General features: G+C 48.0%; 3 protein-coding genes across 6 annotated transcripts in view; 1 reads left to right on the top strand and 2 right to left on the bottom strand.

The window, feature by feature from the left end:
• Positions 1-993: 993 nt before the first annotated feature.
• LOC119974999 (ceramide synthase-like) lies at positions 994-40638 on the top strand. Its single transcript, XM_038814426.1, has 7 exons — positions 994-1240; positions 3609-3764; positions 9597-9925; positions 21594-21677; positions 24646-24862; positions 39926-40021; positions 40120-40638. Exons 3-7 carry the CDS (start codon positions 9804-9806, stop codon positions 40369-40371), a joined length of 771 nt encoding a protein of 256 aa, XP_038670354.1. The 5' UTR covers positions 994-1240; positions 3609-3764; positions 9597-9803; the 3' UTR covers positions 40372-40638.
• A 5108-nt stretch (positions 40639-45746) lies between these two features.
• On the bottom strand, positions 45747-63011 carry gemin4 (gem (nuclear organelle) associated protein 4). Of its 4 annotated transcripts, XM_038814422.1 has the most exons (4): positions 62968-63004; positions 60326-60407; positions 59368-59469; positions 45747-49567 (listed from the first exon to the last, which is right to left on the bottom strand). In XM_038814422.1, the coding sequence occupies exons 2-4, from the start codon at positions 60369-60371 to the stop codon at positions 46296-46298; spliced, it is 3420 nt and encodes a 1139-aa protein (XP_038670350.1). In that variant the 5' UTR covers positions 60372-60407; positions 62968-63004; the 3' UTR covers positions 45747-46295. The 4 variants fall into 4 exon arrangements, with proteins under 4 accessions (XP_038670350.1, XP_038670353.1, XP_038670349.1 ...); XM_038814425.1 differs by lacking the exon at positions 60326-60407 and having other exon boundaries at positions 62968-63011; XM_038814421.1 differs by lacking the exons at positions 60326-60407; positions 62968-63004 and adding an exon at positions 61106-61274.
• Positions 63012-103245: 40234 nt separating this feature from the next.
• cuedc1b (CUE domain containing 1b) overlaps positions 103246-116643 on the bottom strand; it is a 150203-nt gene continuing 136805 nt past the window's right edge. Inside the window, exons 5-12 of the mRNA XM_038813108.1 lie at positions 115739-115880; positions 115319-115490; positions 112007-112099; positions 109841-109930; positions 106505-106598; positions 105247-105305; positions 104079-104148; positions 103246-103908 (exon numbers count right to left, since the gene is read on the bottom strand). Coding sequence (XP_038669036.1) covers position 103908; positions 104079-104148; positions 105247-105305; positions 106505-106598; positions 109841-109930; positions 112007-112099; positions 115319-115490; positions 115739-115880 — 721 coding nt within the window. The 3' untranslated portion in view covers positions 103246-103907. The remainder of the gene's footprint in view (positions 103909-104078; positions 104149-105246; positions 105306-106504; positions 106599-109840; positions 109931-112006; positions 112100-115318; positions 115491-115738; positions 115881-116643) is intronic.

Below are 116643 nucleotides of genomic sequence, written 5' to 3'. Positions count from 1 at the left end.
GGGAATTGCAAAGGCCGTGGATTAAATACAGGCAGATGGGAGCAACAACTTTATAGCTCCTTTGACACTGTAAAACTTCCCAAGATACATCGTAGAAATGTTTAAACATCGGGTCACATAAAGGAACACCAGGGCAAGTGACCGAAAGCTCGGTCAAATGCTGAAGAGTGACTTAAAGGAGGCGAGCAATGTTCAGAAGTGGCGGGATTTAGCGAGGCAATTCCATAGTTTCGAACGCCGGCAGCTGAAGGCATGGCCATCAATGATGGAGTGACTAAAATCGAGGATGCACAGGAAGCCAGAATTGGAGGAGCACAGAAATCCTGGAGAGTTGTAAGGCTGGAAGAGGTTAACGAGGCAGGGCGGAGGCACCAGGATATGGAGGGCCTTGAACATAAAGAGAGGAATTTTAAAATCGAGACTGTCCTCTGGTCGGTAATTGTCGCAACTTCTGTTACCAGGGCAGGGTGGAAAAATGCTACCAATGTTCAGGCAATATACTTCCACATTGATACGCAATGAAGTACTTGTCTCGCTAGGGTAATTCCTACAGGTGAATCAACAAATGGGGATGAATCAGTTCCTTTTGGGAGCCACGGAACAAGTTGAGCATCCCGTACCTGCTCTAATATCGTCAGCTGCAGCCGAAACCAGACCGTTTTAAAATCTGCACAATGCTGGCAAGCTGCAAACCTTTAATGAGTGAGATACTGTAGTGACATTCCTCTTGTCTGATACACACTGGAGTAGTGAATCACAGGTATAATGCATCAGATGGAAAAACTGACTGGCAGGTTACTGTGCCCAGAGACAACCTGTGTAACTGGATTGGCAACATTGCTGAGTCACTCTGAGTATCCGCTGGTGTTTCTTCCACTCCCTCGTTGCTTCCAGCCATTGTAACTCCTCCCAGTTTCTTCCCGACGATGACACCGACAGGGAAAAACAGAAGCATGTTTTGTTCCACATCCAGGGAATAAAACAAAGGTTAAATCGGAACATCTTGCTTTAAAAAGATATGGACAGCGGTGGTGAGACTTCCTGTTTCTAATTTGAAACCAGTCAATTAACAGACTGCATGTTTTCACCTTTGGCTTCTCCTAGTCTCCAAGAGGCAAACATCTTACTTCCTGAAGCCTTTCCTGATATTGTGGGAATGGTGTCCCAGCGTGGCACTCGGACACAAACCTTGTTCCGATATTTAGAAAGTCTTGTACAGTACTCACTGTTACTATTGGTGGTGAGTATTTTGTTTTAAATGTATTTATTCAAAGTTTTTCAATCATTTTCCAAAACACTCCATAAAGGAAAATAATACAAAGAAAGAAGGGCAACATGCCAACCAAACAGAACAATTGAACCCTCTAAAACGATAAACAGTTTAACAAATTAACACCCAACTCAAAACAAAATGGGGCAAGCGCCCCTTTCAAAAGGGAAAATAAATCAGCCCCCCCCCCCCCCCCCCCCCCCCCCCCCGGTTGCTGCTGCTGTTGACCTCCACCTAACGTTTCGCGAGAAAGTCAAAGAACGGTTGCCACCGCCTGGAGAACCCCTGTAAGGACCCTCTCAAGGTAAACTTTATCTTCTCCAACCTGAGAAACCCCGCCATGTCACTGACCCAAGCCTCTACACTTGGGGGCTTCGCGTCCCTCCACATTAACAAGAGCCTTCTCCGGGCTACCAAGGAGGCAAAGGCCAGAACTCCGGCCTCTTTCGACTCCTGCATTCCCGGATCGTCCAATACCCCAAATATCGCTGTCCCCCAACTCGGTTTTACTCGAGGTGGTGAGTATTACAAGCAGCCTCGCCACAACCTTGTATATCTGAACATTGTAATTGCTCACACCTTATCATACATACACTTGGTCAGCGTCAGAATCACCCAGTGCTCCTGTATATCAGGGATCGACAGCCAAAACATGAATAACCTGGTTTCGGGGTGGTTTAGCACAGTGGGCTAAACAGCTGCCTTGTAATGCAGAACAAGGCCAGCAGCGTGGGTTCAGTTCCCCTACTGGCCTCCCCGAACAAGTGCCGGAATGTGGCGACTAGGGGCTTTTCACAGTAACTTCATTGAAGACTACTTGTGACAATAAACGATTATTATTAACCTGAAGGTGATGAACAATCAAAAAGATAAAAATGAAATAAAGAGAAATACTGCAAGAAGGAAAGGGAAATAGGTTGAGCGACAAAGAGGAGCCAAGAAGGAAGGTTAAGGGATAAACATCCCAAAATTAGATATTCTCATTATTATAACAGGGTGGGTGGCACGGTAGCACAGTGGTTAACACTGTTGCTTCACAGCGCCAGGGTCCCAGATTAGTCTCCTGGCTTGGGTCACTGTCTGTGCGGAGTCTGCACGTTCTCCCCGTGTCTGCGTGGGTTTCCTCCCACAAGTCCCAAAAGACGTGCTTGTTAGGTGAATTGGACATTCTGAATTCTCCCTCAGTGTACCCGAACAGGCGCCGGAATGTGGCAACTAGGGGCTTTTAGTAACTTCATTGCAGTGTTAATGTAAGCCTACTTGTGACAATAAAGATTATTATTATTAGATGAGGATGGGTCTAAATTGAGTGGAACACACTCATACTCTCTAGAGTTTGGAACGATGAGAGGTGATCTAAATGGGACCTATAAGATCCTTAGGAGTTTGACAAGATCGATCCCGAGAGGCTGTTTCCTCAGGCTACAGGCTAGAACTAGGGAGCGTACAATCACAGGATAAGGGGAGAGTCATTTTGGACTGTGTTGAGGGCAAATTTCCATTCAGAGGGTTGTGCTAAAAGCACCCAGGCCCTGGAACACAGAATTACTTTTTTAAAAAACATGACCACTGCAGTCAAACGCACTCTAACTGGGGTGGAGGGAAAAAATGTAGTGGGCCACATTCAAAAGTCCATTGACTTCGACAGGAATGGAAAATCCCCCCAGCGGGAGGGGCTGTAAATTTCTGCTGGCATGCCTGCTGATCACACTGTTTGGATTTGGTATGAGGGGTGTGGTGGCAGGGGTACTTTAATAACAAAACTCTTGTTGAGCAAACTTGAAATTAAAGAAAGGAAGGTTCCTTCCACCAAGTCCCAATCATCTACAGCCCAGTGTTGACTAACAACCTACATTGAACCCCAGGCAAGCAACGCCTCCAATTTTAAAGTTCTCATTCTTGTTTTCAAATCCCTCCATGGCCTCGCCCTTCCCTGTCTCTGTAGTGTCATCCTGCCCGTAAAACTATGCAATAAGGGCAGCACGGTGGCGCAGTGGGTTAGCACTGCAGCCTCACGGCGCCGAGGTCCCAGGTTCGATCCCGGCTCTGGGTCACTGTCCGTGTGGAGTTTGCACATTCTCCCCGTGTTTGTGTGGGTTTCACCCCCACAACCCAAAGATGTGCAGGGTAGGTGGATTGGACACGCTAAATTGCACTGTGAGGCAGCAGTGCTAAACACTGCGCCACCATGCCGCCCGACATGTCAAACCTGCAACGGGTTCCACTTCCCATATCCCACCCTTAAAAGGAATCCCCCCCCCCCCCTTTCGCGTAATGTAATTTTTGTCCCATTTTTAACCTGCCCCTTTCCGTACATCCCTATTTTCCTGTGATACAGTGAATGACCTGTAACTAGCGCATCGAGTGAAGGAAAGAATGGAATGACGGGCAGACTACACAGTGAGAAGAGAGAAGCGGCAGTGTTAATGGGCACAAAGCAGCCCTTGAGATTCATGTGCTGTGTGAGAAAGGTGGAGATGGAAATGGATTGGAGGTAAGTCAGACGAAGTTGGCAACAGGAGGAGTTTGGATTTGTGGGGGAACATGGAACCAGGAGACTTACCGCTGCACCATTTAATTTAGACGGTGGAATTTTTCAGTCAAGAAACCGCATCGCCAGATAAATATTAGTGGATCTGACCACAACACTCAAACTATTTAATCAAAGACTTACATTGAGATAACACTTTTCACAAACACCAGACGTCACAAAACACATTATAGCCAATGAAGTAGTTTTGAAGTGTAGTCACTGTTATGATATGGAAACAAGCTCACACAAACAACACTGCGATAATGACCAGATAATAACAGAATCCCTATAGTGCAGAATGCCCCCGCCCTATCCCCATAAAGCCACCTAACCTTTTTGGACACTAAGGGGCAATTTAGTATGGCCAATCCACCTATCCTGCACACCTTTGGACTGTGGGAGGAAACCGGAACACCCGGAGGAAACCCACGCAGACAAGGGGAGAACGTGCAGACTCCAGACAGTCACCCAAGCTCGGAATTGAAGCCAGGTCTTCCCATATCATGCATGTCTCAATAATAAATACCATCCTTGTGATTTATTGCAAGAGAGCAGACTTCAAGTTAAAATAGCAAACTGCAATTATTAAGTTGTGGCTGAAGAAGCACTTGTCTGTTCTATATCATGCATATCCTCTTCTGTATCATTTACAAATGTAATAAATAACTAGTATCCCAGAACTGTTTCCAGTGAAATACTGCTGGCTATATTTCCTAGGTAGAGCATTTTTCTTTATTGTCACCTTTCTCTTCTGTGACTGATTCCAATTCTCAATTCATTTAAGCAACTTTCTGAAAGTTTAGCCCAGCCTCACTTGATAAGCTTTGTGAAAAAAAAGAGTCAAAGAATCATGGTGGCATGGCAGGTGGCCATTCAGCCCATCCTACCTTCTCCTTGGGCATTCCCTTGGAGTCGAGGATGACTTGATTCCACACTACAAATGAGTTCTCGGGTGACTGAGGAATGCAATGGGCGACCTTCAGTCCTTGTCACAGGTGGGGGAGACGGTGGTTGGAGGAGCGGGTGGGTGGTGTAGGGTGAGTGGGGGGAACTAGATTGCCAGGCGCTCCTTTCACTGTCGACACCTGGCTTCAGCTTGCTCTCGGCAATGAAACACGGGGTGTTCAGCTCCTTTTCCTCCACTTCCGGATGGTCTTGGGCCAGGAATTCCCAGGTGTTGATGGGGTTGTTGACCCTTTTCAAGGAGGCTTTGAGTGTGCCCTTGAAGCGATGCCTCTACCCTCCTGTGGCTCGGCTTGCCATGTTGAAGCTCCGGGTAGAGAGCTTGTTTCCGGAGTCGCTTGTCAGGCATGCGGATAATGTGGCCCATCCAGCAGATCTGATCGGGTCCATTGAGCCAATGCTGGCTCTCTATAGTCAGCTCGGTAGTGTAGCCACCTGGGGTGGCCACGTCCCGATTTCAAAATGGACACTTGCAAAGAGTACAGGGAAAATTGGACAGTACTAGGAAAACAAGCAAGTGCAAGGTTTGCCTGTGGATTGGAACTTGCAGCTCCCAGACAGAACTGATACTACAAGCCATTAGCACAGTAAAGAGCTATCTCCGGGGACAAAAGAGAAACATTTCAGCAATCGGTACCAGGGCAGACTCCCCGGCGCCAGTGGAGACTAAAACAAAGGCAGGCCAACGGTCACCTAGAGCCCTCCCAGTGATCGAGGAACGACCCCTTTATTGGAGAGAATCAATACATATGATTGGGACATGGTCCAATTAATTGGGGCCAAGTTCAGGAACCGCCCAGAAAGGCGCGAAACCCTTTGGGGTATAAAGAAGAATCCCCAAAGACAGATCGCTCTCTTCTTCTTCACCTTCATTTTGGCCTTGGCTCTCAACGACGAGAGACCCGCCAAGCACCAGCCAAGTAAGTCTAAGGTCAATGCACGCTACGAGATAGGTGCTCCTAGCTACTATTCTATACCAGTTCGATGCCAGCAGCATCAAAATCAGGCAACGGCCATTGTTCCTCTGACTGAGGGGCACCCGAAGCTAAGTATAGGCTTTTAGTAATAGTTGTAGTTTAGTGAGTAGAGTTTGTGCATGAGTAATAATTGACTGTGTGTGTAAATAAACGTGCATTGATTTCAAACTTACTAACTGGTGTATCGAGTCTTTGATCAGTATTCGGTTTTGAACCTTGTGGTGGTATCAGAAAGATACCTGGCGACTCTTGAGCAAATGTAATTAAAACAGAGCAAATTAAGGAAAAGCATAATGAGCAACAGTAGCATAGTGGTTAGCACAGTTGCTTCACAGCTCCAGGGTCTCAGGTTCGATTCCCGGCTTGGGTCACTGTCTGTGCGGAGTCTGCACGTTCTCCCTGTGTCTGAATGGGCCTCTACCGGGTGCTCCGGTTTCTTCCCACAGTCCAAAGATGTGCAGGTTAGGTGGACTGGCCGTGATAAATTGCCCTTAGTGTCCAAAAAGGTTAGGTGGTGTTACTGGGTTACGGGGATAGGGTGGAGGTGTGTGCTTAAATGGGGTGCTCTTCCAAGGGCCGGTTCAGACTCAATGGGCCGAATGGCCTCCTTCTGCACTGTAAATTCTATGATTCTATGTAGAGTAATCCAGTTCCCTAGTCCTATCCCCACAGATCTGCACCTTTATTTCCCCTCGAGTGCTGATTCAATTAGGCAAGTAAACTACACTTATTGGATTGTCATTCTTCGCTAAGCCAGTTACCTTCTAAAATAATACCAGCACATTCTAATATTTATTTTTAAAAGCTCACAGGCTGTACCCTACATACCTGTGCTCTTTCAATGTTCCATTAAACACGTGCTTTAGCACATTTCCCAATATAGACATACGGTTAATCAAATTGTCATTACCAGGATTGTGTGGGTTTAAATTCAGGGACTGCATTTTCTTCAGGGAATACTCCAAATAAACTCTTAAAAAGAGCAGTCAAAGCAATTCTAATTTCGTCCTTAAATCCTTTGCCAATTTTATGAGCGAGGGCCTACCCAATTTATCGCTTCACGGATTTTGTGGATATCGCGAAATGTAGGATAATCCTTGAAATTGATCTGCGGAGTATTATTCAAAACTAAAGGTGAATTGCTGATAATGTGTGCGAGAAGTCCTCCGTGAGCACTGCGACATGCAAGCCTCCTTCTTTGTGTGACCTTTGAAAAGGAAATTGAGAAAGAACCCTCTCGGGATTAAGGATTCCTCTGCGTCAGCGAGCACGGAGTTTAAGGACGTCAACAAGAGTTTCCCCTGTTGGGTATTTCCATTGCGGTCATGGCCTGACTGAAGAGGGTGAGCAGACGAGCAGAGTGCTTGCGGACGTATATATGTTTATTGGGCTGGTTTCTCCGGCCCACCAGCCCCATGTTTCTCGGCACCGAGCGGATCGCAGGCCGGGGGGGGGGGTCTCCACTTCCGCCGCTTGTCAATGGGATTTCCCGTCGGAGCCACCTCACGCCACCAGGAAACCCGCCGGGCGCGAGCTGCCGCCGGGGAACAGAGAAGCGCAACGGCCGGAGTATTCCGGCCATTATACGCAGTGATGACCATCAATTCAGTCGAGGCAGTTTGTACCAAAGAACAGTGGCTTTAATCAACTAGATGTGTGCCAACCTGTAGCTCCTCCCACACTGAGAGCCTGTCTCAGATCGGCCGGTTATATACCTCCTCAGAGGGGCGGAGCCAACAGCAGCATCAACACAACAATTCAACAGCAACAGTAACAGCAACGACAGTAAGTATATACAATAGTGGATGTCGATGGCAATAGTAATAATAGAACAACAGTGAGTATATACAATAGCCATACGTGGCTCACCACACGCAGCACGTAATTATTGCCGGGAAAAGGCCGGGGAGATAGGAACAGACAGAAGGGGGCACATGTGATTTCAATGTGAAGGGTCAGCGCCATTAATGTATCAGAAGGTGGAGGAGATTCAGAAAAAGGAAAGGTTGCGTTGGGCTTTGGTGAGCCTTGCCTCGTGAAACCGTTCAGTTTTTGGCCAAGCTGTTAATCCACTGGGATCTCGCACCTGTGGGATGGCAGTTGGCCAAATAGATATTGTAACATTTTTACTGCAACACTAAAGCACTACATGTTCTCAGCCTAACACTTGCAGCATCTGATCAGACATCACTCATGGCTGGTCTGCATTGTACCGATAGGGCAATGAAATACTATTTGCTATTTATGCCCTGACAGACAAGGCAAGGTGTTTAGTTTCTTCATGATTTGAGCTGACCCCCTTAACCTGTGAGATATATCATTCGGCTTTCAGTTCACGCATAACTTTTTATTTACTGATCTCCGCGTGTGATATGCATCAATTAGCCACATTTATTGCAATTGACATTTGTATATAAACCTCGGGCTGATAAAAAAAAGAGCGAAAATGTAATTCAACACATAGGCCCTACCCTCCAATCGTCTCACAGCAGGTCAAGGGCAGCCACTGCGGAGTATTTGCAGCATTTTCTGTTATTCAATTGTGTGCCCTGTGCCTCCACCGGGGCAACATATTGACTAACAAATCTAAACACCCGGAAGAAAAACATTAATGATTATACATAAACATATTTTCAGACATTCACAGGGCGAGGGAGGGGGGTGGAGGGCAAGGTAACTAAAGGGAGCCAGAAGTGAGATAAATATTGGGACCGAAGGGAAGGACAAATAGTGGGGGGATGTAGGGGGAGATATTGGAGATATGGGGCAATATGGGGGTGGGGGATATAACGTGGAGATATGGGGATATATGGGGTGTGGGAAGGGGGATATTGGGAGAGATATGGGGGTGGGGGAGATATGGGGGCAGGGATGGGGAGATATGGGTTGGGGGAGATATGGGGGTGGGGATGGGGGATATTGGGGGTATATGAGGGGTGGGGGTAGATATGGGGTGGAGGAATATATGGGGATGGGGAGATATGGAGTGGAGTATGGGGGAGATATGGGGCAGGGATAGGGAGATATGGGGTTGGGGGAGATATATGGGGGGTGGGGGTGGAGGAATATATGGGGATGGGGAGATATGGGGGTGGAGTATGAAGGAGATATGGGGCAGGGATGGGGAGATATGGGGTTGGGGAGATATATGGGGGGTGGGGGTGGAGGAATATATGGGAATGGGGAGATATGGGGCAGGGATGGGGAAGATATGGGGGATATATGGGGGTGGGGGTGGAGGAATATATGGGGATGGGGAGATATGGGGGTGGAGTATGGGGGAGATATGGGGCAGGGATGGGGGAGATATGGGGTTGGGAGAGATATGGGGTGGAGATGGGGGATATATGGGGGGTGGGGGTAGATATGGGGTGGAGGAATATATGGGGATGGGGGAGATATGGGGGTTGGGGAGGGGGATATATGGGGGGTGGGGTGGAGGAATATATGGGATGGGGAGATATGGGGGTGGAGGATGGGGGAGATATGGAGCTGATGTGGGGATATGGAGGGGGGGGGGGGTGTGTTGGCAAGGGGGTTTCATTCATTCCAACCAGCGAAGACAGGTGGTCTGGGAGGAATGAACCCCCTCAGGGGTTTGCTGACCATTTTCCAGTGGGCGTGTGGGGCAGCTTTCCATTGATTTGGGATTCAGGATTTTGCCCTCCAAGAGAGGAAGGGGGAAGACCTGGGATTGACATAAAATATAAATTAGCCAGGCTTTAGATCGACCTGGACCGATTTCAATCTGAGAAAGCAAAAAAAAATGAGGATACTGTATCCTGAGGCAGGTTTGACCTGTTTGTCTTAATTAGTTTGTACTCATAACATTTCTCTCTCTCTCTCGTTTCAGAGAGTTTGGTGACTTGGTGGCAATGCGAGCAGGAGGAGGTGTGGATCTCGTCTGAGCGTCAGGTTTTTGTGGGGGGTGTGGAAGAGGGAGCTGCCAGTGTGGTTAAGCTGGGTGCTTCCCCCAGCAAGGAAAGGGACACACACACACACACACAGGCACAGACAGAGCAGCAACAGCCAGGGCAAGGAGGGGAAACTGAACTCCAACATGTGGCACCTCCTGCTGCTGGGCTCTCTCTTTTTCCCCGGTCTCTTCATCCTCGCCCGGAGATTCCTGCAGGCAAACTTCCCGACTCTAACAGAGGGAGACATCGTCACCATCAGCGTCAGGTAAACCAGCGGCGGCGCCGTTCACTTGTAATGGCTCGCCAGACTTCTGCTTCTTCTTGTGTGTCTGCAGCACCGAGACCTGGAAACCTGCTGTACTTTCTCTCCCCCCCAGTCATTCGCCAGCCACCCTGGGCTGCCTCTCTCCCTCACCCCCGGCAGAGTGTCTGGTCACCCCCCCCTCCTCCACCCTGTCAACCTCCCATAGTATCTGACAAAGTTTTCCAAAGTTGTTGCCTGCAGCGTGATTTGATGGACTCATCGTGCCTTCTTACCACTGACCAGAACTTTTGCCCTCTTGTGACCAAACTCTTTATAACTCTTTTGGGCAAACTCTTTTGAATCCTTTTCGTGCAAACTCTTTTTTGCCCACCCCTCTTGTTCTGTGTGGAAGGCTCACCTGGACTCGAAACCTTTTAAACTCCTGTCTTTCTCTCTCTCTCTCTCTCCCCCAGATGCTTTTGCTAGACCAACCAGCACTTTCTGTTTTTTATTATCCCTTTCATTCCCCTTTGTGGCACGTTGATAATAATAATCTTTATTGGAACATAGAACATACGGAGCAGAAGGAGGCCATTCGGCCCATCGAGTCTGCACCGACCCACTTAAGCCCTCACTTCCACCCTATCCCCATAGCCCAATAACCCCACCTTACCTTTTTGATCACTAAGGGCAATTTATCATGGTCAATCCACCAAACCTGCACACCTTTGGACTGTGGGAGGAAACCGGAGCACACCCGGAGGAAACCCACGCAGACACGGGGAGAACGTGCAGTCTCCACACAGACAGTGACCCAGTGGGGAATCGAACCTGGGACCCTGGCGCTGTGAAGCCACAGTGCAATCCACTTGTGCTATCGTGCTGCCCTTGTCACGAGTAGGCTTAAATGAACACTGTAATGAAGTTACTGTGAAACGCCCTGAGTCGCCACACTCCGGCGCCTATTCGGGTACATAGAGGGAGAATTAAGAATGTCCAATTCACCTGACAAGCTCATGTTCGGGATATGTGGAAAGAAACGTGCAGACTCCGCACAGACAGTGACCCAAGCCGTGAATCGAACCCGCGTCCCTGGCGCTATGAAGCAACCATGCATGTTTCCACTTATCTTAACTATTCTAACTCCTCTGGTCCATTCCCTCCCCACCTACATCCGGGATTCCTCTGATGCACTGCGTCATATTGACAGCTTCCAGTTCGCGGGCCCTAACCGCATTCTATTCACCATGGATGTGCAATCTCCTTACACCTCCATCCCACACCAGGACGGCCTGAGAGTTCTTCACTTCTTTCTCGAAAAGAGGCCCGGACAATTCCCATCCACCACCACTCTCCTCCGCCTGGCTGAACTCGTTCTATCTCTCAACAACTTCTCCTTTAACTCATCCCACTTTCTCCAAATCAAAGGTGTAGCAGTGGGTACCCACATGGGTCCCAGCAACGCTTGTCTTTTTATGGGGTATGTGGAACATTCCTTGTTCCAGGCCTATCCGGGCCCCCTCCCACAACTCCTTTACCGATACATTGATGACTATTTTGGTGCTGCGTCATGTTCTTGCCCAGACCTGGGAACATTCATCAACTTCGCTTCCAGTTTCCACCCCTCCATCACTTTCACCTGGTCCATCTCAGACACCTCCCTTCCCTTCCTTAATCTTTCTGTCTCCATTTCCGGCAATAGACTGTCCACTAATATCCACTACAAGCCCACTGACTCCCACAGCTATCTGGACTACAGCTCTTCACACCCTACACCCTGTAAGGACTCCATCCCTTCCTCTCAACTCCTTCGCCTCCGTCGCATTTGTTCCGATGACGTAACTTTCCAAAATGGTGCTTCGAAAATGTGTTTTCTCTTCCTCAACCGTGATTTCCCACCTACAGTTGTTGACAGGGCCCTCAACAGTGTGCGGTCCATCTCCCGCGCCACTACCCTCGCCCCCTCCCTTCCCTCCCAGAACAAGGATAGAGTCGCCCTCGTTCTCACATTTCATCCCACCAGCCTCTGTATGCAAAGCATAATCCTCCACCATTTTCGCCAACTCCAGCGTGATGCCACCACCAAACACATCTTCCCTTCACTCCCTCTGTCAGCATTCCGCAGAGACCGTTCCCTCCGAGACAATCTAGTCCACTCCTCCACCATACCCAGTACCTTTCCCATCACCCATGGCACCTTCCCATGCAATCGCAGAAGGTGTAACACCTGCCCCTTTACCTCTTCCATGCTTAACATCCCAGGCCCAAAACACTCATTCCAGGTTAAGCAGCGTTTCACTTGCCTCTCTTCCAATTTGGTCTACTGCATTCGCTGCTCCCAATGTGGTCCCCTCTATATCGGAGAGACCAAACACAGACTGGGCGATCGCTTTGCTGAGCATCTTCGGTCTGTTGCTTGCCATTTTAAAAAGACCCTGCTCCCATGCCCACATGTCTGTTCTTGGCCTGCTGCAATGCTCCAGTGAAGCTCAACGCAAACTGGAGAAACAATATCTCATCTTCCGGTTAGGCAACGCTACTGCCTTCCGGCCTGAACAGCGAATTCACAACTTCAGATGATCAGCCCCACCTCGACCCATTTGTTTTCATCCCATTTCACTTTAACTGTCTTTTACCATTTCTTTCTTTCTTAATATATATTTAAACATCCCCCCAAATCTTATCCACCTTTCCTTAACCTTTCTCCTCTTTGTTTCCCCCTTCCCCTCCCCCCACATCTACAGTTCACCCTCTGACATTAGTTTATCTGCTGTTTGACCTTTCACATCTTTTGTTCTCTCTGGGGACTGCCATTAACACTCTTTCCTCTTGGTTTCTGTGGCCATCAGCACCCGGTTTCCCTGAGTTTCTGTGGCTATGACTCATCTTTCATTCTCACTCCACAGTATAAATATTTCCCAATTTCTCTGTCTCTTAGTTTTGACAAAGAGTCATCGGACTCGAACATTAGCTCTTTACTCTCCCTACAGATGCTGCCAGACCTGCTGAGATTTTCCAGCATTTTCTCTTTCGTTTCAGATTCCAGCATCCGCAGTAATTTGCTTTTATCCAGTGCTAACCACTGTGCTACCGTGCCACTCCTGTTTTGTTTACAAGTTCAGAATTTCAACGGGCAGCACGGTGACGCAATGGTTAGCATTGCTGCCTCGTGGCGCCGAGGTCCCAGGTTCGATCCCGGCTCTGGATCACTGTCCGTGTGGAGTTTGCACAATCTCCCCGTGTCTGCGTGGGTTTCGCCCCCACAACCCAAAGATGTGCAGGGTAGGTGGATTGGCCAGGCTAAATTGCCCTTTAATTGGAAAAAATAAATTGGGTACTCTAAATTTATTTTTTAAAATAAGAATTTTGACAGAAAACAAATAACCCATCCTTTCGGTGTGCTGAGTATTTTGGACATACTGAGGAAATGGGGAAGCCATCCTTTGATTCTCTCTTCAAAGTTATATCACCAAATCTAGTCCCCTAACGACCCCCCCCGGCCCGTAATGAACCGGACCGTAGAGCAACTCGAGCAGTGCAGTTCAGGAAGGCTCCATGTCGGATCCAGGTTGGGTGGGTGGCACTGTTGAGCCCATGAGGTGGCTTCTGTTGGTTTCATGCTCCAAGGGGGTCTGGTCTGGCCGCTGGGACTTTCACTGTTGTTCTGTTTGCCTTTATGACTGCTGTAAGAAGTCTGACAACACCAGGTTAAAGTCCAACAGGTTTGTTTCAAACACTAGCTTTCGGAGCACTGCTCCTTCCTCGGGTGAATGATTGCTGACCTCGGCTCTCCTGCCTGGCCCTCTGGGATCGGACTCTGTGCCGTGCGCCTGCTGGCAGGAGGGCATTGATTTCTGCTCAGCCCACAGCTTTGTGCCTTCATCAGCAATTCCTGCCCTCAGCCTGGGACACAAAGGTCAGCTCCGAGAACAAAGAGCGGCTGGCGTAGAAGCTGGAGCTGGGCCCAGAGAGATGTTCTATCAAAAGCAAAAGGGGGAATGGATTGGGTAGGAGGTCAGAGACGGTTGTGGAGGGGCAGTTAATGTGGTTGGTCTGTTGAACTTGTTTTTGTAAGCTGAGTGGTGCCAGTGGCAATACACTTACCTTGGTGTCAAAAGGGCAACGTATTTCAGCCCTAATCTACGCACCTAATCGAGGCTGACATTGTGGTTCACTGCACAGGCGCTGTATTGCCAGAGAAGTTTTTGGATGAAATGCTAACTAAACTGAAGCCCCATCTCCCAGCTGAGATGAGCATAAAGATGCAACCAACTCTTGGGGAATCATCTGGTGTCCTGGTCAATATTATGCCCATCAACCACACCATTAAAATCACACTGCTGTGTGTGGGATCTTGCTCTGTCCAAATTGGCTCACAACCTTTGCCTACTCTCCAATTGTCCGTAAAACGCAGTGCGGTGCCTTGAGCATGTGTGAGCGGGGGAAGGGGGGACTTCAAAAGGTGATCAACCGTGAAAAAGTGTATTGTTTTAAATGTCCCTGTATATCGGAAGTGCATGTGACTATTGGATTTGCTTCCACTGCCTTTTAAGAATTAGAGAGTGGAAGGTGAGCACAGACTGCGACAGGACTAGTGGAAGAACGCGGAGGGGGAGTTTCCTCAGAGCTGCTCCAACTTGCTGAAGTAAACGTTGGCTGTGTGGTGGAAATTCTGTTTCTGTGGCAGTAACTGGCAATCCTGCGCACTTCCAGCAGAAATTATAGTAGCTGAACAGGTATTAAGTTGATTAGAAATAATAACAGGAATAGCTCTCTAGCCTTCACGGGCAGCCATTAAATTAGGGTTGACGATGGCCTTAACTCACTTTCCTGCCTGAACGTGTTCAGCTCCATCACCACCCCCCCCCCCCCCCCCCCCCAACACTCCATAACCCTTGACTCCCTTGCGATCCAAAGTCCTGTACAGCTCCAGAACAAATTTATGGCCTTTAACAAATGAATTATTACAAGTGTGGAGTCACAGTTCTTCAGGATTGTTTGGGAACTTTCATTTCATTAATTGTTCTCGGTAGCAAAAGTTATGGGAGATCAACCGGTATGTTCTAATAAATTGCTGTGCTCTAAGGTCCAATACAATGAATAACATGACCACAGTTTACACAGATTTAATCTCAGAATCGCAGAATTGTTTCAGTGTGGAAGGAGGCCATTCGGTCCATCGTGGTCTGCACTAGCTCGCTGAATGAGCATGCGGACTCCGTGCCATTCTTTTACTTTTCCCCCCCGAATCTTTCACATTACCAAGACAGTAAGAGCTGCAAAAAGGAATACAAAAGAAACTTGACGGAGATCAAGATTATTACAAAATGTCCTTACAATTATATTGGAGGAAAAAACGATATCAAGGGTAATATGGGCCTTATAGAAACAGATGGAATCAAATGTTCCTCTTTACATGATGAGATGCAGGTAAAACTTGCACATAACTTGTCATTTCGATTCGAATTACCCTGATAGTGATGAGATCATTAATTACTGTCAATCGACCTCCCCGGCATTGAAAATTAATTATTACAATTGTGGAGTCTCTTTCTTCAGGGGTTTAAATTACTTTCACTTTTAAAAAGTTTCCCTCTTCCATCTATTTCTCTCTTTCAATCCAGTCTATCTTTCCCTCTCTTTATTTTTCTGATTTGATCATTCATTCGTTTACCCAATCTAGTCTGTACTTCCTTCCTAGATCTCGTAGTGGTAATTTCACAAACCTTCAATCTGATGGCTTTAATAGAGAGGCACAAATACTTGTCCTTTGGTACTTGTAGAATGGGAAGGGGGGGTGGTGAGGGATAGGAGAAAATTGCGCTGGCACCAATATCAATAAAACAAAACCTCCCAAGAAAAAAAAGAGAAAAGGAATCATGAATTGCCCATGGTCACCTTGACATATATAGTCCAACCCCCCCCCCTAATATTCAAGGCCATCCAATCCCCGAAAGTGTACTGTCACTGATACCCATGAATTGTAGACACCCACAGATTCCTCACCTCCACTTCCTCTTGTAGACTCCTCCCCCAGCCTCGGTTCCTTCCCCCAACCTTTCACCCGCTAGGCTCATCCAGGCTCCGATGGCCGCAGCCCCTCCCCCCACCTCACTCCCATTCACTGGCTGGCTTAAACCGGCCAGTATGGAGGCCCCCGCCCGGGTCTCCTTCCCCTTGCCCAGTCCCAGGAAAACAAGAAATCCCTTTAGCACACAACTCCCGCAATCACACCCAAGCCCCAAAGAACCATCATTGCAAATGAAAGTCCCATCTCTTTCCTTGTCCAAATATATACAGCATTGACTCATTTAGTACATACACCAACACGCAGTGAAAAAATAAAGTTACATGAGGCTACATCGGTACACGACCATTTCTCAATTCTGCCACAGTCCTTCTGCATTCGCAAACTCCTCCACCGCTTCCGCCGTCCCAAAATAAAAGTCCTTGGATTTGTAGGTCACCCCCAACTTAGCTGGATACACTATGCCGCACTGCACCTTGCTGATGTACAGTGCCTTCTTCACCCGGCTGAAGGCCGCCCGCCTCTTCACCAGCTCCACCATAAAGTCCTGGTATATATGTCTACCAGCTCCAACCCACTGCACCACCCGTTTTCTGCTTTGCCCAGCACAGGACCATTCCTTCACGCTGTACCTACGGAAACACACAGTTACTACTCTTGGCGGCTCACTCGCCTTTGGTATAGGACTCCATGACCTATGAGCCCGATCCAGTTCGTATCGAGAGGGATCGTGCCCCTCCCCCAATAGCTCTGCCAACATCGTGGCAAAATACTCCGTCGGCCTCGGGCCTTCCACCCCTTCGGGCAGACCCACGATTCTCGGATTCTGTCGTCTGGATCTGTTTTCCAGCTCTTCTGTTTTGGCTGGCAGACCCTTGTTGGTCTCTATCACCCTCCGCAACTCCTTCCCCATCGAGGTGAGTTAATCACTGTGCTGCGATAATGCCTCTTCCACTTCCTTCAGTGTCTCACCTTGCTCCCACACCTCCGCCACTACGCTAGATACCGCCACCCTCACCGGGGCAATCGCCTCCTCCACTAGCACTTTCAATACTGCCCCCATCTCCTACTTCATCGCTTCCATGTGCTTTGTGAATTGTTTTTCATGTTCCACAGCCATCACCTTGGTCATTTCTTCTGCCCTGAGCGATGCGGCCTCCTCTGGTGCCCCAGCCTTCGCTTTCCTTACAGTTCCTGCGCTGACTTTTCCACTCACCGGCGGACTTTCTTTGACCCCCTTTCTCACGGCCGTTGTTTTCCCAAACTTGGACATTTCCCCTCACGGTGCCTTCTTACAGCTTTTTCAGCCTCCGCTGCCCTCGGGACCGGACGTTAAAACCCCAAAAATTCTCTAACCGAGCGGGAGCCCTCCAACGTGCGGCTGCCTGCTTCCCGCCATCACCGGAAGTCCCAAAGGTTAGAACTTTGGCGCAACTGGTACAATCATATTTTTTCTAATATCATCTTCCACATGTTATTGCCTGGTGCGCTTTGGAATCTTTCCTTCCTTCCAGCACCCGGGTGAGTGGGGTGATTGCCACTTTTAAGCGAGGAGGCTCTAACTCCTATTACGATCCGGGACCAGACCCCAACAGTGGCTCAGTTACAGGACAGAAACCCCAATATTTATTTTTAATTTTGTAAGACAGGGAGGAAAGGATGTCTCGCTCCCGGAGTGATTTCATGCAAAATGGGGGTGTGGTATATTAAAACAAACTTTATTACTCAACACAGAATTAAAATATCTTTAATATCACACAATAAAGCAGCTCAAAATTACCCTTTAAACAACGCTAATCGGTAGTGACACAATAATCCTTTTAAAAAATAAATTTAGAGTACCCAATAATTTTTTCCAATTAAGGGCCAATTTAGCACGGCCAATTCACCTAACCTGCACATCTCTTTATTTGGGTTGTGGGGGCGAAACCCACGCAGACACGGGGAGAATGTGCAAACTCCACACGGACAGTGACCCAGGGCCGGGATTCGAACCTGGGTCCTCAGCGCCGTAGGCAGCAATGCTAACCACTATACCACCGTGCTGCCCACACAATAACCCTTAACTGGTTGCGATAGTGGGCGGCGTGAGTCTTGACCAGAACCCGGGAGGGATCTACCGAGTAGTGTGCATATCGTACTGAAAATAAAACTACGTTTCTTTATTTTACTTGGGGTGGACTTCCCGTGTCCTTATTAAAAGTTCCTTCGGGGCAGCACGGTGGCGCAGTGGGTTAGCCCTGCTGCCTATGGCGCTGAGGTCCCAGGTTTGATCCCGGCTCTCCGTAGCCCGATGCTGAAATTGGGAATGGCGATCGGGCGGAGAATGGCTCCCGACGCCGGATTTGGGGCAGGCACTGAGTTGACGCCGGGTCGCGATGCTCCGCCCCTCCGAATCGGTGTCATCGGGACTCGCGTCGCGCGCTGTCGCATTCCCGTTGGTGTCTGACCCACCCGAGATTCTCCGCCTCCGATGGGCCGGGTTCTCGACGGCGCGGGCCACGTGTGGTCCCAGTGGACGGGAGCCTGGCGTGCCGGCCGTGGAGAGAGCGAGAGAGGGTGTGCGGACGGTGTACAGTGCCGCCAAACCCGACCGAGATTCGTGCCGCTGGCCGGGGCGGCTTCCGCCAGGGCTGGGGGAGTGGTGGGGGGTGGGCAGGAGGTGGGCTGTGGGTTGGGGTGGGCGAGTACGCAATACAGCACAGGCGCTGCTACCGGTGCGTGTGTGGGGGCGTAGGTGTTCGTGCGACTGCAGCTTATCAGCCCTGTGCAGCATGGGACCCAGCGATTCTCCAAGCGGCTTCCGCATGTTCCGCGGGTGTTTCACGCGGCGCCGGTGCTAGCCCCTCGTCGGTACCGGAATCGCAACTTCTCACCGATTTTCCCGTCGGGAAAAACCACGGATCCTTGGTTGGGGTCGGCACCTAGCCCCAGGAACGGAGAATCCAGCGCTATATTTTTTTTTTAATTTAAAAGGTGGCCATGAGTGTTGGTATGGCTAAAAGGAGCTTAATTTGAAGAGTAAACGCGCAGAAACCCTCACCAGCTTGCTATTTCGACCCAGGGACAGTTTTTAGGCACCAGCTTTCAGCAGGGTTTTAAAAACAAAATTAGCAGGTGACGCAGTGGTTAGCACTGCTGCCTCACGGCACCGAGGACCTGGGTTCAATCCCGGCACTGGGTCACTGACCGTGTGGAGTTTGCACATTCTCCCCGTGTCTGCATGGGTTTCACCCCCACAACCCAAAGATGTGCAGGTTGGGTGGATTGGCCACGCTAAATTGCCCCTTAATTGGGAAAAAAAATAATTGGGTAATCTAAATTTATTTATTTCATAACTTTTAAATTCGCATTAGACCGCAAAAAACTGGATTTACGCGGGAGGCATTCCGTGCTGAAAATTATCTGATTTTTTTGTGTTAGTTTGGTTGTTTCTGGGTAAACGGGCTTGAGGGTTGTTGCCATGGCAGAAAACCAGAGTGTTTCACCCAAGAGTCTCGTCACTGTTATTCAGCAGCAAAAAAATGCGACAAGTGTGATGTGACTCAGCCGCCAGGTTTCACTCGAGCCTCCCAGAGAATTAGTCATAGAATTAAAAAATGACAGTATTGTGAAAGGTTTTCCAAGAACTGTGGAAAAAGACGATCAGTAGAATCCTCTGTGAAATTCACACTGTGCATCTATCTTTAAAAACGCAAGGAAGGGCTACATGTGGCGCAGCGGTTAGCACTGGGACTGCGGCGCTGAGGACCCGGGTTCGATCCCGGCCACGGGTCACTGTCTGTGTGGAGTTTGCGCATGATCACCGTGTCTGTGTGGGTCTCACCCCCACAACCCAAAGATGTGCAGGTTAGGCGGATTGGCCACGCTAAATTGCCCCTTAATTGGAGAAAAAATAATTGAGTACTCTAAATTTTAAAAAAAGCAACTTTTTGTACTCCTTACTCTAAAGAAGCAGCCAATTGAAAATTGGGCCGCTCGTGCCTCCTGAAATGTTCTGAAAATGGGGGGGGGGGTGCTGCGCAGTGAAGGGTCAGGTTTGCAAATCTTTTGAATGGCCGATTAATCGAAATTTGGGAGGAAATGTAGGTGGCGGCCGCATTGTCTAAATTAACCTGCCTCAGGCAAGTAAGAAGTCTTACAACACCAGGTTAAAGTCCAACAGGTTTGTTTCAAACACTAGCTTTCGGAGCACTGCTCCTTCCTCAGGTGAATGAAGAGGTATGTTCCAGAAACATATATATAGACAAAGTCAAAGATGCCAGACAATGCTTAGAATGCGAGCATTTGCAGGTAATTAAGTCTTTACAGATCCAGAGACCCGGGGTAACTCCAAGTTAAAGAGGTGTGAATTGTCTCAAGCCAGGACAGTTGGTAGGATTTCGCCAGTCCAGGCCAGATGGTGGGGGATGAATGTAATGCAACATGAATCCAAGGTCCCGGTTGAGGCCGTACTCATGTGCGCGGAACGTGGCTATGAGTTTATGCTCGGCGATTTTGCGTTGTCGTGCGTCCTGAAGGCCGCCTTGGAGAACGCTTACTCGGAGATTAGAGGCTAAACGCCGACACCTCCACATCATGCCTCAGGCAAGAGGGCGGGTTTGCCCTTGAGCTCACGTGGGCCATCATGGGTCTTTGCTTGAAGGAAGAGGTTGTTAGCATTTTCCCGCGTTGACCTACAATATGATTTCCCTCCGTTACACACGACCCTCGACCGACAGGGCAGCTCCAGGGTGGGTTGACGTCCCCTCCAGGATTGGCCTGGAGTTTCCCAAGACACCGTTCTGTGCAATCCTGGCGGAAGATCAGGAGAGAGAGGGAGGAAACTGGAGGAAACCCACGCAGACACGGGGAGAAAGTGCAAACTCCACACAGTCACCCAAGGCCAAGAATTGAACCCAGGACCCAGGCGCTGTCAGGTAGCAGTGCTAACCACTGTGCCACCATGTCGGCCAATGGCGGATGGCTTGAGGGCGAATGGGTTACTCCTGTTGTTAAGCCCAATGTTCCTATGTCCCATATTCATAAGGGAATACCGGACCAGTCCACCAGACGACAAGATAGAGTTTATAAATCATCAGGAGCTGTTGAATCTTGGCGAACATGAAGTGGTTTGAGACTCTCGCCAAACATTCCTTCATCATTCAATTTGCAACTTTTGCAGGGCAGCACGGTGGCCTAGTGGTTAGCACAACCGCCTCACGGCGCTGAGGTCGCAGGTTCGATCCCGGCTCTGGGTCACTGTCCGTGCGGAGTTTGCTCATTCTCCCTGTGTCTGCGTGGGTTTCGCCCCCACAACCCAAAAATGTGCAGAGTAGGTGGATTGGCCACGCTAAATTGCCCCTTAATTGGAAAAAATAATTGGGTACTCTAAATTTTTTTTTTTTTAAATTTGCAACTTTTGCTGAGCCGGGCCACGATGCACCTTGAATACTTTTATTTCACTCTCATTCCATGTGCCAGTTCTTCGGCTGAAGCAGGAAACGATCTTGTGACCGGGGCAGCTTTGGTTTGGGTCTTGCCTGTGATGCAGCGGTAGTGGTAGCAGCGCAGTAAATAAACAAATGTCTATTCCTGACCAGGAACAGAATTCACTGATGCATTTTACTTCCGCCTCCTCTGGGTTGAATAATGATTTCCATATTTTGTTTTAAATCACAGGTTAGTTTCCTCTGTGCAAGCTATGATGGCCGTCTTCGCCGGTTTTACAATCACATCCTCCTGCAAGCATGTGATGAAAGACAGGTAGAAAGCTCTGTTGCATTTTGTACGACCGTTACGCGAGTTCAGATATTAGACATGCTTACTGCCACGACGGTAAGGTGGCCGATTATATAAAGCGTACAGCAACAGAAATAGACCCCAGCAATCTATTCTGGCATGAACGTCCTGTCCAAGCACCTCTATCTAACTCTAATCTAACACAACCTTGTACTCTTTCCTTCCTTATAGCCTTTCGAGCGTCTGTTTTAGTTCCACATTCTTGCCACTCGATGAGTAAAGATGTTTCTTTACTCAAGATGCTGCAGCACGGTAGCATTGTGGTTAGCACAATGGCTTCACAGCGTCAGGGTCCCAGGTTCGATTCGCGGCTTGGGTCACTGTCTGTGCGGAGTCTGCACGTTCTCCCCGTGTGTGCCTGGGTTTCCTCCGGGTGCTCCGGTTTCCTCCCACAGTCCAGTGATGCGCAGGTTAGGTGGATTGGCCGTGCCAAATTGCCCTTAGGTTAGATGGGGTTGCAGGGTTATGGGGATAGGGTGGAGGTGTGGGGTTAAGTAGGGTGCTCTTTCCAAGAGCTGGTGCAGACTCGATGGGCCGAATGGCCTCCTTCTGCACTGTAAATTCTATGAATTCTGTATTCCCAATTTCATCTCGAGGAGACTCACATAGATGGTCTGCAGTCCACCGGTGGAAACACTGTCTACTCTATCAACTCCTTTCAGAATGAGGGTAGCAGCCATTTCTCTCGCCGCAGTGTTCACGGCTCTGTCTCTTTGTTTTCGAGGAAGGAACAGCTGTGGGAGCTGCCCTTTCACTTTCTATGACGCACTCGCGAACAAAGAGGAAGACTCATTTTTTAAAAAGTGGCGGTTAGAGAACCTTGCCTGCAGAGCGCTAAAAAAAAAACCATTGTAAACAATCCAGTTCAAAGCACTCAGCCTCCTAGCCATACACCTTTCTTGAATACTTCAAAAAGCATTGAAATTGACTGTGTGAGAAGCACTTAAAAGGTTTCCACCACTTCAAAGGCACAAAACTTTCACCTTCAGCTCACAGATCTTTAAACCTTTGCATACTGACAGACTTTTAAAAGGAGTTAGAGGTGCAGGTGAGAACATTTCACTTTATTATGACGGATGTGTGTATATGAGACAATGAGTAATGGTCTGAATGGTATAGGGGTACAAATGTCACATTTGCACCGTATTATGGGAAACCTGTAATGGTTACTTGCTGACTATCTGTTTAATGGGTTTAAAGGCTGCAGGTGAGAACAGCCAAAGGATCCCCATCCCGAGGAAGACCCCCCCCCCCCCCCCCCCCCCCCCCAGACCTGAGCCCCTCCAGCCCAGCACAAGGACACCTTGACCTCCACATCCCAGACAAGCCATTGTTGGGAGGGTACCTATCAAGTTGCCACCCCCGTCATAATCTTTGGTCTAGGTATTGGCAAAGCAAACCATCAGAGGAGCAGCATTGCGTGTGCCTGTAAATAAGTATTCACATTCTCCCCATAACTAACCACAAAGCTCCATTGTAAACACTGACTGTCTGGTGTGGTAAAACAGCCCCATGACACACCTTCGCTGCCCTTGCGCAAGCAAGCGCAATTGCCCAACCGCTGAACAGACTCACGAGAATGGATTTCACATAAAGCTATACTTGTTTAGACAAGCAGAAATGATGACTCTGGGCATTGTGAACAAATATTTTATGGAGACAAACACACTTCTGAAAGGCGTACGGACCCCTGGGCTTTATAAGTAGAGAAAGAGAGTACAAAAGCAGGGGTGAGCAGGTATGGTGAGCCTTTATAAAGAACTGACTTGTCCTCAATTGGAGTAATGTGTCCATGTGGTGGCTTTTCAGAGGGTGCAGCAAAGACTGATGAGATTGGTTCCAGGACTGAGGGACATCGGTTATCTGGATAGGTTGGTGAAGCTAGAATTGTTCCCCTTTAGTGAAGGGAAGGTTATGAATAGATTTGATGGAGGTGTTCAAAGTAACAGACAGTCCGTCAGATTAGTCGGGGGGGAAAAAAATCTTCCCATTGGTCAGAAGGGTTGAGAAGCGGAGAGCGCCGATTTAAGGAGAACGGCAAAAAGAAAAGCAGATGTCACTGCTGCCTCACGGCGCCGAGGATTCAGGTTCGATCCCGGTCCCAGGTCACTGTCGGTGTAGAGTTTGCACATTCTCCCCCTGTCTACGTGGGTTTCACCCCTCACAACCCAAAAAGATGTGCAGGGTTAGGTGGATTGGCCACGCTAAATTGCCCCTTAATTGGAAAAAAATGTTTAAAAAGCAAATGTGACCTGAGCAAAAAGTCTCAACACGGCGCGGGGTTAGGATCTGGAATGCGCCGTCTGAGAGAACGGTGGAAGCAGAAACATTGGCGGCTTTCAAAAAGGAATTGGGAAAAGAGAAACACTTCAGGGTTACGGGGAAAGGGTGGGGGATGGGGACGAGCTGAGTTGCTCTTGCAGAGAGCCAGCAGATAGATACATAGAAGATAGGAGCAGGAGGAGGTCATTCGGCCCATCGAGCCTGCTCCGCCATTCATTACGATCATGGCTGATCATCCAACTCAATAGCCTAATCCTGCTTTCTCCCCATAGCCTTTGATCCCATTCTCCCCAAGTGCGATATCCAGCCGCCTCTTGAATATATTCAATGTTTTCGGATCAACCACTTCCTGTGGTAATGAATCCCACAGGCTCACCACTCTTTGGGTGAAGAAATGTCTCTTCATCTCTGCCCGAAATGGTTTACCCTGAATCCTCAGCACTGACACGACGGGCTGAGTGGCCTCCTGCAGTGTAACCATTCGACAATTCGGGTGGTTTCGGAAGTGTGTAGCTTCCACTTCGACCTCTGTTAAATCTGAGAACAACACAGATACAGTCGGCCTGTCTTGTGCAATAATTAAGATGACTTTCAATCAACGTTCTTTTTTATGCTGTACACAAATTGTTTGTTTGCTCTTTGTTCCCAGGCATTGGATTTCTACGGACTATGTGTTGTTTGCCGCACCTTACATGGCCTACGACATCTATGCCATGTACCTATCTCACTGGTACAAACACAAGATGGAAAGCGACAAAGGGCAGAATGGTGCATCTGTCAACATTGTGACAGACTTCCTGAAGAAAAACTTCTTGATGCTGCTGCATCATCTCGTGCTGTTACTCGTCTGCTTCCCGATTGTTGTGGTGAGGATTCATCAACTGATTCCATTATATACAGGGCAGACATGTCTGTCGTATTTCAGGTGTTTGACTGCAATAGCGCATAGAGGAATAGCAGCCGCTCAGTCGTGTTTTTAAACTCTGGGCCCGGGGTCAGAAATTTGCAACCAACTTCCGAGCTGGAAATTCCCTCCCCAAAACAGCGATGAAACGCGCGACTTGTTTTCAAAGCACTTCGCCTTGAAGAGCAGGACCAGCTGAAACAAAGTTCAGTTTTGGTCGCAGAATTACACGGGAGCACAGTAGTTAGCACAGTTGCTTCACCGCTCCAGGGTCCCAGGTTCGATTCACGCTTGGGTGTGCGGAGTCTGCACGTTCTCCCCGTGTCTGCGTGGGTTTCCTCCGGGTGCTCCGGTTTCCGGCCACAGTCTAAAGATGTGCAGGTTAGGTGGATTGGCCGTGCTAAATTGCCCTTAGTGTCCAAAAAGGTTCGGTGGGGTTGCTGGGTTACGGGGATAGGGTGGAGGTGTGTGCTTAAGTGGGACGCTCTTTTCAAGCGCCGGTGCAGACTCAATGGGCCGAATGGCCTCCTTCTGCACTGTAAATTCTATGATTTTATGATACACGTTGCGCGCTCCCTTATATAACACTCGCTGCCCTTACATAGCTGTGCAGTTCCGATTTGCACCGTGAGGTGCAATTGCATCCTTAAAATATTTGTGATTACACAGTCAAATTGGGCCCATTAAATTGAGCGTTTTTTTGATGTTATAGAGAGGTTGCTTCTGCCCATTGATGACAGAGGGTCTCACTCTCACAAAGGAAAGACCAAGAAACATCAGTAGTACACACACATCCTCACCTGTTACAGCACTTTTGAGAGTAAGGCTAATTTAAAGATGAACAGGCTTGACAGAAACCGGGTGAGCCACATACACATCTGGGGCGGGATTCTCCCAGCCCTGGGCGGCCGGAGAATCCCCGTGACTGGGCCACGCCACCCCGATGCCGGAACGCGATTCTCCTCAGAGCGGAGAATCGGCGTCATTGGCGCTAGCATGGTTGGCGCGGCCCCAGTCGCGGGCTGCTCTAGGCGCCCCCCCTCCTGCGATTCTCCGGCCTGGATGGGCCGAGCGGCCACGAAAAGAAACCCGAGTCCCGCCGGCGGCGTTCTACCGTGCTCTGGGCCGGCGGGACCTCTGTGTTGAAGGGTCGGGTGGCGGCCTGTGGGTGGAGGGTGTTGGACCCCGGGTGGGGGGGTGCCTCCGATGTGGCCTGGCCTGCAATCTGGGCCCACCAATCGGCGGGCCAGCCTCTCTAGCTGGGGGCCTCCTTTCCTACGTGCCGGCCCCTGCGCCATGTTGCGTCGGGGCCGGCACATTGAAGGAGGCCACTGCGCATGCGGTCGTTGGCGCCTGTGCCGCTGCGCATGCGCGGATCCCGCGTTACACAGTCCGTGCCAGGATCGGCAGCTAGAGCAGCGCAAACCGCTCCAGCACCGTGCTGGCCCCCAGTAGGGGCCAGAATTAGTCCTGGCAGCGGCCCATTCACACCGTCGTAAAACGCAACGGCGTTTACAATGGCGTGGACACTCTGCTGCGGGATTAGAGAATCCCGCCCCGGCTCTGAAACACGGCTGCTGTTCCTGATTCAACCGAGCTCCTGGATACAGCATCCATATTGGGGCCGCCTCTACCCAACAGGCTTTACCCTGTGTGTAATCACATTGCAGTTCCTCCCCTCTCCCCCCCGGTAATTCATGGTTCTCCCATCCCTTGTGACTGGATTCCGTGTGGTTCCAACTCCCTGTCTCGATGGTCAGAAGATGCCGCCGGAGTGGGTAGAGGTGTGGATTTGGGATGCAGTTTGGCAAGAAACCCATGTCACTGATATTCCGGCCTATCGGAGCGAAGGAACTCCCTGATTCCGGGAAGTGTGGTTAGTTTCAATTTAAAACGGGAATTATTTATCACGCTATGCAAAGTGTAATTTTTCTGTTAACAAACCCCACTTACGCGGACAGAAGTATCACATTATCGCAGGTGAATTGGTTGGCGCTAATTTACTGGAAGGTTTTTCTTTTGCCACCTTTAAGCTCGGAAGCGAAACCAGGAGCCCTGTGCCAATAGAACGTGTCGCCATTAGTTCAACATATTTTCATTTTTACATAGGATTCTCGTTTGCGGTGCTTGAGATTCAAGACTTTTGGAGGTCACTGTCCGGATACTTCACAGGGCCAGGCTGAAGGAATCGGTGCTGTGGGGGTTGCATAATACGAATGACCGAGTAGTGTGTAATTGTGTGACAAAACTATGGTTGTAAAGTGCCTCGTACTGAAACCTGAGCTTTCAATGGGCTTTACAAATAGACGTACAAAAGGCAAGACGTTTTGCTGAACCTGTATAAAACAGTTCAGCCTCACTGTCACAATGGTTGCCAATTCTGGACAGTGTGCACCGAAATGATGTGAGGGAGGTGTGGGGGGGGCTGGTAATGATTTTGGGGGGGGGGGGGGGGGGGGGAGCACCAGTGACCAGTGATTTAATTCCCTGGTCCTGCATGTAGGGAGACTACAACAACAATTTGCAGCCACGTAGCGCCTTCAATGTAGTAGGATGTCCCAAGGTGCTTCACCATAGCTATTCATTCAGAGACCGCCTGAAATAAATGTGCTCCTTCCGAGCGACTGAGAGGCACATTTACTTCGCTGCTCTAATTCGGCGTTTACCTCAAACAGTAAACAGTAACCGTGCTCACCTCATAATTTAACCAACTGCATCAAAATGAGTTTAAATGCGGATTTATGGAAATAGGGCTCTCCCCGCTAAAACTTGAACCGGAAAAGATCAAACCCGAAGTTAGCTCAGTTGGTTGGACTCCCGACAATGTGGGTTCAATTCTCCTCGGCACCGTGAGACAGCAGTGCTTTCTACTGCGCCACCACGCTGCCCCTCACCGGAGGTGTGGTGACCCTCGGGTTAAATCACCACCAGTCAGCTCTCCCCCCTCAAAGGGGAAAGCAGCCTATGGTCATCTGGGATTATGGAGACTTCCACTTCATTCGCACCGAGACCCCAAAGGTAACAGGACGATCATTACTCCTCAATAAAAACAAAGTGCATGAAAAACTCAACAGGGCTGACAATGGAGAGAGAAACAGAGTTTATGGGCGGTATTCTCCGACCCTGCACCGCCGGGTCGGAGTATCCCCTGGGGGTGGGGTGCGGCGGGAATCCCACTCCGACGCCGGCTGCCGTATTCTCCGGCGACTGTTTGTGCACAGGGGCGGGGCTTACGCCACGCCGGTTGGGGGCCGTTTGCAGCGCCCCCCCCTCCGGCAATTCTCCGAGACACAATGGGCCGAGCGGCCGTCGTTTCCTGGCCAGTCCTGCCGGCGTGAAATGGACATGGTCCATCACGGCGGGACCTGGCTTGTAGGCCGGCTAGGTGAGTCCTTGGTCGGGGGGGGCACAGGGGGATCTGGCCATGGAGGGCCCACCACGGTGGTCTGGCCTGCGATTGGGGCCCACCGGTCTGCGGGCGAGCCTGTGCCGTGGGGGCACTCTTTCCTTCCGCGTCGGCCTCTGTAGAGCTCCGCCATGGCCGGCGCGGACAAGAAACCCCCTGGACAGGAACACGCCAGTCTGCGCATGCGCAGGAACACCTCGGCGGTTCTGCGCATGCACCAGCTTGAACCCCTCCGGCGCCGGCCTAGCCGCCGGAAGTGCGGAGGATCCGCCAGTTGGCCCGATGCCGGAGTGGTTTGCACCGCTCTTGGCGCCGGCGTCGGGGTCATCCGGCCAGTTGCGGGAGAATGCTGCCCAATGTATCGAGTTCTTCCTTAGAACTCTGTCTCTCTCCCCACAGATGTTGCCAAGCCTGCTTTCCAGCACTTCCTGCTTTTATTTCAGATATCCAGCAACCACAATACTTTGCTTTTACTTTGATGTTAATTAATCCTTGCCCTTTGTTTAACTCAGTTGAAAATTAAGGAGGCAGTCCATGCAATTTAATACATGGGACACCTGCAACAGTTATCAAACCGCAATATGTTTTTAACCTTGTCGGCCCCCACTCCAGACCCCAGCAATGACCTAGCAAAGTCAGTTCAAGGGTAGTTAGGGAGGGGCAACAAATGTGATCAAGGCCGGTGACGCTGAAAATGAATCTCACTTTTGAGTATTAATCAAAGGGCAGCGATGCATTGGGAAGGGGCAGGGCATGGGATAGTATTGGAGACTGCGCTTGAGTGAAGAACTGAAAAAAAACACTAACAATGAAATCAACAGCGGGGTGGGGAGGAAAATGTGCCTTTGAAATAAGTGGGAAGAGGAAAATGAAGAACGTCAATAGAAGCTAGGTAAGCAGTAATTAAGCCAAGCAGAATGAGTGAAGGTTTTAACTGCGCCGGTGTTAATTGCTGGTGTTTACACGGACAATACAGCCTTGCAAAGCAGACGGACAATTAATTAAGTCCAACCATGCTTTTCACATCCCTGTGAAAATCTCTTCACTCGACCAAACACTCAAAGCAAAAGCTGCATTTTATTAACAAAAACCTGATGAACTGACAAAGCTGAGATATTCAAGATGAATATTCCTATTGTAAAAGCACAACATTGTTTTGCAACTTGTTGATGTTGAGATATTGTCCGAGTATGAGGATTGAGGAGGGAAAGATGTTGGGCTATTATTTGAGTATGCGGAATGAGGAAGGGACATTATACGACGATGGGGAGTGAGGAGGGGGGCACGTGCTGCGTTGTATCCTTAAAGGCTGAGCAGTTGTTGGCAGGGGATCGGCAAGCTCAGTTGGCACGATGGCTGGTACGTGACGCGGAGCGCCACCAACCGCGCGGGTCCAATTCCCGTACCGGCTGAGGTTATCCATGGAGGTCCTGCCTTCTCAACCTTGCCCCTCGCCTGAGGTATGGTGAGCCTCAGGTTAAATCACCACCAGTCAGCTCTCTCTCAAAAGGGGAGAGCAGCCTACGGTCCTCTGTGGACTAGGGTGACTTTCATCTGTCTACAGAAATTCCGGCAAGTGAATTCATAGCACATACTACCATGCACAATAGTTCTTCATTTAGTTTCTCTCCCACTTCCCTGTGAATCAATTAAATAGCTGCCAGGCCAGTTCTTGTTGACATCAAGAGATTTATGGGTTTAATTATTTCACTTTGCAAAGTTCTTTGCTCCAGTTAACATTTTTGGTACTTGGCCAACACCCATTTCCTCGAGGACCTCACCTATTTTTCTTAAACATACCTTTTTCATAAAATCTGTAAAAGTACAATACATATCTGACACTGTATCAAATGCAAAACAGTTCAATTTATTTCAGCATAATATGTGGCACTCTGACGTGCCGCACTACACTCACGTTAGATATCCTCTGCTGCGTATAGTCTGAGGGGTTTTACACAGGTTCCAACTCCTTGGGCGGCACGGTAGCACAGTGGTTAGCATTGTTGCTGCACAGCTCCAGGGTCCCAGGTTCAATTCCCGCTTGGGGTACTGTCTGTACGGAGCCTGCACGTTCAACCCGTGTCTGCGTGGGTTTCCTCCCACAATCCAAAGATATGCAGGTTAGGTGGATTGACCAAGCTAAATTGCCCTTAGTGTTCAAAAGGTGATGTGGGGTTCCTAGGTTGCAGGGTGCTCCTTACAAGGGCTGCAGACCTGATGGGCTGAATGGCCTCTTCCTGCATTGTAAATCCTATGATTCTATAGCGTACTGTGATGGCAGGGCCTTCTGCGGTCTTTTCCCGTTGAACCTTTGGACCAGTACCTCTCCTAAATGCCATATTTCATCAGTTCACCCTCATACCACCAATGGGCAGTTTAAACGTGGGAGGTATCACAGCGGGAGCCCAATCCTCTTCAAGCTTTCACTGCGGAAGTCAGGAGTGGAGAGCCTGGCTGATCTCTCCCCATCGCCAATCCTAGCTCCGAGCCCAACTGAGACCCAATCAGAATCCCCAAGAACCACCTTCGCTGAGAATGGCTGGTCACACACTTGAAAAGAATTGAATTTATATTGACAGCCACCAGATGTCTCAAAGTGCTTTACAGACACTGAAGTACTTTTTTTGAAGTGTGGTCACTGTTGTAAGGTGGGGAGAGGGCAATAACCTTGCACGCAGTAAACTGCCACAAACAGCGTCGTGATAGAGCGGTTAATCTGTTTTTAGTGATGTTGACCGAGGATGAATATTTGCCAGGGTAGGCAGATGGGCCTCGGTAAACACCGAGGTTATCACCAACATAGCTCTCGCTCAGCATCGTCAGCCTAGATTGCAGGCCCACGTCCTGGGCTAGATCTTGTGACTCTTGTGACTCAAGAATTGAGACTTGTTGCTACAGCTGAGCCAAGATGACGTCTGGCAACAGATCTAATCCAAAATCAACTTTCTCCTTCGACCGCTCCTCCAGCCAAAATTCACATTATCAAGTATCTACCATAGTTTTTGACAGCAAGCTTCCTTGTATGTTTCTTTTGGCAGATCTGGGAATATCAGAACTAGCAGGTTAATCAATTTACCTGTATAAATTTGGAGGCGGGTACCTCAGATTTGTTCAGACACCGAAGCACCGACTAACCTAAAGATGTGTAACCCTACTCCCCCCACCCCCCCACCCCTGCTTATAATCTGCAGTAACCAGAAAGCCATTACTAATTGATCAACATCCTATGTGGTGGGTGACGCAGCGAACAGTTTAAAAAAGAAAATTAGAGAAGGAGAGATGGAAAAATGGGAAGGAGGGTCACAGTTTTAATAAAGGTGGGGGGGTGGGGGGGAGGCAGGAGAGTAAACAAAAGACGAAGTTTATTTATAAGAAGGCACTGTTTACAAGGAGCCCGGTTGAACCTCACCGGGTCCTCTCTCTCAATCAGTCGGGCCCTATCTGGTCGCCCTTTTCCACAACCTGGTCAGCAACCCCGCAGTTAGCTGGGAAGCTCATACACTCCTCGAGCCACGCGGGGGAAACGATCAAACCCGCCCCGTGTGTCCCGCGCAGGGTATTACGTCAGCCACACGACGTGTTGCTGAATTTAGCTGCGATAGGAATGGGGTGACTCTGGGATGGAACATTTTAGCCCTGTTGCGGCGGGGGTGGGTGGGGGGGGTGCAGGGTTGTAAAACGCGGCGGGCAGTTAAAAAGCCCATCGCCGTCGGCGGGAATGGAAAATCCCGCTGGCTGGGTGGGACTGAAAAATTCCGCTCCTGGTGTGTGCGGCGGGGGGGGGGGGGGGGGGGGGGGGGACTCAGGTGCGAACCATTCCACATTCAGCTACCTCATAGTCAGTTCGCTGCAAGACAGCATTGGCTGGCGTCCAAGGGCAGTTTGCCCCTCTCCCAGACAGGTCACTCCAGGACAGGAGGTCATAGTCCTCTATTGATATTTATTGTCACATGTACCAAAGTACAGTGAAAAGTAATTTAATCGACAGAGTACATTGACAAATGTTACATCACCAAATAGTGATTGGTTACAGTGCGGAATAAAGGCCAAACAAAAGCAGATATATGAGCAAGAGCAGCATAGGGCGTCTGTGATTAGTGCACTGACAGGGAACAGATCAGTCCGAGGGAGAGTAGTTGAACCCGTGGTTCCCAACTTTACATATGTCACGGCACACCTCTATACTATAAAAAATATTTGAGGCACATCTCCTATTTCCCCTGTCTTTTTCCCTTCCTGAGTACTTGGTTTTTAACTTCCCTCTGTTATCCTGTTTTTCTTTTAACCTTTCTCTGTCTTCTCTCGCTTCTCCGAGGGGTTTTTGCGTCCCTTTTGAGTTTCCACTTTTTGTGCAGGAGCATGAGGACCTTTGTCTTCAGCTCCAAGTCCCATTGGCCAATCTAAACCGCACATTGCGACTCATTCCCAGCCGGCGCATGTGCAGGAGGCCCAAGACTCGGCCATGTTTGAATGGCGGAGCAGACTCGATGAGCCGAGTGGCCTAATTCTGCTCCTATGTCTTATGGTCTTAAGATTCGTCGGGTCTTGGAGATGCCAACCACAGAGCTGAAGGCGATGGTTAGCTTTAGTTATTCTAAAGTAAATTTAGAATACCCAATTCTTTTTATTCAATTAAGGGGCAAATTAGTGTGTCCAATCCACCTACCCATCACATCTTCATCTTTGGGTTGTGGGGGTGAGACACACGCAGGCAAGGGGAGAATATGAAAACTCCACACGGACAGGAACCCGGGGCAGGGATCGAACCCGTGCCCTCGGTGCCGCAAGGCATCAGTGCTAACCGTGCCGCCCTTTATGTTTAATTACGTGAATATTGAATCTATTTTCGCAGCACACTTGGGGATGGGAGGGGTCCACATGGAACGCCAGTGTGCCGTGGCTGGTTGGGAACCACTGCTCTATCCCTGCCTGATCACCGGCCTCCCCTAGCTTTGCACTGCCCGTTCACAGCACTCCCGTCCGATTAGCAGGAAGGAATTCCATACCAATATGTTAATTATTCAGACTCTCGAATAACGTGGCAGAATCTCCAAGACCAGAGAATGATGGGTTTTTGAATATATTTCAATCCCATGATGGACTTAAACTTAAGCTGTCAAGCCTCGAGTAATCATTCTTTCATGCTGCCACCTATAGACTGCCAATTAACATTGCTTTACACAGCTTTGACAAAGGGTCATCTGGACTCGAAACGTTAGCTCTTTTCTCTCCCTACAGATGCTGTCCAGACCTTCTGAGATTTTCAAATATTTTCTCTTTGGTGCCAGTTTACATTGTTATTGGTCCCCCCCCCCCCCCTCCTCAGCTTTGCCATTGGTTCCCCCCCCCCCTCCTCAGCTTTGCCATTGGTCCCCCCCTCAGCTTTGCCATTGGTTCCTCCCTCAGCTCTGCCATTGGTCCCCCCCCCTCGGCTCTGCCATTGGTCCCTCCCTCAGCTCTGCCATTGGTCCCCCCCCCCCTCAGCTTTGCCATTGGTCCCCCCCTCAGCTCTGCCATTGGTCCCCCCCTCAGCTTTGCCATTGGTCCTCCCCTCAGCTTTGCCATTGGTCCCTCCCCCAGCTCTGCCATTGGTCCCTCCCTCAGCTTTGCCATTGGTCCCTCCCCCAGCTTTGCCATTGGTCCTCCCCTCAGCTTTGCCATTGGTCCCCTCCAAGTTCTGCCATGGTCCCTCCCTAAGCTTTGCCAATGCCCCCCCCCCCTCAGCTTTACCATTCGTCCCCCCTCAGCTTTGACATTAACCCCCCCCCCCCAAGCTTTGCCATTGGTCCCTCCCTCAGCTTTGCCAATGCCCCCCCCCCCCCCCGTCAGCTTTGCCATTGGTCCCCCCGTCAGCTTTGCCATTGGTCCCTGCCAAGCTTTGCCATTGGTTCTCCCCCCCCCCCCCCCAAGTTTTCCCATTGGTCCTCCCCTAAGCCTTGATGCAGTAGCCGACGTTTTGTGCGGTCACCTCCAGCACTCTGCTGTATTTATTATAACATTATCAGTATCATTATCATATCATCACAGTAACTTCACTGATGCCTACTTGTGACAATAAGCGATTTTCATTTCATTCATAACATTAGCTTTTGCGACTTAAGCTTTGTAAGTGTGACAACATAGGAATTTCAGAAGGCTCACTTTGTGTGGTTATAGCAAGAAAAGATGTTGAGTCGAATATTGCGCGGTTGATTGCACATCAGTCTTACAACACACAGGAAAGCGTTGCACAAAAATGAAACTGCCTCTATTGATTTAAGGACTGCCAGTAATAGATTTCGCATGAATACAAGAGCTGGATAGTCCTGTTTGGCTCTCACCCCCTGTGCTCATTGGCCTACAATGGCTGCTGGTCACACAGCTTCTTCATTGAAAACTTTCCGTCCTTATTTTCCAATCCCTTCATGGCCTCGCCCCTCCCTATCTCTAATCTACTCTAGCCTCACAACCCTCCGAGATATCTGCGCTTCTCCAATTCTGGCCCCTTGTGCGCCCCCCCCCCCCCCCCCGTTGGTGGGTGGATGTTGGCATGGTGACGGGTGGTAGGGTTAAATCGGTCCTCACTCGGGTTATGGAAAGCTCCCCAGTTGGAGCTAATCCTATCGGATTTTTATTTTGCTTTTTCTGTTACTTTGAATCTTGAGAATCCATGCTTATGGGCAGCATGGTAGCACAGTGGGTAGCACTGATGCTTCACAGTGCCAGGGTCCCAGGTTCGATTCCCGGCTTGGGTCACTGTCTGTTCGGAGTCTGCACGCTCTCCCCGTGAACGCGTGGGTTTCCTCCGGTTTCCTCCCACAAGTTCAAAAGATGTGCTGTTAGGTGAATTGGACATTCTGAATTCTTCCTCAGTGTACCGAAACAGGTGCCGGAATGTGGCGACTAGGGGCTTTTCACAGTAACTTCATTGCAGTGTTAATGTAAGCCTACTTGTGACAATAAAGATTATTAGTATTATTATTATTATCGCCTATGATGGCCCGAACAGGTTATTTATCCTTGTGAGGACTGGGCTCCTCCTGATTCTTCATTGTGGTTGGCGTCTCTGAAGTTGGAGTCGGAGGAAATGTGTAATGGCACACGCCTGGGTGCGATCGATTTATCCTTACTTGCTTTGTTGAAGAGAGAGTCTGTATGCTGCGCCTCTGCGTTGTTGTAGCCCTTCTTAAGTTTGGAGGTAGGCTTGATCAAGGAGTTAGTCACTCTCCTCCAAGCGGTCTTATATAGTGGTTTCCTGAGTCCCCCCCCCCCCCCCTCCCCCTCCTCCTTCGTTGTAGTGGTCTTCCATGGGGAGGCAGAGTATTTATCTCTGAGGTGACACTGCTCTGTCCCCTAGTATCCTCCTTGCAATGGCATACAGTGCTGCTCCGTGTCCAATATTCCTTCTTTAATTAGGGTGTTCCTCCCCCAGGGGAGTTTCTTCTCTTCTGGTGACCAGTGTGCTGTTACGGGTCCTGTTTTGGTCTAATGGGTTAAAGGGGGTGGTTGGGGGGGGGGTTCCCATATTGTATCGGGGGTGGATGGGAGGGAATCCACCTCCATTCTGAGATGCTGAATTAATGGGTGTTTTGACTATTCTTCCTCTCTTCAGTAGAGGTGTCTCCTCGGTTGATGTAGACGCAGTTCTTCTCGTGTCGGTGGGACTGGTGTTGTCCCAGGTGTGGTTAGCGAGGGGCGGGGCCAGCGAGAAGATGTCTTGGCATGTGCTGGGTATCCTTGGTGTGCTGACTCCTATGTGCAGGAATGTGCTGTTCTAGACCAGATCCTGCGCTGTGGCTGGTATCCTATGCTTGGGACGTCCCTTCTCGAAGGCACTTATTCGGGACGTCCCGAGAGGCCGAGTCTAGATGTGTTTGGAGTATTCTTGGTTTACTGATTCCAAAGTGCACGAGGGTGCGGGGCTGGGTTGGGTCCTGCACTGTAGTTGAGATCCTGTTGCCCCCTCCCTTATGGTTGGGAGGTTCCTCCGTCTGAACGAGCAGCTTTTCCTATTCTTTCTCATGTGTGGGAGGACGTGCACTTGAGGAACACAGGCCGATGGCTGTGTCCTCGTACTTTTTATCCTGAGACCCTCTGCTCCTGGTAGTTTTCCTTTCTTTAAAAAATCCTGTCTAAGTCAGGTCGTTCAGCGGTGCTGCCTGTACGGTCAACAATCCGAATTGATTGTATAAATATTTGTTGGTCCTCTCTGTACAAATATGTGGAATGATGATCATACTGCACTGTGCCTGAGGTTTGGGCCTTTGTTGTGTCTTGTAAAATATCCTTTTAGAACTGGGGTTCTAGCAAATTTTCTTGTCATGGTGGGATTAAAGAATCTGTGATTGGCTCCTGCAGGGGTGCAGACAGGTGTGATGTCCGAGGTGAGCATGTTACAGCGTCTTATTGGTGCCTCTGGTGTGGCTGGAGTTGAGGTAGACGTGTTCCGGTGCGTGCCCGATCATAGGGCAGCACGGTAGCACAAGTGGACAGCACTGTGGCTTCACAGCTCCAGGGTCCCAGGTTCAATTCCCTGCTGTGTCGCTGTCTGTGCGGGGTCTGCACTTTCTCCCCATGTCTGTGTGAGTTTCCTCCGGGTGCTCCGGTTTCCTCCTACAGTCCAAAGACGTGCAGGTTAGGTGGATTGGCCATGATAAATTGCCCAGAGTGTCCAAAAAGGTTAGGAGGGGTTATTGGGTTATGGAGACAGGATGGAAGTGAGGGTTTAAGTGGGTCGGTGTAGACTCGATGGGCCGAATGGCCGCCTTCTGCACTGGATTGGATTGGATTGGATTTGTTGTCGTATGGGGCGAAGATTGTATCCTGAATTCTCGTGGTCGTTGCGATCAATCTACTCGTGACAATGTGTGCCCCATTTTACCATGGCCTTCTCTCCCTGGTTCTCTGGTAGCGCGTATAGAGGCACCAAGTTGAGTTTAGTGATTGTACTGGACCAGCCATATTGCTATTCTCCTGTCCTCTTCGGTGTCTGTGTACATTGAGTGAATTTTGCCGAGCTGTAACATTCCTGTGGCTTTGTTGCGTCATTTGTTAAAATGGAAACACTTCAATAAAAGTGCTTCAAAAACAAAAAGAGACTTCCCAAATATCATAGCCTGGGTGAGACTGGATTATGGGTCTGTTTCTGCCATGGACCAAAATGCTCTAGAAATTGAATTGAAACAAAGTTAAAGAAAAAATGCAAATACTGGAAAACTGAAATAAAAAACGGAAATATATAAAAGATCAACAACCAGCAGTGGAGATTGAAAGACAAGTTAATGGTTTGGGTGGGACAGTGGTTAGCACTGCTGCCTCACAGCTCCAGGATCCCGGATTCAATTCCGGCCCCAGGTGACTGTCTGTGCGGAGTCTGCACGTTCTCCCCGTGTCTGCATGGGTTTCCTCCGGGTTCTCCGGTTTCCTCCCACAATCCAAAGATGTGCAGGTTAGGTGGATTGGCCGTGCTAAATTGATCCTGGGTGTCCAAAAGGTTAGGTACGGTTACGGGGATGGGGTGGAGGCGTGGGCTTAAGTAGGGTAATCTTTCCAAGTGCTGGTGCAGACTCCATGGACTGAATGTCCTCCTTCTGCACTGTAAATTCTATGATTCAATGAAGAGTGCTGACTGACTCCAAGGCCGTAAACGTTAAGACACTTTGCACCCAACATTTTCCTGCAGATTCTTTCTTTATAAATGTTTTTATTCTCCATTTTCACATTTTCCTCCAACTTGCCCCACCCACAAACAGTAAACGGTAACAAATACAAAATCAATCCCCTGAATAATAACAATGATCCCATCCTCCCACCACCCCAAACAACGGCCCACCTGTCAAGATATGCATCCAATAAAACAAACCCTCCCACGGTGGAAACAAAAAACAAAGGAAAAAAAGAAAAAAGGAGTCCGGGACCGCCCATGGTCACCATAGAGTCCACCCCCCCTCCCCGCAACGCCGTCCAACCTCTGAAAGAGTACCGTACGTGAAACCCAAGAGTTGTAAACCCCGCCCCCCCCCCGGCCTCATGTAAAACCCCTCCCCCCAACCTCGGTTCCTTCCCCCCAACTTTCCACTCCGGCTAGACCACTCGGACCCTGTTCTGCCAGGCTCAGATGGCCGCAGCCCCTCCCCCCACCTCACTCCCGTTCACTGGCCGGTTTAAACCGGCCAGCGCGGAGGCCCCGCCCGGGTCCCTTTCCCCCTTGCCCGGCCCTAGGAAAGCCCAGAAATCCCCTTTTAGCACACACACCCCGCATATCCACCTACACCCCAAAGAGCCCTCACTTCGAGTGCAAGTCCCCCCACTTCCCTTGTCCAAATATATACATTGGCTCCTTTAGCCCACACACCCGCACGCAGTGAAACAAAAAAGAAGAAACGACAGTCCTGAGGTTACATCGGCACATGGCCATTTCTCAGTTCTGCCACAGTCCTTCTGCCTTCGCAAACTCCTCCGCTGCTTCCGCTGTTCCAAAATAAAAGTCCTTGAGCTTATAAGTCACCCTCAGCTTCGCTGGATATACAATGCTGCACTGCACCTTGCTAATGTACAGTGCCCTCTTCACCCGGTTGAAAGCAGCCCACCTCCTTGCCAGCTCCACCGTAAAGTCCTGGTATACACGTATACCAACTCCAGTCCACTGCATCACCCGCTTCTGCTTGGCCCAGCACAGGACCTTCTCCTTCGTGCTGTACCTACGGAAGCACAGAGTCACTACCCTTGGCGGCTCACTCGCCTTTGGTATAGGCCTCCACGACCGATGAGCCCGATCCAGTTCATATCGGGAGGGATCCTCCCCCTCCCCCAATAGTTTCGCCAGCGTAGCGGCAAAATACTCAGTCGGCCGCGGCCCTTCAACTCCTTCGGGCAGCCCCACAATCCTCAAATTCTGTCGTCTGGATCTGTTTTCCAGGTCTTCCATTTTCCCTCGCAGATCCTTGTTAATCTCCGTCACCTTCCACATCTCCTTCCCCATCGAAGTAAGTTGATCACCGGGCTGCAACGTCTCCTCCACTTCCTCCAGCGCCTCACCTTGCGCCCGCACCTCCGCTCGCCACTGCCGTCGTCACCGGGGAAGTCGTCTCCTCCATCAGCGCTTTCAAAACCGCCCCCATCTCCTTCCTCATCGCCTCCAAGTGTTTTGTAAACTGCCTTTCGAATTCTGCAGCCATCACCTTGGTTATTTCTTCAGCCGTAGGCAATGCGGCCTCTCCTGGTGCTCCAGCCTCCTTTTTCCTAGGTGACCCCGTGGTGACCTCTCCATTCCCTGGCGGACCCTCAGCTGTCTCTTTAACGGCCGTCTTCTTGCTGATCCTGGACATCCTCTTCTGCTGTGCCTCCTGTGTGGCTTCTCCGTGCCTTCCACCTGCTTTTTATGCGTCCGTGGAGCAGGCTTAAAGCCCCGAAAATGCCGTTCCCGACCGGGAGCCCTCCGTTGCGCGGCTGCCTCCCACCCGCCGTCACCGGAAGTCCCATTTTGCTGCAGATTCAAAATATACAAGCCAAAAACTAAAGAGTCTATTGATCCATTGCACCAGCCAATTCTGCTGAATGTTATAATGTTTTTGTTCAACAGACTGTAATGCAAATCCACTTGCTATGTTTTAACACCAGAACTTTTGTTTTAATGTGCAGTATTACAGAAAAGGCCTTGGAGATTTCTTCCTGGGATGTCTGTTATTGGCGGAGCTGAGCACCCCATTTGTCTCGCTCGCCAAAATACTTGGCAGGGTTGGTATCAACAAAAAGGAGGAATAAATATTTTGCAATGCATGATTTCGAGGCATAGAAATCTATAATAACCTGTCTTGTTTTTGTTTCGCAAACAGTTCGGAAAGCAGAACACGCTGCTGTACAAGGTCAATGGTGCCATCGTTTTGCTGACATTTTTCTTCTGCCGCATCCTCGTGTTCCCGTTCATGTACTGGGCCTACGGCAAGCAGTATGGCATACCGGCCCACCGGGTCCCCTTCCACATCCCCTTCCACTGCACCGTGTGCAATGCCCTACTGATGGCTCCTCAGGTTTACTGGCTCACGCTGATCGCCCGGAAGGCAGGGAAGAATACGAAGACGGAATGACAAAAGACAGCGAGAAGGTCTCCTCAGCCGCTGCCGTCCCCACACGTGAGGCAATGCGCCTCTTCATGGAACTGTTCTGAGTATTATTTTGTTGTGGAAGAATGTTTTTTAAAAAAATACCGGGGCAATTTTACCAGTCCAGCTGGCCTTTGAGAAAACTGTGGTTCATTCGGGACTCGTAAAACTTACCCCCATTTGTATTTTGATACTGGCAAAAGATTCTATTTAATACAAATTATATAAAGTATATTGTGATTTACCAAATAATTTAAGGTTGTAAACTCAGTTGTTTCCAACTTTTTAAACTAGTTTGAACTTCATTAGAAGATAAGTACCTGGTGGAATGCAAAACCTGACTCGATACTTTGGACCCTTTCCATCAAAAAGTTTCTTAATAGGACTAAAAATACGCACACAATTCCAAGCAGTCCTCTGAAAAAGATCCAATTCAAAGCTAACACCATTCTTCACTTTAACAAATACATCAACTGCGTCACTCAGAAATAGAGTAAAAGAGATGGGAGCTGAGAATTTGTCTCCCATTACTGAATTGATTCCAGTAAATGATTCCTGTCACAGTGAAAATAATAGCCCACACTCAGATTCATTTACAATGATTTTCATCACAAGTACACGCACCATATCACCAAGGTATGTGTATGTGCCCTGACCATATATTCCCGTATCATTTTTCCTCCACATACAATCAGAATGTAATCGGTATTGGGGCGGCATTGCTGCCTCACGGCGTCGAGGTCCCAGGTTCAATCCCGGCTCTGGGTCACTGTCCGTGTGGAGTTTGCACATTCTCCCCTTGCCTGTGTGGGTCTCACCCCCACAACCCAAAATGAGGTGCAGGGTAGGCCACGCTAAATTGCCCCTTAATTGGAAAAAAGAATTGGATGCTCTAAAAAAAAAAAAAAATTTTTAAGAATGTAATCAATATATAACGGATAGCAAAATTGTAGCGCAGCTTGGCTTGAACGGCAATTCCTGTCCTATTTTATCTCATCTTTCCAGAATACCAAACCTTACCATGTCTTCATGATTCAAAGTGCATCTGGTGTTTTGACCTCACTCCCTCACACCACCATCCACCCCCTCCCGGGTAACCCGTTTTCCAGCTGCTCATGGCCTACTCTGAAGAAATAAATCCGGGCACTTGTCTTAAAAATTGCTCTTGTCAATCCTGAACCTGTGCCCTCTTGTGCATGTGCTTTTTGATTCAGGTTCCCAACCGTGACTCAACATGTTTGTGGTGTTTCCATCACATGACTTCACTAGGCCCCCGCCCCAGCCATCCATCCGTTGTGAAAATGCTCAAATTGCCCAATTGTTTGATGGCTGTCGGCCAAAAAAAATAATTTTTTCAATCCCCATTTTTATATCTGGCAAAAGAGAAACGTTGGAAGAGTTTTGCACACCTGGGAGTATCATTCAAAATGTTTTTTTTTTAAAACGTGTCGTGTACCTGCGCAAATTCTCATCCAACACTTGCCATTGTTCCATTCAACCCCCCGTCCCAAATATCTGTCCAGTTTTGACCCCATTAGAAGCCCACCCTGCAATAAAACACGGCACTGGCACGAAGAAGCAGAACCCAACACCAAAACCCCAACGAGTTGGGCCAATGTAGTTGGGGGAACAAATCCTTCCAGCGGGTTCGGACGGACACATTTCGGAGAGCAACTAGGCAGCAGTGATGATTCCTCAAAAGCAGTTCGGAAGGATGGGAGGTCGGCTGCCAGGGCCTCACTACACCTTCCATAGAACCATAGAATTCCGACAGTGCAGAAGGAGGCCATTCAGCCCATCTGAAAGAGCACCCTAAACAGGCCCACTCTCCGTCCTAACCCCGTAACCTCACCTAACCTGCACATCTTTGGACACCAAGGGAAAATATTTTATCATGGCCAATCCACCTAACCTGCACACCTTTGGACCACCTTGGGTCCTTTAAAACAAAACTTAAATCGGCTATTACCCTGCATTCTCAAAATATAATAAAATATATATTCCCGTCATCAAATTGCAAAAGACTTGACAAACCGTGCACTGAAAACCACATCAGTAGACTCAATTCATTAAGAATGGATTGTAAAATTTCAGAAAGGTGCTCAATATTATGTAGTGCTAAATTGCATACCTCAGAACATGATATATCTATCTGCCAATTTAGCTCCCGTGAGGGATGGGATGGCTTTCTTTTCTCAGATTACACCATCTGTAATTTGGTAGAATTCTCTAAAGATCACAGCGGCAGTGTTGGGTGCTGTCTGCCGTTCCACTTTGTGATGACGAGTACTGTCCCGCCAGTTACGTTTCTGCTGCAGCTCATTACCTGTACCTAAATGGGGTACTTATTAATGTTAATAAGCACCTGTGTGGAAAATCCCAGTCATGCAGCTCTACACTTTAAAGTTCCAGCCTCTGTACAATTACCAGAGTTGATTCTGCAGTGAAATGAACACATTGCCTGACTGTCCATGCACCTCCAATGTAGCTGTCCTAAACATCTGTCTCTGGGACCGTTAAGTACTTACAAGACTCATATACTATCAAAACATACTTTAAAAATTAAACATTGCAGGATTTACTTGATACACCCAATTTAAAATACTGTTGCAAGCAATTTTACAATACAGCAATACTCTCAGCACAGGATTATAAAGTACCTGCCCCATTTGGATAAAAACTTTGCACACAGTAATTTTGTGTGTTAATATGAGTATTTACGGTTCATATCATGCTCAACCCCTGCAAGTTAATCAAACATCAAGAGTATAAAAATGTAACAGGTCAAGGAAACTAGCAGCAGTGTGTTAAAAATCAGCCATTTGTCTCCATGAGCACAACAGAAGTGGAATGAAACCAAAATGTTTTGGAAGTAAGTCAGGTTGGAGAAAAACGCAATTAATGTTTCAGATCGATGACCAGACGTCAGAACTGAAAAATGAACTCTTGGTTTTTCTCCCCGCGGGTGCTGCCTGAGTGTTTCCCGCGTTTTGTACTTTCTGTCTCGGATTCCCAGCAGAGTATTCTCGTTCTGGCCTTTAGCACTTACAGTGGGGGGTGAAAATCGCAGCTGTTGGGATAAGTTAGGCCGTAGCCGAGGTTGCATCGTCAACAATCGGGCAAGATACGAGCTACCCAATTCCTTGCAATTCCCACAGAGAGAGAGGAAGCAACAGACCTTTCGGTTAAAGTCATCATAATCCCAGAGGCTGCTGTTCCCCTTTTAGAGAGAGCGCTGACTGGTGGTGATTTAAGGTGAGGGTCACCACACCTCAGGTGAGGGGCAAGGTTGAGCAGGTTCATGGAAAACCTCAGCCGGTGTGAGAAAACCCTCGAGGTTCAGTAGCAGCTTCACGCGAAAATATGTTATGGTTTCCGATATCCATGTCATCCACTGCGCTCTGTCCTTTTAAAATTTAAGGACCAAGACATTTGATTAAGTAATTGAAAACATTAATCACAGAAAATGTTCACATATGTGGAGACAATGATTAACCTGTACTGTGAGCTTCAAGTACGATTTACTCATTACTAAGGTAACATGATACTCCTACTAATTTAGTTTCCTCAGTTTTAACTCTACAGTGCTCGCATTTAATCATTTATCTTCAGTCATGATATGCAGACACACACACAATGATATACTGACAAGCAGCTAATGGACACAGAAAACAGGACATGACCAATAAGCAGGCAGGACACTCAGGGGGTGGGATCGGACTATAAAAGACACGAGGCACTCACACTCCGCCTCTTTCCACTGATGAACATCTAGAGAGTCAGTCAAGGGTGTTGTTACAATCTCACACCTCCACCACGTGGCTAAGAGCTAGTCTGGTTCAGTCAGAGAGTAACCACACTTAAATTAGCAGAGAGCTGAACTCTCAGTGAATTGTGCTAACTGTGCTATTAGTTCAATAAACCTGATTGAACTAACTTCAAGGTCTGGAGTATCTTTCAGATCTAAGCTGCATCCACCGTTAGACCAGTGTACCTAATACGACACTGTTAACTCTGTAGCCCCTGTACATGGGTGTATTTTGGAATGCCCATTTTGTTGGTGATCGCCTCACTGAAGAACATTAGCTGTCAACATTTTATTACTGCCATAGTAATTTTCACAGCCTTTGACAGGGTCTGACATTGCACTTAACAAGTTATCAGAGGACCACCTTCCAGTTAAGTGTCATCCTTGGTCATCCAGTTTCCCCTCAAAGCATCCTGTGGTAATTAATAATTCATCTCTTGACTTTTTCCATTGTTTTTCATAGTTCCTTCTGTCACTGTTATAGAATTTACAGCGCAGGAGGCCATTCAGCCCATCGAGTCTGCACCGATCCTTGGAAAGAGCACCTACTTAAGCCCACACCTCCACCCCATCCCCGTAACCCCACCTAATCTTTTTGGACACTAAGGGCAATTTAGCGTGGCCAACCTACCTAACCTGCACATCTTTGCTTCCAGCGTAGATGGTTGAATTACTAAATTTTAATATCTATTGGCTTCAATAGGCAATTCTTCAAAAGCACGGTTTCTTCATTCGTGTTCAAGTCATCATCTCTTCCATTCACTGGCTTCACCCTTCATTCAATTTCATCCATTGATAATCTTGACTGTTACTTTAAGACTTCAAATGGAGATTTAATGCCTCCTCCAATGCTAAAAAACCTAACTGGAAAAGTTGCACTGGGATGAGAGAGCAATCAACAGTTCTCAAATATATGGAGCACAAATCTACACGATTTGAATACCATTTCCAAGTGGTTTTCCTGTCATACGTTCAACATAATTGAAGAGGAGAATGTATTGTTTGATTATCAATCTCCAACCTGTCAAGGCTTCATCGTCTGCGTTTTATCAAAACTACAATGGCAAATACTCACTAAACATTCCCTCTGCACTCGGCACAGTGACAGCAGTGTGTACGATATACAAGATGTACAGCAGTAACTCACCAAGGCTCTTTTGACAGCAACTTCCAAACTTGCAGACCTCTCTACTACCAAGAAGGGCAAGGGCAGCAGATGTATGGGAACACCACCACCTGCAGGTTCCCCTCCAAGACACACACCATCCTGATTTGGAACAATTTGTCATTCCTTCACTATTGTACGATTGCAGCTACTGTATAATTATAAGTTGTCAGGTCAAAATACAGAAGGGGAACACACCTTTCCTTCAGATTTGTACGTGTGTGTTTACTTCTGTGAAGTTAAATTTCCTTCAGAATTCACACAAGCAGCTTGGTCTTTCTGTTTGTAATGAAATAAAATAGACAGCAGTGTAAATGTCCTAAAAGCAGCTTCCCTATCAGAATCATAAAAATAACGAGTGGAATAAGTAGTCCTGAAACGTCAACATTCGTTTTGAAGACTTTTAATGCCTGTAAAAGCCTTGAACTACATGTGGAGGAAAAGAAATAAATCAGAGGAAACACGGTTTTGTTCTGAGGCTTCTCACCACACCTCCTGGGGTCTATGCTTCCCTCCGCCAGAGGTCTTGCAGCAATATGCCTGCTCAATGGCGATGCAAAGACCCCAAGAAGGCAAAATAAAGAAATTAAGCTTAAAAAAAAAATCTGAGTTACAGTCTCACGAGATACAATACTTGCGCATACTCTGCACATTTCGTATTAACGGCTTTATCATTTTAACATGAGGTCTAGGCTATGGCTGTAAACAAACTCAGGATCATATACCAATTCATTGATGAGATAATTATCAGGCAAATTGCTCCCAGGCAGCGTTGAGTCTCTACCACTTCTGAAGACCTGGACAGAACAGGATAGAAAATAGTTTCTCATAGCAGCAATAGGAGCTTCAAAATAAGATTTATCTTGTCCTTACAAAATAAAACTCCCGCAAATTCAAACACCAGGCAGTTGAGGATAAACACAACTACTCAACGGCTCAACAGATTTTGCTGATCTTCTGCAGTAGTACAGAACACTGCTCTTCGTTGGTTAGATTCTCAGCGATTGAGTGGAGGAAGTGCTTTTCATTGACTTTGCTGAGCAGCCCGGAGGTGGAGGTATTGGCCGTCGACAGGGTCTCGTACTGGGAAAGCAGCTCTAAGGACACGTAATATAGAGACTCGGAGGTGTCGCTGGGCATCATCACCATAATGTGAATGACATGGCAAAAGAGCTGCACCACGACAAAAATGGCTTCTTGACTTGCGTCTGGATTCTGAGCCCCGTGCCCTTTGAGTTTGCACCGGACAGACTCCAGGATGTCCGACATGCTGCCAGCACATTGCTTCGCTGCGTACTTCCACCCTGCTGTCGGAAGCCAGTCGGAACAGCTGCAACTGCAGATCAGCTGAAAAGCCCGCAGCAAAAGCTGAGAGAATTGCAGGTGATGCGCAAAAGGCCGGAGGTTGAGCAACGGCATGTAATGAACATATTCCAGGGTGTATGGCACGTGAAGCAATTCGCGCTGCAGCAGGTTCTTGACAACGTGGTTGAGTCGTCTCCATTCACTGGAGCTGCACCAAGGTAGGACCTGGATCAGTGCAATTAGAAAGCCTTTACTGAACATGTTGACCTCCTCGACATTTTTAGCATCAATTGTGAGATGGGACAGCATCTGCTCCATCATGTGAGTAGAGGTGCAGCAACATTCCATCCAGGCCAGCAGCCCAGTGCCAGGACCATACTGTAGAAGGTTAAGTGGTGACCAACCATCGTCAGAGAGGTCACACACCTCAAACAACGTGGCAGGCACCTCGTATTTAAAATGGCCCCCAAAGATGCTTTTTAACCACAGACGCACAGTCCAGTCCAATCGTTCAGTTTTCCTATACAGCCAGCAAACAGATGTTGACCATGTCTCTGGATCTGCAGCCATTATCTGTTCAACAACAATACAAACCATGTCCAACGTCTCAATTAGGAGGCCTTTTGTTTCTATAGAAATGTGATTAGATGTTTTGTTACTGTCCTCCCAACACAAGATGCAGTGGTCCAGGAGCTGAGAAAGAGCAAAAATGAGGGGGAATGGGCAACAGGCAAGTAGCCAGTGTTCTTTGGTGCCATCATCAGTCACTGGCAACTTCAGAGCATTGTTCAGAACTTTGAGGGGGAACTCAATACCAGGATTACTTTCTATCAGATAAGGAAGGACAAATATCTTTACGGCATCTGCTGGCTGGAGGAGAGGGCTTGGGGCTTCCTGATCAATTCTCTCTCCTGGTTCCATTAGAGAGGTCAGGAACTCAAGAAACTGATTCTCCTCCTTGGTGGTGGTAAAGCTTCCCCAAGCAGCTTCCAGGAGGCACCTGGCCAAGATACTTCGCCCATCTGAAGACTGATTGTCCTCAAAAGACAATGCTGGCAGGCTCTTCAGAATCTGGCCTAGAAGCTTATGGGCACCCAGATTCACTGCAGCCAAGTGGCATGTCTTCTGCACGGTGGCTTCCGGGTTCAAGAAAGCAACTCTCGCGACGGCAGTCACTGCTTTATCAATGTTGTTTACAGCCTCACCTTGTGTAATAGAATTGAACACCATGTTCACCTCCTCCTCAAACCAAGATTTAAAAGCACCCCCGTCTCGACAGAGGCCCTTGCTCCCGTAGTGGGACAGGACTCCCAAGAGTGCTTTATTTTTGTCGGAGATCGAGAGGGCAGACAAGCAGTCCAAAACAACATTCATCACTCGTCTGACCTTTGATGTTTCACTGACTCCACAAGATGATGCATCTTTGAGCGTCCCAACTAACCTCAATACCAAATCAGTGTCATGAAAAACGTCCCTGTTTCTTTCAAGACAATCAAGCCAGTTACCCTCAGAAAAGGCCCACGCTTGACTTGATGCAAATATTTTGCATATCTCGGCATATCTTTCCATTCTCCCATCAATTATTGTCATAGCAACGTAAAACTTAACCCTCTCTGTGGTGGCAACATCATCTAATGGCACGTAGCTGCCAACCTCCTGCATGAAGCAGGTCAAGTTCAGCAGAAGATCAGACAGACTTTTCTTTGCATCTTGAGGTACCGTCGCGGAGCTTTGAATAATTGGGCAGATTTCATTTAAGTATTTCAAACTTTCCGCTGTTCTATAAGCAGTCAGACTTTGTATGTCGGTGCCGTTCTCGGGTTTAGCTTGGAGTGCAGGCTCCCATGACTGGAAAAGATCAGCAAGCGTCTCAATCCCTGAAGCCAGTGCTCCCTGTGGCAGCCTGAATGCAGACTTCTGATAACGGGCCCTCAGTTCTCGCTCCGTCTCCTTTACACGCCTGATTAAACATTCGGTGGCTGGAAACTTTTGCACCACGGGTTGACCTAATGCAATCAGTTTGGAAAATTTCTCCAAATATTCCACAGCGGGCAATTCAACAATGTTGTCCGAAAATGCCGAACTGCATATCATGTCTGACAGCTTTGCTAGGGCGGAGCACTTATAAATATACGGGTTTATATGACTTTTCAATCTCTTTAGACCATCTAGTAGGACAGAAGGAATGGACAGATGACTTGAAGATCCAGAGAGGCTGTCTGTTGATAATAGGGGAGATACGTCAGGATCTAGTTTGAGTCTCTTGGGGGAATGACAGAATTCATCAGCACGGGCACGTGCCAGGTATCTTTTAGCCTCCTCTCCAAATGCTTGAACAATTTCGTCCCTTTGTCCTTCGTTTTGTTTCATTAGTTCCCACCACACATCCAGGAAGATGGCCACATCGTCGTCGGAGGTGCCGTCAAGAATATGGTCGACAAAGCGAGTCATTTCCAGGTGGCATTCGTCTGCTGGCAATGTCAAAAGCAGCTCGACAAAGACTTCCGCGGCCCCCAGTGACTTCACCAGCTCAAATAACACAGTGTGATTTATCTTTGGGATCATGCTCTCCCCTGAAAAGAAGAGGTCTTCCTTCCATCTCCTGTCACTCTCGGCATCTGAATCTTGTTCCTCCTTAATATTAGTCCCACTAACATTTGAGTTCAGCAGCTTGGCCCACACAAAAGCGAGTACTTTCCTCTGCCATTGCTTGGTTTCCGCAAGATTTTGCGCCGTGTCAGTACCCTCAGCACAGATCTCACGCACTGCACAGACAATGGGCTTCCCTAAGGTGGTCCACTCAGATTTCTTTAGTTCCAGGAGTGTATTCTGCTGACTTTGCTTCTTGGCCAACAGAAAGCCACCTTGGACAACGGCCATCTTTTCGCAGCAAATCCAGGATCCTGAAAAGAGCAGAAACTTTAATAACTCCCAATTGCATAAATACTTTACCGAGAAACCTTTCATCACCAAAAACAAATAATAATTAAAATACATTTTAGTTACAACAACTTACATTTACATAGCACCTTTTAACGCTGTAAAAACAATCCATGGTGTTTGAAATGCAGGAAATGTTATCACAGAAAATATGACACTGGGCCACTGTCAAGAAATATTAGGATACGTGGCCAAAAAGCTTGGTCAATGTAGGTTCTGAGGAGCAATTTAAAAGAGGAGAGGGATGAAGGAGAAGTGGAGAGGTTTCTGGATTACTAGTCCAGTGACAATACCATTACACCATGCCTCCCTCGGTGTCCTCAACCTTTCTCTATCTGACCTAAGATCTCCTTATGTGACTCTGTGTGCTTTTTAAGTGTTCTGTGAAGCACCTTGGGGGGAATTTAATCCTGCTAAAAACATTATACAAATATAAACTGCTGGAATTGAGGTGTTGCCAGGCCTGGAGCCAATATAAGTCAGTGAGGATTGAACAAAGACTTGGAGCAAGTTAGGATACGGACAACAGAGCTTGTTGCTGAGTAAGGGCACTTTAAGAGAATGCTTGTGTGTTATTATCTCAGTTGGGCAAGTGGTTCCGTTGAGAGGCCGTATGGAGGTTAACATACAATTGAATGGACGGCAGATTTGTCCTTGTACATTGTCAAAAGAAAATTATCCAGCACAAATTAAGTTTACAGATGATAAAAAGATATGCAGAGGTTCAGGTAGTTCAGGCAGGGGGTCTGCAGGAGGACTTCGACAAGCTGGGAGAGTGGGCAATGTTGCAGATAGAATACAATGTGGAAAACTGTGAGGTTATGCAGTTTGGTAGGATGGATGGATTTGATTTGATTTATTGTCACATGTACCGAAGTACAATGAAAAGTATTTTTCTGCGGCCGAGGGAACATACACAATACGTACATGGTAGACAAAAAGAATAATCAACAGAGTACATTGACAAATGGTACATCGGCAAACAGTGATTGGTTACAGTGTGGAACAAGGGGCCAAACAAAGCAAATACATGAGCAAGAGCAGCATAGGGCTTCATGAATAGTGCTCTTACAGGGAACAGATCAGTCCGAGGGGGAGTCGTTGAGGAGTCTTGTAGCTGTGGGGAAGCAGCTGTTCCTATGTCTGGATGTGGGGGTCTTCAGACTTTTGTACCTTCTGCCTGATGGAAGAAGGTAACACATGGGAGGGGTCTCTGATAATGATGTCTGCCTTCCTGAGGCAGCGGGAGGTGTATACAGAATCAATGTGAGGGTGGAAAGCTTGTGTGATGCGTTGGACTGAGTTCACCACATTCTGGAGTTTCTTGAGATCTTGAAGGCATAGACTATTTTCTAAATGGGAAAAGGCTTAGGAAATAATAAGCACGAAGGGACTTAGGTGTTCAAGATTCTTTTAAGGTCAACGCGCAAGTTCAGTCGGAGTTAGGAAGGCAAATGCAATGTTAGCATTCATAGCGAGAGGGCTAGAATACGAGAGCAGGGATCTGCTTCTGAAGATGTACAAGGCTTTGGTCAGACCCCATTTGGAGTATTGTGATCAGTTTTGGGCCCGGTATCTAAGGAAGGATATGCTGGCCTAGGAAAAGGTTCCAGAAGAGGTTCACAAGAATGATCTCTGGAATGAAAAGTTTGTCATACGAGGAATGCTTAAGGACTCTGGGTCTGTACACCTTGGCGTTTCGAAGGATGAGGGGGGATCTTATTGAAACTTACAAGATTCTGAGAGACATAGATAAAATTGGCCGTGGAGATGTTTCCACTAGTAGAAAAAACTAGAACCCGAGGGCACAGCCTCAGACTGAAGGGACGATCCTTTAAAACAGCGATGAGGAGGAATTTCTTCAGCCAGAGGATGGTGAATCTGCAGAAGGCTGTGGAGGCCAAATCACTGAGTCTCAGATACCGAAACAGGCCTTAGAAAAATCCTGAAGAAAAACGCTATTGTTTTCAACGGTGATCTGAGAAGTATGAAGGAAATCTCAGTAAAGTTGCCGATCAAAGAGTCAGGCAAATGCTTATTAATAATAATAATAATAATAATAATAATAATAATCGCTTATTATCACAAGTAGGCTTCAATAAAGTTACTGTGAAAAGCCCCTAGTCACCACATTCCGACACCCGTTTGAGGAGGATGGTACGGGAATTGAACCCGCGTTGCTGCCGTGTTCTGCATTACAAGCCAGCTGTTTAACCTGCTAAACCAGCCCCATGAGGCTAGATCAGTGCCTTACGCAATCAGACCTAAAATAGACGCAGAATTAGAGCATCTAGTTAAGACAAATGTCCTGGAACCTGTTAACCTGAGAGAACGGGCTACATTGATCGTACCAGTAATGAAAAAAGGCAGATCCATATGGACCTGCGGTGATTTCAAAGTAACAATTAATCCTGTACTTTGTGCAGAACACTACCCTCTAACCCTGATTGATGGCCTGTTCTCCAGGTTGGCTGGAGTCTTAACACTTTAGTAAGATCGATCTCAGTCAAGCATGTCTAAAAATGAATCTGGATCAGGATTCACAACAGTTCCTGACGAGACACCCAAAGGTTATTTCAACATAAAAGATTACCATTTGGCATCACTTCAGCTCCGGTCTTGTCCCAACGGGTTTTGGACCAAATTTTAAGCGGGTTACCAGGATGACATCCTGTTGACTGGGAAGACCAAGGAAAAACTTCTCCGCAACCCCAATTAGAAGTAAAGCCTGGTCGGTACCCGTAAGACACCAGCAAAGTCTCACGGTCAAAAAGGTTAACTGTATAAGCCCAAGAACTGTGTCAGCAGCAAGGCTGCTATGGTTTGCAGTGAGAGATGTGCTGTTGCTGTGCCTCGGAATGGGCAGTGATTGACCACGACCTCTGCGAGCACTGTAAGCCTTGGCAGGATCTGGATAAAAGGAGAAACATCAGAGACATCGATAGCGATAACCTGCAGGAACAGCTATTGTGAAGGAATCTTGAGGCCAGGATCCATCGGGAGCAGGATTGATCACTTCACCTCTCAACGGGTAATAAAAAGTCCAAGTTGCAAGTTTTGATACTTTGTGATAACTTTGCCTAATTCAGTAACTGTAAGATACAATATAGGAGATTGTTGTACAATAACCTCAGTAACTGGTAAAAAAAACAATAAAGGAGATCACTGTATGAAAATTTAAGAGTTTGAGTTTCTTCGCTCGCTGCGTCAGTTGATCTGAATCAGAAGTACAACAGAAGGTTATGGATTACGAATCCGGAAAAACAGATGCACATTTTTCCAATCTTCAATTGGGTATCTGGGAAATGTAATCAACACCAATGGACTGCATAAGTCACCTTCGCAGGCCAAATCTATTACCAAGGCACCCGCATCTCAGAATGATAATCAACGTCGATCTTTCTTCGGCTTTCTAAATTACGATGGAAGGTTTGTACTCAATCTGGCGACAATTCTAAAACCCTTTCATAGTCAACTGTGCCAAAATAAAAAGTTGGAGCAGGAGGATCAATGTGAGAAAGCGTTTGTGAAGCCAAGGATGAAGTAGTGACACATTTTCATCCAAACCCCTACCCTTGCTGTTGGCGTGTGAATCATCACCCCATGGTATATGGGGTGGTGGTTTCCCACTTCTTGCCTACAGATGAAGAGAAGCCAATAGGGGGCGGCACGGTGGCGCAGTGGTAAGCACTGCTGCCTCACGGCGCTGAGGACCCGGGTTCGATCCCAACCCCGGGTCACTGTCCGTGTGGAGTTTGCACATTCTCCCCCGCGTGTGCGTAGGTCTCGACCCCACAACCCATAGATGTGCAGGGTAGGTAAATTGGCCACGCTAAATTGCCCCTTAATTGGAAAAAAAAAAGAATTGGTTACTCTAAATTTATATTAAAAAAAGAGAAGAGAATAGCCTTTGTTCCCGGCATATGGAGTAAAGCTGAAAGCAATTTTGTACAGATAGAGAAAGAAGCCCAAAATCATCATTGGGACAAAACGCTTCTATCAACTCCTGTAAAGGAGGAAATTCACATTATTGACGGACCATCGTCCATTAACTACAATTTTCAGACTACATGCCAGAATTCAATCACTGGCAGTGAGCAGAATGCAGAGATGGGCATTGCTGTTGTCAGCACACACGTATACTGTCACGTATCATCAGTCAAGCCTTCGTAGTAGCGTAGATGGGCTCTCCTGACTACCCTTCGATGTGTTAACATTTTCTACTTCGAGCAGGTCGATAATACTCCTGTAACTGTAAGGCAAGTGAAGAAGCATACCCAGTGATCCAGTACTTTCCAAGATAATGGACATGGTGCTTTGAGACCAGACTTCACGAGTAAACCCAGAGTAAAGCTGTACTCCACCCAAAGACTGGAGTTATCAGTTCAGGTGGGATGAATCATCATTCCAACACTATTAAGAAAATGTGTATTGCCCCAATTACACAAAGGCCATTGTGATATTGAGAGAACAAAGAAGATAGCGAGGAATAATTTCTAGTGGCCTGGTTTAGATACTGAAATAGAAGAGAAGGTGGGAATATGTTCGAATTGCGTGAAAGTGCGAAACCTGTTGGCATTAGCATTGTTGCATCCGTGGGAATTGCCAGAAAAGGCTTGGCAACGGGTACACATTGATTACACAGGACCATTTGGGGGCACGGTTCTCATTCTAGTCGATGCTCATTCAAAATGGCCAGAAGGTGCCAACATGAAATCAACGACATTGGAGAAGACAATTAATTGGGAGAAACCTTCAGCAAATTCGGTTACCCGCAACAATTGGTGAGTGATAAAGGACTACAGTTCATGAAATGAAAATCGCTTATTGTCACGAGTAGGCTGCAATGAAGTTACTGTGAAAAGCCCCTAGTCGCCACATTCCGGCGCCTGTTCGGGGAGGCTGGCATGGGAATCGAACCGTGCTGCTGGCCTGCTTGGTCTGCTTTAAAAGCCAGCGATTTAGCTCAGTGAGCTAAACCAGCCCCTATCTCAAGAGTTTGAAAACATCTTGAAGAGGAACAGAATCATCATCATGTCTCGCCACACCATCATGCTATGGACGGACTAGCAGAGCATTTTGTACAAATGATGATGCACACGTTAAAGGTAACCAGAGAACTGGATTCATTAACCAAACGCTTGCGTTAATTCCGGCTCATGTACAGGAATACTGCCCATTCAATAACCCAAGTTTCTCCTGCGTTGCGAATGATTAAACGTCAACGTCCAGTTACTGAAACTACCAAGGACAGAAGACATCGTGCAGAAAAAGCAACAGGATCAGGTCAGAAGGCGGGAAGACAAAGGGAAACATTGTGTTTTTCCACCAGGGACAAGAGGTTCTGGCAAGAAACTTTACTACAGGTGAAAAATGAATTCCTGCCACCATCATCGCAGACTGGATTGGTCTCCTGCACCATCCAAACCCAAGACGATGTAATCTGGAGGAGGCATGCGCATCAACTTTTGGCAACAAGAATCAACGCACCAGAGGCAGAAACGTTGCCTCGTTGGACTCTGTTAGAGTCCAAATCCAGCTGTTCCGAGAGACGACCTGGACCTTCCCGAAAGCCTGACACCAATTGGGGAAACCGGCAGCAACTCAATTGCAAATCAAACAATGAGTCAACCTCAGATTGTACCGTCAACTCCAGTTAAAACAACCGCCGATGACATTCACACCAAGCCAAAGATACCAGAGGTTGCAGCAAGTACCAGGAGGCCGCCTGGGGTCCGGCAACAACCATTCAGAGACCGGCGATCTCCTAAACATCTCGACTTATTGACTGTTGTTGCTGATGGATTGTTTGTGTTACATTGTTTAATGTGCTGGGGAACATTTGATTTAAAGGGGAGGAAATGTTGCATATCTATAGTATTTTCAGTGATTCCTTACCAGCAGCCTTACAACTGAACAGGGGCACTTTAAGAGAATGTTTGGGTTTGCAAGGATAACTGGGCAGTGTAACATCGCAGACTGTAGTGTTAACATCACCTGAATAAAGCTCTCAGTTTTGTTGAACCTCCACTGCCTCCGAAAGTCTGTCCTGCAAACACCACATACCAGGATGGTATGTTGCCTCCCTGGTGCAAGGGTCAAGGATGTCTCGGAGCGGCTGCAGGACATTCTGGGGGGGGGGGGGGGGGGGGGGGGGGTGAACAGCCAGCTGTCGTGGTGCACATAGGCACCAACGATATAGGTAAAAAACGGGATGAGGTCCTACAAGCGGAATTCAGGGAGTTAGGAGTTAAACTAAAAAGTAGGACCTCAAAGGTAGTAATCTCAGGATTGCTACCAGTGCCACGAGCTAGTCAGAGTAGGAATGTCAGGATAGATAGGATGAATGCGTGGCTCGAGAGATGGTGCAAGAGGGAGGGATTCAAATTCCTGGGGCATTGGGACCGGTTCTGGGGGAGGTGGGACCAGTACAAACCGGACGGTCTGCACTTGGGCAGGACTGGAACCGATGTCCTAGGGGGGGTGTTTGCTAGAGCTGTTGGGGAGGGTTTAAACTAATGTGGCAGGGGGATGGGAACCAATGCTGGAAGTTGGAAGGTAGTAAAACAGGGACAGAAACAAAAGGAAGTAAGGGGAAAAGTGCAAGGCAGAGAAGACATAGTCAGAAATCCATAAGGGCGACAGTACAAGGTACAGTGACTGAGGGGAGCACAGTGTATAAGCCCAGTAATAACAAAAGGAATAAAACTGGAGATGTTAAGATTCAAAACAGAGGTAAAAAAAACCAACATAAGTGTACTTTACCTGAATGCTCGTAGTATTCGGAATAAAGTAAATGAGTTGGTGGCACAAATCATTGTAAATGACTATGATTTAGTGGCCATTACTGAAACATGGTTAAAGGATGGTCACGACTGGGAGTTAAATATCCGAGGGTATCAAACTATTCGGAAGGACAGAGTGGATGGTAAGGGAGGTGGTGTTGCTCTGTTATTTAAGGATGACATCCGGGCAATAGTAAGGGATGACATCGGTGCTATGGCGGATAAGGTTGAATCCATTTGGGTGGAAATCAGGAATAGTAAGGCGAAAAAGTCACTGATAGGAGTAGTCTATCGGCCACCAAATAGTAACGATATGGTGGGGCAGGCAATAAACAAAGAAATAACTGATGCATGTAGAAATGGTACAGCAGTTATCATGGGGGATTTTAATCTACATGTCGATTGGTTTAACCAGGTCGGTCAAGGCAACCGTGAGGAGGAGTTTATAGAATGTATCCGCGATAGTTTCCTAGAACAGTATGTAATGGAACCTACGAGGGAACAAGCGGTCCTAGATCTTGTCCTGTGTAATGAGACAGGATTGATTCATGATCTCATAGTTAGGGATCCTCTCGGAAGGAGCGATCACAATATGGTGGAATTTAAAATACAGATGGAGGGTGAGAAAGTAAAATCAAATACTAGTGTTTTGTGTTTAAACAAAGGAGATTACAAGGGGATGAGAGAAGAACTAGCTAAGGTAGACTGGGAGCTAAGACTTTATGGTGGAACAGTTGAGGAACAGTGGAGAACCTTCCAAGCGATTTTTCACAGTGCTCAGCAAAGGTTTATACCAACAAAAAGGAAGGACGGAAGAAAGAGGGAAAATCGACCGTGGCTATCTAAGGAAATAAGGGAGAGTATCAAATTGAAGGAAAAAGCATATAAAGTGGCAAAGATTGCTGGGAGATTAGAGGACTGGGAAATCTTTAGGGGGCAACAGAAAGCTACTAAAAAAGCTATAAAGAGTAAGATAGAGTATGAGAGTAAACTTGCTCAGAATATAAAAACAGACAATAAAAGTTTTTACAAATATATAAGACAAAAAAGAGTGGCTAAGGTAAATATTGGTCCTTTAGAGGATGAGAAGGGAGTTTTAATAATGGGAAATGAGGAAATGGCTGAGGAACTGAACAGGTTTTTTGGGTCGGTCTTCACAGTGGAAGACACAAATAACATGCCAGCGACTGATAGAAATGAGGCTATGACAGGTGAGGACCTTGAAAGGATTGTTATCACTAAGGAGGGAGTGATGGGCAAGCTAATGGGGCTAAAGGTAGACAAGTCTCCTGGCCCTGATGGAATGCATCCCAGAGTGCTAAAAGAGAAGCCTAGGGAAATTGCAGATGCACTAGTGATAATTTACCGAAATTCACTAGACTCTGGGGTGGTCCCGGTGGATTGGAAATTAGCAAACGTGACGCCACTGTTTAAAAAAGGAGGTAGGCAGAAAGCAGGAAATTATAGGCCAGTGAGTTTAACTTCGGTAGTAGGGAAGATGCTGGAATCTATCATCAAGGAAGAAATTGCGAGGCATCTGGATAGAAATTGTCCCATTGGGCAGACGCAGCATGGGTTCGTTAAAGGCAGGTCATGCCTAACTAATTTAGTGGAATTTTTTGAGGACATTATCAGTGCAGTAGATAACGGGGAGCCGATGGATGTGGTATATCTGGATTTCCAGAAAGCCTTTGACAAGGTGCCACACAAAAGGTTGCTGCATAAGATAAAGATGCAGGGCATTAAGGGTAAAGTAGTAGCATGGATAGAGGATTGGTTAATTAATAGAAAGCAAAGAGTTGGGATAAATGGGTGTTTCTCTGGTTGGCAATCAGTAGCTAGTGGTGTCCCTCAGGGATCCGTGTTGGGCCCACAATTGTTCACAATTTACATTGATGATTTGGAGTTGGGGACCAAGGGCAATGTGTCCAAGTTTGCAGATGACACTAAGATGAGTGGTAAAGCGAAAAGTGCAGAGGATACTGGAAGTCTGCAGAGGGATTTGGATAGGTTAAGTGAATGGGCTCGGGTCTGGCAGATGGAATACAATGTTGACAAATGTGAGGTTATCCATTTTGGTAGGAATAACAGCAAACGGGATTATTATTTAAACGATAAAATATTAAAGCATGCCGCTGTTCAGAGAGACTTGGGTGTGCTAGTGCATGAGTCACAGAAGGTTGGTTTACAAGTGCAACAGGTGATTAAGAAGGCAAATGGAATTTTGTCCTTCATTGCTAGAGGGATGGAGTTTAAGACTAGGGAGGTTATGTTGCAATTGTATAAGGTGTTAGTGCGGCCACACCTGGAGTATTGTGTTCAGTTTTGGTCTCCTTACTTGAGAAAGGACGTACTGGCACTGGAGGGTGTGCAGAGGAGATTCACTAGGTTAATCCCAGAGCTGAAGGGGTTGAATTATGAGGAGAGGTTGAGTAGACTGGGACTGTACTCGTTGGAATTTAGAAGGATGAGGGGGGATCTTATAGAAACATTTAAAATTATGAAGGGAATAGATAGGATAGATGCGGGCAGGTTGTTTCCACTGGCGGGTGACAGCAGAACTAGGGGGCATAGCCTCAAAATAAGGGGAAGTAGATTTAGGACTGAGTTTAGGAGGAACTTCTTCACCCAAAGGGTTGTGAATCTATGGAATTCCTTGCCCAGTGAAGCAGTTGAGGCTCCTTCATTACATGTTTTTAAGGTAAAGATAGATAGTTTTTTGAAGAATAAAGGGATTAAGGGTTATGGTGTTCGGGCCGGAAAGTGGAGCTGAGTCCACAAAAGATCAGCCATGATCTAATTGAATGGCGGAGCAGGCTCGAGGGGCCAGATGGCCTACTCCTGCTCCTAGTTCTTATGTTCTTATGTTCTGCTCAATTTGTGATGCCGAGGAGTTTTGATACAAAATATGGTTCAAACAAAAGAAAATAAACCTGTGAAAATCCGATAAAAACATTTGAAAGAAAAAATAAACTTACCCCAACTCATTTTGAGAGATTGTTTTCCCGTACAGTGTGCAATTCTTGATGGTTTGGTCAGACAATTGGAATTGGAAACTGTACTGTCCAAGACTGCGAAACCTTTAAAAGGAAAATTTTTAGATGTAGCTTTTGAAACGCTATTTTTAAAAATCTATTTGTAAAGAATCTCACTCCCCTCAAAAAGGTCAATTTTATTTTGTATAAAATTTGGCAGCAGTTAAGAGGTGCAGTTATACTGTCTCTTACATTAAAGCGTTTTTTTTTTGCCAGAGCCCAAATACTCTGGTGGCAGCAGGAGTGAGATGTCTAGTTTCAACTATTCCAAGCCAGCCAGTGCCAAAGCTCTGCAAAACGAACATCTCACTGCAGATTGACTCCAGCCTAGCAAAACCTGCAGTTCAAAAATGCACAAGCCCCTGGAAATAACAATCATAGAATAACTACAGTGCACCGACCCTGGGAAAGAGCACCCTACCTAAGCCCACTTCCCCGCTCTATCCCTCTAAGCCCACCTAACCTACGCATCTCTTGGATGCTAAGAGGAAATGTAGCATGGCCAATCCATCTAATCCGTGCATCTTTGGACTGTGGGAGGAAACTGGAGCACTCGGAGGAAACACAAGCAGACACCGAGAGAAAGTGCAAACACGACAGTCACCCAAGGCTGGAATTGAACCCGGGCCCCTGGTGCTGTGAAGTAGCAGTGCTAAACCACTGTGCCACCCTAAATAGAGTCTTCACTTTCCATCCAACCAGTCTCCGCATTCAATTGACCATCCCATGCCATCTCCAGGGTAATGCCAACACCAACACATCTTTGCCTGCTCCCCCCCTCCCCCCCATTTCAGTATCCCAAAGGACCGTCCCTTCTCCCAATCCCTGGTCCACTCAATCACCCACAACGCTGTCTCACCTTCCTATGGCTCCTCTAATGCAAGTGCATGAGACACGATACCTGCCCTTTTGCGTCCTCCCTTTTCACCGTCCAAAATCCCAAACATTGGAATTGGAAACTGTACTGTCCAAGACTGCGAAACCTTGAAAAGGAAAATTTTTAGATGTAGCTTTTGAAACGCTATTTTTAAAAATCTATTTGTAAAGAATCTCACTCCCCTCAAAAATGTCAATTTTATTTTGTATAAAATTTGGCAGCAGTTAAGAGGTGCAGTTATACTGTCTCTTACATTAAAGCGTTTTTTTTTTTTGCCAGAGCCCAAATACTCTGGTGGCAGCAGGAGTGAGATGTCTAGTTTCAACTATTCCAAGCAGCAGGGTAGCATGGTGGTTAGCATAAATGCTTCACAGCTCCAGGGTCCCAGGTTCGATTCCCGGCTGGGTCACTGTCTGTGTGGAGTCTGCACGTCCTCCCCCTGTGTGCGTGGGTTTCCTCCGGGTGCTCCGGTTTCCTCCCACAGTCCAAAGATGTGCGGGTTAGGTGGATTGGCCATGCTAAATTGCCCGTAGTGTCCATATAAAAGTAAGGTTAAGGGGGGGTTGTTGGGTTACGGGTATAGGGTGGATATGTGGGTTTGAGTAGGGTGATCATGGCTCGGCACAACATTGAGGGCTGAAGGGCCTATTCTGTGCTGTACTGTTCTATGTTCTATGTTCTATTCCTTCCCGATGAAACATTGATAAACTTGTACGTATTTCAATTTAGTACAGAGTGTTCACTGCTCACAATGTGGTTTACATTGGAGATCAAACATATTGGGCGATTGGTCTTATAAAACACCTCCGTTCAGTCTGCATGGCCCAAACTTCCAGCTGCCTGTCACATTCATTTTCTGACCCACTCTTGACATCTGTTTCTTGCAGTGTTCCAACGAAGGTCAAGAATCTGCATCACATCTTTCCAATAGACACTTTACAATCTTCCAGACTCAACTCAAGAGTTCAATGAATTTTTTCAGACAGCAAGTGTTGGATGATGACACTACTTTTCCTATTTACACCTCCTCACAGACATATCCTTTGGTTCTTCACTTGTCCCATGACGACCGTGTGGCCTTGCACCATCATAACCTTGAGACCACTCTTTTTTTTAGGTTTTTTCAAAATAAAATTAGAGTACTCAATTCTTTTTTCCCCAATTAAGCGGCAATTTAGCATGGCCAATCCACCTACCCTGCACATCTGTTTCGATTGTGGGGGTGAGACCCACACAGACACAGGGAGAATAAACAAACTACACAGAGACAGTGACGCTGGGCTGGGATCAAACTCAGGTCCTCGGCACCGTGAGGCAGCAGTGCTAACCACTGCACTACCTTGCAGTCCCCAAAACCACTTCTGCCTTCCATCCCAGAGCAATCTTTTGTTTTTACACTGCTCTCCCTGCCTTGCATTCAATTAAAACCTCCTATACCTCAGACTTATAGAATCACAGAATGTACAGTGCAGAAGGAGGCCATTCAACCCATCAGGTCTGCACCGGCCCTTGGAAAGAGCAGCCTACTCAAGCCCACGCCTACATCCTAGCCCCATAACCTGGTGGGCAACACTGTTGCCTCACAGCTCCAGGGTCCCAGGTTCGATTCCCAGCTTGGGTGACTGTACAGAGTCTGTACGTTCTCCCCGTGTCTGTGGGGGTTTCCTCCGGGCGCTCCGGTTTCCTTCCACAAGTCCCGAAAGACGTGCTGTTAGGTAATTTTGTCATTCTGAATTCTCCCTCAGTGTCCTTGAACAGGCGCCGGAATGTGGCGACTAGGCGATTTTCACAGTAACTTCATTGCAGTGTTAATGTAAGCCAACTTGTGACAATAAAGATTACATTACTTTAACCTCATCTAACCTTTTGGACACTAGGGACAATTTAGCACGGCCAATCCACCTAACCTGCACATCTTTGGACTGTGGGAGGAAACTGGAGCACCCGGAGGAAACCCGCGCAGGCACGGGGAGAAAGTGCAGACTCCACATAATCCACCCGAGGCTGGAATTGAACCCGGGACCCTGGAGCGGTGAGGCAGCGGTGCTAACTAACAATGTGCCACTGTGCCGCCCCGCTTTTTCCACTTCTGGCAGAAGGGTCGTCGACCTGAAACATTAACTCTTTTTTTTAATCCTTGACAGGAGCTGAGCATTTACAGAACATTCTGGGTTTTTTTCTCCCATGCAGAGCTCTATGCTGAATACAACTAGCTGCCAGTCAGGCCCCAACTAACATGGACCCTAGCAAGTGAGAGAGACTGCAGTCAGCAGGCAACAATATAACTGCAGCAAATAGCTCATTTGGACTTTTAAACTTTGCAGTCTGCTGCAAAGAAAGATTTTAAAAACACACACATTTCCCATTGTGTTGAAAAGTCATAAATAAATGCACGCTGTAGAGAGGTTGCATGTTAAAAATGTGCTTTTTTTCCCAGACCATATTAATGTAACTTAACTGAAGCCACACACAGTACTGACAGCAAGAGGCTGTGAGGCAACTTTAACTTGAAGTAAAAGGTGCTCCTGAGGGTAATTTAACCAAGATATAAGGATATAGCCTGGAGCCCTGCAAAGTCCCAGAAAGGCCCAATGCCCCAGCTCGGGTTTGTACCCCTCCCAGCTCGGGCTCAGTGGGGACCCCACAGGCCTCTCTTCATCACTCACCTCCCCCAGCCCCCTTCTTGCAGCAACACAGCCTCCCCCACTCCTCCAGACAGCCAGGGAAATCACACCGTTGTAGGAGGCGCGCCCCCCCCCCCCCCCCCCCCCAGCAACACAAGGATGAGACCAGCGCCGCCGCTGCTGCCCCCTAGGCAGGCAGACTAGCTGCCTGGCACTGCAACCTGAGATGATCCCAGCATTTGACTGAAAGTATCCAATCCTTTTTTTTTTCACATGTGGCCCAGGATATCTGCACTCCTCTAACTCTTCTTGTGCCTCCCAGATTTTAATGGTTCACCCAATCAACATCCTGGGGGTTACCATTGATCAGAAACTGAACTGGACTAGCCACATTAATACTGTGGCTACCAGGACAAGTCAAAGGCTCGGAATCCTACGGACATTAACTCATCTCCTGACCCGCCAAAGCCTGTCCACCATCGGCAAGGCACAAGTCAGGAGTGTAATGAAATACTCTCCACTTGCCTGGATGAGTGCAGCTCCAACAATACTCAATAAGCTCGACACCATCCAGGACAAAGTAGCCCGCTTGACTACTCCTTCCACAAACATGCAAATCCTTCACCACCGATGAACAGTGGCAACTGTGTTTCTACAAGATGCGCTGCAGTAACTCACCAAGGTTCCTCAGACAGGGGAACTGGGGGAACAGATCAAGGACGGGACATGGGCTGATGCCCTGGAGAGGGTCAATTCTTCCTCCTCGTGTGCGCGGCTTAGCCTCATTCAATTTAAGGTGCTGCATAGGGCCCACTTGACTGGGACGAGGATGAGTAGGTTCTTTGGGGGTGAAGATAGGTGTGTCAGGTTCTCGGGGAGTCCAGCGAACCATGCCCATATGTTTTGGGCATGCCCGGCACTGGAGGAGTTCTGGAAGGGGGTGGCGAGGACGGTGTCAAGGGTGGTGGGATCCAGGGTCAAGCCAGGATGGGGACTCGCGATCTTTGGGGTTGGGGTAGAGCCGGGAGTGCAGGAGGCGAAAGAGGCCGGTGTGCTGGCCTTTGCGTCCCCAGTAGCCCGGCGAAGGATTCTGCTACAATGGAAGGATGCGAGGCCCCCAAGCGTGGAGACCTGGATCAATGACATGGCCGGCTTTATTAAATTAGAGAAGGTCAAATTCGCCCTGAGAGGTTCGGTGCAAGGGTTCTTTAAGCGGTGGCAACCTTTCCTCGACTTTCTGGCTCAACAATAGGGTACAGGGACAGTAGCAGCAGCAACCGGGGGGGGGGGAGACGATGACTATGTTTGTTTGTTTATTTTATTTAAATTTGATTTATTTAATTTTAATTTATGGTTAAGTTTTCTTGTTGGGGGAGGGGGGGTGGGGGGAGTGGGATACATGTGATGTTACGATTTGGGGGGATTTGCGGGTGTTATGGGGCAGTTAGTTATATATTATTACTTGTTATATTTTTATATTTTCTGTAAAAAATTCCAATAAAAATTATTTTTTTTTAAGAAGGTTCCTTAGACAACACTTTCCAAACCCACAACCACTGCCATCTAGAAGGGCAGGAGCAGCAGATACCTGGGATCCCCACCACCTGGATGTTACGCGCCAAGTCACTTAACATCTTGGAGGGGAACAACTTGGAAATATATCGCCGTTCCTTCACTGTCGCTGGGGCAATATCCTGGAACTCCCTCCCTAACAGCACAGTGAGTGTACCTACACCTTAAGGACTGCAGCGGTTCAAGAAGGCAACTCACCGCCACCTTCTGAAGGGCAATTGGGATGGGCAATAAATGCTGGCCTAATCAGCGACACCTACATCCCATAAATTAATTTTTTTTAAAGTGGCTGACTGACACACATTGAGACCCCCACCCCTGCAAGCTCACCTTCATTTCTGGGCCCCCTCCCCATGACTTCAGTCTCCCCCCCCCCCCCCCCCCACCAACACATCATGCCCCTTGTGACCCCGCCCAGCCTTAAACGCAAAGGCGCAAGCCACAAATTGACAACTGCTTGACTGCTTTGGTGCTTTTTAACTTGTAAAAACATGCCTGCATATATAATTACTGAACTGAAATCCAAGCTTACTGTGATGACGTGGTCCCTTTAATGGGCGGTCCTTCGCGGGCCACGATACCGGGCCTGTACCAATGGAGTGCGAGTGCATAAATCTGGCCAATCAGGAGTGGGGGCACGCATCCCTGGGGCTGGTGAGCTGCAGTTGAAACCAGGGTGTTGTTTAAGAGTGGACCTGTGGTGTTGTGCTGTTAAACCCTTATTGTATATAATTCTCCTTAGTCAATAAACCCTCTATTGGCTTTGATATTACTTGCCATCTCGACGAGCCTCGAGTTATTACACTGGCGACAAGGACAAACCGGATCAGTTGTTTAAAGCCCGAAGTGCAGAGTTAGAGGGGGAAGAGAGGGGTATGAAGCACCAGATATCATTATATGCGGTCGACCTGTTCTTGTCTGTGTCGGACCCGTTGGAAAGTATGCGCAGAATTATGGCCGTGTTGTAGAGATTCAGGGCGTTTTCTGGTTATAAGCTGAACGTAGGGAAGAGTGAGTTGTTCCCGGTGAATGCGGTGGGCGATGGGGGGCAAACCTGGGGGCGCTGCCATTTAAGATGGCAAGGCAGCTGTTTAGGTATGTGTGGATCCAGGAAACACATGAGTGGGCCACAGTGCATAGCTGTAACTTGACAGGGTTAGCTGAAGAGGTTAAGGGGGACTTTAAAAGGTGGGATCCGTTGCACTTGACGTTGGCAGGGAGGGTGCAGGTGGTAAAGATGAATGTGCTGCCAAGGTTTCTGTTTGCTTTTCCTCCCGATTCTTCTTCCAGTGGGCTTTTTCTGGAGGTGGAGGCGCTGGTCTCGGAATTTGTGTAGGTAGGGAAGGTGCTAAGGGTGAGGAGGGCTCTGCCTCAAAGACAGAGGCAGGGAGGTGGGTTGGCACACCCCAACCTGATGCATTACTGTTGGGCAGTGAATGTGGAGAAGGTGAGGTGGTGATGGCGATGGAGGGGGCGGAGTGGATCAGGTTGGAGGAGGAGTCCCGTTGCCTCCGAGGAAGTATACGGGGCGTCCGGTAGTGGAGTCGACTATTGAAACCTGGAATCAGTTGAAGAGGCACTTTAAATTGGGCCACATGTCGGTGCTCACACTACTGTATGGGAACCACATGTTTAAGCTGGGAGGGAATGGATGGGCTGGAGATGGAAGGAGAAGGGGTTGGTGAGGGTCAGGGATATTTTCTTGGAGGGTTTAACAGCACAACTCCACAGGTCCACTCTTAAACAACACCCTGGTTTCAACTGCAGCTCACCAGCCCCAGGGATGCGTGCCCCCACTCCTGATTGGCCAGATTTATGCACTCGCACTCCATTGGTACAGGCCCGGTATCGTGGCCCGCGAAGGACCGCCCATTATAAATAATTTTTATTGGAATTTTTTACAGAAAATATAACAACAAACAATGAACATAAGAACATAAGAACTAGGAGCAGGAGTAGGCCATCTGGCCCCTCGAGCCTGCTCCGCCATTCAATTAGATCATGGCTGATCTTTTGTGGACTCAGCTCCACTTTCCGGCCCGAACACCATAACCCTTAATCCCTTTATTCTTCAAAAAACTATCTATCTTTATCTTAAAAACATGTAATGAAGGAGCCTCAACTGCTTCACTGGGCAAGGAATTCCATAGATTCACAACCCTTTGGGTGAAGAAGTTCCTCCTAAACTCAGTCCTAAATCTACTTCCCCTTATTTTGAGGCTATGTCCTCTAGTTCTGCTGTCACCCGCCAGTGGAAACAACCTGCCCGCATCTATCCTATCTATTCCCTTCATAATTTTAAATGTTTCTATAAGATCCCCCCTCATCCTTCTAAATTCCAATGAGTACAGTCCCAGTTTACTCAACCTCTCCTCATAATCCAACTCCTTCAGCTCTGGGATTAACCTAGTGAATCTCCTCTGCACACCCTCCAGCGCCAGTACGTCCTTTCTCAAGTAAGGAGACCAAAACTGAACACAATACTCCAGGTGTGGCCGCACTAACACCTTATACAATTGCAACATAACCTCCCTAGTCTTAAACTCCATCCCTCTAGCAATGAAGGACAAAATTCCATTTGCCTTCTTAATCACCTGTTGCACTTGTAAACCAACCTTCTGTGACTCATGCACTAGCACACCCAAGTCTCTCTGCACAGCGGCATGCTTTAATATTTTATCGTTTAAATAATAATCCCGTTTGCTGTTATTCCTACCAAAATGGATAACCTCACATTTGTCAACATTGTATTCCATCTGCCAGACCCGAGCCCATTCACTTAACCTATCCAAATCCCTCTGCAGACTTCCAGTATCCTCTGCACTTTTCGCTTTACCACTCATCTTAGTGTCATCTGCAAACTTGGACACATTGCCCTTGGTCCCCAACTCCAAATCATCTATGTAAATTGAGAACAATTGTGGGCCCAACACGGATCCCTGAGGGACACCACTAGCTACTGATTGCCAACCAGAGAAACACCCATTTATCCCAACTCTTTGCTTTCTATTAATTAACCAATCCTCTATCCATGCTACTACTTTACCCTTAATGCCATGCATCTTTATCTTATGCAGCAACCTTTTGTGTGGCACCTTGTCAAAGGCTTTCTGGAAATCCAGATATACCACATCCATCGGCTCCCCGTTACCTACTGCACTGGTAATGTCCTCAAAAAATTCCACTAAATTAGTTAGGCATGACCTGCCCTTTACGAACCCATGCTGCGTCTGCCCAATGGGACAATTTCTATCCAGATGCCTCGCTATTTCTTCCTTGGTGATAGATTCCAGCATCTTCCCTACTACCGAAGTTAAGCTCACTGGCCTATAATTTCCTGCTTTCTGCCTACCTCCTTTTTTAAACAGTGGCGTCACGTTTGCTAATTTCCAATCCACCGGGACCACCTCAGAGTCTAGTGAATTTCAGTAAATTATCACTAGTGCATCTGCAATTTCCCTAGCCATCTCTTTTAGCACTCTGGGATGCATTCCATCAGGGCCAGGAGACTTGTCTACCTTTAGCCCCATTAGCTTGCCCATCACTCCCTCCTTAGTGATAACAGTCCTCTCAAGGTCCTCACCTGTCATAGCCTCATTTCTATCAGTCGCTGGCATGTTATTTGTGTCTTCCACTGTGAAGACCGACCCAAAAAACCTGTTCAGTTCCTCAGCCATTTCCTCATTTCCCATTATTAAAACTCCCTTCTCATCCTCTAAAGGACCAATATTTACCTTAGCCACTCTTTTTTGTCTTATATATTTGTAAAAACTTTTATTGTCTGTTTTTATATTCTGAGCAAGTTTACTCTCATACTCTATCTTGCTCTTCTTTATAGCTTTTTTAGTAGCTTTCTGTTGCCCCCTAAAGATTTCCCAGTCCTCTAATATCCCAGCAATCTTTGCCACTTTATATGCTTTTTCCTTCAATTTGATACTCTCCCTTATTTCCTTAGATAGCCACGGTTGATTTTCCCTCTTTCTTCCGTCCTTCCTTTTTGTTGGTATAAACCTTTGCTGAGCACTGTGAAAAATCGCTTGGAAGGTTACCACTGTTCCTCAACTGTTCCACCATAAAGTCTTAGCTCCCAGTCTACCTTAGCTAGTTCTTCTCTCATCCCCTTGTAATCTCCTTTGTTTAAACACAAAACACTAGTATTTGATTTTACTTTCTCACCCTCCATCTGTATTTTAAATTCCACCATATTGTGATCGCTCCTTCCGAGAGGATCCCTAACTATGAGATCATGAGTCAATCCTGTCTCATTACACAGGACAAGATCTAGGACCGCTTGTTCCCTCGTAGGTTCCATTACATACTGTTCTAGGAAACTATCGCGGATACATTCTATAAACTCCTCCTCAAGGTTGCCTTGACCGACCTGGTTAAACCAATCGACATGTAGATTAAAATCCCCCATGATAACTGCTGTACCATTTCTACATGCATCAGTTATTTCTTTGTTTATTGCCTGCCCCACCATATCGTTCCTATTTGGTGGCCGATAGACTACTCCTATCCGTGACTTTTTCGCCTTACTATTCCTGATTTCCACCCAAATGGATTCAACCTTATCTTCCATAGCACCGATGTCATCCCTTACTATTGCCCGGATGTCATCCTTAAATTTTTTTTTTTTTTTTTTATAAATTTAGATTACCCAATTATTTTTTCCAATTAAGGGGCAATTTAGCATGGCCAATCCACCTACTCTGCACATTTTTGGGTTGTGGGGGCGAAACCCACGCAGACACGGGGAGAATGTGCAAACTCCACACGGACAGTGACCCAGAGCCGGGATCGAACCTGGGACCTCAGCGCCGTGAGGCGGTTGTGCTAAGTGTCATCCTTAAATAACAGAGCAACACCACCTCCCTTACCATCCACTCTGTCCTTCCGAATAGTTTGATACCCTCGGATATTTAACTCCCAGTCGTGACCATCCTTTAACCATGTTTCAGTAATGGCCACTAAATCATAGTCATTTACGATGATTTGTGCCACCAACTCATTTACTTTATTCCGAATACTACGAGCATTCAGGTAAAGTACACTTATGTTGGGTTTTTTTACCTCTGTTTTGAATCTTAACATCTCCAGTTTTATTCCTTTTGTTATTACTGGGCCTATTCACTGAGCTCTCCTCAGTCACTATACTGCTCTGGATACTGTTGAGGGAGATGGCTTACCAGGGGAAGGCAGCAGCAGCCAGGTTCATGGCACCGTGGCTGGCTCTGCTGCACAGCAGGGCAGGAAGAAAAATGGCAGGGCTATAGTGATAGGGGACTCGATCGTAAGGGGAATAGACAGGCGGTTCTGTGGACGTAATCGAGACTCCAGGATGGTATGTTGCCTCCCTGGTGCAAGGGTCAAGGATGTCTCGGAGCGGCTGCAGGACATTCTGGGGGGGCGGGGGGGGGGGGGGGTGAACAGCCAGCTGTCGTGGTGCACATAGGCACCAACGATATAGGTAAAAAACGGGATGAGGTCCTACAAGCGGAATTCAGGGAGTTAGGAGTTAAACTAAAAAGTAGGACCTCAAAGGTAGTAAAGCAACAATATAACCCCATAATAACTGTAACTCCCCCAAGACCGTATCAACGCATGTATCACACCCCCCACCCCCCAAACCCAGTAAACAAGAAAACTTAAAAATAAATTAAAATTAAATAAGCAAACATAGTCATCGTCCCCCCCCTTTCCCCCCCTCCCCCCCTTTCCCTCCCCTTTTCCCTCCCCTTTTCCGTCCCCGGGTTGCTGCTGCTGCTGACCCCGTACCCTATCGTTGAGCCAGAAAGTCGAGGAAAGGCTGCCACCGCCTAAAGAACCCTTGTACCGACCCTCTCAGGGCGAATTTGACCTTCCCTAGCTTAATAAAACCCGCCATGTTGTTGATCCAGGTCTCCACGCTTGGGGGTCTCGCATCCTTCCATTGTAGCAAGATCCTCCGCCGGGCTACTAGGGACGCAAAGGCCAGCACACCGGCCTCTTTCGCCTCCTGCACTCCCGGCTCCACCCCAACCCCAAAAATCGCGAGTCCCCAGCCTGGCTTGACCCTGGATCCTACTACCCTCGACACCGTCCTTGCCACCCCCTTCCAGAACTCCTCCAGCGCCGGGCATGCCCAGACCATATGGGCATGGTTCGCTGGACTCCCCGAGCACCTGACACACCTGTCTTCACCCCCAAAGAACCTACTCATCCTAGTCCCGGACATATGGGCCCGGTGCAGCACCTTGAATTGGATGAGGCTAAGCCGTGCACATGAGGAGGAAGAGTTAACCCTCTCCAGTGCATCAGCCCATGTCCCATCTTCGATCTGTTCCCCCAGTTCCCCCTCCCACTTAGCCTTTAGCTCCTCTACTGACGCCTCCTCCACCTCCTGCATTACTTTGTAGATATCAGATATCTTCCCATCCCCGACCCAGACCCCCGAAAGCACCCTGTCACTCACCCCCCTCGCGGGGAGCGAAGGGAATCCCTCCACCTGCCGCCTAGCAAACGCCTGTACCTGCAGATACCTAAACATGTTCCCCGGGGGGAGCCCAAATTTCTCCTCCAACTCCCCCAGGCTCGCAAACCTCCCATCAATGAACAGGTCCCTCAGCTGTCTGATGCCCGCTCTGTGCCAACCCTGGAACCCCCCATCAATGTTCCCCGGGACGAACCGATGGTTCCCCCTTAACGGAGCCTCCATCGAGCCCCCCACTTCCCTCCTATGTCGCCTCCACTGCCCCCAAATCTTGAGGGTAGCCGCCACCACCGGACTCGTGGTATACCTCGTAGGAGGGAGCGGCCACGGCGCCGTTACCAGGGCCCCAGGACCGCCCATTAAAGGGACCACGTCATCGCAGTAAGCTTGGATTTCAGTTCAGTAATTATTCACACAGGCATGGTTTTACAAGTTGAAAAGCACAAAAGCAGTGAATTCGCTGGGTTGAATGATCTGCAGGAGAGGGTTGAGTTACCGAGGGGGAGTGAGTTTATGTGCTGGCAGGTGCGGGGACTTTGCCTGTAAGGAGCTGACAACGTTCCCCCAACTATCGGGGTTCACGCTGCTGGAGAAACTGCTGCTCCCAGATAATGTTTGGGAGGGCAGGATTGGGGCACGCATGGGTGGTTCGGGATCTCCTTCTTGGACTAACTCCAGGCGAAGTACCATTTTGTTCCTTATTCGTCCATGGGATGTGAGTGTCGCATCCTGGGCCAGCCTTTATTGCCCATCGCTCAGGGGCATTTAAGAGTCAACCAAACCGCATTGCGGTGCGTCTGGAGTCACATGTAAGCCAAGTAAGGGAAGGATGACAAAAAGACGTCAGTGGACCAGATGGGTTTTTACAACAATGGTTTCATGGTCACCATTAGACTTTTAATTCCAGATTTTTATTGAATTCAATTTCTCTGCCATGGTGGGGATTCGAACCCAGGTCTTCAGAGCATTACTCTGGGTCTCTGAATTACTAGTCCAGTGACAATACCACTACGGCACTGCCTCCCCTAGCTATCAATATTGGCCAGCAATATTTGACCCTTGGGGGCAGCACGGTAGCATTGTGGATAGCACAATCGCTTCACAGCTCCAGGGTCCCAGGTTCGATTCCGGCTTGGGTCACTGTCTGTGTGGAGTCTGCACATCCTCCCCGTGTCTGCGTGGGTTTCCTCCGGGTGCTCCGGTTTCCTCCCACTGTCCAAAGATGTGCGGGTTAGGTGGATTGGCCATGATAAATTGCCCTTAGTATCCAAAATTGCCCTTAGTGTTGGGTGGGGTTACTGGGTAATGGGGATAGGGTGGAGGTGTTGACCTTGGATATGGAGTAGGGTGCTCTTTCCAAGAGCCGGTGCAGACTCGATGGGCCGAATGGCCTCCTTCTGCACTGTAAATTCTATGTAATCTATGTAATCTTATATTTCTTTTATTACAGCACCACATAGTGATGAGAACAGGTCAGTGCGGCTCCCAAACCACTGAAAATCATAATTTTCAGGAACCCTGAAACATGCAGGCTCTTTTGAAAGAGAGTTCCATTTTATTAACTAACTTGGGGACGGGGAAGAGAAAGATTTACAAAATTGCAGCAGCTGGTGTTGTGTTCGGTCCTTTGTACTTTACGAAGGAATCCACCAAACATCTTGACTTGTCCAAACCAGGATCTTTTATTGAGTCTCATGTGGTAAGATAGCCATCGGCTACAGAGCACGTCATCGTGGAGTTTGCTTATTACTCCTCTGGAATCTGCACTGACCATTCACCTGTATGTCTCATTACCCTCTCAATCATCTTCGTGGTGTGTCAGTACCGCCACCTTCTGGTTGGAGGTCACACACTTTCTAACTGTGATATAGCCCAGAGACATATCACCACAGCTGGTGAAACGTGTGACAATGAAAATAACAACAATTGGCCCCAATGTTCCAGTTTATATGGAGGTGTAAAATGGGATGGACAAGATTCTTAAGTGTTCAGCGTTGCTCAAGGCTCACCATGTACAACATAAGGAATAACTTTTATTACACAGCCAGTGTTTACAGTCTGGAGGCAGATTCAATTGTGGCTTTCAAAAGTGCCTGAAGGGAAATATATTGATGGGACTATTCTCGTGCAGAGAGCCAGCATAGGGCTGAGTGGGCCAAATGGCCTCCTTCTCTGCTGTAACTATTCTATGATTCTATTCTATGGTTGCCAAGGAGTACTGGGCATGGTACCAGATATTAGAGGAATATCTGCATTCCAAAGTATGGGCAACACATGCACGTACAAATTCACTGTGGGTTTCTTTCTCAATACTATTCGTTCAATACATTACATAAATCGGCTCCCAACAGGATTTCCATTTGGGAAATATTTTCTCCAGTGGGCCACTGTTTTCTATCCCGCCTAGACCTTATTTAGAATTAGAACCATGAGAATACTACAGCGCATAAGAATATAGAATCATAGAATTTACAGTGCAGAAGGAGGCCTTTCAGCCCATCGAGACTGCACTGTAGCCATGCTGGCCACGCAAAATGGACACTGAGCCAAACTAAAATGGAAGGCTGCTGGGAAACAGACAGTTCAGCCAGAACAGCAGTCTGCAAAGAGCAGTTTGCATTCTGCAGCAGCAGAAACCAGTTTGGGCTCAGGTGAAAAGACCTTAGCTAGGTGCAAATGGCAAAACGCTTTGCATGCTAATGAGGCCATCAGACTTGAACACCCACACAATAGATACATTTGGTTCTGAATGGACACATTCCAATCAAGACCCAGACATCGAGGCACCAGAAACCTCCAAACAAAAGGACATAAGAAACGCCCCCTCCATCACGGAGACCCCCTCGCATTGGGGAATTAATCCAGTATCGATAAGAAATTGATCCAATAGGTAGAGCCCGCCCGAGAAGAGGGAAGGACAACGGAACCCCTATAAAAGATAGGGACCTCGTGTTGTCCGGTCTGTTAAACCCGTGCTCCGGCTCCGACTGACACCTGGTATCCTGACTCCAGCCGTTGAGCACCAGCCGCCGAAACCGTAAGTTCAACGCTCGCTACGCGATCCAAGCCCGCTAGACTCCCAAGTGCCAGAACGCTTGCTGAAGGCTGCAGACAAAACCAGGACGAAGGCCTCGTTCTCTGACCTTGCCTGTTCCTGTTAGATAAGTATTCTGTTTGCTTATGTTTAGTTGTAGCTTAGTCTCTTAGTGTGTGCATGAGTATTTATTATTAACTGTATAATAAATATTGATCGTTTGAACTTGACTAATCGGTGTATCGTCTTTATTACTTTGAACTTGACCTTGGAATACTTGTGACGTTGCCTATACGGCAACTGGCGACTCCAGAGCTAAATAATTACATAGAACAGAGCCTAGCAGTGTTAAGCACACGTCGAACTCGGAGGCGTGTTAATACACTCCAATAAACGCGTTTTACGCCCATAGTAAAACGTGCAACATTTAGTGGCGACATCCGCCGGGACCCTGTTGTAAGTGGAAACACCACAGTGTCCAGGACCCTGAAATTTGAATTAGAACTCCAAATTGCAGAGAAAGAAAGAGATCACAAGTATTCAAGGTGTTCAAAATAATAAGCGAAATTCGGAAGTGTGTTTTAGTGCATGCGTACTAACAGGGCTGTAAGGTAAAACTGAAAGCTTTTTGTTGCGACAAACTTTCGGTAGTTTTGTGATCGGAAAATAGCGTAAGCCGTACCCTTTTCTCAAAACACCACCCCAGCAACCCCCTGTTCCAAATTATAAAAAGAGAGTCAGAGGAAATGGCCATGCAGGCAATGGAACGTCTGATGGATCCAGCAAAGTTTGTGGTCGCAGCGACCAGCAGCAGTAGCAGAGTAGGCCAGTGTCCCACGTGGGAGCTGGAACTCCGCAAATATCTGCAGGGAAAGGGATGGCCCCTTTGGAAAGAGTTTTGTGCAAATGAGGAGACAGGTCCCGGAAGTATAGGTCATACTTGGTGGGAGAACCTCTCTCAAATACACAAAAAGAGTTTAGGAAAAGCACGCAAGCCGATGGCGATTGTGTCCTGCTTGGCACAGTTGCGAGGCGCAGAGGAGGTCATCAGGACGCTCCGGGCAGATTTAGAGGAAAGGAACCGAATGAGTAAGGTCGATGTCAGGGACATCGAGAAAGAAAACCTGGAATTAAAAGGGAAGTTGGCAGAGAAGGATAGAGAGGTGGATGATGCCAAGAGGGCTCACCAGTCTTGTCTAGCTCATCTGAACAGTTCCCAGACCCAGTATGAGAAAGCCTATCAGGACGTGCAACGTGCCGTTCTGATAAGACAGGAATCGGAAAAGCAGGTGGAGGCATTGCAGAGGCAATGTTCCGATCTCAAAGCAGCTTTGAGAGCACTCCATGCTGCAACGACCGAACAAAGACAAAGCACAGTTGACCACGCGAAATGCAGGAAACAGATTGCGGAATTGCAATCTCTGCTTTCGGTGCAGAATGGCTTCCAAAGCACCTTTGGAGCTCAGTTAGATGGGGAAAACGCCCCAGATTGGCAGGAATTAAGCGAGACAGCGCAGCGTTATGTTCAGGGAACATGTGCGCCAGCAGCTCAGCAGAAACGACAGGCACCCCAACCCCCCACAGCTCAGATCATAACCGCACCCATGAATCCCGTAACCACACAGAGGAAAGCCGAATCAGAAGGCGCCCCAGACATAACTTACACCACCCCTTTAACAGTAACCCAGCTAAGGGACGCTTGTGAAAAGATCACTCCGTTCCTCCCCACCGCAGACCCCCACCAGTTTTTCGCTAAAGTGAAACAGCAGGCTACCATGTACGGCCTGGATGAGAGAGAGCAGGTTAAGCTCACCGTGCTGAGCTTAGACCAGAGTGTAGTGGCAGCCCTCCCCGACCCACAGAACGTGGCAGGAGGCAGCCTAGAGGAGATGCACACTGCCGTTTTAGATGCCATCGGGTACAATAGAGGTGACCCCGTAGAAGGATTGAATAAGTGCAGGCAGAAGAGATCCGAACACCCCACAGCATTCGCAGGAAGGCTGTGGATTCATTTCAGCGCAGTTTTCGGACAGCTAGATAGAGCGCATTTAACCCGCGAAAACATGGTTAAGTGGACGCGCACAATTATCTCACACGCAACAGAAGCAGGACAGAGCGCTTGCAATAATTACGACCCCTCAGAAGAGGCCCATAACGAAAAATGGGTCCTGAAAAGATTGTCCCGCGCTTGGGAGCAATCGCTTCAGGCAAAAGGAAAGGTTAGATCCCCAGAAGAGGCTCAGGCTGCTGCAGATATCCAAGCAGTCAGAGAGCACCAGAAGCCCGCATGGGTAAATGAAGGCAAGAGCAGCCCTCAACAGAAAGGACAGGAATGCTATAACTGTGGACAGTTAGGGCATTGGGCAAAAGAGTGTAATGCACCCCAGCGATCTCAGAGAGGCCAGCAGACAGGCACTCTGAACCGCAACAAGGCAAAACCCATCCACAATGTAGTAGTACAGTCAGGACCCACCAATGTGGACGAGACGAACTGACGGTGTTCGGGCTCCCCCACTTGGGTCTGTGACACACTATGGGACTCATCAGGGAGGCCCGTAGTCACGGCGAAAGTCAAAGGGAAGCCCATAGAGTTACTGTGGGACACAGGAGGATCCCGCACCACCATTAACTCCACAACCACGGCACACTCAGACACGTGGCCGACCACCTCCACCATCACACTTAGCGGGTTCACCGGACACTCGCAGCAGGGACACATTACAGCACCCGTAGCGATCCAGCTAGGGAACATTTCCACAAGACACCCCGTAGTTTTAGTAAATCTTCCCCGGACAGCAGAGCACATCCTGGGGATAGATTTTATGAACGCTCATAGCTTGTCGTTCGACCCAGTGAACCAGTGTGTCTGGCGAATGGCGAGATCAGACAGAGCCCCAGCCACCCTCACAGTAGGAGACTACGCTAATCGGATTAGCGCAGTGGGAGAGTACTCATTCGACCTGACTACACTCCACACCGACCGACAAATTAAGGCCCTACTAAACAAACACAGGACAGCATTTGCAAGTCACCGTCATGACTGTGGCAGAATGACTGGACAAGTTCATGTTACCGGACAGGACCCCCGACCGCAAAAGCAATATAGATTTCCCCTCGAGGCAGAGGTGGAAATAGAAAAAGTTATAGGTAGCTTGTTGGACCAAGGTGTACTGAGAACGGTAGCCTCCACCAACAATGCCCCTATTTGGCCAGTGAGGAAGCCCGATGGATCATGGCGTCTGACCATCGATTATCGGGAACTCAACAAAGTAACCCCCGCAGTAGCCCCAACGGTAGCTACTAGTCCCGAGACCATGCTCAAGCAGGGTCTCAACGCCAAGTACTTCACGGTATTGGACATCAGTAATGGATTCTGGTCAATACCACTGGCAAAAGCGTGCCAATACAAATTCGCATTCACTTTTAAAACACAGCAGTACACGTGGACATGCCTCCCACAAGGATTCCACAATTCACCCTCCATTTTCCACCGACAGCTGGCAAGTGGATTAGAAAAATTTTCCCAACCCGAATGTCTGGTACAGTATGTAGACGACCTACTACTGCAGACAGACACAAAGGCAGAGCACATTTCGCTTCTGGCCGAACTCCTAGAACTCTTAACTGAAATTGGCTGTAAAGTTAACCCGAAAAAGGCCCAAATATTGGAAAGTAAAGTGATGTATTTGGGATCAGTCATCACGCACGGCAAACGCGAGATCGAATTCAAAAGAATTGATTCGATCGTCAAATTGCCCCTTCCCCAGAATGTATCAGCCCTCCGGTCGTTTTTAGGACTGGTTGGCTATTGTCGGAACCACATCGACGGATTCGCGACAAAAGCCGCCCCACTTTCAGACCTCCTTAAGAAAGGAGCCCCCTGGGAATGGCTTCCGCAGCATACAGGCGCTGTGGAAGAGTTAAAACGAGCCCTTAGTGCAGCACCCGCGCTGCTAGTCCCCGGCCAACTTTCACCGTACGCAATCGAGGTAGCGAGCACCGATCTGACCCTCTCAGCCGTGTTGCTTCAGGAACGGCACGAGCAGCTAAGACCAGTGGCTTATGCCTCCCGACTGTTAGACCCAGTAGAACAAAGATTTTCAGCCTGTGAGAGGCACCTCCTTGCTGTCTTCTGGGCAGTGCAGTATTTCTCCTACATAACCGGACTAAACCCCATCACCATTCTAACCGAACACACACCCACACAGCTACTACTAGACGGTCGACTGAAGGACGGTTCAGTTAGCCAGATTAGGGCAGCTAGGTGGACCCTACTTTTACAAGGACGGGACATTACTGTAAAACGGACACGCACACACACATACTTAGCCGACAACCTCCAATACCCCGGACAGCCCCATGACTGTGAAATTGTAGCTCCCCTGCATAACACAGGACCCTTTTTAGCCAAAACACCCCCCAGGAAGATAGGGAACCCGAAACAAAGCCCCCAGCCCACAGACACGTGTGGACCCTTGAGGATTTATGTAGACGGTTCCTCCACAGTTTTAAATGGTGAGCGTATCACAGGATGCGGCATCTATGTAGAGGACGCGCAGGGGCGCGCTCTCGAAGAGATAGCTCTTAAGTTACCAGGTCACTTAGGCGCGCAGGCAGCAGAGCTAGCAGCCATAGCGTACATAGTGGACCACCCCGATTCTTTCCCCAGCCCAGCAGACATATATTCAGACAGCTTATATGTCTGTAATAGCTTGACAGATTTTCTACCCCTGTGGAGGACACGAGGTTTTGTCTCCGCAGACGGAAAACCCCTTCCATCAGCCCCCTTACTCCAGCATATCCTAGAGAAAGCGAAGGACAGGACCTTCGGCATTATAAAAGTTCGCAGCCACCATAGGTCATCACCCCCTGGGAATGTAAAAGCCGACGCGTTGGCTAAGGCAGGTTCCAGGAGAGGACACTTATGGACCCCCCCAGCTAGCGCACCAGCTAGCGCCCCTGTGAGCGCAGTCCAAGTCTCACAGACTGATATTAAAGATCTCGTGGCAGCACAAAAACAGGACGGAGACCTCAGGGAGGTTTTCAAGGGAAACTTTGTGCCTGCTTACGAGCACTTTAAACACGCACTGACCACACATGAGGGTGTGATCATTAAGGACCGACTTTATGTGGTCCCACAGCAGGACAGGAATCAGATGATTGCCTTGTTCCATGACGGACACGGGCATCAGGGAATTGATGCAACAACGAGGCACCTCAGGCAACTCTGCTGGTGGCCTAATCTCAGGAATGATGTAACGCACTACATAGAGAATTGCCTGATTTGTGCTCAGAATAACCCGGAGCGGTATTCTAAGAAAGCACAACTTCGGCATACTCGCCCAGTTAACGGCCCTTGGACAAACCTCCAGATCGACTTTATAGGTCCATTGCCCCCTTGTAGGAATGGCTATAAATACGTTCTGGTGGTGATAGATACCTTTACCAAATGGGTAGAGGCATTTCCCTCGCGAACAAACACAGCTAAGACAGCTGCAAAGATCCTGACCCACCACATCTTCACGAGATGGGGTTTACCCCGAAGTATCGATTCGGACCAGGGATCTCACTTTACAGGACGGGTCATGAGGAACGTCCTGACAATATTCGGAATCAAACAGAACTTCCACATTGCGTATCATCCACAGTCCAGCGGGATTGTGGAGCGCATGAATCGGACCCTAAAAACTACCCTTAGGAAAATGGTCCAAGAGAATAATTCCACATGGGATTCAGTGCTCCCATTTGCACTTATGTTCATAAGGAACACTGTCTCCACATCGACAGGATACACACCACATACACTCATGACCGGACGCCCTATGAAAGGTACAGAATTCCTTTTAGGACTGGACATGACAAGCCCCGAAGTGACGGCCCTCACACATGAAAAGGCAGTTAAAGAACTAGTTGAGACTGTGAGGTCTGCACAGATCACAGCCGCAGTCCAGCTAGGGAAACGCCGACAGCAACGGACTGCCTGTTTCAATAAGACCGTACACACCACAGAATTCCAGGTTGGGCAACAGGTAATGTTATCTGTTTATAACCCCAGCAGTTTTTTGGCTCCAAAATATTCCGGTCCCTACTCAATTTCGGACAAAATTAGCCCCTCCGTTTACAGGATAAAGTATCCTAATGGGAAGACCGCGTGGTTCCATATAAACCAGTTAAAGGCATATGGAACACAGGCCAACCATGCTCACCATGTCCTGCTAGATGCAGCAGAACACTTCACCCCGCCCACCAGAGACACTTTTCCACCATCCCCCTCACAGACCAGTTCATCAACGGACTCGCCCACGACTCCGCCCACAGACCACTACAGACCACGCCCCGACACGCCCACAAGCTGCCACAGCAGAGACAGTAGGACAGACACTGACTCTGAAGACAGCGACACCACACAGCCATACAGCCCACACTGCACCAACTACGACCCCGACTCCAGTGACCCCATGGAAGTCACTTACCTCAAAAACCCCGAACCACCACCCGACCCCGACTACCCCGACAACACACTCGACACTACACAATGGCACAGGGACAATTCCTACAGACTTGTCCGCAATGATGAAAGTGACCCCCGGTCACACAACTCCAAAATAGCATGCCTGATCCACACAAGGGTGTGGGATCCGGGAGAGCAGGACGACACGGTGTCTGACTCCCGACACGGCAACCCCTTTGTGACCCTGTTCACAGAGGCAGAATCAAAGTGAGGTGTCCAGATGATGTAAGATAGGAATCGTTTGAGGGAAACGATGTCCTTTCTGATGGAACCTGCACGTATGTTTGTCTTCGTTTTATGTTTGTTTGTTTTCAGGAATGTACATTGTTCAGCTGGAGGATGGACATCTTCTTTTCAGCTGAAAAGATTGTGACCACCTCACATACACGTTAGCTTGTCCGCAGATACCTTTGAGAACTTCGGTTTGATTGGAGATCTTTCCCAAAGTTGTAAGGCCACACGCCAAATAGTTTATCTGCAGATATTTCTGAGAACTTCAGTTGTATCCTCTGGTGAACCGACACGGTTCACGACTTGTTCCCTGTTTTCAGAACGGAGCATCTTGGCTCCATTGTTTTTAGGTGCCCCTCTATTCGGCGAAATAGAGGCTGCAAGTCATGGTCAACACATTCGTTCCCGTTTCTCTCCAGGTTACTCAGGCAGTGGACAAACGGCACTGAGGACCCGCCCTGTCTGAGAACCAACCCTTGGTCAGCCAAGCTCGGGTATGGCACAGCACGCCCTACCCGGGGATCCCATCCAACTCGTACCCGTAGCGGCCCATACGCAACTCATTCGGATGTTTATTTCCAAGTTTGTTTTCATTTTACGTTAGGTAGCCCTTCGGCCACCATCCCACATGCTATTTACATCCGGGAACATTCGGATGGTAAATCAGCAAAGCCTGCGAGACGGCTCGCAGAAGGAAGGATTGTTAGGTGTATGCTGGTCTTTAAATTCGCTTTTTGAAAAAAAAATGAGGGGAGTCACAGGGTGTGACTTAGCCAGTCATTTTAAAGGGTCAATTGGGATTTGAAAGACAGATGCACTAACAAGTAAAGGTCTTAAACTGTGTATTGACAGATACTGTGCTTGATCCCAAAGGTTTCAAAGGACGAGACAGAGGTCGAAGCCAGGATTGTCAATACCGGAGGAAGAAGGAAGAGAAAGAAGAAGAACAACAAAAGATGATGGAAGCCCACTTATTGCTGTTCAATGTCATATGTATATGTGTGGAAACAAGACACGTTTCCCCCACAACCCCCACCGTAAATGTTAGTACAACAAACCCCCAGTGCTCAGCTCTGATCAGCGAGGTTCAGACCTGGTGTACTAAATTCATGACGTGGTACTCCATGTCCTACATAATCGAATCACTGTTGGTGATCGCGATCCTCATCATCCTAGTCCAGACCCTCAGGTTGAGGAAATGGAAGAGGAGAGCCTCTCGTTCCAGCACCTCACCCATCTATAGAGTGCAATCCCCCATCTTCGGATTCCACCAAACCCCTCAACCCCTCACTGATTACAACACTCTGTAAATAAAAATTCAGCCATGTATTATATTGTTCCATACTCGACTGCCGAGTTGGGAAGTGTGATGTTGTGGTGTGAATGGTTAAGGTTTTAGAGTGATTAAATGTTTAAGTTAAGGTTAAGGTTAATAGTGATAGGTAGAGGTTCCCAATTGTAGTAATGCATGTCCCTTTGACATAGGGCCAAGTAGAAATGTTAGTTAAAATTTTTTTTCTCTTCTTCCCATAGTTTAGAACAGAGTAGAACAGGAACTGGCAAGAGGTCAGAACACAAGGAGGCAAAGTACATAGGTGATCCTTCACAATAGTATGATTGTGAGGATCACAAGGAGGGAATGTAGCCATGCTGGCCACGCAAAATGGACACTGAGCCAAACTAAAATGGAAGGCTGCTGGGAAACAGACAGTTCAGCCAGAACAGCAGTCTGCAAAGAGCAGTTTGCATTCTGCAGCAGCAGAAACCAGTTTGGGCTCAGGTGAAAAGACCTTAGCTAGGTGCAAATGGCAAAACGCTTTGCATGCTAATGAGGCCATCAGACTTGAACACCCACACAATAGATACATTTGGTTCTGAATGGACACATTCCAATCAAGACCCAGACATCGAGGCACCAGAAACCTCCAAACAAAAGGACATAAGAAACGCCCCCTCCATCACGGAGACCCCCTCGCATTGGGGAATTAATCCAGTATCGATAAGAAATTGATCCAATAGGTAGAGCCCGCCCGAGAAGAGGGAAGGACAACGGAACCCCTATAAAAGATAGGGACCTCGTGTTGTCCGGTCTGTTAAACCCGTGCTCCGGCTCCGACTGACACCTGGTATCCTGACTCCAGCCGTTGAGCACCAGCCGCCGAAACCGTAAGTTCAACGCTCGCTACGCGATCCAAGCCCGCTAGACTCCCAAGTGCCAGAACGCTTGCTGAAGGCTGCAGACAAAACCAGGACGAAGGCCTCGTTCTCTGACCTTGCCTGTTCCTGTTAGATAAGTATTCTGTTTGCTTATGTTTAGTTGTAGCTTAGTCTCTTAGTGTGTGCATGAGTATTTATTATTAACTGTATAATAAATATTGATCGTTTGAACTTGACTAATCGGTGTATCGTCTTTATTACTTTGAACTTGACCTTGGAATACTTGTGACGTTGCCTATACGGCAACTGGCGACTCCAGAGCTAAATAATTACATAGAACAGAGCCTAGCAGTGTTAAGCACACGTCGAACTCGGAGGCGTGTTAATACACTCCAATAAACGCGTTTTACGCCCATAGTAAAACGTGCAACAGCACCAACCCACAGAAAGAGCACCCAACCTAGGTCCACTCCCCTGCCCTATCCCTGTAACCCCACCTAACCTACACATTTGGGACTCAAGAACAGAAATCATAGCCCAGACGGAAAAACTGTCAGCAGTTGGCATCATTTTTAAGGCAGCACAGTGGCGCAGTGGTTAGCACTGCTGCCTATGGCGCTGAGGACCCGGGTTCGATCCCGGCCCCGGGTCACTATCCGTGTGGAGTTTGCACATTCTCCCCGTCTGCACGGGTCTCACCCCCACAACCCAAAGATGTGCAGGGTAGGTGAATTGGCCATGCCAAATTTCCCTTTAATTGAAAAAAAAAGAATGAAAGAAAAAGACATTTGCTGTCATTATTAGACTGCCATTAACCTCTGGCATCTGCACCTGTGCAGAAACCAGAGATCGGCCATGTACGATGCACTGCTCTTCCACCCAATGCACAGCTGCAGCCCTCACCGACACAATCAACACACAATCAGTGGTATGAATTGCAACTTTTTGCACACTATTCCCACTGCAAAACCCATTGAGAAACGTCATAACTATTACTGCACAATATCTCTGGCTCTGGCCTTTAAAACTAACTTTTTTTGCAAGAAGCGTGTGTGTGGAGTGTTATTCCCATTCCATTCCATGATAGGCATTCCATAGATTTTAAAGACACAAACAAATTTTTTTTCAATGTTTGTTTACGATATTTCACCTTTTAACTTAATCCAACGTGTATGTCCTGGTCTTTATCTCGCTCTCGGTAAAATGACTAAAAAGTCAGGCAACATCTGTCGAGACAACAAGAGTTCACTCTTCATGCGGACGTTGAGTATTTCCAGCATTTTCTGCCTTCAGAGATATATTCGATTCTCAGAAGGATTCAGCAATCCCAGACTCACTATATTGTTTGCAGGCAAAGCTTTCAAGGTGCTGAAGATTAGAAGACCCTCACTTTAACACATTTGCCTTACCCTGCACTCAGAGGATTGCCATCACTGGTTGAACTGGAGGTTTCATCGCAGAATAGCTCCAATCGGAGAATCATCTGCTTTCCCTCTGCTCCCAACTTTCCCCTGAAGGTGGTAACCGGGGCACGTTTCTCTCAGTTTCTGCAATGCAGACTGAAGTGGCCTCTCCTATAGAACAAAGAGATCTAGGGGTACAGGCTCATAGCTCCTTGACGGTGGAGTCACAGGGTGGTGAAGAAGGTATTCAGACTGCTTGGTTTCATTGGTCAGAACAACGGATACAGGAGTTGGGACGTCTTGCTGAAGTTGTACAGAAATTAGTAAAGCCACACTTGAAATAGTATGTGCAATTCTGGTCACCCTATTATAGAAAGGATATTATTAAACTAGAAAGAGTGCAGAAAAGATTTACGAGGATGAGTTTGAGTTATAAGGAGAGGCTGGATAGACTGGGACTTTTTTCCTTGAAGTGTAGAAGGCTTAGGGTGATCTTACAGAGGTCTATAAAATAATGAGGGGCCTAGATAAGGTAGATCACCAACAACTTTTCCCAAAGGCAGGGGAGTTTAAATCTAGAGGGCATAGATTTAAGGTGAGAGGGCAGAGATACAAAAGGATCTAGGGGGGCAATGTTTTCACACAGAGGGTGGTGTGTGTCTGGAACAGAGGCGGGTACAATTTTGTCTTTTAAAAAGTATTTAGACAGTTATATGGAAAAGATGGGTATCAAGGGTTCTGGGCCAAATGGGGGCAATTGGGACTAGCTTAGTGGTAAAAACTGGGCGGCATGGACAAGTTGGGCCGAAGGGCCTGTTTTCATGCTGAAAATCTCTATGACTCTTCAGTTTCAGCCCAGTGTGCGGGTCGTTCATGTGAAAGGAACAGTACAAATGGTTAACCCAGTCTTGCCCTCACCAGATATTGGCACAGGAAATTTCCTAGGGAGGAACTATTGAGGAGCAATCAGAGGATTTAATTTGTTCCATCCATTAGAGCTGGAGGACAATACTTGTGTGATGAGGTAATAGTTTTGGAAAGTGATGTGAAGTGAGCGGACATGATGTCCCAAGCTCTTGAACTTGTATCTCAAAAGTTAATTATTACGACACGTTAATGTTCAGAATTAAGATAATTTCTCCCTGATCAGGCTGAGAAGCTCCAGCAGTTGGAGAAGTCAGTGGAGGAGCAGGCTGACTTTCAAACGGTGGCGGATGTGGAGATTCGGAGGCTGAGGGTCCAGCAAAAAAGTGCTTTTGGAAAGGCTGGAGGATCTGGACAACAGATCTCGCCAGCAGAACGTGAGAATCGTGGGCCTCCCGAAGGGGGCAGAGGGGCCAGGCGCTGCCGCATATATGGAGGGTATGTTTCAGAAGTTGCTGGGGAACGAGGTGTTCCCGCGCCCGCCGGTGGTGGACAGGGCACACAGAGTGCAGGTGAGGCAGCCGCGGCAAGGGGGTCCCCCACGAGCGATGGTGGTACGCTTTCACAGCTACCTGGACAAGGAACGGGTGCTCCAATGGGCAAAGAGCACACAAAGCTGTATTTGGGACAATACCACCCTGCATGTGTACCAAGACTTGAGCGCGGAGGTGGCCAGGAGAAGGGGAGGCTTCAGGCAGGTGAAGGAGATACTGTATAAAAACAAGGTGAAATTTGGGCTGTTTTTTCCGGCACGACTGTGGGTTACGTATAAGGGTCAGCACCACTATTTCGAGGAACCCGAGGAGGCGATGGACTTCGTTAGAAGCAAGGGCTGGCCCTGAGCTGAGGATGTTTGGACTCATGTTAGAGCTTTTAAGTATATGTGGTGTCTCTCCCGTTTTGGGATGTATCTTCTTTTTCTTGTTTTTGCGTGCTTTTTGCGTGGCTTTCCTGAATGTTTCCTGTTTGGGCTTTTTGCTTAGTTGGAGTTTGGCTGGGGGGGGATTAATAAAGAAAACAGTTAAAAGGGTTGGGTTAAAATGGATGCTTTAGGGGAACTTTGTGCAATCTTTTTATGTGTCTGTATGGGTAGAACTGAAGAGTGCCTGTTATTTCTTATCTCTTTTTTTTCTTGTTTAACTTGAATTGTGCTATTGTGGGGGTTGTTTATGACTTGTATAGAGTGTTTGCTTAAGTAGGGCTGATCTGGGGAAGTGGTGTGGAGGGGGAGGGGTGACTGGGAACAATGGGTGAGAGATGGGCTGGTGCCGAGGCTGGGAGCCCCAGGTAGCTGAGTGGGACTAGTCAATGGGAGCCGAGGTGGGGGGTGTCCATATAGTTAGATTCGAGCAGGGGTTAGGTGATAAGATGGTGTTGCTGGGGGGGGGGGGGGGGGGGGGGGTTCTGCTGACGGGGATGGAAACTGGGCATGGTAACAGTGAGGAAGTCATGGGTGGAGCCGTCCAGGAGGCGGGTCAGAGGAAGCGCAACACATGGCTGGGGGGCTGGCCAAGGAAAGGGGATGGCTGATTGGCGAAGTGCCCCCCAAACAGGCTGATCATCTGGAATGTTCGAGGGTTAAACGGGCCAGTGAAGAGGACGTGTGTGTTTGCGCATCTGCGGGTTCTGAAGGCAGACACAGTCTTGTTGTAGGAGACACACCTGAAAGTGGCAGACCAGGTTAGGTTAAGGAAGGGCTGGGTCAGTCAGGTCTTTCATTCGGGGCTTGATTCTAAGACGAGGGGGGTTGCGATCCTGATTAATAAAAGGGTACAATTTGAGGCAGAGGGCACAGTCGTGGATGGGGGTGGCAGGTTCGTTATGGTGAGGGGTAAGCTCGAAGGGGTGAGAGTAGTCCTGGTCAGTGTGTATGCCCCTAATTGGGACGATGTGGATTTTATTAGGAGGATGCTAGGGACTTGGACTCGCGTAAGTTGATCATGGGCGGGGACTTTAATACAGTCCTGGACCCGAGCCTGGACCGGTCATGCTCAAGAACGGGAAGGAACTGAGAGGGTTCATGGAGCAAATGGGGGGTGCAGATCCATGGAGATTTAGCCGGCCGACGGTGAGGGAGTTCTCGTATTACTCCCATGTCCACAAGGTGTATTGCCGAATTGACTACTTTGTGGTGAGTAGGGACCTGCTGGCTGGAATGGTGGGGGCAGAATATTCGGCAATTACCATATCAGACCATGCTCCACACTGGGTAGACCTGCAGTTCTGTAAGAACAGCTTTCAGTGCCCACCATGGAGGCTGGAAGTTGGACTACTCGCGGACGAGGCAGTGTGTGAGAGGCTGAGGAATTGCATGCAGAATTACCTGCAGGTGAACGATACTGGAGAAGTCTCGGCAGCGGTGCTCTGGGAGGCACTGAAGGCAGTGGTGAGAGGGGAGCTGATTTCAATCCGGGTGTACAGGGACAGGACAGACAGGGCAGAGATGGACCGACAGATTAAGGAAATTCTACGGACAGACAGGAGTTACGCGGAATCCCAGAGGCCAGAGTTACTCAGGAAATGACAGACGCTGCAGGCCGAGTTTGGGGTGTTGACTACAGGCAAGGCTGTAGAGTAGCTTAGAAAGGTAAAAGGCGCGATTTATGAGCATGGGGAGAAGGCCAGTAGAATGCTTGTGCAGCAACTGAGGAAGAGGGAAGCGGCTAGGGAAATAGGGAAGGTAGTGGATGGGGAAGGTAATCTAGTGGGTGATCCAGCAGGGCTGAACAAGATCTTTAGGGACTTTTATTGGAAGCTGTACTCTTCGGAACCACCCCGGGGGGGGGGGGGGGGGCAATTCCTGGACGGACTGACCTTCCCAAGAGTGGGGAGGGGGTTGGTGGACGGACTGGGGGCCCTGGTCAGGATTGAAGAGGTATTGGGGGGCCTGAAGGTCATGCAGTCGGGTAAAGCCCCGGGGCCGGACAGGTATCCGGTGGAGTTTTACAAACAATTTGCCGGGATAGTGGGGCCGGTGCTGGTCAGGGTCTTTAAGAGGCAAGAAACAGAAGGAGTTTACCCCTGACAATGTCGCAGGCCACCATCTCGCTCATTCTGAAACGGGATAAGGTCCAGGAGGCTTGTGGGTCAGACAGGCCGATCTCCTTGATCAACGTAGACGCCATGTTACTAGCCAAGATTTTGGCGACCAGAATTGAGGACTGCGTGCCGGATGTAATTGTGGAGGACCAAACCAGGTTTGTAAAGGGGAGGCAGCTGTTGGCCAACATGAGAAGGCTGCTCAACATGATTATGTTGTCCCCGGAGAGTAGGGAGGTAGAGATAGTGGAAGCCATGGATGCTGAAAAGACCTTTGACCGGGTCGAGTGGGATTATCTGTGGGAGGTACAAGGACGGTTCGGGTTCGGGGCGCGGTTTATCGACTGGGTTAGGCTATTGTATCAGGCCCCGGAGGCGAGTGTAAGGACGAACAGGACAACATTGGACTACTTTAGACTTTACCGTGGGACAAGACAGGGCTGCCCCTCTCTCCCCACTGCTGTTTGCGCTGGCCATAGAGCCGCTGGCAATTGCACTCAGAGCTTCTAGGGGCTGGAAAGGGCTGGTCCGGGGGGGGGGGGGGGGGGGGGGAGTGGAACATAGAGTCTCGTTATACACATTATATGTGTCGGGCCCCCAGTCCGTCCACCATATAGAGTCTGCTGTTATATGTATCGGACCCAATGGTGGGGATGGACGGTATTATGGAAACCCTGAGGGAATTTGGCCGGTTCTCCGGATACATGGCTAAGAGCGAGTTGTTTGTAATTCAGGCGGGGGGGCAGGAGAGTAGGCTGAAGGGGTTGCCGTTCAGGCTGGTGGGGGAGAGTTTCCGATATTTGGGGATTCAGGTGGCATGGGACTGGGGCAGGTTGTATAAGCTCAACCTGTGCAGACTGTTAAGATGACGATTCTCCCACGGTTATTGTTTGATTTTCAGTGTCTCCCCATCTTTATCCCACGGTCCTTCTTTAAGAGGCTGAATAAAATTATTCTGGGATTTGTATGGGCAGGGAAGTCCCCGCTGGTGAAGAGGGCGATGCTTGAAAGGAGCAGAGGAGAAGGGGGGCTGGCTTTGCCGAACTTCAGCAACTATTACTGGGCGGCCAACGTAGCGATGATAAGGAAATGGTTGGTGGGTGCGGGGTCGGTTTGGGAGCGGATGGAGGCTGCTTCGTGCAGGGGCACCAGCTTAGCAGCCATGGCCATGGCGCCTCTGCCGCTGGCACAGTACTCTACCAGCCCGATAGTGGTGGCGGCTCTTTGGATCTGGGGCCAGTGGAGGAGGCATGTAGGGGAGGTAAGAGCATTGGTGTGGACCCCAATCTGCGGCAACCACCGATTTGCCCCGGGGAACGTGGACGGGGGGTATCGGCTGTGGAGGAGGGCGGGGATTGTGAGGATGGGGGATCTGTTCCTGGAAGGGAGCTTTCCGAGGATGAGGGAGCTGGAGATGTTTGGGCTGGCGAGAGGGAATGACCTTAGATACTTGCAGGTGAGGGATTTTGTACGCAGACTGGTGCCGTCCTTCCCACGTCTCCCGCCGAAGGGGAGGCAGGACCCCCTCCTCGGGTCCGCCCCCCCCTCGGGTCCACCCCCCCGCCCCTCCTCGGCCCCGCCCCCCGCCCCTCCTCGGCCCCGCCCCCCCACCTCGGCCCCCCCAGGACAGGAGGCAAGACATACGCAGACCGAGGACCTGAAGCTTTAGTGGGAGGAGGAGCTGGGGGGGGGGGGGGATCTGGAGGACGGTATTTGGGCACAAGCCCTAAGCAGAGTAAACACGACCGCAACATGCACCAGGCTCAGCCTGATCCAGTTTAAGGCCGTGCACCGGGCCCACATGACGGTGGCCCGGATGAGCAGATTCTTCGGGCTGGAGGACAAGTATGCTAGATGCGCCGGAGGGCCGGCTAACCATGTACACATGTTCTGGTCGTGCCCTAAACTAGGGGGGCATTGGCAGGGATTTGCAGATGTCATGTCCCGGGTATTGAAAACTGGGTGGTAATGAGTAAGGAGGTGGCAATCTTTGGGGTTTCGGAGGACCCGGGAGTCCAGGAAGAGAGGGAGGCCGATGTGCTGGCCTTTGCTTCCCTGGTAGCCCGGCGACGGATACTGTTAGCATGGAGGGACTCAAAGCCCCCGAGGGCTGAGGTATGGCTATCGGACATGGCGAGCTTTCTTGGCCTAGAGAAAGTCAAGTTCGCCTTGAGAGGTTCACTACCAGGGTTCGGCCGAAGGTGGCAGCCATTTATTGACTTCTTCGCAGAGGAGGAAGCGTCAGCAGGGTGCGCCGGAGGGGGGGGGTGGCAAGAGTAGAGTAGAATAGGGGGTTATTGACGCAGGTCCGTGCGTGAACAGAGCCGTGGTTTGCACTATGTTTAATTTGTAATTTGTGTCTTGACTTCTTTTTTTTTTGTACTGTACAATGTCACTTTTTCTATCTGCCTAAAATACCTCAATAAAATTGTTTGTTTTTAAAAAAAAGATAATTTCTCCCACTCACTTTGTTAATTGATCATTAAACAGCAATTACTGCACCGATTTATCCATCGTAAGGCTTCATTAAGGTTCCTGTCGACGCCTCGGGAAGAGTCACATTGAATCTCTGTGATGAGCAGATTGGCACATCCTGGCTGAATGAGAAGCCTTCCAGTTAACTCTGTGTGGTCACCACATCATGTCTTTTTAAATGTTTTCAAATTAAGGGGCAATTTAGCGTGACCAATCCATCAACCCTGCACATCTTTGGGTTGTGGGGACGAGACCCATGCAGACTCGGGGAGAATGTGCAAATTCCACACGGGCTGTGACCCAGAGCTGGGATCGAACCCAGGTTCTCAGCACCGTGAGGAAGCAGTGATAACCACTGCACCATCGTGTCGGCCTCACCGCATCACGTCTGACGACGCTGGCTACCTTGGGAGTGAAAAAAACAAGAGGCCATTTCCCCCAACTGTAAAATGAAACATTCCGTACTCATTTGTTGCGGAAGCTCCCTCCAAGAATTTTGTGACAAATGGTTCTTCTGTCACCTGCGGCCCAGTGGGCAGCACCCTCACCATCGAGTTAAACGGTTGAGGTTCCAAGCCCACCCACGGACTTGAGCAAAACAATGTAGGCCAAAAAATCCAGTGTAGTACTGAGCGAGTGCTGCACTCAGAGGTGCCATCTTTCTGACGCGATGTTAAACCAAGGCACTGAATACCACCTCAATTGGATGCCAAAAGGTCGTAAGGTATTATCATCAAAGAAGAAAAGGAGTCATCATCCCATGTGTCCTGGCCAACATTTATCCCTCCATCAACATGAACAAGTTACCTGGCCACTATTATATATTGACTTGTAGAAGCTTGCTGTGTACAAATTGGCTGTCATGTTTCCTACAACAGTGACTACTCTTCAAAAACACTTTGTTGACTGCAAAAGTCCTTTGAGATATCCAGTGGTCCCGAAAGGTCTCTCCTAAATAAGTCTTAATCCTTGTGATATCTTACCTGTGTTGAGCAGTGGCATAGTGGTTAGCACTGCTGCTTCACAGCACCAGGGATCCGGGTTCAATTCCAGTCTTGGGTGACTGTCTGTGTGGACTTTGCACGCTCTCCCCGTGTCTGCGTGGGTTTCCTCCAGATGCTCCGGTTTCCTCCCACAGCCCACAGATGTGCAGGTTAGGTGGATTGGCCATGATCAATGGGTGGGGTTACGGGGATAGGGTGGGGGAAGGGACCTTGGTAGTAGAGTGCTCTTTTGGGAGGGTTAGTGCAGACTCAATGGGCTGAATGGACTTGTACTGCATTATAGGGATTCTATCGAAGGCTTATTGCCATTTCCCCATTTCTGACTCAATTCTTTTTTAAAAATATTTTTATTCTCCTCCATTTTCACATTTTCTCCCAAATTTACACCCAACTACAATAAACAATAATCAGTAACGAATGCAATGTTAATCCCCATGTCAATAATAACAATCCCCTCCTCCCACCAGACCTCCAAACAGCAGCCCGCATGGTATCATAAACAAATCACAAAAAGGAATCAGGAATCACCCATAGTCACCATTAACACACACAACGCACCCCCCCCCCCCCCCCCCCCCAATGTTCGATGTAATCCAATTCTCGAAAGTGCATAATGAATGATACCCATGAATTGTAGAACCCCTCCATCCTTCCCCTCAGTTCAAATTTGACCTTCTCAAGAGTCAAGAATTCTAACAGGTCCCCCCGCCACGCCAGGGCACAGGGTGGAGAAGTTGATCTCCATCCCAACAGGATTCGCCTTCTGGCGATCAACAAGGCGACGGCTACAACATCTGCGCCCGCGCACGTTTCCAACCGTGGCTGGTCCGACACCCCGGATATGGCCTCCCGGGAGCCCAGGTCCAGTTTCACTTGCACCACTTTAGAGATTACCTGAAAAACCTCCTTCTAGTCATCCTCCAGCTTTGGACAGGACCAAATCATATTAAACGTGATTCGCAGCCCCCCCCCCCCCCCGCCCGCAACATTCACACACATCTTCTACCCCCTCAAAGAGCCGGCTCATCCTTGCCCTTGTAAGGTGTGCTCTATACACCACCTTCAGCTGTATCAGCCCCAACCTCGCGCACGAGGTGAAGGCGTTCACCTTCCGGAGCACCTCACACCAGAACCCATCCTCCATGTGCAGGGTAGATGGATTGGCCACGCTAAATCTCCCCTTAATTTGAAAAAAATGAATTGGGTACTGTAATTTAAATTTTTTTTTTAAATGTGAAAATCCTTCAGTCCCTCCTTCAAACAGCATACAATGGGCAAGATGGCCGTTCATGTTTGTGCTGGTCTGTTGACATGAGTATTCAGTTAGTCCCACTTCACCACTTTTTCCCCCCATAGTCCTGTGTTTGGAGCAAATCTGTGAGGGGTCAGGTGGGGGAAGGAAGATCGCCAGAAAAACAGACTTGGAAAAATTGTCCACAGCCTAACTGGATTGATTGAAATTCAAATCACAGCTCCTGCCACTGTGCGTGAGTGCAAAACAACAACTGAAAAAAAAGGATTCCTGTGTATGTGTGACAGCATGTGCGTGTATAAGGTGTGTGATTTTCAATGCTCTAAGAGAAGTAGCGTGCATGATTAGTGTTTTTGCGTTAATTTATTTTTACATTAAATTGGCAGCTGCCTGCAGCTGATGGAGGGGAATTTGCGGTCCATTTTAAAATCACATGTATGTGAGGTGAATTCTAATTGCATTGCATTTTCTACAGTCGTCACTTCGAAAGCATCTAAACAACAAATTAAGCAACCTCATTAGGATTCATGCAACAGGAGAGAAGCAAGCCTGAACTAGCTGCTCATTTTATTGTTAAAAGATGTGCAGGAGAATGCGTTCGGACTCCATACCAGTGGGAATGGAGTTAACTGGGCCAGTGCACATAATCAAGGCCGTTCGAATCAAAAGAAAGCTTTCTTCCTTATGGAACTGATTTTTTTTTTCCTGTTTTATTCATTAACTGAAAATGCAGCACACCCACCGCACAACAGTCGCCATGTGAATAGTTATCAACTCTTGTTGGACTGTTTCCATGCAGGCTTCATCATGTGTACCAGGTATATTATACCTCAATAGAGACTTTCACAGTCGGAGGTGCATCCGGAGGGGAACCGTTGTTGTAATAGCATAATGTGGTGCAGCTTTATTTCAATATACAATGGGCAGCATGGTAGCATTGTGGATAGCACAATTACTTCACAGCTCCAGGGTCCCAGGTTCGATTCCGACTTGGGTCACTGTCTGTGCGGAGTCTGCACATCCTCCCCATGTGTGCGTGGGTTTCCTCCGGGTGCTCCGGTTTCCTCCCACAGTCCAAAGATGTGCAGGTTAGGTGGATTGGCCATGATGAATTGCCCTTAGTGCCCAAAATTGCCCTTAGTGTTGGGTGGGGTTACTGGGTTATGGGGATAGGGTGGAGGTGTTGACCTTGGGTAGGGTGCTCTTTCCAAGAGCTAGTGCAGACTCGATGGGTCGAATGGCCTCCTTCTGCACTGTAAATTCTATGAGGAAGCTCCAACTTGGTCATTTGGTTCTTTTTGAATCTCCTAAATCTGTGGCCAGAGTTTTCTGGCTGTTTTCACTGGCAGGATCTTCTGCATAGAACGGGATGCGCATGGAAAATCCCACCCTGCCACCTCACATGGACACCCAAGTTCCATGAGAATTTTGCCTCCCTCCAACCCCCTGCTTCCTCCATCTTAATCCAATCACTTCCTAGATTTAATGCATACCGACGTAACAACGAGAAGCCGGAATAGGCATTTGGCCGCTCGAGCCTGGTCCAACATTCAATAAGACTATGGCTGATCCGTGGTCTCAACTCCACATTCCCGCCGTTCCGGCACCAACCCCCCCCCCCCCCCCCCGCCCCGCCCAACCTTTGGCTACTTGTTGGTCAAGACCAGTGTTCTTCAAACTCGGGGGAGCGACCCGCGGGTGGGTCGCAGGCGCGTGTCGGGAGGGTCGCGTAGCCGTCCTTCGCGGCGCTCCCGATCGCGCAAATCCCCGCGCAGCAGCCGGCTTTTAATAGCGTCGGCTGCAAGCAGCCTTCAAAATGGCCGCGAACATGTAAAAAAAATTCGGCCACGGTGCGCATGCTCATCGGTGCGCGTGCGCAAATCAATGCGCATGCGCGCCGATGATCGGGCACGCATGCACAGTGCGGCCGCTATTTTTTTTTTAAACGGTCGCAGATTTTTGTTTTACATGTTCGGGAGGTTTATATTCATTTTATTCATTTAATTTTATTTTTTTCATTTATTTTATTCAGTTTTTTTTTTACAATTCGGGGGGGTTTTATTCATTTTATTCTTCTTTTACAAGTTCGGGGGGGTTTTATTCATTTATTTTATTCATTTAATTTTTAGTTTTTCATTTATTTTATTCATTTTATTTTTCTTTTTTTTTACAAGTTCGGTGGGGGGGGGGTTTATTTGACAAAATTTTACAGGAAAAATATGCAGAACTTTGGACAGATGGAGACTCCATATTTTCCGACACCAGAAGGCTTCACCTTCATCCAACAGGTTCCATTGGAGGAGCGTGTACGAGGGCCATGGGACCCAAAATAATTTCCTCCATTATTATCAGCAACAAACAAGGTAAGAGAAAATGGTGGGTCGCGCAGGTCGGCCGGCGTGGGTCGCGAAGGTCGGCCGGCGTGGGTCGCGAAGGTTGGCCGGCGTGGGTCGCGAAGGTCGGCCGGCGTGGGTCGCGAAGGTCGGCCGGCGTGGGTCGGGTCCCGAAGGTTGGCCAGTTGGTAAAAATGGGTTCCCGGAAAAAAAGTTTGAAGAACACTGGTCAAGACTGTCTACCTTTGCCATCAATATATTCAATAACCTCCCACCCCCCGACTCTACCACTCTCTGGGAAAGAGAGTTTCAAAGATTCATGAGAGACTTCCAAAGATTCAGAGAAAATAAATCTTCACATTTCTGTTTTAAATGGGAGATCCCTTAATTTTAAACTGTGACCCTCTGTTTCTAGTCTCTCCCACAAGGAGAAGCATATTTTCAGTATCCACCCTGTCAAGTCCCGTTAGGATCTTACATGTTTCAATAAGATCACTTCTCAATCTTCTAAACCTCAATGGATACAGTCCAAGGCTGTCCAACCTTAGCTCATGAGGTAACCCTCAGAACCCTCAATCCCAGGTATCAGTCGAGTAAACTCACCTTTTTCTTTTCCTCTTTCCAACTCTGGTGCTTCACCTCAGTTTTTCAATAGTAGTAAAATAAAAGTAAATCTGACTCCATTTATGTACAACTTGAACCCTATTGACAAGAAGATCCATGCTATCTTTCTCAGCGATCTTCGCTGAATTTACAGATGGAGTATTACAATTGGCTTGAGTGTCACTGGACTTAAAAGGCTCCGGCCCTTGATCGCTATCAGTTACCCTAGCTCGAAGGTAAAGTGGAGTAGGTATGTCTCTTTGAACATTGGGCAAGGTTTGGACACGCTGACTCCTACAGTCAAATAGCCCACAAGGTTTCAGTTTGGAGGCTGCAGATGAAGATTGGGCAATCGTGCAACAATTCAATTTCAGCCTTGGCTTACTGTCTCTGGGGAGTATGCACGTTCTCCCCCGTGTCTGCGCGTGTTTCCTCCGGGTGCTCTGGTTTCCTCCCACAGTCCAACGATATCCGGGTTGGGTGGATTGGCCATGCAAAATTGTCCCTTTGTGTCCAAAAATGTGCAGGTTAAGTGGGGTGAAGGGGATAGGTTGGGGGACTGGGCCTGGGTCGGATGCTCTTTCAGAGGGTCTGTGCAGACTCGATGGGTCGACACTGTAGGGATTCTATGGATTCTAATCCAGAGAGCATCTGGGGAATCATATTGCAGCAATGAGTCAGTGCCTTCAGAAGACAAGAGAAGATTAGTGTCTTCAGAAGACAAGAGAAGATTAAAGCTGTGTTGAGCTGAGGGTGACTTATTTCACTTCACCAGCATCCTGAATGTCAAAGAACAAACACAGTTTTTGAATGAAAAGGCGTGGAGATTACAACACAAGTTTATTATAATTGAAGATCACTATTAACAAACAAAACATCATTAAGCTTAAGAAAAAAAATTCAGATATGGAAATATACTCCAGGATACCAACATCACAAACTCAAATCATTTAAAAACCTCTTTATACTTCACATACTTTTTTTTTTGTACAATATGTTGGAGCAATAGGCATATACTGTGGTCACACATTCACATTTTCCATCTATATTTTAACATTCAAATACAAATTCATGATTTTTGTTGTTTCGCTGTTCAAAGATTTTCCTGTAACTCTTACCACTCTTGACAGAGCAAGGCTTAAACATATTTAAGATACCATTTCTTTTTTTAAAAATTCATTCAAGAAATGCTCGGTATAACAGGGTAAATTTGACCAACATCAGGCTACTTGACGCAATTTGAATTTCCTTTCTCTGTGGGTCACCCAAAGGCAAATAACGGATTGGAGTAATTTCAAACTCAAAATTTAACTTAACAAAGGGAGTGGAAACTAATTCAGAACATAACAGCATTTACCACAAACCTCAAATGGATGAACCATCTTAAGAGTTGTATATAGGAAGGGAAAGAGAATGTTACAAAGTATAGGGCAGCACGGTAGCACAAGTGGATAGCACTGTGGCTTCACAGTGCCAGAGTCCCAGGTTCGATTCCCCGCTGGGTCACTGTGCGGAGTTTGCACGTTCTCCCCGTGTCTGCGTGGGTTTCCTCCGGGTGCTCCGGTTTCCTCCCACAGTCCAAAGACATGCAGGTTAGGTGGATTGGCCATGATAAATTGCCCTTAGTGACCAAAAAGGTTTGCAGGGGTTATTGGGTTACAGGGATGGGGTGGAAGCGAGGACTTAAGTGGGTCGGTGCAGACTTGATGGGCCGAATGGCCTCCTTCTGCACTGTGTGTTCTATGTAACACTATGTATAACCCATGGATAGGAAAAGGAGCACACAGCTGCAGTGAAAGTAGCTTCTATGAGATTTTGGAAAGAGCTATATTGCCACAGAGAGCATTCAAAGACAGAGGATTAGCCTATGATGAAGTGAAGGGTCGGCAACAAATCACAGATGCCACTGCAACAAAACAAGGCAACCCCATTAATCTACAGGCAAGAACTGTGGATTAATCACAGAGAGCTGGATTCTTCTGCCTTGGCCCGCCGCAAGATCGCCACGGGCGAGACGTGGACAATGGAAAAGACCATTGACCTCGGGCGGGATTCTCTGGTCGCCGGGCGGGAGCGGGTGGAGAATCAGGCCCAGAATAAAAGTTCCTCATCCCTCTCTTGTCTACAAATCTCATGCTCCTCCAGCATGAGATGGACATCTGCACGTGTCCGCGCCCATGACTGAGCAAGTGTGTGTGCACGTGAGGACGCGCACGAGTGTATACGCACGAGCAGATGTGCGAACATGTGGGCAAACAAGTGTGTGTGAGTGCATATGCACAAATGTGCATGCGTACAAATGTGCGTGCATGTGTATGTTTGAGTGTGCATTTTAATGTTTGCCTGCATTTGCTAATGTTTGTGCGCATGTGTGCGTGCATGCTTGAGTGTGCATTCGCAAATGTGATTGTGTGCATGTTTCAGTGTGTCTATGTGGACGCGTATGTGACTATAAGCGTGTTTAAGCGTGCTCATCACAGAAAATTAGCAAATCGTCATCGTATCACCATCTTTCTGTGTGACATTGTGGGGAAGAGTGAGGCACGAGGTAGCCTGTGTGGAAAACCGTGTGCCTCAAACAGAACAAAATGTAAGAAAATAACATAAGCCAAGCCACCGGTCAGGCATGTCACATTGATACCTCACAGCTCGAGGTGTCAATGCTGGTTAGATTTGTGCAGACAGTTGTGGGTCAAATAACAATTACATTTCCCATTGCATGAATGTTAATTTATTGCTCCAGCAATATACACAAACCGGTGGGGTTTACCCATTCGGCAAGTTTCAGGTTTACCTTTCTCGAAAGCAGTCATTTAGCACAGCCTTTGAAAGGTTAATTTGAACACACGTCACCGGGCAAAACGTACCCACAAAATTAGACGTTGTTCTCAAAGTTCCTGAATGGACACAGCTTCACAAAGCAAGCATGTTTGAACAGAGAGTCACCAGGATGCCAGAGTGAAATGCTGCTCAGAGCACGTTAGCGTCATCAGGGCGGCACAGTGGTTAGCACTGCTGCCTCACGGCCCCGAGGACCCGGGTTCGATCCCGGCCCCGGGTCACAGTCCGTGTGGAGTTTGCACATTTTCCCTCCCAGTGTCCTGCGTGGGTCTCACCCCCACAACCCAAAAAGCTGGGCAGGGTAGGTGAATTGGCCATGCTAAATTGCCTCTTAATTGGAAAAAAAGAATTGGATACTCTAAATTTATAAAAAGACAAAACAAAAATAAATGAATACGTTATCGTCAATTGGCATCAATGTAAATGTAAAGTTTTAATATCGTGACCCCCCCCCCCCTCCTCACATGGCTCAGTGTATCGATGCCAAGGTTTGAATACGGCATCTCCAAAATGGTAAGAAGTTGTGCACAAGGTTAAATACAATTAATATTGAATCCAAAACCAACTCGAATGCTTCTAAGATATCGCAAATCCTTTACTGGGTTTGAATACAATTTCTGGAATTCACCGGTCGTTGCGATTCACATTTACTGCCGGCAGCGCAACCCCACCCGTGGGTTTTGTTGCGGCATGGAGGGGTTCCAATTGACAAGCGGCGAGAAGGTAGTATTCCGTCGCCAGTGAACAGCGCGCGCGGCCGCAAAACACACGGCTGGGGGCACCGGAGAATCCCGTCCAGTCTCTCCAAAAGACATTAAACCTGCTAGCGGTTTGAATATTCCACGGGGGTATGGTTTGAGTCTACTGTCTAGTTTGAAGTTATTTTTCAGTAAAAGAACAAACAAAAATACTCCTGAATTAATGGTCATCCCAGTAACAGGATCTGTGACGGATCATAATAAAAGCTAAATACTGTGGATGCTGGGGACCGGAAATAAAAATGGAAAATGCTGAAACAAACACAGCAGGTCCAGCAGCATCTGTGACGAGAGGAACAGAGATCATGAGCCCACTAAGAACTAAATATGGACTCAAAACTTTAACTCCGTTTCTCACTCCACAGATGCTCCCAGACCTGATGAGTTTTTCCACCACTTTTTGTTTTCAGTTCGGATAGATTGTGAGTTTTACGCAACCGGAGTTATACCCTTTAGCATATTACAAGACTTGAAATAATCTTCCAACTAAGGCAACAGTCAAGCCAACGACCTCCACAGATCACCAAAACCAATAATTAATCAACAGCGGCTTCACTTATATAAAAATAATGGATCCTCCACCCAGGATTCAAAAGCAGCAATGGAATATGTAGAAGGGATAACTGTTTGGTAACGCTGCGGTGCGGAAGCAAGCAAGATTCCTGATTGCAAATGCCAAGTTGGAAAGTTGCTGTACTATATCTGGAACTCCCTCCCTAAATCTATCTGCTTCTCGCCTGTAGGATGCGTCGAATCTTTGATCAAGATTTGTCATCTTTTCTGAATTCTCCCCCTGTGGCTTGGTGTCAAAAGGAAAAATTGGGATCTGTTCTCTGCAAACAAAAGGTACATGTTCCAGCCTTGCACTTTTTTTGAATTCTCCAGGAGTTTGGGGGAGCCCATTGTTCCCCATTCCTTTCTCCATGGCAATGCCTTAGCCAATCAGAATCAACCCGGCAACCAATCAGCATCCTTTTCTCCGGCATCATTTGAAATTTGGCATTCTTCCATTTGTTCTGATGTGTGCAAGACACAAAACATCGACAACGTCTCCCTTTTCAGCAATATTCAACTTCTGTGCTTGCAAGCGACTGTACACAGACAGTGGGTTGTCCACCACGTGGATATGTCCCACGTTGTTACAATAAATTTAGTTCTCAGAATGGTCAAAGCAGCATTTGAATATTCACTGATTGCTGTGTTGGCAAAGGAGCCTGACATATCACTCTGCAGGCTGCGGACTCCTGCAAATTCCCCCCCGGCAGCATGTTTGCAATTTTGGCACGGTGGAGAGCAAGAACTAGGTACCACCGCTGAGGGGAAGGAAGGAAATTTGGAGGCAAGTCAATGAATGGCTTCCCTGGTCTGGTGAAGCCTTAGTGAGGGGTCAGAGTTGGGAGAAGGAAATGACCTCAGAAAGAGAATGGGTCAGTCGCTAATCGACGGGGCACAGCCGTAGAAAGGCAAACTTAAAGTGTCACCTCACGGAACTTAGTGCTGCACCAAAAGCTTCTTGCCAAACGGAGTGAAGGAGTTGGAGAACATTCCCTGACACACGCAACTGCTTGAAATCAGGTTGTTCAGGGAATGTGCGATACATCCCAAACAATGCGGATCACAGATTCTTTCACGCCCCCCCATCAATGATGAGAACTTCAAAATGCTGCTTCCGGTCCAATTCCACTGACCCCGCGTGCAGCATGTCTGCAGGGCCCCCCCCCCCCCCCCCCCCCCCCCCCCACCCCGCCACTTCATATTCCACCAAGGTATCTTGGTGACTGTAGACATCTCCATGGTCTCCATCAAGACGGTGCACAGTCAGTAAGGTGGACTGCAGCATAAAACCCAAGCTGGAACCATTGACAATTTCCTCTTTGTCCCATTTGGCAGTCACCTTGGTGGCTAAGACAGGCAACCTGTTATCATATTAAGGGTGGAGAGGGTAATGATCTAGACACAGGGATCAGTTAAACAGTTAAACCCAAGAGCAGAGCACCAGATTGTAAACTTATGGCGCTGCACTATAAGATGCTGTCCCACCAAGTCAACTAGAACCCTTACATTTAAATGAACAAAGCAGCGAAGGGAATACAGTCCCTGCCTCGCACTGCAATTGAATAGATTTAACCAGAGGCCAACGGCAACATCTATTTTATCTGGCAAAACATGACACACTTTGTGTACTGCAATTCATCTGGAGACTGTCAACTTGTGAGGAAGCCACTATTTTTTTTTAACCGCGGTGCAGTCTGTTTCTCATGGCTGACTGAATATCCTGGATGATCAGAAACAGTCTCCATGCCGTGACCTGACAGAACAGGCAAAACTGTTGCGTGTCACGTTCATATTATTAAAAAAAAAGACCTTTAGCCCCCAAAACTTTTTCCTCTCTTGTTATATACCGATCGCACTTGGGTGGTAATAATGATGCATCAGAACCTCCAGAAGTGGGACTGCTGGAAATACAGAACTGTATTCTGTACATGATGCAATGGTAAAAATACAGTATGGTGTAGCATGGAGGTAGAAGGTGGGTCATGAAGGAAACTGCAGGCTGCAACGGATTTCCCCTGCGGGTTCTTGAACGCAGGTTTTATTTGGCATAATCCTGCAGCTCCTAGCTGGTTCTCTCTCTCTCTCTACCAATCACTCACAATGCCGGGTACATTTGAAATAAGCCTCATAGAAGCCTGCTCAGGTGTTACACCAACACAGCGAAGGTTAAGCACGGCCTATAATTAAAGGGAAAATATGGCGGATGCTGGAAATCTCAAATGGAAGCAGAAAATGCTGGGAAGACTCAGCCAGGCGCCAGCATCTGTGGAGGGAGGAACGGAGTTAAACGTTTTCAGGTCCGTGTGACTCTACTTCAGAGCTCTGAAGAGTCGCGTCGGAGAATAAATGTTAACTCTGTTTCTCTCGAAAACTTGAATAAAAATTATTCCAAGAAAATAGGAAGGACAAAGCCGCAAGCGACAGTCTGATGGCAAGCTAAGGCCCAAAACCAAATTGTAAATAAATGCCTATAAACATGTGCCTCGGCCATATTGGGGAATGTAAAATATGTATGCCGGTTAAAGGGGGTGGCCACAGTTGTTATTATGAAGATGCTTGCCTGTAAATATACATGTTAATTTTGCGTGTTTTTTTTCTAATAATTTGTAATTTGTTGGATATAAAATGTGAAAAACTCAATAAAAATATTTCCAAAAAAAAAACTCTGTTTCTCTCTTCACTGATGCTGCCAGACCTGCTGAGTTATTCCAGCATTCGAATGGCCTGTTGGTTGTTGCAGTGGCCGGGGGGGGGGGGGGGGGGGGGGGGGGGGGGGGGGGAGAATCCAGAACCAATTGCTGTCTTTGCTTTCCCATAACCAGGGGTAGCGAAAGGGTTGAACCAGAGTATTAAGTGTTACCAGGTTTCGGATCTGTTTAAATCCTTGGGTTATTTTTCCTCACGGCACACAAGTCCACAATACTGGCGAGAGGGAACTCTGCGCTGTGGTGCTTACACCGTATGGTCCACAGCCCTGTCACCGTAAGTTGCAGCTTTAACATTTATTCTGGACAACACTTTCCCGCTTGTAAATGACCCGCCTGACCTGAGCATTCCAATTGCTGGTTTTTGCTGTGGCGTGATTGTGACGCAAACTTTGCCACAGCCTCAAGCTCCATAACCCATCGATGTTCATCACAGCAACCAAATATTTCTTCATTACAATTCGTCCTGTTGCACACGATAATCTAGTATTTCTTTTTTAAAAATATAGAAAAACGGAAAAACAAACTGGCCCAGTAATTACAACAGAAACATTTACATAATCGGATATGTCCTGGCCTGTTGAAAAGGCCTGTTAATGAATACAGTATATATCATTAGGCACATAACAACCAATAAGGACATCATTTGACAATAAACTAAAGAATTACTCTGCCTATTTGAATTGAACAGCAGTCCACATGGAATACAATTCAATGTCAGGGGTAGGCCTCTTCTATCAAAAAATATTGTAATACAAGGTTATAGTTAAAAACTAGACCCGGCCGTCAACCATTTGCTCTTACCATTGTGAGTCAGGGTTAGGACTAGGGCAAGGTCTAGATGGAAAGATCTAGACACCTATAACTTCAGAATCACACAGAATTAAAGATAAAAAGTTGAATACACCCAAACCCTTGACTTACAATGGTGGTGGATGGGCACCTTGATTTCCACCCCTCCCCCTCCCATTTAATTGTGCCTTATTTATTACAGAAATGATTAAAAAGCAGATGAAGAGATGTACATTAACTGTCGCCAACTTCATCTGTGAAGTCCAATAGTCCTTCGGTGTGATCACTGAACAAAGCTCCTTCAGTAGAAAGGTATCAGGATCTGTGGCGAGGGGGGTGGGGGTGGGGGGGGGGGAGAAAAACAGAACAGAAAATGTGATCAAATGGCTAAGCTGTGTCATGATATAATTCACCTCAGGAGAGCGACATTCAAACAGGCAGAAAAACAGGTGAAAACAGGCGAAGAGGAAGGACCCTCCTCTTCAAGCTTACCATGACTGTCCATCCTTATTTTCTTCATCTTCCTCCTGTAAGGGTTGCTTCCTGAACTGGGTGTCTTCATCTACAAGGGAAGCAGGGCGATATAAGGTGATGTAATTTTTAAAGTATCTTTTTAATTGTAATTAGAAGCGGGGGGGGGGGGGGGGGGGCGCGGAGCGGTGCTGGCCGGGCCAGCATTTATTGGCCATCCCTAATTGCCTTTGAACTGAGTGGCTCGAGGGCGGCACGGCGGCGCAGCGGTTAGCACAGCTGCCTCACAGCACCCAGGTTCATCGACCTTCCCAGTGTTCAATCCCACCCTGGGTCACTGTCTGCGTGGAGTTTGCACATTCTCCCCACGTCTACGTGTGTCTCACCCCTACAACCCAAAGATTGTGCAGGATGGGTGGATCGACCACGCTAAATTTCCCCCTTAATGGAAAGAAAATTGGATAGTCTTAAGTTTATTTTTAAAAAAGAACTGAATGGCTGAAGAACCATTTCAGAGGACATTTAAGAGTCAACTACATTGCTGGGGATGGGAATCCCATTCAGAAATCTGCCAGGCCAGGTAAGGGTGGCAGATTTCTTCCCTAAAGGCATTACTAAACCAGGTGGTTTTTACGACAATCGACTCACAGTCATCATTGAGACTTTTAATTCCAGATATTTATTGGATTCAAATTTCACCCTTCAAACTCTGGTCCACAGGGTATTACCCCGGGTTTCTGGGTAACTAGCCGTGACAATACCACTGTGCCACCACCCCTCCCCCTTCCTACCTCACTCAATGGCCCCCTCCTCTGCTCCCGCACTTACTATAAACATTGAAGCTTTTGCCTCAATTCATATTTTTATCGACTTAACTTGCAATTAAAACAACCTGTTCCTCTTTCCACCTCTGCTTCCAATTGCAACTCTAGCCTCATACCTTTGATGGCCGCATGTGGTTCCAACCTCACTCGCTCTTTGCTTTCCTGCCTGTTCTAAGTCCAGGCCGTAAGGGCGAGAGGTAAAACAACTATTTCCGAGTGCCCCAGCCTAAACAGCAGAGGCACAAACAGGACTAATCTGGAGAATGGAATGGTTTGTTGGAAAGACCATACACTCGCTGCACCATTTTTGTGGCCCCTTTACATATTAAAGAAAAGGTGTAACAATTACACGCAAATATTCTTACCACAAGAATTCCCTTCTACATCATCGAGGAGGTTCGCTGTTGAGGCTGCTGTACCAAGACTGCATTGTCGGACAGGTAAAGGGAAAAGAACACATCGAAACATTGCAATTCGTGAGGATAATGGCTGAGTTGTGGTGATTTAAGTTACCCCTATACAAAGTGTCCATGTTTATCTGGCTCAGCGTGCTGTAAGAGACTCTATAAAATACGTCGCACAAGATTGTTCACTCCCACAGTAAATTACCAAGTTATCTACCATCTTGCAAGCCTGGCCTTTCTCCTGATTGTTCTGCATTGCAGGATCTTGACACTTCAGCTCTCAAGCACCTTGGTGAATCATCCGTTATTGGACATTTCCAGAGTCCTGCAGGGACTGGCGCTGTATAATTCTAAACAGTTTCAGAAGAAGGCGCAATCATTTAGGACTGAGGTGAGGAGAAATTATTTCACTCAAAGGTTGTGAATCTTGAACGTCTCTACTCCAGAGGGTTGTGTATGCTCCAAATACATTTAATAGATACATACATAGAAGATAGGAGCAGGAGGAGGCCTTTTGGCCCTTCGGGTCTGCTCTGCCATTCATCAAGATCATGGCTGATCCTCCAAGTCAATAACCTAATCCCGCTTTCTCCCCCTAGCCTTTGATCCCATTCTCCCCAACTGCTGTATCCAGCCGCCTCCTGAATATATTCAATGGTTTAGCATCAACTACTTCCTGTGGTAATGAATCCCACAGGCTCTCCACTCTTTGGGTGAAGAAATGACTCCTTATCTCCGCCCAAAAAGGTTTACCCTGAATCCTCAGACTGTGACCCCTGGTTCTGGACACACCCACCATTGGGAACATCTTCCCTGCATCTACCCTGTCTAATCCTGTTAGAATTTTATAAGTCTCTATGAGATCCCCCCTCATTCTTCTGAACTCCAGCGAGAACAATCCTAACCTAGTCAATCTCTCCTCATATGACAGTCCCACCATCCCTGGAATTTAAGGCTGTGATGGACAGATTTTTTTTAAAGGGAATGTTCATTTTCCAAAGCACTTCTATTAGTGTCATTGATACTGCTGCTGATCGAGACTCAGTCTTGAGGCATTACTTGCAGGATCGGGACACACATTCCCCGGTGATTACTTTCCCACACTGCCTGTTGCCAAGCCAATCCTTTCCGGTTATTCCCATCGGCTCCACCTCATTGGTGCTGTGGGTCCTGGCCCTTCACCTGGGCCATTCCGTGACAAAGAGCCGCCAAAGGATACGTGTGATGTTTTAGGGAATGCTTTCGCTTTAACTTCCGCATCTTCGTCTTCTCAGAAAATGCTCGGGCCAGCTCGAAAAGTTTCTTTCGCGTCGCTGAAAAGATAAAAGCAACGGGTCAGCCCTCTCCCGAGTTAACTTAAAGACAGAGTAGGCCACTCGGCCCCTCGAGTCTGCTCCGCCATTCAACTCAAATCTTCTACCTCAGTGAGTTTCAGTTCATTACAGGTCAAGCACGTTATAATTACATGACCAGCCCACCACCACCCAGAACCACAACATTTACATTTTCAGACTGCGGGAACACCAGCCATAAACGACCATATCCGGTTCTGAAACGCAAGAAAAATATCATCGGGCTTTATTTAAGGATGAATGAATCATTGCCATAGGAATGGGGGAAAAAAGGTTTCCCTGCCCTCCTGTTGACTCTTTTGCTGGGCTAAGGTTCTACACGCTCTGCCGGCACTGCCAAAGTGGCCACGGTTCGTGACAGCCACAATAGTTGGCAAGCTATTCCAGCACAGGAGCCATCACAGTTGAACCCGGAATGTCTCCTTGCCGTGTTCCACACGAGCTATTTCCACCAACAAAGAACAAAGAACAGTACAGCTCAGGAACAGGCCCTTTGGCCTTCCAAGCCTGCGCCGATTATGATGCCTATGTAAACTAAAAACGTCTCACTTACTCTATTCCCATCCAGGAGTCATTGAACAGTGATCAGGAGCGGGAATATGGAATGATTTTCCCTTCCCTCAGCTAAGGGCCCACTACAGCTCCCTAACTGCTATCCTTTTTTAAAAAAATTTTTAGGGTGCCCAATTCATTGTTTCCAATTAAGGGGCAATTTAGCACGGCCAATCCACCTACCCTGCACATCTTTGGGTTCTGGGGGCGAAACGCACGCAAACACGGGGAGAATGTGCAAACCCCACACGGACAGTGACCCAGAGCCGGGATCGAACCTGGGACCTCGTGAGACAGCAGTGCTAACCACTGCGCCACCGTGCTGCCCTCTGACTGCTATCCTAATAACGTTCAGCGAACAGGACGCGCAGGACATCAAACATAAATGGGCCTCTAGAACGATGAGGTGACCCATGATTCAACGCTTCGCTTGAATTGGTGAACTTGCGGGAATAAACATCTTTTTTCGACATTTATGCATTAAATCACGCAGCATGACAATTTCTCAATATCTGTTCCAAAAGGACAAGGCCCAAATTTAGTGGTTGCAATGACGGTGAAAATGTCAGTGTTCGCCATCATTACAACTGTGAGGGCGACGCGCTGGAGCAGTGGTTAGCACTGCTGCCCGTGGCACTGTGGACCCAGGTTTGATACTGGTCCCGGGTCACTGTCCGTGTGGAGTTTTGCACATTCTCCCCATGTTTTGTAGGTTTCACCCCCACAACCCAAAGGTGTGCAGGGTGGGTGGATTGGCCACGCTAAATTACCCCTTAATTGGGGGGGAAAAAAAATAATTGGGTGCGGTAAATTTACGAAATAAAAAAAAATCATTACAACTGTGAAACTGAAAGTGACTCAGCAGTTAAGCGCAGAATCCCAGAAATTGTTGTGATTGCCTGTTCCTTCATTTTTAAAAAATTAATTTTAATTTAAATACAGCGCCGTGAGGCTGCAATGCTAACCATTGCGCCACCGTGCTGACCCTGCCTGATCCTCCATCGGATGCCTTGTTGAAATCCCCGAAAATGGAAATAGAACAGACATGAACTTCCGCTTTTACACTTTTAGTCATGTTGTTAAAAATCCTCAAACAAGTTAAATACTGCTAAACCTGGTATAACTGGGATTTTAACATGGCAGTAATCCCATAATTATGGTTAAACAACTTCTCTGGCTTGGAACACGTATTTAAGATTTAATATTTGTGGAATGTCTTCATTATGAGAAATGAAACTTCACAGAAAATTAAACAAAATAGTTTTTCAAAAAGGTTTCTTCATGATATTTTGGTTTATACTTTGTTCCCATATGTATGACCGAATCTTTACCTTGCTCTCTGTAAAATGATTCAAAATTGAAGGATCTTCTGTGCTTTTTACTTCCTGGTTTGCTGTCTGTGAGAATACCTCAATGTCATAGGCTGCACAGCCTGCTTGGTGTCATCCCTGTTGCTGGGTGCCAGAGTTGGGAATCAGACTAACATTGGGAAAGGGAAAATCCACGCCAGAGAGGGATTGCTAGGACCTAGTGGGCAGCTGACATAGAGATCAGTGAGTGAGTGCCATCACTTTACGGCTGATCGCAAAATCCAAGCCAAAGAACGTGAAGAGTTTTCAAACATTAGTTCCAATCTGTAAAATCCACCATTCCTCAACCAAGAGGCCAAACCAGGGGTGCCGCTCTATAAACGGTTGATAAGGATGTGTGCCTGGGAAGACCAGCGACCTAACTTTCCCCCCGTCATAATCTTATTTTCCATTTCAACCCGAAGCCCTCCTCGATCTCTCCTGGCAGTGCACAAAGGAAAAATGACCATGGAAGCTGCTGGATTATTGGAGAAACCCAACTGATTCACTAATGCCCCTCGGGCAACGGTATCTGCTACCCCTACCTGGTCTCACCTATACATATCTCCATTCCACATTCCGTCGTTTTACTCCTTTTCACACCTGAAACACACTAAAGTTTTCGCATCCACACACATGTACTGTCAGCTTTTACTCAGCATCTTGTGTCATTTCCCACAATCCCGCTTAAACAATGGAGATGGCTATGTAAACCAGTCACACTGCAATTCCATCCTCCTGCGCTGTTGCAGCACGGCGTCCAATTATTATGCATGTGTATGAAAAATGGAAAGAATGCGTGACAATTTTTAAGTGGGTGTTAAATTGCAGCTGTGTGCCCTCTCCAACTATCCCCACTTGAAGCCCACTTCACCCAAAGAAGATACTTGGTCTTGTCTTTAATTATCAACATCATGAGTATTACTAGTTACACAGGAACACGATTAGGCCATTTAGCCCTTTGAACCTATTCCTCAATTCAATGGGATCATGGCTGCCCTGCAACCTAACTCCTTCTGCTCTTAGTACGTTGAGATCTTTGACCAAATCACCCTTCATTCTTTACGGTCCCTGGAATCTGACCCTAGTTTGTGTAATCTCTGATCCTGATTCAGACTGGCACACTTAGGGGGAAGCTAAATGGGTTCAGGAGAGGGTGTAGAGGGGTGGGAAGAAACATATTGAAAGGGTGAGATATAATATGGTGGGAGGACGTAGTGTGGAGCATAAACATTGAGCATGGACCAGTTGGGCCGAATGGCCCGTTTCTGAGCTGTGAGAGTTTAGGCAATGAGGACTCACATTTTCCCATGTGCTTGAGTTTGTCCCTGAACATGGCATCATCAAAAGCTACGCTGCTCGCTTCAGCGACACCAGAGGCACCAGAATCAACTGCAACAAATGGGAGAGAAAAAGGATTAGCGTCTGCTTCCAAACGTTTTCTCATCGCATCTTGATAGTTCCACACCAGCAGAACGTAGTCCTCCAAGGTATCAGCACCCAGTGCACTGCAGACCATTGATTGAAGTGATTCATTTCATCACTTTCAATGGGCTGATTACATTATTCTGTAACGACTGTTCTGGACAGCAACCTAATATGTTTTTAAATATTTGTTCATGGGACGCGGGCGACCCGAGTTGTCCGTGAGAAGTGAGTGGCGAGCCACCTTCTTGAACCACTTCAGTCTATCTGGCGAACCCACAGTTCCGTTGGGGAAGGAGTTCCAGGTATTTTTGACTCAGTGACAGTGATACAGCTCCAAGTCAAAATGGCCTAACTTGGGAGGGGAACTTTCAAGTGGTTGTGTCCCTCATGCACTGTGTGCCGGTGGTGGAGGGAGTGAATGTTGAAAGTGGTGGAGGGTGGGATGCCAAACAAGCGGGCTGCTTTGTCCCGGACGGCGTCGAACTTCTTGAGTGTTCACTGTAATAATGAAAGCGCAGCAACCAATTTCCACACAGCAAACTCACATAAACAGCAATCTGATAACCATCAGATTATCTGCTTTTTTAAAAGTGATGTTCGTCGAGGGATAAACATGAACAGCCTCCCATTATATTGAAAGAGACTTCCTCCATCTTGCCAGCCACCTCTCTCAACAAGCCGCCATTGATGAGGAGATCCAACATTGAGTGAGCTCCGTCTACGGCAGTGAGTGTTTGACAACCAAGGCCTCTGCAAGTCAACAGTGTACTGAGCAGCAATTGTCACCACACACCTGTGCTGCGGCAAGACCTGGACTAGCCACCAATGACGCATAAGAGCGCCCGAGAAATACCACCCGTTCTGCCTCTGCTGCCACCTCCAGTATCAGCGGGAGGACAAACGCTAATGTCCTTGTTGAGGTCAGTTCCACAAGCATTCAAGGGCATTACGGTGGCGCAAGTTGTTAGCACGGTTGCATCACGGCGCTGAGGTCCCAGGTTCGATCCCGGCTCTGGATCACTGTCCGTGTGGAGTTTGCACATTCTCCCCATGTTTGCGTGGGTTTCGCCTCCACAACCCAAAAGATGTGAAGGCTGGGTGGATTGGCCATGCTAAATTTCCCCTTAATTAGAAAAAATGAATTGGATACTTTAAATTCATTAAAAAAAAATTTTTTTTTTGAAAAAAAAGCTCCACAAGCATTCAGGCCGAACTCAACTTTAGCGGACTGGGCACTGTGCCCAGATACCACCCTGCCCACCAGTGCTTCACTCCCTCAATGCTGCAGTGGAGCATTAGCCTTGATGTTAGTGCCCCAAGTTACAGGAGAGTCAAAATTGAACTCACAACCATTGGATTCAAGTGTTACCCGCTGACCCATGACTAACGTCGAAGGCAACTTGGAGCTTTGAGGGTGATTTTTGCTGCTTTTATGAAGGAACACAGATTAGATGAGCCAGCCCCTCAAGTTTGTTCTGTCAAGGCAGTGATTAACATGGTACACTTCATTGGGGGGCACTTGCCACCTCACCCCAAGTGCCCATTCTTCTAGTGACAGAGAACCTGGTTTTCAACCAAGTATTGCACCGAGATTGGACTCAGTCCCGCTCCCAGCTGAGGTCCGAGCAGGTGTTTTCCAATGGGTGGCGGGGAGGGAGGGGCACTGAAATCAATTGTGCCCCCCGTTCAGTACCTTGGCGAGAGGTAATTCAGCACAAAGCAGGAATCAATCCTCAAGACTCTGCCGCACTGCATGCCTCAGTGCCACTCAGCTGCTGGGCAGCTCTCGGTCTCCCTCAACAAGCTCACCAACGTCTGAGGCTGTTATTAACCCACACCTCACAGCAGCGACTATCTTGTGAACAGCCAGCAAGCGGCTCATCAACGTGTTGTGTAACGTTGTCAAGCTTATCAAAAGGAGAGAAAAGTGACAAGTCGTTAGGGGCCGAATAGATCTCATTAGGCAATCAGTGTAAATCACAAAAGCCAAACAGTATAACTAATTAATCACTTGGAGTGGGATTTTATGGCCGTATTTACCTGGAACCGCTGAGGGCAAACTAATGTCTCCCGAAGGCAAAGATTCATTCGCACTGTTAGACTTTGACTTTTTCAACTCGTACTTCAGTCGATCTGCAAGTAACAGAAAAGCGATAAATTACAACGTACAAGGACATCAGCAACACCCGGGTTGAGTTATTAACCCTGGAGGTAAATCCAGAGCCTAACAACCAATATTTTAAAGTCTGTTTGGAATCCTCTGTTAAATACAGTGTCTTGGTGGCCAGGTATGGGGCTGGGTTCCAGCCATATGTCTAGGGACGGGAATATCGTGGGATCGTTCCTGGATTATTGATGCAGTGGTTCTGACTAATGCTTTTTGAATAAAAAGGTCAGGAAGGGTCCGAGCCTTAGACTTTGGTTCAAGGCAAGTGGACTGATGTTCGCAAGCAGAAAACAGAGGAACTCTGGTCTGTCCATCATAAACCCAACAATTCACTCAACGCAACATCCAACAGGGTTTCGGCCTCCATGACCATTCCACACTTTGCCTTGAGGAAGGGATTAAACCTATTCACCTTTCTCTTGCTATGTTGGTTTTGGTGAGTGCTCATTTATTTACTTATTCTTTCATGGAGTGTGGCCGTCACCGGCATTTGTTGCTCATTCCACATTGCCCTTGACTGAATGAGTGGCTCGCTCGGCCATTGCAGAGGGCGGTTAAGAGTCAACCACATTGCCGTGGGTCTGGGGTCACATGTAGGTCAGGCCGGGTAAGGACGGCAAATTTCCTTCCCCAAAGGACATTAGCGAACCAGATGGGTTTTTAACGACAGATGACAGTTGCCATGGTCACCATTCCTGAGACAAGCATTCAATTTCAGATAGTTTATGAATTGAATTTGAATCCCACCAGCTGGTGGTGGTGGGATTTGAACCCGTGTCGCCAGAATATTAGCCTGGGTCTCTGGATTACCAGCGTCATTACCACCACACCACCGTCTTCCCAGTCTAAAGTGGGCGGTGAATACCATCCAAGGCTAAATACGTGCACAAGACCGATAGTCAACAAGCCCTGTAAGGGAAAGTTGAAAAGAGCCACACCGAGAAATCTTTCTGATGCAGGGATTATAGAATCATAGAATTTACAGTGCAGAAGGAGGCCATTCGGCCCATTGAGTCTGCACCGGCCCTTGGTAAGAACACCCTACTTATATTGCGGTGAGGTACATGCTACTAAAATGCATGGTACTTGTGGTGTAGGGATGGCAATGCCAATTCTGAGTCCCGGAGCTGCATCAGTCACGCCCCTGGCGTCGGTGCCAGCCTGCAATGTGCCTATCAGAGCCCCGTCCCCCACGAATGACCAATCACATCGTTCTACGTTAGCACACTTTGCAGACTGGAGTGAACATGCAGAAAGATTGAGTCGTCTGCACAGCTGCGATTTTCTGGTGATCACGGGGTGCAAACGTTGCCGCACAACACGTGGAGGGCCTATGGATGGTGGAACTGAACGGGACGGTTGATTTGATCGCTGGACTCAGGGTAAAGGAGAGACGAGGCTGGTTTGAACAAGATTATTTTTACCTGACCTGTCTGTGGTGACATGCATCACCGTAAATACACAAGGGGTTAATGTAAATACACTACAACTAAATAAACACTAGAGGGAGCACCAGAGACATCATGACACACAGTCATTCAACCAACAGGTCAGTAAGATAGGACACGACCAATGGGCAGTCAAGACACCCAGAGGTGACACTACCACAAGGGGAATTTACACAACCCATATAAAAGGACAGGAACACATGCTCTCTCTCTTTCCACAGGCGACACTTAGAGAGAAGGACAGGGGCAGATCAGAAGCATCACACCCACCGCATGGCTTAGAGCAGACTGGTTAGTTAGACTGAGTTACTATAGCAAGATTAGCAGGAGAGTCAAACTCAAGGAGGAGAATTGTTAACTGTTCAATAAATGTGTTAAAGCTATCTCCAAGTTTGAACCTTCCCTTGTCAGAGGAAGCATCAAGGAAACAGCTTATGCTACATGAGGAAGCATAACACAACACTGTCAGAACTCAGTGGAGACTAAAATTGGGCGGGAAGCAAAACATTGACTGACCCCAAACCTGCTCATTTTCCACTGGGTAGAATATGTTCAAATTTGAACCCACATTTCCTTGGTATCGTTAAATAAGAGTTATAGGGCGGGATTTACTGACCTTTACCGACCTTAACCGGGATTTACCGACCTATACCGACTTTTACCGACCACTCCACCGCGTGTTTTTTGGCAGGGGAGGCAGCCCGAGATCTACCGGTCCTGGGGACCGAAACTCCCTGCCGAAGTGAACAGCCGATAAATCCCGCCCATATTCACCCGTACCCTGTTTTTTCTTTGCTGCACCCATCAGATCATCGACTACCCAAGAGAGGGGCTGCTCCCAGGTCGCCAAAGCAGCTGGCATCAGGCTCCACCGCCCTGCCCCATGGCCGGACAGGCCTGGAGCCCGGCCAGCAATTTCCAGAGCACAGCCCGAGAACAGCAAGGCTCGGCGAGTCGTCAGTCTGTGGTACAATCAGTCGGGGCCCTGGTGCATCACATTCCCACACTGGAATCAAACAATATCAGCCCAAACGCTACTTGGGATTGTTGTATGGAAAGAATCCTTTCGGATTACAGAGGCGCGTTCGACTCAACCTACACTCGCCCGGCTTCAGAAGAGAAAGTAAAACAAAATGTTAAATAAAAAACTCGAGAATTCTGGAAGGGGTGGCGGGGACGTGTCGAGGGTGGTTGGATCCAGGGTCAAACCAGGGTGGGGACACGCGATTTTTGGGGTTGGGTGGAGCCGGGAGTGCAGGAGGCGAAAGAGGCCGTGTCCTGGCCTTTGCGTCCCTAGTAGCCCGTTGAAGGATTCTGTTACAATGGAAGGATGCAAGGCTCCCAAGTGTGGAGACCTGGATCAGTGACATGGCGGGATTTTAAAATTGGAAAAGGTCAAATTTGCCCTGAGAGGATCAATACAAGGGTTCTATAAACGATGGCAGCCTTTTCTGGACTTCCTGGCTCAGAGATAGGTAACTGGGTCAATATAGTGTGTTAATTTGCGTTGTGGTTAAAATGCTGGGTTGTTCATGGGGATGGGGCGAATGTATATGATTGTTAATATTATTGTTATTTTCGGTATTTTACTAAGGTGCGTTATTGTTGTATAAAATCAAAATTTCTCAATAAAAATTATTTAAAAAAAAAATAAAAACCATTGGAAGGAAAATGGAAGCATTCCTATTCCAGCGTTCACAAAGTTTCCCTTTTGCCTCCTTTTTGTGTGTGACTCACCCTTTTCCAGCGCCTGTAGGAAGTCGCGATTCCGCTGAAGCTCCTTCATAAACTCTTCATTCTGAAGGAAGAGAGCAATCCGCTCATCCTCCAGGTACTGCTTCAGCTTCCGCTCCTGCTCCAGGGACGCCTGGGACTCCTGGCCGCTCCCACACTGGCCTTTCTGAGAATTCTGCAGGGCAGGAGCACATTGTCTCATCAACGACGGCAGTAATTACTTCCGCCGTCCACGTGTACACTGGGCAAGAGAGGGGGAGGGGCGGCAAGGCTTAGAATTACCGTCCAGGGAACCCGAGTGGCTGTCAGCGGGTTCGCACGTTGCTGGTGCCCAAGGGAGGCTTTTGCAGCAACCTCCGGAATAATGGCATGAAAAACAGGTAAACGCTCGCTCCCTCAACGGGCACTCTCCGCACCTCTGACCATTTTGCAAACTAAGAACTGTTTCCCCACAGGGCCTCCCAGGCGCATCCAAAATTCATCTTTCCTCTCGGCAGTGTTACGTTCTGGTGCTTGGCCGGTAGGAATTATGCTCAATAGAGCGGCTAGTTCTTGACTATTTAAACTGTTTTATGCGTGGTTCAGATAACTATGAGAAATATATTACAAACTACTAGTTATGATAAATTATCCTCGAGTTACTGCAAGTATGACTATCCACTAACACGACTATCTCCCAACTCCTCGAGGTACAGAGTCACATAGTAGATTTACACTGCCACCTGCTGGTTGGAGGTCGTTTACATCACCATTTACATGATTGTTTATGCATATCATCGCAAGCAGGTAGCTTTCTTTTAAATAGAGGCCTCCCCCCCCCCCCCCCCCCCCCCCCCCAAACCCTCCGGTCCCACCCCAGTTTCCAAACGCAGAAAGATCTAACTTCCTATCCTTAATATTCAAACGCCAGGGGCTGGATTCTGTAGACCCCAGTCACGTGTTCCTCTGCGGCGCGCCGTTCTCTGGCATCAGGATTCTCTGCTCCCGCAGCTTGTCAGTGGGATTTCACATTGAAGCGGGGAAAGCCGAGAACAGAGAATCCGAACGGCCGGAGAATTCCGGCCCAGGTCCGTGAAATCAAAAGTAGAGAGACAGGTGCCGCAGTTCTCATATTCTGCCACCAGAGGGGTCTGATTTTATGTTTATCTGCTGCGAGACAGTCAGTGGGCTTAAAGCCTTGGGACTACTGCCTGCCCGCTTCCCTCTAAGGACTGGAATCATTTAAGGCCCAGGCTTCATTCTCACACAGTTACGCCAGCCAAATTGCCATTAAAGGGCATATGGCATTTTGAGAGGGCAGCCTGAGGTTACAGTGAGGTGGGGGGGGG

This window comes from Scyliorhinus canicula, chromosome 12, assembly GCF_902713615.1.
Source record: "Scyliorhinus canicula chromosome 12, sScyCan1.1, whole genome shotgun sequence".
Taxonomy (NCBI): Eukaryota; Metazoa; Chordata; class Chondrichthyes; order Carcharhiniformes; family Scyliorhinidae; genus Scyliorhinus; species Scyliorhinus canicula.
Note: the sequence above shows the minus strand (reverse complement) of the source record. Positions and strands in the feature narration are given on the sequence as shown.

What these genes read in the sequence shown, in the direction of transcription:
- LOC119974999 (XM_038814426.1), top strand. Translation starts at nt 9,804, where the DNA reads ATGTGGCACCTCCTGCTGCTGGGCTCTCTCTTTTTCCCCGGTCTCTTC. An exon ending in ATCGTCACCATCAGCGTCAG is followed by an intron (nt 9,926 to 21,593) that starts GTAAACCAGCGG and finishes TTTAAATCACAG; the next exon opens with GTTAGTTTCCTCTGTGCAAG. An exon ending in TCTGCTTCCCGATTGTTGTG is followed by an intron (nt 24,863 to 39,925) that starts GTGAGGATTCAT and finishes TTTAATGTGCAG; the next exon opens with TATTACAGAAAAGGCCTTGG.
- gemin4 (XM_038814421.1), bottom strand. Translation starts at nt 61,175, where the DNA reads ATGTCAAGAGTGGGTCAGAAAATGAATGTGACAGGCAGCTGGAAGTTT. An exon ending in GCCATGCAGACTGAACGGAG is followed by an intron (nt 59,470 to 61,105) that starts GTGTTTTATAAG and finishes TTCCTTTTAAAG; the next exon opens with GTTTCGCAGTCTTGGACAGT. An exon ending in ATCTCTCAAAATGAGTTGGG is followed by an intron (nt 49,568 to 59,367) that starts GTAAGTTTATTT and finishes TGCTCTTTTCAG; the next exon opens with GATCCTGGATTTGCTGCGAA.